Source organism: Chiroxiphia lanceolata, chromosome 21 (genome assembly GCF_009829145.1).
Source record: "Chiroxiphia lanceolata isolate bChiLan1 chromosome 21, bChiLan1.pri, whole genome shotgun sequence".
NCBI classification, from domain to species: domain Eukaryota; kingdom Metazoa; phylum Chordata; class Aves; order Passeriformes; family Pipridae; genus Chiroxiphia; species Chiroxiphia lanceolata.
The window spans coordinates 925,559-1,047,454 of NC_045657.1; the positions used below are offsets into that span (position 1 = coordinate 925,559).

At 49.1% G+C, this 121,896-nt stretch overlaps 4 protein-coding genes and 2 long non-coding RNA genes across 10 annotated transcripts in view; 2 read left to right on the plus strand and 4 right to left on the minus strand.

Annotated features, from left to right (window-relative positions):
* SCAI (suppressor of cancer cell invasion) overlaps positions 1-32,817 on the minus strand; it is a 38,072-nt gene extending 5,255 nt beyond the window's left edge. The window contains exons 1-17 of one of the 3 annotated variants that reach the window (XM_032708077.1): positions 32,762-32,817; positions 23,028-23,159; positions 16,099-16,194; positions 15,401-15,487; positions 14,753-14,851; positions 14,284-14,380; positions 13,430-13,528; positions 12,648-12,800; positions 11,717-11,818; positions 11,055-11,156; positions 9,929-10,007; positions 7,784-7,883; positions 7,261-7,342; positions 2,494-2,566; positions 1,772-1,945; positions 1,583-1,683; positions 1-488 (exon numbers count right to left, since the gene is read on the minus strand). The exon at positions 1-488 is cut by the window's left edge and continues 823 nt beyond it. In XM_032708077.1, the coding sequence (XP_032563968.1) occupies positions 339-488; positions 1,583-1,683; positions 1,772-1,945; positions 2,494-2,566; positions 7,261-7,342; positions 7,784-7,883; positions 9,929-10,007; positions 11,055-11,156; positions 11,717-11,818; positions 12,648-12,800; positions 13,430-13,528; positions 14,284-14,380; positions 14,753-14,851; positions 15,401-15,487; positions 16,099-16,194; positions 23,028-23,134 (1,701 nt within the window). In that variant the 5' untranslated portion in view covers positions 23,135-23,159; positions 32,762-32,817 and the 3' untranslated portion in view covers positions 1-338. Of the gene's footprint in view, positions 489-1,582; positions 1,684-1,771; positions 1,946-2,493; positions 2,567-7,260; positions 7,343-7,783; positions 7,884-9,928; positions 10,008-11,054; positions 11,157-11,716; positions 11,819-12,647; positions 12,801-13,429; positions 13,529-14,283; positions 14,381-14,752; positions 14,852-15,400; positions 15,488-16,098; positions 16,195-23,027; positions 23,160-24,748; positions 32,688-32,761 lie in introns of those variants that run through there. The other 2 variants (XM_032708076.1, XM_032708075.1) reach the window with 2 other exon arrangements.
* Positions 32,818-33,670: 853 nt separating this feature from the next.
* On the plus strand, positions 33,671-35,375 carry RPL35 (ribosomal protein L35). Its single transcript, XM_032708031.1, has 4 exons — positions 33,671-33,773; positions 34,045-34,181; positions 34,451-34,532; positions 35,186-35,375. The coding sequence occupies exons 1-4, from the start codon at positions 33,771-33,773 to the stop codon at positions 35,333-35,335; spliced, it is 372 nt and encodes a 123-aa protein (XP_032563922.1). The 5' UTR covers positions 33,671-33,770; the 3' UTR covers positions 35,336-35,375.
* A 6,205-nt stretch (positions 35,376-41,580) lies between these two features.
* Positions 41,581-49,060, minus strand: OLFML2A (olfactomedin like 2A). Of its 2 annotated transcripts, XM_032708028.1 has the most exons (8): positions 48,960-49,060; positions 44,963-45,226; positions 44,695-44,802; positions 44,415-44,600; positions 43,935-44,196; positions 43,594-43,824; positions 43,247-43,432; positions 41,581-43,003 (listed from the first exon to the last, which is right to left on the minus strand). In XM_032708028.1, the coding sequence occupies exons 1-8, from the start codon at positions 49,023-49,025 to the stop codon at positions 42,402-42,404; spliced, it is 1,905 nt and encodes a 634-aa protein (XP_032563919.1). In that variant the 5' UTR covers positions 49,026-49,060; the 3' UTR covers positions 41,581-42,401. The 2 variants fall into 2 exon arrangements, with proteins under 2 accessions (XP_032563919.1, XP_032563918.1); XM_032708027.1 differs by lacking the exon at positions 48,960-49,060 and having other exon boundaries at positions 44,963-46,194.
* An 882-nt stretch (positions 49,061-49,942) lies between these two features.
* Positions 49,943-121,046, plus strand: NR6A1 (nuclear receptor subfamily 6 group A member 1). The gene is given in 11 exon segments (XM_032708029.1): positions 49,943-49,975; positions 62,703-62,762; positions 107,405-107,635; positions 110,635-110,690; positions 112,599-112,756; positions 113,596-113,823; positions 114,260-114,514; positions 117,838-117,959; positions 119,714-119,812; positions 119,815-119,865; positions 120,819-121,046. Coding segments are annotated over 10 exon segments (1,332 nt in total). The 5' UTR covers positions 49,943-49,975; positions 62,703-62,719; the 3' UTR covers positions 120,908-121,046.
* Positions 58,162-82,236, minus strand: LOC116796981. Of its 2 annotated transcripts, XR_004360554.1 has the most exons (4): positions 82,142-82,236; positions 69,216-69,244; positions 68,705-68,764; positions 58,162-60,585 (listed from the first exon to the last, which is right to left on the minus strand). It is a non-coding gene; the product is annotated as an uncharacterized LOC116796981 (long non-coding RNA). The 2 variants fall into 2 exon arrangements; XR_004360553.1 differs by lacking the exon at positions 68,705-68,764.
* Positions 97,245-100,481, minus strand: LOC116796982. The gene is made up of 3 exons (XR_004360555.1): positions 100,045-100,481; positions 98,798-98,998; positions 97,245-97,620 (listed from the first exon to the last, which is right to left on the minus strand). It is a non-coding gene; the product is annotated as an uncharacterized LOC116796982 (long non-coding RNA).
* Positions 121,047-121,896: the final 850 nt, after the last annotated feature.

Sequence of the window (121,896 nt, forward strand, 5' to 3'; positions counted from 1 at the left end):
AATAAAGGATTTCCACAAATGTGGGCTAAAGGTAACCAATAATACTTCTATGCTTAGGATCAGCTGTTGGAAATGTGGTTGACAGCCACAAGACCAGAAATAAACCTCTAGTGATTCTTTAGTTTAACATTTAAAAGACATGAAAACTTCTGCTTATAAAATTGACCCCATACAGAATGGAACAGCTCAACTAACAGCTGTTTATTATTACTTTTTAAAATAATGGTCCTAAATTTAAAAATAAAATCAAGTACTTCCTTTTATGATTTTCACATTATAAAACTGCACCATTCAAAATCTGTGGCCAGGGAAACCCCTTTGCAATAAGACAGTTTCTTTTAATAGTCATCGAGGGTGTTTTCCAGGAAAACATTCCTAACATCCAGTATGGAAGCCAGCTCCAAAATGTGCTTTTGGAGGTGAGGGTTCTCCACCGTTTCATCTCTTGGCAGCTGAGGGTAAGATTCGGGATAATTTCGAGTCTCCTGCTAGATAACAGTGAAAACAGAGAGAATCAGACACTTGTTTCTTTCACAGCCTTTACAAAGAAGATTGCAAAAGGCCAATTTCACACTATCTGTTCAGTATGGTAGAGAGAGAAAATGTTCTAGAATTTTCAGTTTTCTGTTTCCATTATAGTGCCAATACAAATACCCACAACAATCTGAGATGGTTATTGGTATGTTCACAGAGGCTTTGCAAAAAAAAAAAAAAGAGAGAAAAAAAAGACCAAAAAAAAAGACAAAGAGACTTCATATGTGCTTACCTATCAGGCTGGAGTTCATTTCTTGAAATTACACACATGTAAGCATCTCCAGTGGGAGATTTATCTCATCCTAAAACAACTATCTAAGACACTGAGGGCAAATCTCTCTCCACTAACACAGACACGTTTCTTTTCCCCAATATCAGTGGCCCAGGTAGCTGACTTAGGCTGAGAGAGCTGCTGGATGTCTGCAGTTCCTCAAGTGAATACTGCCCCTTTCTGTGCTCAACTCCCATTTCTTCCTGCAGTGTTTAAAATGGAGCAGGCAGTTTATATGCCAACACTCACATACATAAAATGGTGCAGATCCAGAAGCAGACTTCACTGTTGGCACAGCTTTAACCAACGGGGAGGAAAAATACATCTTCCTGTTGAGCTTATTCATTTACACTTCAAACACCTTTCAAAACCCATTCATGTTAGAACACATTCAGCAGTAACATCCCACTCCTCCCCACTTCGTCTTATATTCTTGTTCTACACCTTTTTAGTTGTGTAGAAATAATAATCTCGACTTATTAAGATGTATTTTTCTAGCAGACACAGCTGTTCAGAGTGACATAAATGAACTGGAGTGTTGTGTCTGCTGCAACTTCTGTGCAGGACTAAGGCTCCAGCAAGTCAAAGGCTTTGTGCCTTTGGAGAGACACAAAGGCACAGCCTCAGTGCAACATGTAGGAATTAGCATGTGAGCATCAGTCATCTTTCTGAAATCACAGGGATGTGCTCAGCCCTCAGCCCCCTCCACCCTGAGCCAGTGCAGTTTTACATGCACTGGACTGTCCTTCCCACCAAGGCACAGATATCCCTCCATACCCGGAAGATTTTGTGCATCCTCATTGTAGCTGAACAGAAGATAAATCTTGTGAGAAGCAGGCGAAGAAATTCATCCCCAAAAAACTGAAGAAAGGACTGGTCTGTAGAGAAGGCAAGGAAAGCTCAGTTTAGAAAGGCTTAAAAAACAAAGCCTTACAAAAGGTTCAGCTGTGCACGCTGAGGCCATACCTATGGACCGGGAGTGGGTCAGCAGCTGGGCAATATCCCGGTTGATTTTCCTAAGGTAATCCTGACACTTCTCCCACAATCCTCTGCGCATGCTTGATAATCCAGAGACAAACAGGAATGCCATTAAAGGATTGTTCAGAAAGAGTGTGAAGAGGCTACCCCGCTGAGACTGATCTAAAAGGAAAAATAAATCAATAGACAAAGAGATACATTTGGCACATGAAACAGAAACGCTGTCCCTGCCACAGAATGAAGTCACTCACCCGCTAAATTCCGTAACAGAGGAGCTACTCCTCTGGGTTAGTTACACCTTCTCTCGTGCAGATCTGATCAGGGACTGGCAATAAAGCCTTGCTGGGGACGTGCATTAACACCAAGACACCTTAACTGTCTCTGCTCCCTTTCTGGGACTAACAAAGCTGCCCACAGTGCTAAAACCATCATCCTGCGCTGGGATGGCAATTTACTCAGTCTCTGTGTAGGAGAGGCTCTGCTCCTGCCACTTGTTGCAGCTTATTGTAGAAATACCATCAGTGTTAGAATAAATTATTTACCCTAAACAGTAAATAAACTTTATCATATTACTGCAGCGACTGTCAACCTGATTTAGGGGTTACATAGGAGTGAAAAGGTGTCTTTTCCTGAGGAATCCAAGTTCTATTTGTTTGGGATAGACACACGATGCAACTGCAACTTCTTGGGAAATGCAATACTGCACATACCTTGTAATGCTTTTGGATATGCTGTTGGAGAAAGCAAGCACACCAATGGCTGTCCAAATAAGTTTGTGAAATTCTGTAACAGATAAGAGTTTTGAAGTATTGATGGTCACTTTGCTTGCCTTGAATATTCAGCAGGGTACAAATCCTATTAATGACAGAGACACCAATGCCCCTTGCACAGCTCAGCATTGCCAGTGAGCCTGACAAGGTCACTTACTCAGATCACACATAGAAGGAATATAACCCACTACATTTTAAAGGAATTACAATTCTCTCATTTCACTGGTACTGATAGCAGATACTCATTTCATGGAAATATTCAGTACTAATACAATACTTTAAAAAAAATCATGTTCTTCAGTGAAAGCCATTGGCTTTCAGGTCAAAACAGCTCTTGCATCTTCCCTCAATACCAACTGAACTGTCCAGTCAAAGTCATTTCTTTCCCCTTTTCTTTCTAAATCTAATGAAACAGGAAAGCCCAGAGGAGAAGAGTTTTAAAAGGAGCTTCCTTTAAAACAAGTATGTCATAACCTTAATATCCGCTGTACTGAACCTCATTTTACAATACTCATTTCATGCCCCCTGCACCAGCACCTTAAATATTGCCTAAGTCCCATTGCACAAGGATTTCTCCAGAACCTCAAGCACCACCATTGTCCAGTTTCAGCAACATTTACCTGATAACAGTCCTACTGCATATCTGTCTGGTGGTAAATCATTATCACAAAGGGAAAAAATGCCAAAAATCATTTACATAACCTCATTAGCTGTCACCAGAACAGCTCTCTTAACCATGCAGGCTTGCAAAGCCATAAAAGATGTGATTGTGTCTGCACCCTCTCAGAGCACAGACTCAAACCATTGCATCCAGAGCACACGAGTGCCACACATACGTCTGCAGAGTACAGTCTTAAAACTGTCAGGTTATGACTGTAAGACATACAACACCAGAAGTATTTGCTTGTGTAGAATCCTCAAAAAGCTAATTTTTTAATTCCTTCTGGTCTCTGTGTAATTCAAATGGAACTTTCCCTTCCGGGCAGTATATTTCAGTTCAATTAGTTTTACAGAATTAATTTAATCTAATCTGCTAAATACTAAAGACAGTAATCTAGTCTAATCAAAATAAAACATGTCCCATCTTTGGCAGAGTGCTGACTAGTCCTAAAAACCCTCTAAGTCCATTAGGAGCCCAAGAAAGACTGATAATGCTGGATACCAAGGTTTGGTCTCTAATGAAGAAACAAAGACTGTTCTCTTGCAGACAGTAACTCCAGGCCAGCCCAGGAATTGGTGAAACTGAACTACAAAGAAACATTTCCAACTCCAGGAGTCACCTAAGACCTGCTGGTTTGTACTGGACACACACTGGCAGGTTTCACCTTCTCCAGTAACGTGTATGCTCAGTTTTCACGAGCAGATTGACGTTTAATTCCATCTTGTATCACTCAGTTACAGACCAAAGCAGAGCTGCCACCAGGAGCAGCACCACTGCAGTTGAACAGTGCCAACAGCAAACCCGGGTCACTCGGGTATCTCAGCAAGGTATCACTCCCTGCAGTATCTGGGAGCACTCTGGACTCTGTCCCAGCAGGTGAAGCCAACACAGCCAGTGAGTCCTGCACAGGGGGGAAACTCCACAGCCTGACCCAGACGTGCCCTGTGGAAGGAAGAAGCTCCTGCCACCCCCTACACCCACAGCACAGAGCCAGGAGGCACTGCCTGCCAGCAGCTCCTGCCCAGACACTACTGCCTACCAGAGCCCAGGTGAACACCAGGATTCACTCACCACCACCCCGCTCCTGATTTCCCCAGGAAAGAGCTGTGGGATACATGGAACAAAGGAACTGGAGCATTTACAGCCATGGCTGGGAGCAGAGGGCCAAAGGTGCACCAGGAAAACCTGCCCTGCAGTCCAGGTGTTGACAGCAGCTCTGGATAAGGAATGCCCTACCTTTCAGTGCATGGATGACTCCAGTAAGGATAATCCATATTTTGTTTCAAAACTGACTCTGTTTTATCACTTCAGCACTCAAGTTTCCCACAGAAGCACTGCTGCTTTTTACAATGCATGTACATCTCTTTTGAAAAAAGAACTCCCCAAAAGAAGTCACTTCACATGTAGGCTTTGCTAAGATGAGTATTTGTACCACATCACTGACAAAGGCCTTGCATTCTCACTGGCTGTAGGTTTGGGTTTGGTTTGGTTTGATTTTAAGACTTTGCATCTGACCATGATCCGTGATCCTAGAAAACCACAGCTACAGGATGATATTGATCTAAAAATATTATTTCATCCACATATGCAGTGGTAACCTTCAAGAACACACAGCCATCTATATTTAAATGGAAGTGTTAAAAAAAATTCACGGCTTTCAGTAGACACGCTCAATTTGCAGTTATCTTCCACTTTCAGCTAAATATACAGGGAGGAAGCTGTTCAAGTGCCGCTGATTTGACAAACTGGCAAGTCACTTCCTGGCAGGACTGACTTTCAGTCATCACCACTTCAGCCCTGCAGAGAGGGGGAGAGGACAGGGATGCGTGCAGGAGAGCAGGAACGGGCTGCAGAAGAAGATGTGTGAGCAGTTGCTGTTCCTGCCGGTACTGCCAGCAGTGACATTTAAATGTCAGGATAGCTCCTGTCCTATCAGGAAAGATCAGGGCAGCCATGTGGAAAAAAGGCAGTACTGATTTCAGCTTCTCACACAGTTGCACAGACCCTCTTTGTTCGTGCCAGCGCTCGAGCCTACAAAGCCCCTCCCAGCCCACCCAGGGACAGTCACACGCCAGCCCTGTCAGGGCACTGTGGGGACAAGGACCCCAGCAGGCACAGCACAGTGACAGGAGGAGTGTGCCAGGGCTAGGAAACACTGACACTGAGAGCTCTGCCATGTCCCTTCAGTGGAAAACAGAACAAGACACCTAAACCTGTCCCCACACACCTGCCTGCCTACGTTCATGAGGAAGTGGAATGTCATTTCTGAAATGCTGAACATATTTCTTAGATTCCTCACAGTTGTGCCCACACGGTTCTGATCTGGGTCAGAGCTCCTAGCAGCCACTTCTATAATCCTGTCCTGAAGTACTTCCAAAACTCCCATTTCTCTGCTCCTTCCACACAGGCAGAGCTGGACTGCTCTCCCACAGCTGCTCTGTGTGCTGAACAGACTGAGCACTGGTGGGTTTTGCACTACTGTCGGTCAGTTCTCTGCAGCACAAGGAAAAGAAACTCAGTAGAGGTTACGGTTTTGCTTACTGTGTGCCCACAAAATTGAAAGAAAATTTAATTATCAAATTTAAATGTAATGCAAAGAGAAAATTCTACTGTAAATGCTTGACAGTTATTCTCACAAGAGCTGCAAATCTACATGTGGAAATCCATCACCCCAAACAGCTCGAAGATGTCCACAGAACCCCAGTCTGTATCTGAATTAAGGATGACCAGGAATCCCTTACTCTCTTACAGAGTTGAGCCACTTGACATCTTTCAGCAATTCTGTTAAAAAGGAAGGGGGTAAAAAAACCAAACCAAAAAACCAAACCTGAGCCACACTTCTTCCCCTGAAACAAAACCAACCCTCCTGATGTTATACTGGAATGAATGTCAGGAAAGAGCAAAGGAAAATAAATCCCTACCAAACACTCATGTTCTCAGAAAGACAAGTAAATCATTCCAATTGTGCTTCCCTCCCTTTAAATGGAGAAGGGAATTTAAAAAAACCAGATTTGCTCTGAAACCTCGTGTGGTGAACTTAAATGCAGTGATGTTAAAAAAGCCCTCTGAGATACATTACAGTCCAACAAAGCAAAGACCCAACGGAGAGGCCAGATTTGAGTGTCAGGCAGGAGCTCCCTGGCTCAGTACAGAACTATCCCAAATCACACTGACCACTTATTTAGTACCTCTCCTTGGCCAACAAATGCCTTTCAAACAAACAGCACAGACTGTGGACACCGAACAGGGCACAAGTTCCTCTGGCCACTAGACGTCCCTGTTCCTCCTCCGAAACACAGCTGTGGGTGTTCCCTTTCCTCACTGCACATAATGGAGCTATAAAAAGAAAGATAGAAGTGGCACTTTCCCCAGATATAGCACATTCTTATTACCCCATTCATGAATGAAATAAATGTGTAATGCTCTGCAGATTCAACTGGCCACTACGAGTGCAATGCCTGCTTCTGTATTACCCGAATTGCAGATTCCCAGAGGTGATTTAGCATGGAGCAATTCTACTGTGAGTCCAGAGCACCCTAGGAAGGAGGCTCAGTGTCCAAGCAAATACCACTCTACAGTAACACTGGATGCTAATTTGAGTCTTGTTACTTCCTTGGTTCAGACACAGACACCCTGTGTTTTATAAGATCAGGCTCAATGCTTTGACTCCTTTCTGTTGCTTAAAAGCAACTGAGTGTTGGATGACTGGAAAAAAGAAAAGCACATTAGTTATCTCCCTCCCCCATGCACACACACCGAGATTTGTCTTTGGTATAAAACAAAAATAAACCTCCCACCAGAGACCTTGGAAATCTTGAACCTTTTTTCCCTCCGGGAGGATTTATTACTTTCCAATGAGCGGCTGTTCATGTGCTTCTCCTTCTTGTTCCTATTCATAGGGTCAGATCCTGACTAGCATGCACAACCTCAAAAGAAAAGAAAGACTGAATACAAACTGTTTAAAAAAATGGCCTGTTAAAAGTGTAAGCTAACTAGGGGTTGGCACTGTATCCTACCACACGAGGAGCTGCCTCCAAGGGTCTTACCTTATAGGCAACGCTGTTGGAAGAGTCCACGATGATGAACAGAGGCTTTCTGGTGAAAGGGTAGAGATCTCCAGGGTGGAGGCTGGAAAGAGAAAGGGACGCCTCACAGAGCACTAGAACTGCTCAGCCACACAGCTGCCCACATCCAGATAAAAACCAAGCAGATTCCCCGTGCCCCAGGCCTCGGATTCATCCTCAGGGAATAACTGCACAACTCACTTGGTATTCTCTGTAATATGGGCTATGGGACTTGTTACTAGTTCAAGAGATGTTTATCTTCTCGCAAAACCATCCATCATTAATCTGAAGTTTGCCAGTAATTAAGAACTTACATTAAGTCACAGCCATACTTTTGAAGTGTTTAAATCATCATTTAAACATTCATTTCTAAGTGTTCGACTTCAAGCCAATCTCCACCATGATGTCCTGCACTGAGGAGTTCGAATTCCAGAGGCTTTGATGCCTTTTTCTCTATTGAAGACAAATTTTTCTGAACTCCCAGGTGTCCCACTGTGACACTTACCAGTGCATCTCCTTGTACGACTGGTTTCGCTTGTGGATCGCGTCCCCATTGATAATGTCCCGGTTACTGTTTGTCAGAACACCCCCAAAGTCATATGGACCTACACAGGGGACAAAGGAAGCTCAAATCAGCAGGGGCAACACACCCCTGAGAGATTTAACGATTATATGGGAGAAAGCAACAACAAATCTCAGAAAACGGAAGGAACCTGAACTACTGCACTTGTAAGGAGGGGAGAGGGGAATGTGGAGCCTTCACTAACTACATATTCCAGTTATACTCTCTTAGCAATTTCAGCATCTATCAAATAGAAGCAAGCAATGCAACTTCATAACTTCTAATTTAATTATTCACTATTTATCCACAAACATAATACAAAAGATCCAGATATTGGCTTTTGTTAAACTATAGAGCAAAAAGATTAAAACCCACTACACATCTGAAACAGGAAAATCAATACCTCTGTAAAATTACTGTATGAGTTTGCATATTCCAGATTCAGAATTTGATAAAAAAATAAAGTTAAATTAATCAAAAATAAGGGATATATTATTATCATCTGCAGTTATAACACTGCAAAGGGGAGAAGAGAGAGCTCAGAGAATGACAAAAGGACAAAACAGATTTAACCAGATTTCAAATCTGCAGCAAAGGTTTGTATTTTAAGATTTCAAAGTCAGAATTCACAATTTGCACATGCACAGACCCTGAACATGTGTTCCCATGGTAAACTAACGAAGTATTCTGCTAAGTTTGCACAACTGAGCTACGCCCTGACTGTCTGATGGAGAGAGCAAAGATGAAAGCAATGGCTACAAAAAATATCACATCCTACAAGATATCAAGATATATTTCTGCCATTGGTATGGATATGAAATGTCACTAACATTAGTAAAATAAAGTATTAGGGTTTCCTCATTCTGTTATACATTTGCAGAGCTGGTTGACCCCTATTTGGCCACCAAATGCAATTTTTTCAGGTTTGGATACAAGGCACCTTTCCATTTTAAGGGAAGCTTTGGGGATACAAAATCAGGAACAGAACAGACATTAATTTAGCACAGTTACAAACATCTCACGCGTCTGCCAAACACAAGCTGCTCGCAGGCAATGGACAGTGCAACTTGCAGCTGCTCTCCCTTTTAATAAGGCAGAACTCTGGGCTGACCACACCACCTTATTAAAAGATTGCAGTTGTGATGGGATGCACTGAAGGAAAGCTGCACTCTGACTGTGCAGCTCTTCAGGTGACTGAGCCTGGATGCTTCCACCACAAGGTCTTAAGCTGAAACAACACATGCAGTGAGGTGGACATACCACAGGCCTTGGAGAACAAGCTTCAGTTAGAACCTACCACCAAGTTGCAGCAAGAAGTAAAATGTTAAAAGCATTTAAAAAAATCACTGCCACAACCCAAAGCTGACAGGGATTTTTTTTCTTTTAGCATTTTGAGAGCTCTATAAATCATGCACCGGGGAGGACAAGGCATGCATCTTATAAAGGAATGCAAGTCTCAAACAGATGAGGTTTGTACAATATTTAGGATGTTAAAAAGGTATTTGGATTTTTTCTTGAATTACATAAACAGATCTTTGGACTGTGTTTACTTTAGCCAACCAGTTTTCAGCTTTTACATTGCAGCTGCATCCAAATATTCTGCTAGATTGCAAAGAACAGGAGGATGAGGTGAGGGGAATTGTCGAAATCATGAGAAGGGCTTGAATTGTCAGGTTAACGAGCGTGCAAATAGACCAGTCCCTGCAGCCGCTTCAGCCCTTTCACCCCCCATCTCCTGGTGCTGGGGATGGAAAGAATCACAAAGTGCCACTGAGCCATTTTATGAACTTTGCACTGATGCATCAACTGAGCCACGTGGTCTTCAAAATTAGGGAAGCTTTTAATACTTCAGATGCATCAAAAACTGGATGTGTCCTTTGAAAAGTTCTCAGGTTAATGCACATTAATTAAAACACAAAGAATTAATTATTGTTTGTGGAAAAAAAAAGGCTATCTTACTAAGTAGACAGGAGAATCAAATTGACTTGTCTTTGAAAGGAGCTTTGTGACATCTTTCTTGGTCACTTGTCCTGGAACATAAAGAGAATTCAAGCCCTGTTCATGACAGGGAGCATTCCTTTATTGTACCTTCACTATCCGAACGACCTGATGGAAACACGCCCGTGGCAGACAGGTAGATCAGCAGCACACTGTTTGCAGGCAGCTCCTGAAACCCAGACAAGGAGAGTGGCAAGGGAAGAAAGGTCAAGTTTATTTTAATATTCAACCATCACCTTCATAAATACATTGTCATTATCACTGTGCTACTTCTGCCCACCAGGGCAGTACACAGACCCAAGGGTCACCCGATGATGTGCCTGTAACTTTTCTCCACACAGACCTCTAGGCTGATATCAGAGGTCCAAGCTGCACTGAAAAAGCATCTGCTTCCACATAGGCTCTCTTACTATCTAGCCAGATCTGAGGCTTTCCAAGATATGGAAATTAAAAGCTGCCAAGATCCAAACAGACCCTAACTCCCAAACAATTCACAAAGGAAGGTTTGTTTCCAAATACCCCAAAGTCTGCAACATCTGTCTCTTCCCCGTGGTCCTTCTCAGCTGGCCAACAAGCACAACACATCCAAGTTTCTGTATAGACCTCTAAAAGAAATCTATTTTCCACCTTTCTAGTGGGCCGTTTGCATCAGGGAACAGACACCTTTAATTTCTGCCAAAGGCTGAGCATGCAGGCACACAAAATTCTAAGAAGTAAGGATGCACTTCCTGCACCTCACCAGCTGTTCCTGGAGACAAACTGAAACTTGTTTCTTTATAGGATTCATGTTTTGGTTTTACTACTAAATCCTAAGTTGTGGACTTGTACCAGTCAGCATTAAGCACAATGAGCCCAGCAACTTCGATAAATTAAAATAAGTGCAGTAACTGTATTAAAAAAATCTACAAATGTATAGATAACTGGCTTGGAGGACAGCAGGGGGTAAGAAAATAAGACAGGCAGATAAAACTACAGCTTGTGCAGGATACAGTTTGAATGGGATACAGGACTGGAGATTTAGCAGCTATACAGTGCTGAAGAGCAACCATTTCCTGAGGTACTTCCCTGATTTTGGATTATGTTTGGCATGACATGAAGTAAAAGAACACTTTTAAGATTTTTCTGTTCTCCAGATCAGTGCAGATCCACATTTTATTCAGTGTCACAAACTATCCTGGATATTTTTCTTACAAATAAATTCACCAATTTCACAAACCTTAAATGATGCTGCTAAAAATGTATATAGCTGGCTAAAAGTTGGTTTATAAAGGAGATATTTATGGGGGTTTTCCCGCCTTGCTGGTTTCTCTGTCGATTCCTGTTAAACAAACAAACAAACAAAAACACTACTCAAAAAACCCCCAAAACCAGATATTATCAAAGCAGTTTCAAAACCCTCCAAATTTCTACTTATTAGAATGTTCATCTCCAACACATTTCCTACACAAATGGTCTGCCCACGGTGCATTTCCTGTTACACAGTAAAGCAAGTTGCACAGTATTGATACCACAACTTTGTAGTATGCCCCATTTAAACATGTTACCTAAATCTTTCTTGCTCTCTAAAGCATCGTCCAAGAAAGGAGTGACAAAATTCACTCTTCATCGCAAATAAATAATTAAATTCTTCGTATTTCCTTATGTTCCCAGCTAAAATATTTTTATGCTTTCTCAGCAGGGGATATTAACTTTCAGATGACTTAGCAACCTGATGAGTCCAGGTTTGAGCTACTCTTCACTAACTTCCAGTAGGTTACACCATCTTTACTAACCTGCTCTGCACAGTGACAATACTGAAGGAGTATACTATTTAAAATAAAACAAATGAAAGGCCCAGTTAAGATCTGTTGCCAGGTTTGTCACTGAAGTGGAACTTACCTGCATTCCAGGTTTGTTCATTTGTGATGCCAAGTTCATGGGTTCCCTCTCCAGCGCTTGCAGCATGCGGAACATGTCCACTGTCAACTCACTGAACTTCACCTGCAAGAGAGTCAAACAGTTTATTCTGACAGATACACATTAAACAGCATTTCTCTGGAATCATCCAGGTAAGAGACTCCACTGCACACCAGACAGACCATTCTCTCTTTCTCAGGGATCCGCCAGTGCCCTCTTTGAATTTCCAAAGAGCTGTGAAGGACTTCTGGAAAAGCTCACTGAGGACAAAGTCTACTTGTAACTGGTCTACCCAGACAGGTCACTGCAGTGCAGACCCCTGCTTCCAAGTGACAGACTTTTCCAGGCTGCTTACAAATCAAGTGCTGAAATAGCTATGGACTATAAATTCAGACAAAATCTTACAGAGATACACGAAGTGCAGTTTAGATGTAACTGCCTTGCTTACCTGAAAAAAGAGCTCAGAGAGAAGTCATGAAGTTTGTACAACCTCACTATCATCATGTAAAAAAAAAGGACTTTGAATGTCTTTTGAAAACCTCTTCCTGTTGCCACTGAAGTTGCAACAAACTGGAGTACATCACATGAAAGCTTAAGTCAAGCTTTTTCAAGATATATCTCAGAGGTCTCTCATGCTTGAATGTTAAGAACAATCCAATATATGAAAATCAATTGTATCAACTTAATTGACATGATGAATATAAGCAGTAAGAGGTCAGTACCACAGGTCTAATATCTCACATTTCATTTTTAGCTCCTATTTCTGAGAATCTCTTCTTCTTGATGCCATTGCAAACATCACAATAAAAATATTTTAAAGTTCTCCTCTATTGGATTTGCTGCTGAATGATAAGAAAGGTTGTCAAGGGGGAACTCCAAAGATGTAGACCCAAGTCTCCAGAATTTCTTTTACCTGGTTGTTGCAGTTCCCAATAATGAGTGCATCTGCAAGAGCAAGCTGTCCCACTATCATCCCCTGCTCCAGCAACGGAGCTCCCGTCTCAGAAAGCCTGTTAGAGGTGATTACAATGGTGTTGTCATCATTTAAAACCATGACAGGGTCTGCCTAAAAAAAGCAACCAGAATAAATCAGGAATTCAGAAAACATACAGATCTGCAGTCAGAGAAAAGTCCAAAGGTCTCGTCACTTACAGAACATTTCGTAACTGAGGCAGATTTTTTAAATTACTTTGCTGTACACATATTTGTATATTTGCATGCAGGCTACAGGGTAATGCCTTCCCCCATGGAAAGGCAAAGTTCTTAGGGACTGCAAAAAATACATGGTACAAGCACATGAAAGTACAGCAAATAGACAAGCATACTGCCTCCAATGACATGGACTCTGCTTTAGCTTCTCTATACCTGAGCAGTCAAATAGCATCAACAGCCTTACAAATTCACACAAAATAAACTAAATATTCCTTCCTTCAGAATAACTCTGCCCTATTTCAGTTTGCCTTCCTAGAAATGAATAGCAAAGGAGGTGAGTGAATGGTAATGCTGCCACCCCTTCTGGCAATATTGAAATACTCGTGTTAAGGGCTGTGGCACGAACACACCAGTGAGCAAATGGGACAGGCACACTGTCCCTGCCCGTGCTTACCTCAGAGGTGGTGATACAGCACCACTTCGGTGAACAAGACAGAAAATCTTACTTTTGAATAAACAACTATAAGGAAATGGTATTCTCACCTCAATAAATGCTGCCACTTCCTGAAGAACCAAGTTCCACTCCACCTGATCTTCAGTATTAAAACGGTGAGTGTAGTCCTCAATTTCATCTGACAGCTCCTGATGTAGACAGTTGAAAGACAGACACAGTCACTTCTTAAACCAACAGTCTAACAGGCAGGCAGTAACTTTACATTTGGTTAGCTGTGCTGGCCTTTAAGAATAACAAATAAATTCCTTGAGAACATATGCAGCACACTTCTGACTAACATGCCAGCCAAAACGCGCTCTTTCAGCAGACAGAATGCCAACGTTGCACTCAGCTCTGGCAATGCAAATTGTCTTTTAAGTAAGTCCAAATGCAAAGAATATCTGGAGTTAACTATCCCACTCACAAGCAGCTCTGTCACTGGTTATTACCATAAGCTACGGATGCCAAGGACTCAAATTTCAGCTTACAAGTGACTTTAAATACATTGAGAAAGGGAATGGTGTGGCTGTTTCAGCTGCTGCTAAGCTAAGCTAGCAGTTCAAGGGAGCTCAGACACAGAGACAGCAATGCAACCTACACAAAACTGTCAAGACCAGGAGCTGCTTGCAGCGAGGTTGTCGGAGGGGCTGGGAAGCATATGCTGTGGGGAGCAGCTTGGTGTTCCTCTGCTGCAGTTACAGGGCACCTCCCTGTCTAGGCTGCAGCTATTGGAATATTTTTACTTCGTGTTCAAACAACCCTGTCAAATCATTTGAGCTTAAAGTGTCATTACTAAATGTCTGAATCACAGCAGATGTTCACTATGTAGGATGTCAGATAGACTAGAAAAGTGAGGATCAGCAACCTCCCACCCCTCAGCACCTTTAACTTTATTTTAACGTACCTTTACAAGGTCTTTCACAACATCCATTTTGTTGAGCAAGAGACAAACCACTATAAACCTTGCATAGTAACGCAGCTTCTTAACCACCAATTCAGGCCTAAACACAACAACAAAAACACGACAGCCAAACTTGAGAATAAAATAGAACAGAGCTAGGTACTGGGGTAAAGGAGAGGAGGAGTTTGAGAACAGAGTTTGTTGAACACTTGCAGATTAAGAGTTCTGACTGAATTCATACGGTGATCAATAGCTCCCCAGCTGCTTAGAGGTTCCTTTAAAATTGGGTACAGGGACATAAAAAATATCTAAGAAAGCCACAGCCTCCCCCTTCTCCACAGTCTCCTTCTGTGAGAAAGGCATGGGGGTCAGATATCATGGTTGGCTCTTCAAACCTTACAGTTTATAGCTCTTTGCTGCTTCCTTGCACTATTGCAGTCTTGAAAAAACAAGGGCATCCATTCAGACATACCTGTCCTCTTTGTTGACTTGGGAGTAGTATGACCTCTGCCTAATTGCTGAGTAGAAGGAGAAAGCCTCATTGAGATAGCTGGTTTCTGAGGTGCGCAGGCTGCAGAGGAAGAATCAGATTAGCTCACTGCCTCAGATGGAAATCCAAGCCAAACCCTCCCTTCCTGCCCCCTCAACCCGCTTGTGCATCCACAGCAAAACTCCTTCCTCAAGTAACATCATATGAAAGCCAGACCCTCATTCTGGGAAGCCAGATTTCAGAGCCTGGATGCCATTTCAGATAACAATCAAAGCTGCCCATCTTGCACCCATATGTACAGGTGATGGGTTCATTGGAAAGTTTAAAGGAACACTAAGCTCCCAAACTTGTAAATCACACTTTTGCAGGACAGTCCAATGCAGCACGCATGGAAGACACTTTGGTGGCAGGAGATAAGTCCTCAGGCAGTATCAGTGTGAGCAGCAATGTGGTACCAGGCTCACAGGTACCTCTCCCTGCAGCCCCATGCAGTCCCCAGGGCCCTCATTCAGAAACAGGCATCATGACTCAGCCCAATCACTGATTCCTCCTGACTGAGCATCCAGACATTTGGCAGGGAACTGCACTAACCCTGCATTCCCCACTGAATCCTCTTCTGTGCTTACTTACTAATAATGGTAATAGAGCTGCCCAATCTTGGAAGCAATTTCCCCAATTTGCCACCTCTTCAACCCATACCGATTGTCCAATACTTGTCTATTTTGCAAGAGAGAAAAGAAAGATTAAAAGGCATTCCCGAATTTCCCAGAACAAACCACCAGACAAGACAAAGAGCCATTGCAGGGCCAAATTCAGCTCTCGTTCCTGGTGCAGCATTCCCAGCAGCAGCCCCTACAGAGCCAACAGCACACACCCCCCAGAACAAGGACCGTTTATCTTGCATTAACTTGCGAGAACCAGACAAAAGTGTGATGCACAAAATACACACAACAAAAGGTCACAACTTCCCGGGAGAACGCTCAGACTACGCAGCCAGAGGAAGGTGTGAAGGATCAGAGCCCACGCTGCAGCAAGAGGCTTCACACCATTCCAGATGGGTTCTGCTCTGCAGAATCCATCATCTCCTCAGTAAGACATTAAAGCACCACACATTCAGGTAGAGCAAAAGGGTTTGTTAAAAAAGTCGCACTGAAAACTCTGCAACATTTTAATTCATTAGACTGTGAGCACTGCAGGAAGCGGCTGTTCCCTCCCTTCATGCTTGAACAGCACAGTGAAATCTCAATCTTAGCTGGGGCCCTGGGCATACCAGAGATTAAAGCTGTGCTGAAACCCACACAGCTCATCTGCCTACAACATTCCCTTACCGATGCTGCTGTTGGAACTTCCAGAGTTTGGTGTAAACATCAAACGTTCGCCCAAAATAGGACTGCCACTGCTTCTGCCCGTACTGAGGTAAATCCCTGCAAGAGACAGTGACAAAGGCAGAGTAAGGGAGCACATTCCAGTCAGCCCAATGTGACAGCAGCCTGTTTGTGTCCAAGTCAGAGCAGCTTTGTTCAGGATTGACTTGCAGTACTTTAGAATTCTGCCTGCACCCAAAACTAGAAGAACCATGATTCCTGGAGTTTCTCAGAACCTGTTGTTACTGGATCACTCCAAATATGAAACAACCATGTTCCTACATGCCACAGGGGATATAAAACATCTTATAGTCTTGCTAAAAGAGAAGTAATTTTATGGTTATATGTACAGAAAGCTAAATTGGACTCTTAAAATACCACAGTAAAAAAAAACCTCACCCAAGAGCAAGCAGAATAATCTAATAGAAATTAGTTCATTTAGACTTGTGCATCATCATAATATTTCTTCCAACTCATTAAGGAAATAATCTTTTTTAAATGGATCAGGCTGTTTGCTGTGTTTCAGAAGCAGAGCTTATAACATCACCAACAAACCCACTGTCCAAATGTCACCAGGTCAGGCCAGCACATGGATGTTCACAGTGAACACTTGCCAGGTCACATTACATCACCACCACAATATTTGTCACCCTCTAACTCATAGTTAGTGACATGTCACAACGTGAGACTTTCTGGTGTTTTCATACCAGTCTCCAGTGCTGTGAATTAGCCAACCCAGTTCAGTTCTGCCTTCATTCTCCACTGGATTTCCATGCTGTGGTGTGTTTCCACTCCACAACTACGATGTATTCCTAAGGATTTTGGCTTTAAAGGTTTGTGCTCTCGATCCTCACAGAGGGTTGTCACCTGGGAGTGACTTGAATCTTGGAACAAGTGCAACAGAGGACACCAAACCCCTCAGTCTCACTGAGCACATCTTGCCTACAAATATACACTGAAGCTGATTCAAAGAAGGTAGAAGAAAGTAGAAGTGGAATAGCTTTTCCAAGACAGCACAATCTTTCATTTGATTCAAGACTGATTTCTCCAGGGAATGCTCTCTCAAATCACTGTGCTGGTTAATGTACCACCTTCAGCACACGGGCACAGAAGAGCAGCACATTCCACTTCCAAGCCTGGAGGGTGGAGACCAAGGGAACCACCATCTTTAGGAAACCTTGCCATGTCCTCTGAAGGAGTCAGAGAAGCAGAGCAGCACATATGATTTCAGAGCATTCTGGTATGTTTCTGATCATTGTAATTGCTTTAACAGCACCCAAGGTAGGAAAGGAAATTAATATTCCTTTGCTTGTCAGCCAACTGTACTTCCCACACAGTTTGAAGGGACCTAGTGTAGCTACTACATGTAAAATTAATCTGTTACCAGCCTGGAAAAACATTCCAGGACTTGGTGCTGGAAGATGCAGGAAGATGCCAAGGAAACTGTGCAGGATTTTACCAAATTTAAAAAAAAAAAAAAAATCCCCTCAAACTTGCAATTGGCTGCTCAACATCCTGGCACATACGCTGGTGTAGCCAAGGGTGAACAGGAATATAAACACATGCTTCAGGGCACCAGCATCATCCAGATACAGCTTGATACAACACATGCAAATCTACAGCATTTACTGCAAGGAATGATGCACCACTTTCTCTTGTAATAGATGTAAACATTTTAGCTAAACAAAAGAAGTTAAGGCACTGTCCAACAAATGCCCAAGATACACTGGAGGCTTTGATATAGCAAGAGACAGCTTTAATTTAATTAGCACATCCACAGGATTCAGTGTTAAAAAGTAAAAATAAAAAGTGAATACAAATACAGAACAACGCTAAAATGGATCATTTAAAAAAAATTATACAAATCAAAGTTCCCCAGCACTAACTTATAGAATGACTGAATTAGGGACCTGACTCAAAAAACCCTACCAGTAGTAAATTGAGCTTTCCAGGCCAAGTTGCTCAGGACATTTGAGCAAAGGTCTAACATATGGGAACAAGAAAATGCCCTTCTCTCAGACACCGAGAAGCAGGTATGTGCAGCCATTAGGAAGTAAGCAGGTACCTGTGTTCTGATCATGCTCATGCATCTATCCCTCATCAGTCAGATAATTAATACACTCTCCATACCTCACCTGTCGCCCCAATTCCATACCTTCCTCCTAGCCTAAACATTCTGGTAAAGCCCAGCCCAACTCACTGTGCTGTGTTAGATCCGAGTATCTGAAAATTAGTGTCATTTTAAGAAGCCTGTGTTAGCACAGTGTCCATGTGTTTGGCCACTGCTGTCCACGGCCGCTGCTGGGTGTCCACACGGATATTCCTCAAGCAGCGTGCTCTCCTAATTGCAGCTGGCATAGCTGCACAATACCACGGATTCCTCGGCTCCCCAGGGAACGGGAAAGATCTCCATGGAAACAGACAGTAGCACTTGTTCTTTTGATAGTATTCTGACATGGCTGTAATAAAACTTCATTTATGACAATACATTAGCGTGGTTTCACCACAGCTTCTCGCAGACAGGAGCTGCCCTTCCTGCCATCCATTTACTGCTCTGTGTGCTCAATATCACATGTACCAAGAAATTTGGCTGTGAGAAAACAGATGCATAGGCAAAAGAGGACATATAGTGCAGGTTTTTTAATAGGACCAGAGGAGAAACACCTCAAAAGAACCCTAAAGCCTGGCTCGACTGCAGAGTGGGTTATTAACACAGATCCTCTCACTGATGGAGACAGGGAATACATGACCCAGAAGCAATTAGACACCCAACTTCAGAACTAAAGACCTATATTATGGGTCTTTATTTCACTGCTTCCAGATCTACAGAAGGACACCAGAACGCTATGGAGAGACAAAGACAGCAGGCTCAGGTTCCTGCAGAGTGTACCCAGCCCAGGCTGCTGGTTCAGAACAGGCAGTGCTGGAGCATGCACTCAGGCTGGACACCACTGCAGGAGGGAGAAAGGGACAGCCAAAGGAATCCAGATGCAGAGGAGGGAGTGGAGATGTCTTGATTTAGGACAGTACAATAGCCTCCAACAAGTGGAAACCGTTTCCAGTTTTTTGGCTTTTAAGGCATTCCAAACAGGACATGAAGACACAAACTCAGATGCTCTAAAAGGATGGGTTTCCCACATTGGGAAAACTGGTTCCCTTGCTGCACTAGAGTGGCTGGTGGATAAATTCCACAGACAGTCCAGAATTTTATCGAATTCTTGCTGTACTCCTTGTCTCAGCAAAGACCAGCACTACTTATGTGCTCATAATTAATTCTCTGTCAGTAGTTCATTTCAGCCATGCTGCTGGCAGAAGCCAGATAATACTGGCTGAAACCCAATTAAAGGTGCTGAGGTGTGCTTGGCCAGCACCACATGGAAGTTGTCACACAGGGACAACTTCCAGAGATGTAAAGAAGTTGAGAAAGTCCTGGGGACTCAGCAGTATGCTTCAAAGAGGGAGGTTACAATAACTGCAAGTTTAATATTCAAAGCTTTAAATACATTCACAGTTTTGACAGGTGATAAAAAAGACAATTTCCTTTTATGTTCATGGGCTTCTAGTAATTACAAGCTCCTGTTCCCAGAACTGAGCAGCAGCAGGATAACAGTGGTGTAGCTTCCCCACAGACTCTAATAACCCACAAAGGCACAACCACACCAGGGCACTCCCCATAACCTGCCACACCAGTGCGGTCGGTGGGAGAAGCCACTCCCTTCCCAGGACCACAGCAGGTAAGGTACACCTGCAGCACTACCTGAGGCTAAAGAGGCTCCTGTTGTTTCTAAAGCAGCAGCAGTGTGGAACAAAACTAAGGTTCCACACTTGCATCTTACTAGAAATCTACAAAATAGCTGGTGCTACAAAATACACACTGTAACCCTGAATCCCACAATCATTAAGGTTGGAAAAGAGCTCTGAGATCATGGAGTCTGACCTGTGCCCGATCCCCACCCTGTCCCCCAGCCCAGAGCACTCAGTGCCACATCCAGGCCTTCCTGGGACACCTCCAGGGATGGGGACTCCAAACCTCCCTGGGCAGCCCCAGCCAAGGCCTGACCACCCTTTCCAGGGAGAAATTCTTCCTGATGTCCCACCTGAGCCTCCCCTGGCACATCTGGAGGCCGTTCCCTCTCCTCCTGTCCCTTGTTCCCTGGGAGCAGAGCCCGACCCCCCCCCCGGCTCCCCCCCTCCTGTCAGGGGGTTGCAGAGCCAGAAGGTCCCCCCTGAGCCTCCTTTTCTCCAGGCTGAGCCCCCCCAGCTCCCTCAGCTGCTCCTCTCTAAACCCTTCCCCAGCTCCGTTCCCTTCTCTGGACACGCTCCAGCACCTAAATGTCCTTCTTGAAGTGCAGTGAGGGGCCAGAACTGGACAAAGGACTCAAGGTGTCTCAGCAGCGCCCAGTACAGGAGATGATCACTTCCCCAAAATGTAGCTGTGAAAAGTCTTCTAATTTCTTAAAATTTCAAGCTCCTCTGTGATACTGAACACACTTAAGCACTTTTTAACATTAAAAAGAAAATAATACCAGTGACAGGACACCGTGAAAAACTGCTTCCTAACACCCTCCCTCTTTCCAGCCTTTTTCCAAGAAAAAAGCAAGTGGGAGTGGGGAAAGCAGAAAAGAGAGCCATTGGAACATACTTCTTTAGCAGTTTTTCCTAACTTGTAGCCCAGGGTACAGATGCTAGAAAGACACTGTCCCCTCTGCACTACCCCAGGCATGGCCACTGGAGATGGTATCACCAGGAGCACGAGCACAAAGTACACTTTCAAGCAGCAACCTTGGCAGACCATCATATGTTTTCCTCAAATGCTGTATTTGGCATCTGTATTGGGAAGAGAGGAAGGAAATGCTACTGAAACAAAGACGTGGCAGGCTGAGCCCTTGCAATTTTTGGCAGCAGCAACAGCTAAGCAGCTGCCAACACAGCCATAGGCTCAGCTCCCTGTAGCTGAAGTGCCCAGAGGAGGTTTTAGGAAGGAAATCAGTGCTCTCCTCTCCCTCCTCCGTCACTTCTTTTCCACAAAATGTGGTAGGGACAAGAGAATGGCATAAAACACAGCAGCAAAGGCCATCATCATCTTCAAAACAGAAGGTGGCAGAAATGTATCAGATGCATTTATTATGCTGGAGGGAAAAGCAAGCAACCAGACTAAGAATTGGGATGCTTGCCAAGTTATTTTCAGGTGAATTCCCCAGAGAACAAGCACTAACAGATGAGATACCTGAGAATTATAATGTTGCTTTATCCAGTCATTATGCCCTTGGCAATCACAGGTCTTAGAGGTGAAATGGTGATCAAGTTCAGCACAAGAAGAACATTAACTGTGCCAGGTTACAGTAAGGACAGAGGCAGGCTCCCATTCGAGAATGTTCTTGTTTTCAGATAGCAGAACTGGCTGCTGAAGGCCATCTCTCTATTTTTATTGGCCATATATCATCCAAAGGTATTTTCCATTTTCTTTTCATCTAGCTGGACAAGAAGCTTTCTTTTTGGCAAAGTACCACAGATATACACAGAAACTATATCTCTCATCTGGAAATCTGATACGAGCACTAACTCCTTCCACGCTCAGAGAAGAGACAGACAGACTGGAGGTACTCTGCCACCTCTCTGATCTGAACTGAGCAACACACAGCCACACATGAACTGGATTCATTTGTACTCTTCAGGGACTCAGGCCAAAATTCCAAGCAAGATCTATCATGGAGACAGACAACAGTCTCGATGATCCTTGTGCGTCCATTCCAACTCAGAATATTCTGTGATTCTGTGATGGAGCTTGCTTGAAATTTTGGCCTGAGTCACTGAAGAGTACAAAGGAATATCAGAAAGCCAGTGTAATGTCATATATGGTCCTGGAAATCCTGGCCTCAAGATCTCAGTCCTTTTGCTTTAGACTCTCTTTCACGGGGTGTCGAATGCAATCACCAAGAACTCCCTGTCTCTACTGCCCATTCACCATTCAGATTTTGGAGCACAAACTGTTTGTTTTGGATTTGTTAATCAACTCCTAAAGCACATGAAAGGATTATCAATAGCGGGGGGCGGAGGAATTAAAAACATCTTTGCTAACCATCTGTGTTTGACTAACAGCAAGCTATATGGGCCCAAACATACAGGATTACTCAGAGACCAGTAAGAGGCTGCACTGCCAACCAGATACGAGCTCAAACTCATGTTGCTTAAGAGACTCTACAGCAAAGCTTAGAAATAACCAGCTCCCGAATACATAATGTTTAACTCAGCATATACTGACAAAAGAGGATTGTCTACATTACTGTCCAAACCTGAACGACTTTCCTTGAACTCCCTTTACTCTTTTTTGCCTGCAGACAAAACAGCCAGACTTTCTAGTTGTTGTGAGAAACCTTTTGTAGATAAATGCAGCTTTTACCTTTCTCCACAGTTCAGTTTAAGCATTTCTTTCACCAGACACATACAGGGTATGGTTTGAATGTTTCTGTCTATCCGGTCCTAGATTTCTTCCCAAAAAATATTCCATCTTCTCCTTTCCTCCCACCTAAGCCAATCCTCCTCATCCCTTTTTTCTTGGCACAGAGACTGTGGTGGTTTGGACTTGCACGCTGTTGATTGTACACAGCCACGCCTAGTCCTTAATTGTGCACTTCATACACAACACTTCAGTACAAATTCTATCCATTTCAGGGAATTTCCAACTCCTAGTTTACTATTAACTGGAACCTCTACTCCTACAGACATTCTTACACACGGTCCCAAACTACCCATACACAGATGCATTGTTCTCTCCTAAACAAACTTACTGGGTTTGAGTTCAAAATGTTCACTGTACAACTGACTTCAGCATCACATACTGAAGTGTGTGTTCCAAGGCTCTTCTGAAAGAACACTGTCAAAGATGCACTAACCTTAAGCCATTGAAGAGCTGTTTAGACTTATCCAATAAGTAGCAAAAGTCTGTCACCGTTTTCCTCTCTGCTTGAGGAATATCATCTTCAGCTCCTCCTGATGACATGATTTCTTTTAGAGCAAACTCAATCCTGTGAAGAAGAAAATATCCATGTTACTCAAAAATCGAGGGCTGCTGTGAACTCATCCAGATGAGATGCACGTTCAGTTCCATGGGGATGTAACACAGAGCATGCAGTTCTCCCACAGGTTTCTCTTCTCAAGACTCATTAAAAATAATGGCTGAGAATCAAAGCAGGGGAGTAATTATTGCACAATGCACTAGTTAACAGAGCAAAATTAAAAATAACAGTGGTACAAGAGTCATAAAATAAAATAACTCTGAGGACCTTTTTCACAAACACAAAACTGCCAACGAAAGGACTGTAGCACAAACAGCACTTGGGTTTCACACTTGGACAAAGAAATCCTCTCCAAATTTGCCTTCTGCAGAGGTGTTTATCCTGCACCCACATTTAGAGAGACCAGCCTCAGTTCTCTTATAATTTCATTTTCTTCTGTAACTGCTGAAAACTGTAGCTCACTAGTTCCTATTGCTAAAACATAGCAAACATTTAGACAGAATGCTAAAAAATGCCCTCTCCTTCCTCTCTGCTTCCTCAAGACTGTTTAATTCCATGGCTTGCACTGCCCACAATTATACCTGCAGATATATTTATACTGTTCATATGAGCAAAACATCATATTGTACAATAATCATCTGAACAAAAAACTAAGATATAATGTAGATAATCCTAGTACTGAGTAAGTAAGGGAATAGGAAAGCCTATAGAGGCAGAGTGGTGTTTAAAATCTTACTCCAAACACATAGATATCAAATTACCCTTTTGAGCATCCAAAGATGAGCTACAGATTTCACAGCAGCAGCAACAAAACATCTCCTCTGGAAATGGCTGCCAGGTCTTCAGCTCTTCTGTACTCAGGATTTTAGTGCAAGATAAACACAACTCTAGCTGGGCACATGCAAGAGCTTTTACTTTCAGCAGCTTCTCTAGCAGTTCTAGTGGGTGCTTTTTTAAGCAACAAAATTCCCTTTGTGCAGCAACTCAGTTTGGATACTATTTGCACAAATAATTACCTACATATCCCAACTGAAGCCAGGAAATGGCAAAGCTAACTCCTTCCACCCATTGGGAAGTACCCAGTTTCAGCAATTGTCACAAAAAACCTTCACAATAATCAAAGAGGCTTCAGAAATACTTCCCTGAGCAAACACTTCATGCCTACCAAAGGGAGGAAAAATTGGTAGTTTCCCCCCAGCGTTTGGGACAAATTAGGGAGCCATCCTGCCAACCAAGCAGTCCCCTGATTTCCCAGTTTGGACAAGATGCAGCACCCATCCATTTGTTTTTACACACCCACGTGACAGCCAGAGCACCAGGGCAAGGCCAGGGGGACACTGCACAAACCACTTGCCAAGGAGCTCCAGAAAAAGGTAGAAAGTATCTCTGTATTGTCAGGTAACTGCAATATGGGTGGCAGAGTCCAAAACATACCACCCAGATGTCACAAGCTTTGGCATGAGCCAGGCAAGCAGGACATGAACACTGCAGACCACGAGCCCGTGTCCAAAACCTGCGAACATCCACATTCACACAGCACGGAACAAACACCGAGCACTCAAAGCACCAACGAATGAGATGGAAGTGAACAGTGAGACCTAAAAACCAGATGTCAGAAGTAGCCAGGAGGTGATTCGGGAATTCCAGGAAGAGGACAATATCCCGGGACCTGTGTGCTCCTCAGCAAGGGTGACCTAAATCCTGCGGCGAGGCCGTGGGTTCTGCGCACTCCGCGTGGTAATCCAGGCACTCCAGAGCAGCTTCAGACACATTTGCAAAAATTCAGGAGCTTGCTTAAATGGCAAAGCATGTTTCATACAGTCTGTGTATCTGTCCTTTAATCTCATGGCAAAGCAGATTTTATTTTATGTTACCCTTAAGTTATACTCCCCAACGTCCCCAACCACTGCCAACGCTGGCCAACAGAACGAGTGCTAGCCCTGACACAGGCAAGTAAAACCAGCTTGGTTTCTGTCTGTTTTTTTAAACCAAGCAGTTTGCACGTGGTGGAGGTCCACCAGACCCACTGTGAAGAGGCCATGTATGCAATCAACAGAAGACACACTAGAAAATCCATAGCCTGCAAATCTGAAAAGTATCAGAAGGCAGGAAAAATAGGCAAAACTGGCTTTTCCAGCTGACAGAGAAGGAAAATAAAATTAGGTATCTCATGCACTGGTTTTGGCTTATCATGCTCCGGAGGGGGTGGTATTTGGTGGTGTACAAAGGAAGAGCCACTATCAGGAGCAGCTCGGGAGAGGAGGAGGTGCTCCCTGCACTAAGGACTGTGTTGTAATGCAGCAGCAGTACAGACAGGAGGGAGAATTATTATTAGAACAGCAAGTGGGCACAGCAAAGGGAGGAATATAGCTCCTGACATCGCCCTTTCCTCAGGGACTGCTCAGCTCCAAATGAACAATGTAAATAAAATGCAGCCAGGAGTACAACCACGTGGACCTCTCCTTCCCTTTGACACTTGAAGTTATCCCCATGGATCTGTGCTCCTCGTCTGCAAAAGAGACAGTTCTCCCAGTTCTGACAGCCCAGCCATACCAGGAATATCACCTACTTTATTTTTTGTTCTGTGTTTGAAGCTTTTTGCTTTTTTTCATGCAAAAGAAACTGTTCAGCTGTTTTGCATGACAATTTTTCTTAAGTAGCACATGTTAAAAAAAATTATCTCCAGAGTCTGCAAAAGGAGACACTGAAACATTGGTTTAAAAGACTTAAAGTAAGTCAGAAAATGGTGAATTCCAGCAGAACTTATTATTCTCTCAAAGAGAAAGGAGTTTAACAACTCCTCAGGCCATACAAAGCAGAAAAATTGTGCTGTCCAAGCCCCGCACTTGGCGTGCCAGGTTCTTCCAACACCCTCTCAGAACACAAGACTCTAGGTTTGCTAAGTGCAACACATTAATACATTTTACAAATTCACCCCGTTGCAGCACCCCAGGTAGCAGAGCTTTAGAGACATCCCAGAGGATGGCACGACTGCCCAAGGCAGCTGGAGCTGAAGGGTAGCAGGAGGAGGGCATGGGACACGACGGAGGTTTCATGGTGCTGGCCAGTATTTTTAAAGTCAGATGTCACTTACATCACACACTCTGCACTTCCCTGTGGTTTGCTGTCTTTTGGCTAAGGTTTTCCAGGCTTAGCTGGAAGGGGAAAAGTGCTGAAGTCAATGGTATGCACTCCCCACTGGCCCTACCCCAGGACTCAGGCCTGCAAAGCAAGGCAGGCTTCGTGAGCGGTGAAGGAACGCTCTGGTTCAGGAAAATCAAGCTGACAATGCAAGTCCAGCATGGATAGTTAAATAAGTGTATTACAGGCACATCCTCTTAGATTTATTACAGAGCCAGGATCACTGTAACCCACCACTGAGCTGCCTGGTAGAAGAGGGGGGTCATAACTTCACACCTGACACGTACAAGCAAATAAAACCTCGGGGCACTGAGGATTCGGTGTGACTGTAGGGCACAGTGCTCGGGCAGATGTCAGCAGGGTACAAGCTCTAGATAAAAGTGAAGACAGACAGAACCAGGAGCAGTTTTCCAGAGCTGCACAGCAGAGTTGGCTGGACATGGCATCTTGACCTCTTGATAGAGCACTTGTACAATTCACCTGCCTCTTTAAGCCATTACTTCTGCTCAGCTGTGAGATCTTGACTGGTTTTCAAATGCTTCCCACTCCTCACTTAGAGATGCAAGTGGTACTAAAAACCAAAACCAAACACACTTTGTACATCTTGTTGATACAGGATTCTCCCCAAACTAAGAACTGCTCTCCACAGAAACCAATGGTGGAAAACACGTTCCAGTCTATCAGGATTTTAAAGCTGTCAAACCTCGAGTCAGAAACCAGCTCTTTTTCCACTTTTCATCCTGACACATCTCCCACAGCATCACTGCCAAAAGGGGACGTGACACAAAGCCAGACACCCAGCTGGTATCTATTTCTTATCTGCAAATTAACAACACAGATAAAATGAAGCTCTTCATCACTGATACCCAAAGCCTGGAACCATCACTTCTCAAATCTCTTCCAAAAACCAGCTGATCTTACTGTCATCAAGCAGGATATATACCTTGGCTCTCTGTTTGCCTCTCCTTTTCTTCTAGAGACTGGCACACTTGTCTCATGTTTTCTTTCAAAGCTATACTGCACGTTTTGGGAAAACCATCTGTGTGTTTCCATGTGATCTGCTCAGAGTGCTAGTCCTGACAGAGCCTCAGACAACACAAAATTCATTAGAGCCCAAATTCACTCCTCTTGTCAGAATACCTAATTCTCCATTGAGAGCCACTGTCCTGAAGTTCCTGAGACACCACTCAGTTCTACCCAAGAAACACTGAGATAAATAAATAGCAATTCCCCCAGACACGCACCAACAACCTCACAGCCTGCTGGAGTCAGGCCTCCAGAGGAAATGGCAATGAGCAGTTATACATCAAACCATTTTTTCATACAATACATGGCAGGGAAAAAGGATTTCTTTATTATTTTAAGGTTTTTAGTAAAATTTGGAACCGAACATGGACATTCCTCATCCCAAACACTGTTCACCTCGGGGCACGTCTGCACTGCAGTGGCTGCAGCTCTCCCAGATGCACCCAGCTCCTTTTCCAGCAGCTCGCTGGATGCTGCAGGAAGCATCTGGGAGCAGGCTGAGCCCACACCTGGGCTCTGGCAGGGCTCAGTCCCAGGGGACAGCGATGCCCAGGACGAGCTCAGAGAACAAGCAGTGTGTTTGTGTCCCAGCTCTGCTCACTGCTCTGGGGCACACACAGAGTGCACAAGGAAAAGGGCTTAAACAAGTTACATTTTATTACTGCAAACCGAAAGTTCACCACTTTCACATGAAGGTGTATTTCCTTCCTTAGCATATCGAAGATGAGAAGATCTGCAAACACTGTCTCAGTGCTTTGCCTACAGAATCAGGCTTTTCATTTGTTTCACATGTCTTTCAAAGTCCCTTTATTGCTTAAAGCACACCTGTCTGTAACCAGAACGGCAGCTTTGGCATCTTTTCTCCCAGAGAAACACGGAGGTGCTCATTAACATCACACCATGGAAACCATGTAGTCCCTTCCTGCCTCCTACATTGAGATCATGGAAGCCACACCTCACCAGCAGACTCTGAATTCACTCTGGGCAGACTCACTGTGAATACAAGAGACATGATCTCACCATGGGATGCACGTGGCCTTCTTCAATCACCTTCAGAACACAAAACTTTCGCTTCTCTTCTTTATGTTTCTGCCACTGGTAATTTGTTCCACTTTTGTCCATTCTGCGCCCTCTGTGATCCCTTTTTCACTGCAGTTCACGACCTTTTGTGTATAGGATGAACAAAGGGCACGGGCTAAAAATGTCATCACAGTTGGGCCTCTGCTCTTCTACTGACTTCACCAGTTTGCTACTAAAAATGGGCTCAAGCTCAAAGTCAGACTGAGGCAGAATTTCTGGGTCATCGGAGCCCAGGAATCTCCAAAAGATGGTGCAGAAGCAATGTGGAAGAGGATGCAAGTATTTCCTTTTATCCAAATTCAAATCATGAATCTGTCGTGGTGCCTGCATACCACCTACATGGTACTTAGCAGTCATTTGCATTGTATGAAAGAGCAAGAGAAAAAAGAACATCAGGCTGGCCCACTCTTGGCAGGGTGGGAGGGTAGAAGGGAGACAGAAAAACACCATCAGCTGTGGCAGTGAGCTGTGTGTATTTACATTTCACAGGCTGAACTATTTAGTGGTTTATTTACACACAATGTTCTCGAAGCAGCTAAAATGCCAGTTTCATTTTATCTTGATTTTGTGGTAATGCACATAAGCCACAGAACCATAGGGAGAGTCTGCAAATGAGAGATGAACCTCGTACAGCTGGAAAAGCGCAAAAGCACGTAAGCCACTGCGAGAAGGGAGAGAGATTTTGGGAGCACAGGTACAAGCAGGTCTGAAATGCATTAGTTATGACAAGAGACCAAAATACAACCCTGGGACTCAAAAGCAAGGATCCAGCCGCAGTGCAACAGCTTGTGCTGCAGGGATCACACGTCCCAGGGTAACCCTCACAGCCAAGCCATCCTACGGCACGGCACCGCAGGCCTCGGGTCTCTCCGGCTGCCCCTCCATGTTGAAGTGAGGAGGGAATTGCAGTCAGCTCCATTTTATGCACATTTGGTGGCAAGACGCCAACACAACTGTTGACTGAGCCAAATCTGGGCCCCCTAGAACTAAGCCATCACCCAGAGCAGGGCGGAAAAGCACATGCCTCTCGCCTCCCGAGCAGCCAAGTTCCTGAAAAGCATCCCAGTTGCAAGAAAGATTTTCTTCTTTCTTTCCTCCAACGACTGATGTTTTAACTCTTTGATTCACTATCAAGGAATTTAATTCATTAATTCAAAATGGAACAGCAAACATCAAGCTGCATTGTACAGCAGTGTGACGGAGAGGCTCCTTTCCAGCAAGCCAATGATTTACTGGCCTGGCCCAGATGGAGCTGAGGCCAGTGCCCGATCTGGAGGGCAGCTCTCGCCACACTCTGCAGCCTGTTCCCATCCTTGGCCAAGATGCCAATGGCTGCCTTCCAACTGGAATCGTACTCCGACAAAGGAGAACGCAGGACAAGCTTGGGAAAGCCTTCTGATCCCTTCAGTTCACTTCTTCCCTCCAAACCAGCGTTTGGAGCTGCCAGCAAGGTTGGGAGTTGCATGGAGAGTATCATCACTCTGAGAATTCAGCCTCCTGAGCAGGGACTGCTGCTGGACTGTGCCTCTGCCTCACAGCAGAGAAATCCCTCTGCTGACTTCTGCTTTAATTATATTTAAAAAATTCAGCTTCCAGTCCATGTTCCATTATATTAATAGCAATAATTAAAAATACTTCAAACGAGTCCTCTAAACCTGCAGTTCCATCCAGGCTTTCTGGCACCACACACTTCCTTTCCTGACTGACATCCTCGGGGATCCAGATTGATGGTTACTCTGTTCCATCCCTGCTGCAGGGCTGTGCTGCGTTCTCTCAGCACATGTAAACTGCAAGGTAATGTTTGTGTTGGCAACTTCCTTACATACTTTACAGAACCAGACCTCAATTTGACCCTCTGTGCAGCTCCCACACACAATTTGGTCCACTCCTTTGAACTGTTTCCTCCTGCTGCAACACATACCCCATTCCATACCTTTGTTTCCAGCCTGTTTAAAAACTACATATCCAGAACAGAGCTTTTGTGCTAAAGGAGAGCAGGTCAGCTACAAAAGCCAAGCCTGCAGAATGTTCTTATGCAAGGACACCAAGGAAAATTCCTTCTACAAGGATTGTTCCACTTTTATGAAAAAATGAGAACTGCAAAAAGTTCTGTGAAAAAAGCCATCAACACCCAGGTTTTTCTGGTCAGACTCCAAGAGCTGTAGTGTGCTTTGGAGGCTGGCAGGGGGGCACTGGAGGGTTTTTGTTTAAAATCAGTTACATTTCAGCTCTTTAGGCAGTAAGACCACCTCAGAACAGACCTTCACACCAGAGCTCTTCCTTGCCCAAAGCACACCATGCAGAATAAAAGATAAGCCAACAAAGTAACGTGTCCAGATGATCCAATGATTTCCCATTATCCATCTGTGCCGCAGCAGATCATCAACAACTCCATTTAAAGCCAACAGAGCTAAACCAGAATAAAAGTGATGCAAGGAGAGGGGAGATGTGAGTGGCACACGGCAGCGAGGCAGCTGCAGTGCGAGCAGGGGACTGTGCAGCCGCAGCATGTGACAGGAACAGCACTGGCAGCAGCGAGGGAGAGCTGCAACCCCAGCTCCCACCTCCCCAAATCTGTGCTCCCAGTGCAACACTGTGGACACCACCATCTGATTTCAATGCAGAACTGACTCGGGTTAGAAGCTTCTCGATGTTCTGAATGGTTACGCTCCATTTTTATTACTTGCCTCCATGAAATAAAACAGGGACACAGAAATTAATAACAATACAGGCAATGTGTTCCTCCCACTGGAAAGCACTTTCAGCATCTTTATCACTTGTAGATCAAATTTCTCAACAGAGCATGATGAGCACAGAACACAGTATCATTCTTACACATAGAGCTAAGTCCAACTAGACATCTTTGTGTTAAAATCCCCCACATTTGTAAGGAACCTGGATTGCCAGTTGAATTTTGATGCTGCATTATAATCATATTTCAAAATAAAACAATGATCACAATCTTCTTTGCAGCACAATAAAATATTTCTTCTCTCCATACAGCTTCCATGATTGGTTTTTCTATTTCCCGCAGTAAAGGACCTGGCCATCACATTTGTGTGCACTGGCTGTAGTGCTTTGGCACCTCAGAATTACGCTCTTTGCTCCTAGTGAAGTGACTGTTTCTTTCAATCAACATAAATTGTGGTCCAGTTTATCCAAACATCTTAAAAGAGACTGACTTTGAAAACGAAGGATCTTTTCTCTACACACACGACCGACAGCCAGGCTCCTGAACTGCTCCCTTGACAGCCTGGGCCGGGGACGGCACAACCGCCACGCCACGGGTTCAGGTGAGGTGAGAGACACTGGGCAGGGACTGCACTGCAAACTCCCACAGCAACAGCCACACCAGGATGATCTTCCCCGACTTCCAAAGGCTGCTGCCCGCCCGGCAGCCCTGCTGCTCGCAGGAGCAGTGGGAAGCACACACATGCTGGGAGACACACTCACATTTTAGTCATCATATGGTCCCACAGCGCTGCTTTGCATTAGCTTGGACAAGATGCCATGAATTACAGGTTGTGTTTGCACAGCTTGTGCAAAATCTACAGATTTTTTTACATTAAGGGACCCATTTTGCAGGTCGGAGGACTAGAATTGCTTAGCCCAGACGCAGCTTAGGTGTAGAAGCTTGGAGCCTGGTTATTAAATGAAAGAAGAGCAATTCAGACTTCGACAATAACAGGTCCTATTCTGTGATGGGAGATCGGACCCAGAGCTGCAAACACGCAGTCTTGATCCTGAACATTTTACCTGCGACAGCCTTTAGTTATGGACATTTTAACAGGGCAAGAAATTTGGGGGGATGACACAACATAACAACCATCCAGCTTCTGTCCCCAAGGGCATCTCACGTCACCTATTGTCCACAGCGTTTCTCCGTACAAAAAAAGAATTTGGTAGAGAGGGACCTGCCGCAATAAAAGTTTAAAATCAGAACAAACGCCCGATGACTCCATCAAACCTGCAATTTGGGCATCCAGCACTGCACGAACTGCCCCTGTAAAATCCTGCACCGTTCCGTCCCACCGGATTCGCTTGCAGACGCTGGATGCAGGTACCTGTCACAGGCAGGCTCAACAGCTCCAGCCTCGCCCGGAGCGAGCGGGAGGGGAGCGCGGGGAACGCAGAAGTTAATAAAGAGGGGGTCGTTCGGGGAATTATTTCAGCTACGCCGCCAATCCGGGCCTAAGCATTAGACGTGTCACATCGCGTTCCTGCTCTCCGTTAGCGGCGGAGGCAGCGGGGGCGCACGGCCGCGCGCAGTCCCCGGGCCCCGCAGCCCCTGCCCCGCACCGCGGCACCGGGCTCGGACCCGCCGGGGATGCTCCGCGCAGCCCCGCCCGCACCTGCCGCCTTACCTGTGCTCCCGCTCGCGGCGGGGCTGCTCTGCCGGGCCCGGGGCTCTGCGGGGGCGACACCGCGGTGAGGGGGCGCCGCCGCTAGGCCTGCCCCGAGGCGCCCGCAGCCGCCGCCGCTCCCGCCCGCCCCCGCCGCCGCCCCGCCCGCGCCCCGCGCCCGCCTGTGCCGCCGCTCCGCCCCCCGCACCTGGAGGCCGGGCCGGAGCGGGGCAGGAGCTGCCAGGCGGCCCCGCTCACCGTCCGCCCCCGCGGCTGCCGCTGCCAGTGCCGGTGCGGGCGCGGCCGCAGCGCCGCCGCCGCCGAGGCTCGGGGAGCGCGGCTGCCGCCTCACGCCTGTCCGCGCCGGCCGGCCCCGCCCCCGCGCGCGCCGATTGGCCGAGCGCCCGGGCTGGCGGCGAGCCGGCCTTCTGATTGGCCACGCCCGCCGTCAATCGCGAGGCCTCGCCCTCCCGCGCGCGGCCGGTGAGGCGCGGCGGCTGCCTGGAAACGGCGGCGGCACCACGGGCGCTGGCACCGGCTGTCCGTCCGTCCGTCCGTCCGTCCGTCCGTCCGTGTGTCTGTGTGCGCTGCGCGGCTGCCTGCGCGCACGGCCTTGCCCCTGCCTCTGATCCTGATCCTGCCCCGCTCCGTCGCGGCGACCGCTCCCGCCCCGCCCGCCGTCACGTCCCCACCGCTGCCGGTGTGAGAGTGCCGCACCTCGGCCAGCGCAGGAACACCGGCTGCGCTCCGCCAGGGCTCCGGCGGCCGGGAGAGAGCGGCGGCGGCGGCAGCAGCTGCAGCTCGGGGCCGGCTCGGCGCCGCTCCCGCGGGGCCGCAGCGCCCGGGGCCGCCGCCGCCTCCCGCGCTCGCTGTCAGCGCCCCGGCCGGTTCCACCGCGCGTTCCGCGGGGGGAACGCGGCGCGTGGGCTGCTCCCCCCCCCCCCGCCGCGCGTTGGTACCGCCCGGCCGTGGCACCGCCCCTGTCCCTGCGCGGCTTCCGTCCTTCCGGCCCGCGCCGCGCGCCGCCGTCATGGTGAGAGATCCGGGAGCGGGATCCACCGGGAATCCACCGGCATCCGCCGGGAACGGGGAACGGGGAACGGGGAGCGGGCATCTACCGGGAATCCACTGGGAACGGGGGCGGGGAACGGGGATCCACCGGCATCCGCCGGGAACGGGGCCCGGGAATGGCGGTCTACCGGGAACCGGCACCGTGGATCTGCCCGCATCCCACTGGGAACAGGGTCCGGCAGCCCGGCCCATCCCGCCGGGGCGGCCGAGGGCACTGACGGCTTTTCCCGCAGGCCAAGATCAAGGCCCGAGACCTGCGCGGGAAGAAGAAGGAGGAGCTGCTGAAGCAGTTGGACGATCTGAAGGTGGAGCTGTCGCAGCTGCGCGTGGCCAAAGTGACCGGCGGGGCCGCGTCCAAGCTCTCCAAGATGTGAGTGGGCCGGGGGACACGGGGCTGGGCCGGGGCTGGGAGCTGTCACAGCCCGTGTGCTGGGAAAGTACAAACGGCGGGGAAGAGGAGCGGATCTGCAGGGCTGGAAGCCGATCCGTCTCTGCTCGGAGGGGGTGTAGCGGGGGTGAGCCGGGAGGTGTTGGTGTTCGCTGTAACTGGTGCGGGGCAGGTTGGCGGTCAGAGCACACACAGTTCCTGTGCACTGGGCTGGATCCATGTCCTCAGATGTGACTCTGTCCCTCCTGCAGCCGCGTGGTGCGTAAATCCATCGCCAGAGTGTTGACTGTCATCAACCAGACCCAGAAGGAGAACTTGAGGAAGTTCTACAAGGTGGGGACAAACACCTTCTATACTGGCCTTTTCTCTCTTATTGTTCTCAGTTGCAGTTTGTGGAAGGAACTGGTTTTGTAGGTTACTACTTAAGATTAAAACTCAGTGAGAAACGCTCATTTATGTTCAGTTTTAGAGTTCTCTCATCATGGTTCCTTTTTAAGTATTATCGCAAGAATTCTGTAACTTGGGTGTGAGTCTGCTTTTACCAGGAGAGTCTCCTGGCAGCATCCTTTTGGGGTGTGATGAGCTTCCTGGGAGGTGCAGTTTTTACAAATGCAGATACCCTTTTAATCTAAATTTAAATTCATGTTTCAGGTGGCCAAGGAGCTTTTTCACTCAAGAAGTTCTTAGAATATTATTTCCTGGGGTTTAAATGACATTAAATAGGGCGGGGAAAAAAAGAACTTTCCAAGAGGTGTTGGGTAACTGGGACTTAAGATGGAAGCATTGCTTGAACTTGAGTCAAAGCTGGTACAACTGCTGCAAAAGTTATAATCAGCTCTTGTTTCCCAGCAGAGAGAAGGTCTCTCAAACCTCCAGACTGGGACGATGGTCCCAAGGCAGAGGTTTAAACAGTGGTGCTGATGCTCTGGCAGGAGCTCGGCTCTGAGAGCAGTGTCTGAACTTGACTGTTGTGTCTTTGCAAACAGGGCAAGAAGTACAAACCCCTGGACCTGCGGCCCAAGAAGACCCGGGCCATGCGGCGCCGGCTCAACAAGCACGAGGAGAACCTCAAGACCAAGAAGCAGCAGCGGAAGGAGCGGCTGTACCCGGCCCGGAAATACGCCATCAAGGCATAGCCCGGGGCTGGGGGCTCATTAAATGCAGTTCGCTTTGCAAGTGTCACTGGTGGTTTTTTTGGTACTCGTGGGTAAAGAAGTCATCAGCTTTGTGGAGGGACATGGGAGGATTCACAGGACGTGTGTTTGACTGCTGCTGAAAATACAGAGCTGGCAGTTTATTTTCCTCTTTGTGGAGTAGGCAGTGGGTACAGATCTGTGAGGTTTGTTCAACTCGGCGTGTAAAAATAATTTAATCTGAGATTGATTTAGGGTGGAAGTTTTTCACAGATGTTTGCAGTCAGTCAATATCTGTCACTTCAGTAGCTTAAGAGCAAATATTTAAAGTTTTGTCATGTGCCAGTGTTTAAGTGTTATCAGAATGAATGCTGAGGGGCTTTAGGGGTCTTCATGGAACCTGAAGGATTCTGTCAGCACTTGATTTGGATCTCTGGCCAACTCATTGTAGCCCCCAAGAACCCCCTTGGGGTTTTGTAGGTTGCTGCTTAAAAGATACCAGCAGCCCAGGTGCTCTCTCTGGATGTGGACACTGATGAGGGCAGGTAAGCTCAGAACACTGAGCTCCAAGGGTGACATCTCTGAACTCCCAGAGCATCACAGTTCCACACTTCCACCTGCAAAACACAGCAAGGGTTAAATGGTCTGACTTTGTCCCCTAAGGAGTTCTTTGGGACTCAAGACAGGGTTGCAGTTCCAAAGGCCTTTTTTGGTTCTGCTGTGAGGGAGAGTTCCGCGGTGCTGCTGGAGCGTGAGGGCTCAGCACTCATGGTTTGTGTTAGTGCAGCCAACGCATTCGAACGTGAAAAATTCCCTACCCATTAGGGAGTTCCTAGATGGGATCCAGATTCTGCCTGGGGAAAAGATCTTAATTCTGCTCACTCAATGAAGGATTTTTAAGCCTCAAGCAGGTTTTGTTGAGAGAGGCCTAATTGCCTGTGGTTCAGGGAATTTTCCCTACATGGTGGCATCGTGAGGAGTGGCAGCTCCGTGATGTCACCAGGGCTGTGCCAGGGCTTTGTTGGGAGCTTGGGGTGAGATGGGACGTGTCTGGCAGCGAAGGGGACCTGGCCTGGCACAGCCCTGGGCCCAGGCTGCCAGAGCGTGCCGTAGGACAGCGTGCTGCGTGTGGGAACTGGCTCCTTGGCTCACGCAGTATTCCCAGGAAAGCAGGCAGGGTTACAAATGGCTTTGTGTTACCATCTCTGCGTATCCTGCTGTGGCCAGCCCTGAGCTGCTCCAGGAGAAGCACAAGCTGCTGGCCCAGCTCGTGTGGCCCCCCAGAATCAGGAGCACACTCCTGTGAGGATCCCTGATCTCACATTCCTGCCCCAGGAGCCTGATGCCCAAAGGATACAGGAGAGAGGCTGGTCCCCTGTGCTGGGAATGGGGCAGGCTGGGGCAGGTGGCTTCTGCCAGATCATGCTCGGCTGCATTTGGGCTTCTCTTTGGAGGGGTGTGTGCCCTGTGCTGCTCTGGCAGCCAGGTGGCTCTGCCACCACTCCCGACATGGCAAAGCAAACACAGCACGAACTGTGCACTGTGCACTGTGCACCACAGAGTCCAGTGACAGCATCAGGGTGTGCTCCAGGTGTCACCTTCCACCTCAGCCACGGGAGCAGCCGTGCTGCAGAGAGAGGATCTGCTGTCTCCAGGATCCAGTCGCAGTACAGATCACTGAGTGCCAACCAGTAACGAGGGGGGGGGACAAAAATGGGGAAGAACCCCAGTGCCAACTAATTAGCAGGCACTGAAAATCCCCGAGCCATCCCGTGCTGAAGTGGGAGCCACTGTGGGAGAACAGCTCAGGCTTTGTGCACAGCCCATAGCAGCCATTTGAGGAGGTGAACAGGTTCTGGCACTAAATCCTGGGGCTGAATTACTCCATCCACCTGTAGCCAGATGGCAAAACCAACCAGTCTGGCCCTTCCATCAGAAGGGCCCTGTGCTGTTACGGGACACATCCCACAGACAAGAGCCCTTTAAGTGACCGGGAACAACACACTGATTGAGTGGACACGCAGGTGAAGTGATGAGCTCCCTCCAGGGCACAGGTGAAGACACTTGTTCCTGCTGTGAGTGCAAGGCAGAGCCTGTCCTGGCCACGTTTCCAGTGGTCTGGGCTGATTCCCACTTTACCAGCTAGCCCCAGAGGAGGGCTGTGCTGCCCCAGCTCCCTGGCAGAAGCTGCTGCTGTCGGGGCTGAGCATAGGCTCTTCAGCCTTGCTGGTCCCCAAAGGGAGGAGTACCCAGTGGCAGAACCCCCAGCAAAGGGCCACACACTCCCCAGAACACCCCAGTGCTGTGCTGGCTCTGAGGGGACCACACAGCATCACCCCTGTGTCACTACAGGGACTGTGGCCCCTGTCACCCTCTGGCAGGGTGCTGGGGGGGTGTAGGGTGGGTTTCCTGAAGCCCTGTCCTGGGAGACCCCCGTTCCCCAGCACTGACCCCGCGCAGCTGCCGGCACCAGCCCTGGGTTTAGCGCTGGTGTTTGCAGAGCGTCGGGGCCTCAGAGGCTCACACTGTTTATTTGTTCCTCGTAACTGAAGATGTCCCTCAGCCCTGGAGCAGCTTCCTGGGAAAAGCCATTCTTCAGCAAATAAATAATTTCCCGGGCGGGGAGGAGGACGGAGGCGCAGCTGCCGGCTGGCTGTGGGGCACAGCCCGGGGCTGGTGCCACTGGGGGGGAGCCCTGGCCCTGTGCCCTGGAACATGTTCAGCAGCACCAGATGTTCCTGCCCGGCACAGTGGGCACAGCCCGGAGTGGATGGTGTCTGTGGGAGCTGGCAGCTCCCGCTCCTGGACCCCATCCTGCAGCTGGGGCAGGGGCTGAGGGAATGGGGGACCTGCAGAGGGAGATTTGAGTCATGGAATCAGAGTCATTTAGGTTGGAAAAGACCCTCAAGACTGTTCAACCATAAACTTGGTATTGCTGAGGAAAGCTTGGGCCCCAACTCCTTTGGCTGGTGTTTGCTGCGATGGACACAAACCCCAGCTCTTCTAATGCTCCTGGCATTGCTCCTGTCACTGCTCCTGTCACCTCCCTCTGCCGGGACGGCCCTGAGCCGCTGTCCTGAGTACTCCCACGGGGGGTGACCCCATTGCCGCATGCAGCAGGATGAGTGGAGATGGGATATGGGCGCACAGGGTGCTGTGCAGGGCAGGGAGCTTGGGAGCAACCAGCCTGGGCATGTCCTGGTGGCCTTGGCCGTGCCCTGCCACGCTGCCCGCTGCCCTCCATGTGCCAGGAAGAGCTGGCCCTGCATGGCTGCATGTGAGCAGCGTCTGGCACATCTGGTGACCACAAGCCCCACGTTGTGAGCGCCCAGCCCGGTGGGGAAATGCCGCGTCCCGCCGGCGGCACAGATGGCCCAGGTCTGCCCAGGGCAGCCGCCTGCACCCAGCCCTGAATGCCCGTTTTGTTGGCCAGGCTGGGGCAGGACTAGCCCCCACACTGCCCTGGCCCTGCTGCTCCATGAATACAGGCAGTGTCTGGACGCAAGTGCTGCACTTCAGGCCCTGCACCCACCGTCTCGGGGGCTCCCAGGCAAAGGTGACCCTGGGGCTCCCTGGGACAGGGGCTGCTGTGTGCTGGAGATCCCTGGGACAGGGGCTGATGTGTGCTGGGGCTTCTGGCCCCCGGCCAGCCCGGCTGTGCATCTGCAAGGAGATGGAGAAAGCCCCTGCATCGGGCTGAGCAGAACCCGGCCATGAGAGTGGCCTGGGGGCAGCCCTCTCCTCCTGCCTTGCTGTGCCCCAGGTGCTGCTGGGGAAGGGGTGTTTGCAGGTGCCCCCTTCCACCCCGAGAGGCTGCCGTGCCAGGGGCTGGGGTGCTGTGGAGCTGGCAGCAGCAAGCCTGGGAACAGATTTCTGTTTCCACTGGTGAGTAAGTCAGCAGCGGCACTGCCAAGGCCCGTGGGTCCCCTCCCTTCCCTCCGGCCACCACCACCACCCACCGCCCGCTGCCCAGCCCTTTCCCACAGCTGCCCGGAGTTGTCAGCCTTGGCACTTGTGGCTCCACGTTTCCTCACATCCCTGCATCGCCCTGCTGCTCTCCAGACACCGAGCAGGGCCCCTGGTGGCATCAGCGATGTGGCACATGTCCCAGCGCAGGTGGGGGCACAGCATGAGGGCTGTGGCACTGGGACTGAGCCTCCTGCTCCCCATGGAGGACCTGGGGACTGCTGGGCTCTACCAGGAGGCTGCTGGTGTGGCTGGGCACCACGTCCCAGGCACAGCTCTCTGCCAAGCCCCTGGTCCTGGAACCTGGCTGTGCCTGGACAGCTGTAGGATCCGGGTGGAGGCAGCTCCTGGGGTGGGACAAGGACCCAGGTTTTGGTGCACCCCCAGTGGGTGCCAACAGGCTGCAGCCATGGACAGGCTCTGGCCAGGATGTCCCCTGGCACTGTGCCCTGCCCGCTGTACATTCTGCCCACCCAAAGACTGGCCACCCCTGGCTCACCTCAGTCCCGAGGCAGTTCTGTGCTGGGGCAGCATGGGGAGAGCAGGACGCCAGCCTGGGCAGTGGGGCCAGGAATGAGGCAAAACCACCACAAACAAACCAGCCCAACCAGTAACTGAGAAGGAGGCGGGGGGGGATCAGGGCTCACTGCCTGGCTGCACCGAGGGCAGCCGTGCCCGTGGGAGGGGGTTTTGGGACTGAGGGCTGCGGCACCAGAGCCACCTGCCCAGACGGCCTCGGCTGCCCTTCCCAGGCGCCACATTGCTGTCACGGGGCCCTCGGGCACCACAGCCCCCCAACATCCCTGTCTCAAGCTTCATTTGCTGCTTGCTGCTGAACTGAGAGATTTTAATCTTTTAATCACGTTATGAGCCGAGGTGGTGCCGGCCACGCACAGGAGGAATGTCTGGAAGTCAGCAGCGCCCGTCGTGGTGGGAGCCCATCCTGCCCCCACCCACACGTCCCCACGGTGTACTGCTTGGGGACCCCCATGCTCCCCAGCCTGCCTTGTCCTGCCTGAGACTGCAACTTGCACCAGGAAAAGGCCCCGGGACCAGAGACCAGGACGAGGCATCGGGGATGGGTGCCAGGACAAGGATCAGCTCGCAAAGGGCTGCTGGGTCTGAAGCTCCCCGCGGCAGCCCAAACGACCCAACACAAGGTAGTCCTCTGACCACGCAGGTTTCATTCCTCCCTTCCCATGTTTTCTGACCGAGGGGAGCAGAGGGGCGACTGCAGTCCAGCCCTGCGCAGCACGGAGCCACGGCAGCCCCTGCGGAAGAACAACAAAGCCCTGGAATTAGAGATGTGCTGGGAGTTTACTTTACCACAAAAAAATGTCAGAAATCCGTATTGTTTGGACAGGGATTTGCTGGGGATCGCTAGATAAAAGCCTGGCAGGGACCCAGCCCGGGGGGAAAAGTCGGCCGGTTCCTTTCTGTGGCGAGGACTCGCGGCCAAGCGAGGGGAGCAGCGCAGCGCTGGTGCGGGGTCCGGGCCGAGGCAGGGCGGGGGCTGCTGGGGCCGCCGTGAGCCAGAGCAGCACCTGGGAGCAGCGTGGGTCCAGGGAAGGGGGTGCCAGGCTGCCCACGCCTGGCACCGGCTTCGGGTCTTTGCAGGGGAAAACATTTCCGCCTCCCGGGACTCCTCCTGGCTCCACGGCACCGAGAGCCCGGGCGCAGCCCACGGCCCCAGCCGGCGTGCGGGGCTCGGCGGGGCCCAGGGCAGGCTGCCCCCGCAGCACGGACGGGGGCGGGAGGGCGCTGGGAGCGGGGGCTGCTCTCGCCCCGAGCCCCCCTGCAGCTCCGCGCTTGCCAAGTTCTGCGGCAGCTCCGGGGCAGCTGCTCCCGCCGTGCCCACGCTCAGCTGCTCCGCTCTCCAGCAGCGGGGCTCGGCTCCCGGCGGCTCTCGGGCTGCAGCTCAGGCTGGGCGATGCCAAATCCCCTTTACCCCAGGACACAGCAGCGTGTGCTGCCCCAGGTCTGGTCTGGGACCCACCTGCCACTGTGCTGCCGTGGCATCGTGCCGGTGCTGCCGGGGGGATGTGAGGTGTCCCTCTGGGCTCGGCGAGGGGAGCTGTGCCTGCCAGGAGTGCAGTGAATAGCAGCCACATGTGACAGCAACCCCTGGGAACTCCTGGCCGCGGGACAGGACAGTGAGGGACAGGGATGGCGAGGGACAGGGACAGTGAGGGATGGGGCTGGTGAGCGCCTGCCCTGCCCGCTCCTCCCTGCCCAGCTTGAGGACAAACGATAGCACATGCAGCCCGATTTTACATGTTATGTTTTAATACTGTTCACGTCTAAAATGACCAAAACCAAGCCAAGCGCCCGCAGCCCCTTGCCCTGCCTCACCTGGAGAGCGGGAGGGCCATGGGCTCCTCTGCCCAGGGCTCGCTGCAGGCAGGTGTGCAGGCAGGTGTGCAGACAGGACACCCCAGTGCTTTGGGCTGGCTCCTCTGCACCCACTGCCCGAAGGGGCCTCATCTCCAGTGAATGCGTTTAAATAACAAGCTAATGAGCGGAAAAAGCAAGGGCATCTTAACCACATTTCCTAAAATAGCAACCAGCACCTGTTGCTCGTGCCTGGCAGCCAGGGCCCTGCCCACCCCACGGGGCCGGGTGCAGGCCAGGGCACGGGGCTGTCCCGCACTCGCGCCGCTGGCAGCTGCGGTGCTGGCACGGGCGGTCCTGGTGGGTGTGCGGGGAGGGGGCTCGGCTGGGGGCAGTGCAGTGGGTGCTCAGTGCAGTGGTATGGGGTGGGTGCTGCCGTGGTGCCAGTGGTGCCAGAGGGACGTGGGGCTGGGCTTCTCTCTGTTCCCCAGGAAGGCGATGCCAGCTGAGCTGCTGTGGTCCCGGGGGCCACGTTGTCGTGGGGGTGTCTGCTGGGGGCTGTGCTCACACGGACTCCCTGCCCCACAGTGCAGTGGGCACGGGGCAGCTGACGGGCACAGACGATGGGGAGGGGGTTGGGGTGGAAGCCGGGCTGTTGCCACAGCCCTGGTCCAGCTGGGGTCGGAGTGCCAGGCCCAGGCTGCGTCAGGGTGCCCCAGCCAGGCACAGCAGAGGGTGGGTGCAGGAGGGCAGATGGGAACCCCCGGGGTGCTCAGACCACGAAGTGGAGCCCGTATGTCATCTGATGGCCGTTGTCCCAGGCGTAGAGCACCTTCTCCTTGGGGTTGTAGTCGATCTGTGTGGTGAAGGAGTAGTGGTTGAGGAAAGGCAGTCGGAGTTCTGCCTCCGTGTTCGTGTGCGTGTCGAAGGCGTAGGAGATCTGCCCTTCCTTCTGGCTGTAGGTGTCCACAGCGTAGAGGATGCCGCAGATGATGAAGCAGTTCCCGTAGGTGTTGCGCTTCAGCCCCGTCTTCCAGGTGGTTTCCTTGCGCACCGAGAGGTCCCCGGGGTCGAGTCGGCTCAGCACAATCACCTCCTGCTGCGAGTAGTCGTAGTCCACGGAGGGGTAGATAACCCAGAGCCCGCTCTCATCCACAGCAAAGTCAATGTCTGAGTGGCCCCTCCACTTCCAGGGCGTTGTGTCCTCATACACCACATCGTGGAGCAGCGCCCAGCCCGCCACGTACCGCTCCTTCAGGTCATACTTGATGATGTTCTTGGTGAAGGCACGGTTGTAGTAGAAGGCCCCCCGGTACACCACGTGCCCGGTGCCGATCCAGTTGTAGGGCAGCTTGTAGAGGTTGCTCCAGCGGCCTGTGAGGGGGTGGGAAAGGCGCTGAGACCCACTGCAGCACTGGGGTCCCATGCACAATGGCCCGAGTGTGCTGGCAGTGGCAGGGGACTTGTGTCCCCCTCACTGCCCTGTGGGTGCTCCCCAGTGCAGGTCCCCAAGAGCTGCCCACTGCCCCAGGGCTGGCACAGCCAGTGTCACGCGGCACTGGGCACTCACCCAGGAGGAGCCGAGGCCCCTGCACCCACTCGGCTGCTGACCCTCACCCTGTTTGAAGTTGTCGAGGCTCCTGAACTCCACCAGGCTGTTCCCATAGTAGTAGTTGGTGACATAGATACGGTCATCCTTGGCTGCTGGGTCCTTCATCCAGGCCCCCTCGTTGCGCCCGTAGCTGTGGTGCTCCATGGGAGGCTCCACTGACTCGATGGTGCCTTCACACTCCACCTCCTTCACTGGGTACCATGGAGGAGGAGAAGGACGAGGGCTTATCCCTGCCCCAGGCACCTGCCTCCTCCTCCTTCCCCATGGCATGGCTATTGCTGGCCTGGCCTGGCCACGGGCACTGGGACTGCTGGGCTGGGTGCCCCCTCCCAGCTGCCCCCCACTCACCCACCTCTGTTTGGTGTTTCGGGGTCCCCAGTGCTGTCATCCCCCTGCCCAAGGGGGCTGGGGGGGCTGTGGGTGGTGCTGCGGGGGGCCGGGGCAGTGCTGGGCACAGCCGTGGTGTTGGGCACTGCGGTCTCTGTCTGTGCAACAGCTTGGGCTGGGGTCCCCTCAGCTGGGGGGGGTGGGGGACCCCTCTCCTCCTGCTGCTCCGGCACAGCTGGCCCCCTTGCAGGGCTCTCTGTGGGGGGACAAGCTGGGAGTCAGTGCGTTTGCAGGGGCAGCCCCAGCCCCTCTGCCTCGTGGGAGGGTGCTCCCATGGCCCCCCCCGTGCCCCACGCCGGGACTCACCGCGGCTGCCGGCCGGCCCCTCCGCCGCTCCCGCCTGCCCCACCTTGTAGTACGTGATGCCTCGGACCACGGTCTGCTGGTGTGCCAGGGGCTTGGGCTTGGGTGTGGGCTGGGACCCTGCCCTGGCCTTGGTGTTCTCCTTTTTGGGCTTCTCAGGCTTCAGTGGCTTCTCCTTGGGCGCTCGGGGGGCCGCCTTGTCCCCCAGTGCCTTGCGGGTGCTGGGGTACCGCCCCGCCTCCTTCTCTCGGCCGCCTGCCGTGTCCTGGGGGGCACAGCCTGTCAGACCCCCTTCCCTCCCATCCCTCCACTTCCCTGCTGCCACCGAGCCAGGCAGTGGGCACAGGCACCAGCCCCTGGCTGCCAGGGGTGCACCTCTCATAAGCCTGGGGGAGCTCAGCTCTGCCTGGCAGTACCGGCTGTGCCTGTGCGGGGCCGGGCCCTGGGGTACCTGTGGCTCGGGGTACCTGTGGCTCAGGGTACCTGTGCCTTGCTCTCGGGGACAGCAGCCGCGTCCTTCTGCAGCAGCTGGTAGCCCAGGTTGGAGATCTCCTTCTTAATGCTGAGCATGATGTCAGAGTAGTTCTCGTAGCGTTTCATCTGGTTGGTGAGGTGCAGGACGCTCTCCTTCATGAAGTCGTTCTCCCTGCTCAGGTTAGTCTTGATGGTCTGCAGGAGAGGAGAGGCTGGAACCATGGCACCCCCAGAAAGTCCTGAGCAGTTCAGCAGGGAGCACTGCAGGGATGGTGCTGCCAGAGCTCACCTCCTCCAGTGTGTTCATCTGGGCCACCACCTTGCTGATGTAGGAGTGGACCTTCATCAGGTCCATGCTGTACAGCGTTCCCTCCAGCAGGTCCACCATGGACTGCAGCTGCAGAGGAAGAGCAGGGATGGGCCACGGGGCAGGGCTGAGACAAGGGGCTGGGGCACTGTGTGGGGGTGAGGCACAGGGCACAGGAGTGGGCACAGGGCAGGGCTGTGCAGTGAGGGGAGGGTGTGTCTGACCCCCAGTCCCACCATGCCTCAGTTACCTTGAAGAGCTCAGGTGCCTGCTTCTTCAGCTTCTCCATCTTCCACTCGTTCTCGCAGGGGTTCAGCGAGGAGGGGGGCGCGGTGCAGGAGCACTTGCAGTCGGCCCCCGAGCTCACCGTCTCCACCGTGTAGAAATCCTCCACGCGCGCGCTGCCGTTCCTGACGCGGCTGCAGGCGTCCTTGCTCAGCGGCCGCAGGATGCACTTGCAGCGGCAGTCGGAGCCCTCCGAGGTCATCCTGACCTGGTCCGTGTCACCCAGCGCCTGTGGGACACATGGTGAGCCTGGTGTCCCACCAGGGCCCTGCTGACCCCAGCAAGCCATCACAGCCATCCTCCTCTCTTTTGCCTGCCCAGAGTTCTCCCACCACCCCAGGGGCTCCTGGTTGTGCCCCAAAGAGCATGGGGCAGAGTGGCCCAGAGCACCGTGTCTCACCACTCTGCACCCGGGCTGACAGCGACAAAGCCCAGGCAGCTGCTTGTCCCTATGGCCACCAGAGCGTTTTCCAGGCCCGCTTCTGTGGCTGTTTCCCAGCCTCCAGCAAGACCAGAGTGAGCAGGGATGGTGGTAAGACCCAGCAGTGCCTCTGTGCCCCCACGCCCACGGCCTCCAGCCCACACAGCGTTCGTTGTTCGTGGTGACATTGCAGCCACCTCAGGGTGAGCTCGGCCCCTCCAGACTCCAGCAATGGCCCCAGGCACATGCTCAAGGACTCCCTTGTTTCCACACATGGCCCTGACTCACGCTATGAGCCAGGGTGCTTTTCAGCTGGTTTAGCCCAGTTCTCCCTTAGTCCCGCTGTGCTCAGGAACAAGGGAGCCGAGCCCCCCTCACCCCCCACCACTGGCTGTGCGCCCTGGGGGATGCCTGGGCTGGCAGGAGCTGTGCTGGGTGCCCCGTGTGCAGGGATGTGCCTGTTCCAAGCACCCGGGAGGGTGGGATAACAGCGACAGGCAGTGCAGTGACCCTGGAGGGACAGGGCTCTGCCCACAGGGACTCTGACTCATCCTGGGAAACAGAATGGTGGCAGAGCTGGGAAACAAGTTGAGCTCTGGCTCCCGGTCCTCCCCAGACCACAGCAGAGCACAGTGCGGCGTGGGAAAGGGCAGAGGCCCACGGGGTCCATGTCCTGCCTGCAGGCAGCACCCATGGCCACACAGGCACCCTCCCTTCAGAGCCCGACTGGGATGACACGCTGGTGGCACTGGGGCAGCAGCTCTCCCTGAGCACTGCCTGTGCAGCACAGACCCCAGGCTCCCCACAGCCCGGGCCAGGGGCTTCCTTCTCTTCCTGAAGGGCTGCAAAACCTCACACATTTTGCATTTCAAAAAACCCTCTTTCATTCAAAGGGAAACCAGGTCCTGCTGGCTGAAGAAAAACACCCGGGGGGGGGGGCCAAAGGGCTGTAAATTGAGGAGGATCTAATCAAGCTCTCAGCAGGGAGTAAGGCAGGGACCCCCTCCCCAAACACCAAGTCAACAGGCTCGCACCTCTCCGGGCCCCCTGACCTCCCCATGGCCATGCTGGCGCTTGTGCAAACAGGCAGGAGGATTCACAGCCTGGCCACGAGCTGCCAGCCCCTTCTCACAGAGCCAGGCAGCTCCCCAGGCCTGAGCTGGGCAGCTGTGCCGGCCACGAGCAATGTCCATCCAGGACACTGAGCTGCATGAGGTCCTGGTGTGCACACACATCCCTGTGGGAACCCCACGTGAGGTCCCAGGGTGCCCCATGGGAGTCCCACTTCAATTCCTAGCCAGGATCCCCTATTCCCACCAACACCCAAGCACCAGTGAAGGTTCCACCACCGCAGCACAGCCCCACACCCAGGCACACATTGCAATCCCACCCACCCTCAGCACCTTCTGCAGGGCAGGGCTGCAGCTGCCTGGGCTGGCAGCTCTTTCCCAAAGGAGCAGGTGACTGTGGGCTGCGGGTCCCCTCCCACGGCCCTGGCACGCTGTGGTGGAAGGCACGAGTGGCACAGAGGCCCTGCATGTCCCACTGGGGTGAGGCACAAACAAGCGGGTACCCAGAGCAACAAACGTGCCTGGAGCAGCCACAGCAGCTGTGACAATGCACAGTGAGGGGGTGTCCGGCACACAGAGCCTCCCCCACGGCAGGAAGGGCCAAGCCCTTCCCAGGGACCCCCCAGTTCCAGCCCTGTGTGTGCCTCACTGCTCCACAGCCGGGGCAGCCGCCCGCCTTCACGTGGGGCCGTAACACTAAACCTTGTCCTGCCTTTTACCAGCTCCTTAAAACAGGAACCACATGTTCTATTTATACAGAAAAACTCATAAACAAGGAAATATTAAAAACCAGGCTCTGACGTGGGGAGCCTCTGCAAGGGTCACCCACTGTGGGTGCCCTCTGTCAGCCTGTGCCTGGCTGTGCCCGGCTCGGCAGGGCACAGCCCACACCTGCCATACACATGGACCCTCTCCTGAACACTGGACAGGTGGGTCGGGATGTGGAAGCACACAGCAGCCTGTGCTGCACTGCCTGCTCCGGGTGGGAATCCAATGGCTCCCTAAGAAATCTGCGTGAGGGCTGCTACAGCCCTACAGGGGCTCTGGTGGTTCTTTCCCCGGATGCCTCCGCTCACTGCAGACCCCAGCCCGGGGTGCAGGAGGTGGGTGCTGCCCATCCTCTGGAGTGGGTCCCAGATCCACAGGGGCTGCACAGCCATGGCTGGTGCGGGAGAGTGTCCCTGCACTTTGCTGAGGGTTTCCAAACTCCCAGCTTTATGAGCTGGGTAATTTTCCCAGTTTCGGAAACCTCCCGCAAGAGCATCCATGTGAGCACTGAGTTTGTGACATTATTTGGAGAAAGCAGGACCTTTGACAATGACCCTTGGCCAGCTTTTAAGCTCTCCTTTGGCTGCTGCCAGAGGACTCGTCTGGGAGGAAAACACGCTGTGTTGATAAGCTGCTGCGCCGCACGCCTCTGGCACAGCTGCTGGAAGGCATGTCCCCGTCATGGGAGGGAAACCATGTCACCCTCCTCTTCCTCCTCCTCCCAGGCTTGGCACAAGGTGTCAAACACATCCTGCAGCTGAGGCAGAACGGTGCTGGCAGGGCTGGGCCGTGGCTGATGGCAGCCAGGCCCCGGGTGCTGGCACTGCTCGGGCGTCCCGTGTCGGTCACGGGGACACGGCCATGCCAAGCACTTGTGTGGCACACACATGCCCACTGAAGGGATCTCATCCAACAGCAAGAACGGAGAAAACACCTCTGAGCACAGCAGGCAGCACCTGCGGGGAGGGAGGCATGGAGGAGGCAACAGCACCGTGTGGGTCTGTGGGCTGCGGATCCCAGAGTCCTTTGGGCAACATCACCCCTGGCACCCTGCCGGGAACCCAGCACAGGGCATTCCAGGCTTTGGATATCTGTTCCAAGCCAAGTGCTGCTGACAACAGCTGTGCTATCGTCCTATTCCACCAAATGTCTTGGAAAATTCTGTATTTTTAACATTTTGGTGAGCCTGGCAGTAGCTGCGCCCAGCACCATCCCTCTGGGCTGGATCCCGGTGTCCCTGCTCCGGCCCCCGAGGCCACTGACCCCGCGGGAGACAGGTTCCAGCTGGAACCGAGGGCTCCTGGATCCACGGGAGAGGGTGGCTCCCCCCCGCTTCCCGCGCCTCACCCCCGCTTGTCCGGGCTATTCTCTCTGGCACGGAGTCGCTCATTGCAGCGCCCATCGCCGCAGCTCCGGGGCTTGGGCACCTCCCAACCCCGCGAGCGCGCCCCCCGCCCGGGCCATTCCCTGCGCCGAACCCGCACCGCGAGGGGAGCACCGGCACCCGCACCCGGCCCCTCCCGGGACCCCCGCCCGCTCCGCCCGGGACCCCCCGACCCGCCGGGCACCGCCGGGGACACCGGACCTGCCCCACAGGGACGGCGCTGCCCTCGTCCGCTCCCGGGCACGGCGGCCGGGACCCCCTGGCCGTGGTCGCCATCCCGGTCCCGACCCCCGTCGGTGCCGGTGCGGTCCGTCCTTACCGTGGCGGTGCCGCGCGCCGCGGCCAGCGCCGGGAGCAGGAGCGCGGGGAGCAGCAGCGCCCGCATGGCGAGAGCGGCGGTGACCGCCCGCACCGAGCGCCCGCTCCGCCCGGCCCGGCCCGGCGGCGGGGAGGAGCCGCCCGTCCCGCCCGCCCGTCCGTCCGTCCCGCCCCGTCCCGGCGGCGGCACCGGCCCCAGCAGCGGCGCCGCGGCGGCGAGGGCGGCGCGTCCCCCCCGGGCGGAGCCGGCCGTGCCCGCCCCGGTACCGCCCGGGCTCTCATGTACCGGGGTGCCCGGTGTCCCCGGGCGAGCCGGGCCGGACCCTCGCTGGAGCTGCCCGGTTACCCCTTTCACGGTGCCCAGTGCCGGTGCCCCGTTTCTCCTCTCCCGGTGCCGGTGCCCCTTTCCCCTCTCCCCATGCCCAGTGCCGCTTCCCCTCTCCCGGTGCCCGGTTCCCCTCTCCCGGTGCCGCTTCCCCTCTCCCGGTGCCCGGTTCCCCTCTCCCCTCTCCCGGTGCCGGTTTCCTCTCTCGCGGTGCCCGGTGCCCGGTTCCCCTCTCCCGGTGCCGGTTTCCCCTCTCCCCGTGCCCGGTGCCCGTTTGCTCTCTCCCGGTGCCGGTTTCCCCTCTCCCGTGCCCGGTGCCGCGGGCAGTGCCCGGGGCTCGGCCGGCGGGTGCCCCCTGGCGCCGCGCCGGTCCCGGTGCAGGGTCGCGGGGGGGCCGGGGCGGGCCGGGGCTCGGAGCCCGGGGCGGGGCCGGCTCCCCGCGGGCGGCGCTCGGACTACGGCTCCCGTGGTGCCGCGGGGGGGCGGAGCGGGGCGGGCCGGCCCGGCCGAGCGCGGCGCGGCCCTGGCTGTCAGCAGCGCCCGGGCGGCCATGGGGCAGCGCGGCCGCCGGGGCCGCTGAGACCCGCCGCGCCCCGGCCCGGCCCGGCGCGGCCCCGGCGCCGCCATGGAGCTGGAGCCGCCCGCCGAGCTGCCGGAGCCCCGCGCCGCCAGCAAGGGGCCGCCCCGCACCGGTGAGTGGGGCGCGGGGCTCGGGCGGGCCGGGGCGGGGGCCGGCGGGGCCGGGGCCGAGCTGCACGAGGGGGTGCCGGGGGTCGGAGCGTCCCGGCGGCCGCAACTTTCCGCGGCCGCGGGGCACAACAAAGGGCCGCTGCCCGCCCTGCCCCGCTGCCCCCGCGGGCCGGGCCGGCGGGACCCGCTCGGGGCGCTGCGGGGCGGGCGCGGGGCACGCGGGGCTCGGGTCCCCTCGGACGCTGCGGCGCTTCCTGCGAATTTAACTCGTTTCGCAAAAATCGCCTTTTCCCCCTCCGAACGCGCGGGGCCGCGGGGAGTGCGGGGTGTGCGGGGCCGCTGCCCGGTCGCTCCGGGCGGGTGTCCCGGTACAGCCCGCGCGGTGTCCCGGTGCAGCCCCCGGGGGTGTTTCCCTCACCCTTGTGAGCCGGTCCCGGCCCGGGGTTTATAGGCACCATTTGGGACCCTTTTACACTTCCCTTATGCAGATGCCGCATCTGCACTTGAATGTCCCTGCCAATTTTTATGGTTTACAATTGCATTTTACCATCTTAAGGTACTCGGGTTCTCTACAAAGGGTTTGCTCAGACAAAAGAGGCTTTTTATCAGGCAGCATCCTCGGTTTGAGATACAGGCGGTACCAAGACACACGCAGTGCGGGAACTGCAGAAACGGGCATTTCTGTAACCACCCTGATGTGTAATTCTGAGCTGTGTCCCTGGAAACACTTTATTCCTCCTCGCTTAATTAGATGTCCACTTGGATGAAAGACACTTAATACCCTTAGATACTTTAATAACGCTTTTAATACTTTAATACATCCTTAATACTTTTTTGAACTTTATGGCTTAATTTGTGAAGTGTTGTTGCTTTGGTGTCCCTAAGAGTCCAACAATATTAATACTTTGTCTGCATTTGCTATTTTTCTCGCAGAGGTGGGATTTTGGGGGAATCTCTTTTGATTAATCAGATTAGTTCTAAGAGTTCCTTGCATGTCTTGTATAGCTGTTTCATGTGACAGACGTACCTGTGGCTGCAGTTAGTCTTTTGAATGGATAATGTGACAACCTTTTACTACTTTGCCTTCAAAAATGTGAAATACTGGCGCAGTGTTGAGACATTGCTTGACCTTCAGTCTTTCTAAAGCCTTGGGCGGCCAGGGGAGGAGCAGAAAAGACTGGGTTGTTAATTCATGGGCTTATAAAATACCTGCAAATGGTAATGACAAATGAAGATTCTTAACATTTCCTCTTTCTAAGGAAAATTACTGGCACTTCTGATACCTCGAGCATCTTAGTGAAAGCAGTTAAAATTGTATGATGCAAACGTAGGTACACAGGACAGAGATTTAAAAGTCGGATTGTATTCTTGGTGGCTATGTTAAAATCATTAATGAACTTAAGCTCTGCACGTGGCTTCTGTGTTAACCCAGAGTAAACTGCTGCAAGTTTATTGGTGTCTCCGGTGAGAGAAGCCTCGGGATAACTTTCAAATGACGTGGTTTTATTTCAGCAGTTACGGGCAATTGCAGCCTCATTATTTGAGGGGGCACTTGACATTCTCAGAATATAAAATGATGGCTTTTCCCTTGCCAATTTGAGTACATCCCCTTCCATGTAAGAAACATATTTTGTCATTGAGCAAATTAATGGCAACGAGCGAAACCAATTTTTTTAAAAGTAATTACATTAAGGTGTTCATTTTTCCTGCAGTAGTAGCAATTATTTCTCAACAGGGTCTCATTTAAGAGCAGTTTCCCTATAGCTTCAGTTGGCACGTTTTTCCTCTGTGAGTGAGACGTGATGGCTTTTACACAGTTTTAGTTATTTTTTGTTTTAGCTAAAATAGGGATAAGGCAGGTTATCTAGAATTAAGGTAACTTTAGATACTTTGTTGTGCAGTGTGGTCACAGAAGACAGATTTATCAGGAAACAACTTGAATTTTGTGTTCCTGTAAAATTATCAGAGTTTCAGATAGGCAGATTACTGATCTGGATGAACTTCATACCAGAGAGAAGAGGAAGGTTGTCAGAGCACAAAGAATGTAAGGTTTTCAAAGAAAAATCCCTTTGCCTGCATCCCTTCCGTTTTCCACAGCGCTCCCAAACTTTACTGGCACAACACTGACATTTTTAGTGGTTTTTAGGCTTGGTCGCTTTGCATCTGATGAGATAAGCCTTTGCTTAACAAAGACTATTTCATTGATACAGTTGGGTCTTGCTATAAACATTTCTTTGAAGATTTAGGAAGAAAAACAAATGGAGTTGTCGGATGGCAGTGCTGCTGAAGTCAAATGTCTCTGAATAAACAAGAAGCTACAGTGTTATTTCAGCTCAGCGTTAGCTTGTTGAATGTGGATAGCTCTTGCTATTGTAAATAATAATAATAGAAAATAATAAATTGAATTCTGAACTCAGGTCTGTGATGGAAATGAAAGACTTGCGATTTAGGAAGAACTTAATTCCTTTGTTTGATTTGATGGTAAGATGGAAAAATACCTCTTGGTGTAAAGTTGGAATTTGGTATTGATGTCTTCTGTAGATCATTAATCAGGAAGATGGGTTTATGCATGCCTTTTTGTGCTGAGCCCAGGACTGTGCTGGATGCTGAGCAGATGCAGTGTGTGATGTGACACTGCAGCAACAGGATTTTTTTCCCTGCTTTGCTATAAAACAGTATAAAGATGCTGTGTTACAGAAAATGAGGGAACTTTCCCATCTAGGAGGCTATTTCGTGATTGTTGGGAAGCAATAGCTGTCTTTCTGTCCTGCCTCTGGCAAATCCTTTGTGGTATCTCTTTTTTTGGTGGGGAAAATGTGCCAGTGGTTTTACTGAATTACCATTCAGCTCCTATGTGGTCGAGCTTTGAACAGATGCATTTACGCCAGCATTCTGTGAGAATGGGAGCACAGTTTATCCTGTTGATAAACTGCCTATTTAAATAAAGCCTTCAGCAGTGTAATCTGGTAATTCTAATTAAGTCATTTACATAGAGAATTGGCCCAGGGTTTCATCAGATGGCTGCTGGGGAGCTGAAGTGCATTCTTCCCCTCCAGCTGTATTAAACCAGCCTTTTGATCCTGTCCTTTTTTTAGCCTTTAAGCCAGAGTGGTTATCACTGTGCAGAGTTAATTGAGAAAGGGAAGTTGGGGGACAAGGGGACCCTTCGAGGTTTAGCTTTGGTCTTAATTATTACAGTTCTAATTACATAATTAGAAGACTTCCAGATTTTATATGTTGATAAAAATGATTCTGTACAGGTTTTGTTAGAAAGAGGAAATGCACCACAGAGAGGCTTCAGTGAAGTTCTTTATTGGTAAATGATTGCCCATAACTTATCTTGAAAGCAGTATATGCCTGGAGTATCTGAGTTCTCCTCCAGTGCTTCGATAAGGAGGTTTCATTTACTCAGGGTGGACCCCACGTCCTTCAGAGAGCACAAGTTACATGTCTGCCTCCCCTTGCTTAACCATCCCAGCTATGGGCTTGTAGAGGTGGTGAAATTTAAACTTAGAGAAATGTCTGGTCAGTGTGAAAGATTAATTTTTTTAAACCCGTTTTCCCTTCATGAACACATCAGGAAAAAAAAAAAAAAACAGGGAAAATTTATCACGGCTCTCGTGCCAGGCTGACTGCAAACTGCTGTGATGGCCTTGTCTGGAAATACCTCTCAGCTGAAACGTGATAGAAACCTTAAATAGTTTTTATGGAAACATAATCTGGAACCGTGAAGTCCTGGGGACTAAATCTCAAAATTCTCTTGTTGGGTAAAACCCCCCAGCTCTGAGACGCCCAGGGTTTACCTGTGGGAATTGCTTTGGAGCCCTCAGATCCTGAAGCCAAGTGATTAAATGATGGCTGTTGTGGCTGTAGTAAAAATCTGTAAAAGAACTTTGAGTCTCTGAAAGTTCTGCCAAACACCAGCTTGTCCTCCAAAAATCTCTTCATTCACTCTTACAGCTGTAGTTCTATGTTTTTTGGCAATACTTACAAGGAATTATTCCTAAGTATATTGTTGCTTCAGATGTCTTGTGTGTGCTCTTGCCAGGAGACTCCACATCCTCTGCCTGTTTTATCAACAGTAAGGAAATGCCCTTTCTGTGAGTCACAAGCAAATTTTTTTACCTGCAAATTTACCTTACTTGTGATGTTTTACAATATTGAAGGAAACTGAGGAAAGATGCCAGTGTTGGGTACCAGTTTGCTGCTACCAGTTTGCAGTAGCAAGCTCAGGCTGTGGCTGCTCATTGCCTCCTGTTTTGCTGCTTTGTGAAGCTTTTCTTTGCCCAGTGCTGTTCTCTTGCTTACCTGGTACGTGCTGATTGAGTCCATCACCTTAACACTTGAGTTGACCTTTAGTATTTCACTTGGATTTACACGGGGCCTCTGCTCAGTGAACTGTCCCTATCACAGGATGATATCCATAAAAATGACACTTCCTAGTCTTGAAAAAAATCCCCAGGCCCATTGGAGACATGTGAAAAGGACACCCAGCAGGAAGAGAGGCCCATGGCCTGAAATATTCATCAATCATTTTCCTGGCACCAGGAAACCAATCAACTCTTCTAAGGGGGAGAGCGTAATCAATCACACGATGTGGGAAACAGGCACTGCCAGAAATGTCCCCTCGTGCACAGAAGGAAAGGGTTGTGTTCGTCCTGACCCACAAGTGGGAACTTACACCCTCAGTGGAAAGGACTCGTCCTTTGGAAGAGGCAAACTGGGCAGACAACAGCTCACGTTGGATTGGCAGCTCCAGCCTGCACTGAAGATTTTGTTTCCAGTAATGCTGAGCTGGTTTGTTTTGAGATACTTTTTCTTTACCTTCCTGTAGCTGGCAGGTGAAGGGTTTGTTTCCTGTTCCCAAACCTCTGTGTTCTGATGTGGCAGGTCCAGCTGCAGCATGTTTTTGTCTAGAGGATCAGAATTTTAAAATTTTACTTTTTTCTTCATGAAACAACCTAAGTTGGAAACAGCTTCTCTTGCAAACTGGTGCTGGGAAAGAAATGCACCTCTGGGTGCTTGACCTCTGAGTTATGCTAAAAAATATATGTATAGATACATATAGATATATATATAGATATATAGGTTACCCAATAATAAGTAAACAGTAGTTGTCAATATCTGTGGAATATTTTATTGTAGCATGTGGACAGGGGTTATTTGAATTCAAATAATAATCTGAAATTCAAATACATTGAAATTCAAATAATTTGAATTCAAATAAGAAATACTGGAAAATAATCTAGAAAGATGCTATAAATTGGAACAAGAGAGTTGTTTGTAGCTTTTTTTTTTTCCTAGGGAAACCTCTACAAAAATTGCTGCGTAAGAAATGCCACAATTATGGCAAAATAAATGGCAGTGCCACAGCCTTTCTCATCTTGTTCAGTCCACGAGGCAGCAGATCACACTGGGGTGATTTTTTCTGAGTGAGATGTTTCAGACGTGGCTGGGTGGGGGTGCAGGGGGTGCTGGGTCACCAGCCCTACCCACCACTGCCCAAGCAGAACGTGGCCATCTGTGGAGCACCAGTGGGGAGCAGCTTGAAAAGAAAGAATAGATTTCCCTTAGCAATGTATGTAACAATTATTTTGGAATTGTAAAACTTGTAATCATACATCTTAAAACCTGAGATTAAAAGAGGCAACGTTTGCATTTGCTGCCTTTTCATGAAAATCAGCAAAACGTGAAGTCCTGTGTTATTTTTTTAAGTTTTAAGTTAGATTAAATGTGAATTAAGATTTCAGATTGCTCTTCAGATTGCAGCAGTATATACTAAATTCAATCCAGACTGAATTTCCCCTTGAAAAGATTAGGAGCATCCTCTTTAAAAATGCGGATATTTTTCCTGTATTTAAGGTGATTTCCTAGTATAAGTGGAGATAAATCTCCACAAGTATCCAAGTGCTAGGAATGATGCTTCTGTCCTGATGAACATTTTCTGTCAAACAGTTTCTGATGTGCTTTTTAAGACGCTTAGATGTGTTACCACAATTAAAAGCTACTACGAGATGTGGTGTCCTGCAAAATGAGATTATAGCAGTAGGCAGATGTGGCTGGAATGAGCCCCGAAGAGAAAGGGAAGTGTTTCTGGAATTGCAAGCAGCAGGAGCTAATACAGTTTGCAAACATGGGAGACAGGAGGCAGAGAGGTAGGTGGGGAGAAAGAATCCAATTTCCCTTGATTCCTGCCCGTTTGTAATCCCTGTCCCTGGGAGGCCAAATGCTTAATGTAAGTAAGCCTTTCACTCCAACAAAACCCGGGATCCTGGTGGTGGTGGGGCTGAGAGGGAAGTGCTGGGTGGGGCTGTGGGTCTCTGGATTTCACAAGCAGGACACTGGAACCAATAATGTAATGAAACCTGGAGTCTGAAGGACTGGTCAGGTATTGCAGCCATTGGCATGAGCCACAGTCACTTCCAGGTGGCCTGTGGGAAATGAAGACCTCACAAAAACGGGAGAGCAACACCCACCACGGTTCCCAACTGACACTCTGAGCGTTCACCTTGTGCCTTGGTCCTTGTACGACGTGCAGGGAGAGCCGTGGCTCTGGGGATTGATTTACAGTGCAGAGGATTTCATATTCTAACACGTCCCTCCCATGTGCTGAACCACAGGACTCGCAGGTTCAAATCCCAAATGCCAGCAGTAGGATTGATGTGACAGTGAGCATGTGCTGCCACTGCCCATCCTGTGCCGTAGCTGAACGTGGCAGGAGCACATTGCACCAGGCAGCTGGGAAGCTTTTCCCTCTAGTGCTGATTTAATGTTAATTATACACCCAGTGGTTGATTTGGATGATGCAGTGCTTCTGTGTACATGTGGTAACAATGAGGAAGCTTGTTCCAATGTGTAGTGCTTGTACCTATTTTTCACATTCAAGGCTTGTGTCGTGATCCTCAGAGCACAGTTCACTCCCTAAGTACTGCCCAGCCTCCTGATGCCGGGGCTGGTGCAGTCAGCCAGGTCCTGGCAGAGTGCAGCTCAAGTCCATTACAGTCAGGAGCTGTAATATTAGCTCCACTAATTAAAATTGGGAGATAAATGCTGTGAAATTAATTAACCTTGAGGTTAGGGCAAACAGCTGTTTTCAGACTGATCACATGTCTGTGCTTCTCCGGGATCCCAGTGAGTCAGTGCCATTCCTGCACTGGCTGCTGGATCCCACGGGCACGTAACCTGTGCTGTGGTGAAAAGGTCCAGTCACAGGGTGTTTCCAGCCTGGTGCACTGGTTGGGGTTTGGAACAACTCGCCCCTGGGAACATTGGGTAATTTTCAACATGATTTCTGACATATTTTGTATATCATAATGTACATGAATATTAATCTGGGCTGATATTAACTCTTAAAAAAAATCATCTCTTGTATAATATCAGACAATTCTGGTCTTTTAATGAAGGTAACTCTAGTGGTCTCTAGATGGATTTTGCTACAGTAATATGCCTTGTGTTGGCCAACACTTTATCAGTGATCAAAAAGTCAATAAAGAATTTCCCCAGATTTACAGAATGATTATGCAATTGATCTTCCAATACTGGAGTAGGCTGGGCTGCCTGGTGGGCAATATCCTGGTCAACCAAAACGTACTCCAGGTAGAGAAGATGCAAAATTTTATGCCCAGGGACAAAGCCTGTGGGATGGAGCACTGCATGCTGAGAGGCACTGGATTTGAAACAGATGATCACTTTCATTTTAGGGCATGCCTCGAGGCTCTTTTCATCATCATCATTTTTCTACAAAGCTTTGCTGCTTGACTGTGTATGAACTTTGCTCTTTTGATAGCCTAAAAGTGTAAAACAAGATGCAAATGTGTATGATCCCCCTTTGGAGGAATGAGCTGCCCTGATGCACCTTGCTGTTACCAAGGGCTGGCTGTGGATGGCACCTCCATCCACACCACCCCATTTTTCCCAGGAGCAGAGCCTGCTAAATCTCCCAGGGAAGCACCAGCTTTCCAGAAGGGCCCACTGTGCTCTGCCTCAGAAAACACAGGCGGCTTCTGGAAACCCATCCCATCCCATATGGGGTAATGCTGATACCGCAGCAACATGCAGCTCCTTTCTGCTTTGATTTTTGTGCCTCAGGAGGCACGTCAGGAATCCTGTGACTTTTGATGGCATCAATAAATCAGATACCATGCTGACAGAATTTTACTGGAATGTAAACAGGCATTTAAAATAACAATGTCTGTAGAGTGTTTATTGAGGAACGCAGTGCAGGTTCATGGAACATTCAACTCTGTGTAGGTTTCCTTTCAGTTTTGTTGGTAAGCAGGAACTAGGATTGTTTTCTGTGTAAAGGAAAATGAGTAAAAATATTTATCACAATGACCTTACTTCCCACTTCTTTCTGCAAACAGTGTGTGTTTTCAGTGTTGAGGTAAGGCAAGCTCTACCCAATGTAGGGGAAAGGGGAGGAATGTCTCTGTATAGTAAAATTTAGCTGATAAGGGACAATGAATCACCTTTAACTCAGCTCTGCTCAGTAGTAGCTGCTCTGGCGAACTGCAGGCTGGTCATCCTTGTCTCATTCCTTCAGTGGGAAGGGTATGGAGCAAATCCTCCCAAAAGACCCTTCCAGGCACTTGAAGGATAGGAGGGTAATTGGGAACAGTCACTGTGGGTTTATCAAGGGAAGATCATGCCTGACCAGCCTCATTCCTGGATCCTTGAATGAGGAGACAGTAATTTTGTCACTAACTTTAACTTTAGGCAAGGCTTTTGACACAGTCTCTCCCATATCATCTTTGTAGACAAACTGGGTGACAAACTGGGCTGTTTTGTTCAAAGGGTGGCAGTCAAGGGTCCAAGCACTAACTGGTGGCCTGTTATGCTGTGGTTGTCCTTGGGAGTCAATATTAGGGCCAATACTGTTTAGCAATTTTGTCAGCCATGGGGATGATGGGATGGACACACTCGTCACACTTGCAGCTGACACCACGATGAGGGCACAGCTGCTGTTCAGGAGGACCTTCATAACCTGAAGGAAAGGGTTGATTGAAACTTCAAAGTTAAACATTGAGACAAACACCAAGTCCTGCATCTGGAATGCAATAACCCCATGGAATAGTACAGGCTGGGGAGCAGCTCAGCAGGGTGACCTGGGGTCCTGGAGAACCTCACAATGAGTCAGGATGTGCTTGTGGTGGAGACAGCCCATCATGTGCTGGTCTGAGAGCCAGGAGGTTAAGAGGAGCACTGAGTGCCTCCTGTGGGACATGGCAGAGTCACATCTGGAATACCCTGTGCCTGTGGAGGCTGTGCTACGACCACGTCCTTCTGTCTACAGCCCCACAAGCACAGCGTGGGTTTGCCACGTGGATCCATGCCATTGATCCCTGGCAGCTGACTGGGCACGGGGGAAGATGTGACTCACTGGGTCAGCACGTTCTGCTCACTCTCACCTGGGGTCTCCCTGCAGTGCTCAGGGTACTGTGTTTGACCTGCTGTCCCTTCCTGTACATGAGGTGACAGCCTTTGGGGAGGGGGTGCCAAACTCATCTTCAAAGTCCAATACTGTGTCACAGGTTCAGGCTAAGTTCATTTCTGGGAGTAGCCCATATACCCCTTCAATTAGCATAACCAGGGACAAGGGCAGGCAAAGGTCAAGAGAAGTTCAAAATAGCATAACCTCTTTTTGCTGGTGTTCCCAAATGTTCCTGGTCCTGCGAAGCTCTCCAGGCTGGCCTTGCCAGTGTGTTTACCAGACCATTGTAAAAGTCAAAGAACAAGGGCTGGCTTGATACAAGAGAAGTTAGAAATCGAGTGGTTGAGAATAGGTAGCATTGTTGCTTAAAACAGGAGAAATAATTGATTTATGTTATGGTGGCCAATTAGGCTGTAAAGTGAAAAACTCTTAAAGAAACCCTGTGGCTTCAAGGGAGCTTTTTGCTCTGATTCCTACTCAGCAAATAGGGGTACCCCAATAAAGGTCATCAGCTCCATGAGCTGAATTATTAATTCCTTTCATGCCACTCAGGGCTTGTAAACAGTGTATAATACAGGAAAACAATTGGCACTGTTCACTGAGTGGGCAGAGGAGGGGTCAGGGGGTAAATACTTGTATTGGCAGCAGCTGCTCTTCATAGCTGAGCAGACTTTTGTCTTTTTCGTCTTTTAGAGCAAACTACTTTCCAAAATCTTAGCTGGTTGTTAATCCCTATCTCCTCTTCCTTAGCTGAATTGATTTTAGGAGTTTAATGTATTGCATGTCATTATGAAGGTAAAAAGGGCTGGAGGGGAGGGGGTTATGGATAAGAGAGCAAAATCAGCATTGCCATGTTTGATAAAGAGCTGTTTGAATTCTTTTAGTATTGAGATAAATGTTTAAATGCTCCTATCCAAGGCCGGGTGTAGGATAATTAGTTGTGCTTTTATACGCTTACAAAAAAATCCAAGTGTGATTTTGAGATTAATACATTATAAATACCATCTGCCAGTAACACAAGAACAGTAGTGTTGAGGTGTTGCTACTCTTCGATCCCAGAGCTGTGCCATGTTCCACGCCCCGGCTGTGGGATCACCAGGTTCCCAGCAGCACTGGGCAGGACACTGAGGGAATTCTGCCTTCCAACCTGAGCAGCCGGGCTGTGGTGACCACGGTGTCCACCTTGGTGAACATATTAGAAAGAGTTAAAATACATAATTTCAAGCATGAACTGAAATTATCCTTCCCAAGCAGAGCTGAGAAATAGTTACACTTTGTTATGGCAGCCTATAACATGAACAATCTAAAACTAAAGCACTTAAAAGAATTTGTACTGTCTTTCTCCGAACACCGCTCAGAAAGCTCTCTTCAGAAGGCAGTGCAATATTTAGTTGCTTTTTGAATGATACTTGATAAACTATTCCAGATGTTGGCAGGTGTAGCTTTCTCCCGAGTGACTGTTGCTCACACAATGGGTTCTCAGTGCCTGCCCTGTGCCATCTGTCCCCCGTGCTGGGCAGTGACCTCTGTGTGCCAGAGCAGCAGGTAACCCCTGAGTGACCATCTGCTGAGCTGGGCCTTCAGCCTTTCTGAAAGCTGAGTTGTGCTCAGTGCGGAATCTACACCGGCTAAATCTTGCCACTCACAGAAGATTAAAAGTAACTTTAAGCTGCACTTATTTGTTGGCTTAATTTGGCTGTATGTGAAAGCACATGTAGCTTTCAACAGGGAAAAGTACAAAACTCTTCCCAGGGATCTGAAATGGCTGTGCTGCATATGAAGAGTCCTTTTAAGCTTATAAACACACGTATAGTGTGTGAGCTGCTAGCTCCTTTGGAGGGTCAGCAATTCCCACATTAGGGAGACTAAGGTGGCAAATGGGAAGATGCAAAATCATTTTTTCCTCTGGGCACACCACAGGCCTGTGCAGTGTCCTCTGGGTTGTGCCTGTTGGGAAGGTGCAGTCAGCGTGTCATGTGCAGCTTTCTGAACACAGCGAGATGATAAATGAATGTGTGGATGTTCTAGGCAGTAAATGCCTTGATAATTCACTGGGGAATAGGACAGGAACGACCCAGGGCATTGCTGAATAAATCTGTGATTGTGTTTGGTGCTGCTCTGGGCTGTGGCTGCTGCACTCGGAGAGGTGGGAAGGCACGGCAGGAGGATTAACTCACTGTGGTGCTGTGTCTGCTCTCACGTTCTGTAAAAATGGTCTGCTGAAGTGTTTACATTTGTTTGTGGTTTGCCTAATTAGAGCAGAACTTTGCACTTTTCAGTGTAAACAGTGATCCTCGGGGAACTGCCTCCTGCCAGAGAAATGGGAATTGCAGGAATGTGAAAGGCAGGATTTGGGCTGGCAGCACAGCCTGGCTGTGGGCTGGAGTTGTGCTTCTGGGGCTGTGTTCTGTGGTTAGGAATGTAACTTGTAGTGTGCATTTACTGGGTCTTAAAGCTAAACAGGAGTTACAGAGTATATAATTATGTGGGATCTACCAGCACCAAAGTGATGAAGATGGAGACTGATCTGCTTGACTTTGGTGTTTGTGGTGATGTGCTGAGAGGGGTTGTGGTCTTTTCACAGAGATCAAGCCCCAAAGAATGTATCTTTGTTTTACCTAATCTTGGGTTAAAACTGACCCTGTTACTAGAAGATAGGTCTTTCCTGGTTTGGGTCCTGGAAAGGTGGATCCTTCCCAAAACACAGAGGGCATCTGGCATTTGGTTTGGATCACGTTCTGACTTTAGGGTTTTTCATTGGCAAACACAGGCAGGAAGTTCTGTTTCTTCTTTCAGCTGTTAGAAAATAAGGCTTTGGAGTGTCTTGTGTTTAAAAACACTTGTTTTTGATGCTGCTCCAGATCAAATACCAGCATTTTTGCCTGCCTATGGAAGAGGATCTCTCTTCCTATCTGGAATCTTTTAAAAGTGCACCGGACACAGATGGGAGGTCATCATGTCTTTTCATTCCACAGTAATGGTCTGAATGCAGTTTAAAGCTGATGTAATCCAGAATTTTTGTGCTGGAAGTTGTTCTGAATTGATACTCTCAAACCATCACAAATTACAGATTTCCAGTACAAATGCTTGGAAAAGTACATGTGTAGATAACGTGGATGAGATAGACATATCTCGAAAGAGGGAAGGCTGATGCTGTTAAAAACTACCTGCTTCTAAAGCAGCTTCCTCAGGTGACCAAAGACAAGCATATTCAATTTAAGTGTAAATCAAAGTTTTCAAAATAAAAACTTCTTGGTAACATGCACATCACATCTTTTTCATTTTCACTTTCCCATTAGCTACAGATGTGGAGCAGATGAGTTCCTCCTCTCCTGTCCTCCCTATGAACTCCATGGGCAGTAAGTACCCCTTTTCTTGCCACATGATAAGGTGGAATTTCTCATTCTGAGATAATCCAAAGATGTGAACTGATACTCCATAGTAGACTTCGAGAAGTTTTAGAGCTAATGCTTAATCATGGAAGTGGAGTTTCCCATAGCTGAGAGCTGATGAGGTATTTTTGACAAAAGTAGCACAGACCAGGTCTGTATGTGATTATTTCCACCAGCAGAATGCAGGTTGTGTAAGATCCTTTGTCACCAGAGGTATCTCAATGAAGTAGATGCTTGTATGTGAGGGACATAAACCCCTGAGGTGACGGTAAATTCTGTTGACAGGGAAGTATTTATCTGTGGTGTTTCAGTATTAAACTTGGAAAGGTAGAGCCTGGAATTTCTCATGGAACTGAGAGCAGTTGGTGGAATCCTCTGCAATTTCACAGTAATTCTGGGCCTGTAACTTTTTGAGACTTTGAAAATCTGAGCTGCTGGACACCTGAAAAACAGGAATTCAGAATTCCTTCTTAACGCTCCATCTAGTGGCCTTTGCTGTGCAGAGGGACCAGTCGGTGGAATCCACTAGATGGCAACAGGCCCTTGTCAGACTGGGGGGACTGGGAAACCGTGTCCTTAACAGAGGGCTGAGCCTCTGCAAACCCCTCACTCAGGGCAGCTTCTCATCTCACTGTTCGGGAACCCTGTGGATTTTTCAAATCTGCAATTTCAAACAGACAGCTCATTTCAGAAATAATGCTCAGATGTTCAGGCTGCTGAAAGCCCTCCAGAGCCAGGACATTGTCCCTTCCATGTGCCATCGTGCTGGTGGACTTGCACTTCTGTTGGGGAACTTGGGAGAACTGTGGTTCCCCTACAGTGGGAATATGTGGAGCTGTTCTCCTTTGCCATGAGGACAGCTGTGTGGAATGCAGGTATGGCAGGCTCCCAGTTGTAAATGTCTGTGCAGTTATTTGCCTGTTGATTAATAAAAAACACCTTTGTAGGCATCTAGCCAGGTTTTCACGCAGTTGATCATTTTTATGTGGAAACAGATAATTCCACATGCATATGTAGAATAATTTGTCATTTAGAGATGTGTAGTTTATATTGATATATTGGCTAATATTCTGTTGAGCCTTTGTGGCTGACATAGCTCAGATTTACTGCATTCAGGCCTCTCCTGCATTAAAGGGAATTAAAACAAAACTGAATTTTCCACAGTATTCTTCCAGCAGAATGTATCTGCCAATACTAAGAGCAAAGCTGTCCAATATGAGCTGAATGACCCTCTTTTCCCCTTAAACAACTGTGTGTTATTGCTGCTCTGAGTTTGTCTAGCCACAGCTTTCATGTGTTATCTTTTGCTAAACTGAAAAATGCTTGTCAAACATCTGTTCCCTATGAAGATATTTATATAAACTTTTGATAAACTAAATAAACCGAGCTCCTTGAGTTCTTTTGATGTCTCCCTGTCTTTCGATCCCCCCGTCGGTGCTGGTGGGCACCCGGTGGGCAGTGGGGTCTGGCGGGGTCCCCAAAGTGCAGAAGGCCTGCTGGAGCCTCCAGGATGGAGAGATGAGCCCTGGCAATTCCTGCTGGGGCAGATCCCAGATCTCTCCAGCCCCAGCTGTCCCGTGTCTGCACTGGCAGCACTGAACGTGCTGGTGCTCAGCATCACCCTGATGTGCTCTGGGGCAGGCAGATCTCTGGGGGGGTGGCTCTGGTAGGGAGTGAACAGTTGGTGCCACAAACATCTAAAACTTCCCAAGCATGGATTTAAAAACATTCTGAACATGTCTGCTAACCTGTCTTCCCTTAGTAAGTTTTTTTCCCTTGCCTGTCTCATTACTAAACATGATTAAAGCAAAAAAAAAAAAAAATCCTGAGGATTTTTTACAGCAGAGTAGGAAAATGAATTCTTAAGCTTATTTGTGCATCCAGAGTCTTTAAGATCTGTGGAGTGTCTGCTGAAGCCTTTGGCTTGTTGTGCATTGGCAAACAGGGTGATGGCCCCTTTACTGTAGTTTTCCCTGTCTGTCTGAAATGTCTTAGAGTAATTGCAGTGAATTATTTTCACGTGTCCTTGCAGTAAAGATGAACACCTCTGTCGGGACTTCTGTATTTTGTACTTTCATACAGGTGTACGTGGGGGAAACCAGTTGGCTGAAATGTCTGTTTAAAATAACGCACAAGTACTTTCTTGTACATCATGTAAGATGTCGCTGGAAAAAATCCAAATTGTGCACTCTCACTTCCGAGGGAGCCTGCCAAGCATGCTGAAAAATCTGAGATTTCAAAGGCAAAATGTCAAACTGCATAAAAAATGAGTCATTCTCGTTTTGATAATGTTAAAACAATTTGGCAGCCGTGCTTCTGGGCTGCTCACTGTTACATTACTGTAGTAAATTCCCTCTATCAAAGCACCACACTTACCCAGGGTGTTGGTGGAAGTGCTCGTTTTGGGTGACTGAACAGAGCCCTTCACTGTCAGGCTCAGGGAGAGGGGAGATTTTTTTCCTAAAGCTCCACTTTTGCAAAGTTCGGTCTGTGAGTGCGTAACTGTTGAACTTGGTGGAGTTGTTCCTGTGTAGGATTGAACAAGTTCAAGTGTTTTAGCAGAACAAGCACACAGATTTATTTTGAATATTCACCAAACTGGAGTTTAAAAGTCATTAGTGAGTTGTTCTGACTTGAACTGTACAGCAAGCTGAGGGAGATGGCTCCTGTGGGGTATCAGCACAGCGTGCCTCAACAGGCTGCTTCAGAATAAGCCTGTAAACAACTGGAAGAGGAAACAAGGCATAAGAGAAGTGCTTGGACCCTTTACTGCACAGGGAATTGAGTGATACCACTGCTGAGCAGAAGGGGTCCACCATCCCTGGTCTGAGTGGCCCCTCCTCAGAGCGTGGGGGCAGCACAGGGGCCTCCTGCCTTTACTGCACTGCACAGCCCAGCCACAGTGGCATTCCTGGGCACAGCTATGTCATGCCAGTCATTAAAAAATACTTGGAGGGCAGCTTGAGAGGTTGCTCTTCTGTCTCAAGGCAGTGTCAGTTCTGTCTGTCCTGCAGACAGACGTGTGTGCTCCTCCCTGCAGGGCAGGAGGGTCCCTGCCTGCCCCAGGCAGTCAGCCCCAGCTCCTGAACCCTTCCACTATAATCAAAGCTGGCCCTGCCCACCCCAGCCATGGAGAATGTTCTCTGCAGCAGCACCTTTAATCAGTGGCTATTTTCTGCCTTGCTCTGTCCCATTCCTACCCTGTCAATCCAAAGCCCCACAGCTTCAGTCCTTTCTCATCTCACTGGTCACTTTGTACGACCCAGTGCTGTTCCATAGCTGGGCTCACTTAGGAGGAAGTTTCATTTCCTATAACCAGGTAAACTTGTAGTTTTACACTTTACTGAAAGCAAGATATTTACCAGCTGGGCGTAACTTTTATTAAAATTGAGTTAGTTCCTCACCTGTTCTGCCCCTTTAAAAATCCCTGTGCATTTCTTAAGTTACATAATGCTTTTAGCACTCATACTTGCTCATGAAGGAGCTGGATGACATGTCCTGGACCTCTCTGGTGGGATAATGGCACAGCCATGGACCTGCCTTACATGGTTTTGGGAGGCAGAACTTGGATATAAGCACTTCTTTGGCAAACTGTTGCTTTTCTTGCCAGAAAACTGCCCAGGCCATACGAGCCTGTATGGCCTTGGCTATAGGAAGCTGGTCCTTGGCTGTAGGAGGCTGGTCCTTGGCTGTAGGAGGCTGGTCCTTGGCTGGCTGGTCCGCAGTTTGCATTCATTGATCAGTGAGTTGATAGAAATGAAAACCCACCGACAGCAATGAATGTTGATTGCAGCCATGAGGTGCTGAAGATGCTGCTCTGCTGGGAGTGTGTTGTCACAGGGAACAGTCCCTCTGCAGTCATCTTGACCTCAGGATGTACAGCTATTTCAGGGCTCCTCAGTCTTGGTGGCTCTGGCAAGCACACTTTGACTGGGAGAGCAGTAGAATCTTCTTGAGAAACTACCTTAAAAGTAACATAAATCGCCCTTTTTTTTTTTTGTAAAGGTGATTATTTTTGCTTGGTTAATCCACTTTACTACAGATTTTTGCAGCTGGGAACACCTGGTTTGAAGTTTATGGTTCTTGACTCCACGTACACCAAGGGCTTGAAAATGGCACATTCACTGAACTTCCCCTATTCTTGCATTTAAATTATTTTCCCAAAATTCTTTAGAAGCACAATGTTTTCTAACTCCGTGAGGGCTGGGCCTCATCCCAGGAGTATTAACAGTACACCAGCATGAGACATCCTGCTTGAGAGCATTTGTCATGTCCTCCCTGAGGCTGCTGCTTGGCTGTTGAAAGAACCACCAACCCCACCACCATTCCTGAGGTACCCACTGCTCTTGCCAAGTGGTTCAGGATTTGTCAGACCTCCTGGATGGCAGGAAGGCTCTGATGGTGGAGGTGACTACCAGCTGAACCCCCTGCTACTGACACAAAGGCCTGTTTGATGCCCCTTGGTCATTTGATAGACGCACATAAAGATGCCAGGTGTGCTTGGAAGGAACAGCCTTAAGTTTCAACAGCCTGTGCTTTCTCTTGGGCCTCAGACAGGTATCTCTTTTGTTAATCCTGCCCATCTGTGACTGTATACAGAAGCAGAATGATAGATGTTACAAGATCTCCTTCTAGAGCAGTTCAAGACAACATTCCCTGGCACATCCTTTCGGTGTTTCATGGGTCCTGCAGTCCCGTGGGGGCAAAACAAGTGCCTGCAGCCTCGGAAGGCACAGGCTCTCAGAGCCCACAGTCCTACCCCTGATCCCCCAGCTGGGCTGGAGAAGGTTCCACGTAGGTACCACTGAGGTGCCCCAGTCCTTGGCTTTCCATTCCTTTCAAAGGAAAGGTGTTTCCTTGCTTGCCTGGCTGGGAAGCGACAGCCGGAGCTGCAGGAGCAGCTGGGCCCGGCCGTGAGGGAGCCGTGAGGGAGCCGTGAGGGAGCCGGTCCCTGCCCGGCGTTCCCGGTGAGCAGCTGCTGAAATCGAGCGCAGGTTCCTGCGAGCACATGGACTGACATTCCAAAGCTTTTTCCAGCGAAGCTCAAGTTGCCAGCCCAAATGGAAACGAGGTTTCCCTCCTGATCTGGCCTGTATTCTGCTATTTTGAACATACACCGCGCTCAGATTTGTTTCCAAGTGTACCATATGGTGCGGATATGTTCCTGCTTTTGTGCTGCCCATACAAAACCTTCCGCTGCTCTCATACTCTGTTCTGTGGAAATTCTGCTCTAGTATAAAGTTTTAATTTTTTTTAAGGGAAAACAAACATTTCTTATGCACCAATTCACTTTTAGAGAAAGTAGAACTGGAAAAACTCAACCTCCGTAGCTCTTAATATAATCTGTAAATCACGACCTGTTAATGGCAACCACATGTGAAATCACTGAAGGTTCAGGCTTTCCATTCAACAGAGGGTTTGTGATAAACCTCAAGGTACAGTCAACGGTCGATGGTTTTTTCTAGTTCTCAAACTCACCGACAGCGTTGAATGTTCACTGAAGCTATCCAAAGATGGCTGTATACATGCACTGTACATATTTTCCATGCATATGTTTTCCATAGACTGGCAGTGGAAACACTGCTGAGGACTGCACATTCTTTATTGTAAAGTCTTAAACTGCAAAGTATTTTAATTACGAAATGGAACCACAAGGACTAATGAATTGCAGAAGTGTAACACTGGTTATGGATGCTGAGTTGACTTAGTGTTCCTTAAAAAATCTTTGAATGTATCAGAATTGCAGTTGTGGAAAAACCTTTCCTCCTGTGGATATTCATATTCTCAATAGCTGCAACTAAGGGTGTTTATACTGATTCAGATTCCTTTATAAAATTCACTTAAAAAATAAAAAAGTTATGGGGGCACCTATAACTTTAAACCAACAGAAGTGAGAGCAGGGGACCTACTTCTTAACCGAGTGCATAATCTCTGTATTTCTACAGCTCCTGTCCCCTCTCTTCTTTCCCCTGAAAAGAGGAAAATGGGATTTATTCTCTTTAAGTCTCTATATTGGATCTAATTATCACCACCTTTTCCACCTGGCTTGCATGGTTTGAGAGAGGAATTATTTGCAGTTTGTTTGTTAAAAATTAAATCTGCTGCTGTATCTGAAATATATTTACTGTGACTGAAGTGGAGCCTGCAGAGTCCATGGGGATAATTTACAGCTTAAATTCCGGAGAGTTGCTTTAAATTCGGAGTATTTTCTCTTGTTGTAGGGATGATAAGTGTGTCTCTGAACATCCTGAGCTAATACATGTAACTTAACAGTAAGTGTATTGTCTCATAAAGTACTTGAAGCAATCTCACTCCAGGAATACAGACTGTAGTCTGCACTTAAACTGATTGATTTTAATGGTATCATTAAACATCAACTGATACTGAAAATCAAAAGAATTCTCCGAAAATTAGTCTCACCTTTTTCTTGCCGTCTTTTGGAGTAGGAGCTGGTGGAAAGAACAAAGACAATTTGAATTAATCACAAGCAGTGCTCAGCCTTGAGTGTTAAGCCTCAGGAGTGTCCCAGAGCGGAGGGTGACTACATGTGGTGGGTATAACATAAATCAAGGAAACTGAGTTCAAGTGAAGCATGAAATTTTGGTTTTAACAAACCAAAACAGTGTGTTTATATTTAAACTACATTGTGAGAGAGGCTTTTTTCTCAGTTCACTACTTCTTCCTTCTTTTATACCTCCACTGACCTTCGAGGCGGTAACTTTCATCTTCTCGTTTCGTGATTTTAGAGCCTGAATTTCTTCTGAATGTTAAAAACAAACTGTTCATGTTATTTCTATATCCTGGCTGTACACTCCTTCCCCCTTGCAAAGTTCAAAGCTCTCCATCAAGCTGGATTTTTGGACAGATTCCGAAATGATAAAACAGTTCTCTGGAAACACTAAGAGGGCAATATGTGCAAGGCACACTCCAAAAGTTACAGTCTGCACTGAACCTTAACATACCTTCCTCTCAGACTTCTTTTGCTTAGGAAGCACCAAAACCAGCCCAGAGCTGAGAGCTGCCACCTCTATTGTTATTGCTTAATTATTATTTTCTGTCAGGAAAACAGCATTAGGTGGAGCTGACACCCTCTCCAGATGCTGGAGGCAGGGGGCCATGGGGCAGGGGTCCCTTAAAGCCCGACTCTGTTAGTTCTGTGCGTGGAATGCCTTGTAAACTGGGATCCCTGTGAGCTCAGCAGTGTAATGGCACCAGTCAGGGAGGCAGTGACTGCTGCCTAGACCTTTACAATGAAAATATTGTACATTCAGAGCATGCGGGGTTTTCTTTCAACTTACAGTGGAGAGAGTGGATTTCTCTACAAAGAAAATGGTTTCCTCAAAATCTGCATACAAACCCTGAAACACAGAGGTTAAACCTGGTAACTCGAGTATGAGGACAGGATTTAGTTAATTTTGTGGATGTTTCTGGTGCTCTGGGTATTTACGGCGCCTGAACAATTCTTACACCCTAATTCAATCATTCTATTAGCTCCTCACAATAAGGCTTTTATTTATAGCAGGGCAGGAATCCCAGCAGCACTGCCCTGAAGTATCACTAAATAAATTTAACATATGCATCTGGTAGTAAAGCAGCTTCCCTTTCTCTCCCACCCCCTGTGCTGTAGCTGTGACTCTCACAAGGGAGGTGTGTGACCCCAGGGATGGAAATCGGGGCCAAGACTCTGCTCAGCACATGACAGTGTCTCACTGCCTGCCTGGAGCATCCATGTAAATGCCATGTGCAAGCACATTTGCTTTGTCCTGGAACAAGCTTTAACTGTAATATAAAAATGTGTTTTCTTTATCAAGGTAAATGACTTCATCAGGGTAAGCACACAAATACACCTTGGGGAGACACAAGGATGGAATTGCTGGCAGTAATTTTAGTTATTGCTGTTTCATTGAAATTCGGGTGTTTAAGTAGCAATGCCATGGCCAAACACTTCAGATTCAGCAGTCTTCTACAATTAGCACTGGAGATTATTTTTAACTGTCCAAAAATTCCTTGGTCTGACAGTTGACAAGTCTTGGGACTATAGGAAATCAGGGCACAAAGTTTCCAGTCTGTTCCATTTGCCCCTTTAGGACGTAGTGCTTTGGTGGTGATCCTAGAGAAAATAAATGCAGATCTCTCCTGGAACCTGAGAGAAATGCTGTTAATACCAGTTTCCAGTGATTTATGGAGGACTTATCAAGTTCTTTTGATCTCATTCTGAGTTGACAAGCTTGCTTGTGGATGCATCATACCACAGCCTTCTGTAAGGTGTCTGACTTAATACCGAATGACAATTTAAACTGGTATGATACAAATTTGCTGTGGCAAATGTTAAAAGGATTAACAAATGACAAACAGGGAGGTCTCAGCACAATTCCAAGTGGGAACTTGATCCAGTTGGCGCAGCCTTGGAGTGACTGTTGGCCACGTCCTAAAGCATCAAGGTTACTGGCCTGGGAGAAATGGAATATCCCATTTTAGCAGATTTGGGGGTTTTTTTAGACAGAAAAGTGACACAAATTTGGATCTCTAGATAAATCAAGTGTAAATGAATGGTTTAGTACAGTCAAATGCAAAGTTACATGTTTGGGAACAAGGAATACAGACCATGTGTGAGGATAAAGGACTCGGCTGCATGAAGCAGTACTTGCCATGGAGATAATTAACTGCATGTGTGTGCACAATCTGAGTCTTACTACTGTGCAAACAATGAAATATTGAACAGGAACAGAGGCTGGTGCATCTGCATTTAGTTCTCCTGAAATTGCTGAAATGATACTTTATCCAGTTCTGGCACAGGCTGCCCTAAAGACATCTCTGAGCTGAACAGGTTTCTGAGAGGATGAGTGAAGAGCAATTAAATAATCAGAAAGACTGTCACCAGTAAAATAGAGTTCTCTGAGGTCAAACAGTGAAGGCTCAGGAGTTCTGTCCTGTCTGTTAATATCTTTACCTGCACAAATGAGCCAGTTAGAGCACAGCAACCCTGCCCTGGGCTTGGGAATGGGTCTGTCTTCACAGGGGGGAAGCAGAACCTTGGCAGCAGGTGTTAGCAGGGAAAAATGGCTCTTCAGAAACTCGAGGTATGAACTCTGTTTCAAGAGCATATGAAGGACTGGGAAACTTTTCTGACCTACAGGGATGTGATTTTGCACCAAAATTATACTAGACACTCCTTATTCTTGAAAAATATTAGACTAAGACTCAGCAAGTCATTTTAGCAGAAAAGCAAAATTATTTTGGTTTTGCTAAACATGATAATATTTTAAAATAAGGCATTTGTGAGTGAGCTAGTCAGCATCTGCAACCTGACAACCCAGGCTGAGTAATGAGATGCCATGTATTTTTTTAGGCGCCTTACTGAACTCTTTCTGAGCCATTAAAATGGTGAAATAGTTGTATTTTTTAAGCACAACTTGTTTTATCTCTCTAGAACACACATGCAAGCCCTCAGAATCAAACCCTCCATCTCCTGTAACCTGCTAAAGGAAGTGTTTGTCACATTTGCTTGTAGTGAGAAGGGCGGTGGGGGCTGGAAGACACGACCATGGGCAGGAGCTTCCTTGCTGACCTACTTACTCAGCAGTGATCACCCTGGATTAGACTCCAGCTCGCTGTCCTGTCTCCAGAATTGTTTCTGTGCAAGGGAAGGGATGGGACACACGATGACTCGAGCCCTGTCTGCCTCTACACCACGTTTCCTGAAGGCTGAGCACAGTCTCACCCAGGCGGGCTGGGGAGGGGATAAGGAGCTTCTTCAGGACTGTAAGAGCTTCCCAGCACCCCAAGGGTGGTGCAAGGGATGTTGTTCTGAGCAGACCCATCAGGGATGGGTTTGGAGGAGGCTGCATTTGTGAGCTGTTTGTACCTGCAGCTGCAGGGAACAGAACTGACCTCGGCCCTGGATGTCTCAGTAATGGTGTCATCATCCCATTTCACACAACTTCAGAAATTGTCTTTGTTGGGAAAAACTACCTTGATGTTTGGGACCACTTTTGAATTGCAGCTGTTGGCTGCACTCAATAAAGCAGTTCTGACTCTTAAAATACAGTCAAACCAGTGGCTAATGGATGTTTGGAGAAGGATACAAGGAGGAGAAGCTCACACATTTCCTGCTAATCATCTCCTGTCTTCCAGACGTTTTTCAACACACAGAGACTTCTGGAGACAGGCTTCTGTGCCTTCAGTCACCAGGAATGCCTTTTTCTCTTCATGAATTTGCACAGCTTCCCTGTGAACTTCTATCCCATCTTTTAAGAGAATATTTGTTGCCATGAAGATGATTGGCTGTGTTAGATCCATCACTTTTAATGGAGAGGAATCTCAGGTGTCCTCCTGATGGATTCCTGCAGTTGCACTATGCCCTGGCACATCTGATGCTGGGTAAGCAGCTTTGGGAGATATAAATAACATTGTCTCTTCTGCTGTATTAAACATGCTCACAGTTCTCCATCACTGCAGTACTGCACTGCTCCACACCCAGGACACCTTACATTCATTGTGGTGAATTTAGGATAAGTGCTTCTTCAGAAGATCCTCCTGTGCTCACTGTTCTTGGCTGGTAACTCTGTGTCTGTGAAGATCAAAAGATTTCCCATCAGCTGTGAATTCAGGCATAGTTCCTGTGCCTCGGTTTCGGGAAGGAGAGAGATGATCCTAACTGCAGATGATTCTGTTACCGAGATTGTTTTCTGCCTTTTAGCATTTTAGAGATTGCTGGCAGAGTCATCAGTCTGACAGTCTTCACAAAAATTAGTTCTTCTTTTGCAGGGAATTGCCTTGTTGTGCTGAGGTTGGAACGAGCTGGACTTAGCCAGTCTCTGCCAGGGCAGGGAGGGCAGGAAGCACCGTGGGTTCTCCTGCTGGTCCCAAAGGTCAGAGTGATGCCCTTGTTATTGCTTCTGGGATGTGTAAATGTAGCTGGAGATGAGAATGGCTTTGGCATTAAGATCTCCTTTGGTTGGGTGAGGCAGTGCCACTGTGCCCGTGCTGGGTGGGCTCACCCCAAGCACGACGCCCGCCCCTGGGGTGTGTTTTACAGGCACCATTTCAGTTCTCCCTTGTGAGATACTGAAGACACGCCCAGAACCTGCACATGCAGTGGGCAAACAGGGAAAATACACTGCAGAGTAATGGGGAGAGAAATTGGAGGTGTTTGTTTTGTTTATATGGGTTGATCTCTGAAGACTATACTAAAGTGTGATCCCTGCTGCATAAGGGAAGGCCCATTCCTGAGCAGGATGTTTCAGAGATGGTTTTGTGGGACTCCAGACTGGGGACATGACTCCAATAGAATCCCCTGTTCACACAGGGGATCATATACAACATTACAAAAATGCAATTTTTTTTTTTCATGTGCTAACTGGGTCTTTTAATTCACTGTTTGAAATATTAGCAATTCCAGGTGGATAAAGCTTAGCTTATCTGCTTGGGAAGTTGTATGGATGGAGAGCGATCCAGTGAAGGATTTGCTTTTCATAATCATAATGTCTTCTCATGATTCGATGGTTACTGTCCCTTTGAAGATAATTAGTTCCTGTTTTTCAGCTTTATAATCCAGCAATTCTCATCTGTTAGACTTCAAGATTTGGAGTTCTTCTCAAAAGAAACACCTGTAAAATCTCACTTTTTGGCTCAGTTTTGGCAGCGTGGCACCTCCAGGTCAGTTTTACTTTGCCATCTTGTAAGACTCCATTTCATGATACACTCAGTGCAATAAAGATTTTACTTCCAATAACTGTAAATAACTGAAGCAAAGAAAATGACATTACAATGACATTGTAATGAGCGGGAAAAAAACAGGTGAGGATCCATCCTCTCCATCCTCCTCCCAGAGGTTATGAGATTTCTCATCCCTTCCCAGCGTTATTCTTTCCACGAGCGTGTCTTCCTCGTGAGCTGAAGGGGTGCCACACAGAACAAGTGCTGACCTCCCTGAACCTCTGCAGGATCCTGGCTCCTGTCTCCTGGCTGTGGTCACTCCCATCCAGCCACGGCAGGTGCCACAAAGCCTCGATGTCCGTGCTCTGTGCTGTCAGGGAAACACGTCCTCACGCCTGCATGGGGTCCCATCCCCACGATGGATGGATTTCCACTGTGTCTCGTTGCTGTTTGTTCCCATTTTCACACCAAATTCATTCAGCCTTGTTTACAAATGATCTGAATGTGCCTTGATCACACAGCACTGGCTTCAGAGTTTCAACCATGTTTCTGTGGGACTTCCCTCCCATTGCTCTTTGTGCGGCTCAGCCAGAGCAGCACATCTTTAAATGTTCCTCAGGTGTTAAAATTTAAAATAGAAGTGTCTTCAAAGACTCTTGTAGAATAACTAACTGTGATTTGGGGGAAAAAAAAAAGAGGCGGTCTCTTCTATCTGGTTACCAGGCAAATATTCTGTTGGAAGAAAGACTTCCTCCCCCGCCTCTTATATATTTAATTTCTTTGCTTTTGTGTGCTTTTAAATATTGGATGGATGTGGATATGACCCCCAGGTGAGCAGGACTCAGCCATTCTTCTCTGAATTATACATTTAGCCTATTTAAATGCAGCCATCATGTGAAACAAAAAGGAGAAAATGTACTTATGTTCATTTAGAAGAATGATCTTTGGATAACGTCACCCAAATATTGCCGGGTTTTATCTTGCCTATAAAATAAATTGGTCCCAGTGTGCTGTGAGATGCACATAAAAGTTTGAATATGAAAGTAGTATAAAATTCAGATGAATTGGTAGAACTGGCTTTAGAATTTTGAAAAAATGGGAACAGATTTCCTAAGTACGGTGTATGAGGGAGGGATGTACTGCAGATTTTAATTTGTGAATCTCAATCTGTTGGCATTTTTTCTTTTTTTTTTTTTGGTGTCCTTTCTCCTGCTGTTTGATCATATTACCAGCCTTTTGTCCTGGGGTGTCATGAGAGCACAAGTGTTCCAGATGTGCTCTGTACCCCAACATGATGAGCCACAGAGACTGATGATGATGATAATGCCCAGGTCTGGTCTTTGGATTGTGGGTTCTGCAATCACTTCAGTATTTTTATAGTTTTAGCACTGAACTCATTGGTGTTTGAAAATAGTTTCTAATATTTTAAGATGCACCTTCTGCCCTTCCCTCTCCCAATACTTACACCAACAAGAGGGGGGTTTGCATGATCTCTGTTCCAGTAATTGGTTTCTACCGGAACAATTAAGAGCTGTGAGAGGAAATCTGTCATAAAATGTTCCAAATGGAAATCTGCTTTTATGTGGTTTCAGAATGACAACCCAGCAGGCATAGGTGGATGTGCTGTAAAGTGTCAGGATTCAGATGGCACCATCCTTATCCTCAGTAAACAGGTGGGTCTGGGAGGGACGTCTGGATCTGGGCAATCCACACCAGCTCTCCTCCCTGGGCACCACAAAGCTCACACAGATACAAACAAAACAGCCTCACTCAAATATTTCTGTATGTTCTTCTTTTCCAAAGTAGACTGTGGAAATATTGCATCTACCCACTGGTTACTGAGGGTAAAAAATGAATTAAATAGGGCAAACAAAGCTGCAGCTAAGCTATTATGTATTTCAGATTGCTAAGTATTTGGCATGTGGACCAAATGCTTTAGATTATAAGGCATAAGCCTTTCAGAACCTTAAGTTATTTTAAAATTAAATGGATGACAGGCACAGGTCTGCTGCATGGATTTGATTTTCTTTGTGTCTTAGCAGAAGTAGTAAGCAATGTCTGTAAGTATCTAATAAAGCTATTTTTTGCTATTACAGGGAGGTTTGCTATGAGAAACAGAACTGAGAGAGGACCACATTTTCAATAAAACAAATTGAACAGATTCTCAGAAATCTAGGTCACAGTAACAGATGACCTATACATGGTCCTAGTTTTTGATGCAACTGTCTAATCTGCTCTGAGAGTACTAGCCAGACATCATTCCTAATTGACCTTGATATTCAGTGAACAGAAAGAAAGCTAAAGCCACATGATATTTAAATCTTTAGCAGAAAAAAAATATATGGCAAACTTGAACGCATTCTGTTTTATAACTAGGAATCTTTTTAAGGTGAACCTTGTCTGCAAACGTGTTGATCATCTTAAAAATCTGAATTTGAGGCTCCACCTAAAGAAATAAATCTGACTACCAAGAGCCATTCATTATGCCCAGTTCCAGGGGAGGGTTTTATGTCCCCGCATACACACACTGTAACGCCCTGTTGGACTCCCCCCAGCCTCTCCTGTGCAGGTCCAGTGTTCTCTGGCGAGGTGGGAGCTCTCCCTGCCCGGACTGGGGGGCTCAGCTCAGCACGAGCCCCCGGGTGCCCAGCTCTGGTTATGTAAATGGAGCTGCTGCCACTCCGGGGCACTGTGTGCGTGCAGCTGGAAATGTAAATATGGGAGACTGGGAATTGCAGAGTGTGGTGAAACCCTGACCACCTCTGCTCATAGCCCAGACGGATCCTTCTCGGTCATGACACCAGGCTGGAGGTGCAGCGCTGTTTACAGAGGCACTGCGGATGGCACACCAGAGGAGAGGGACAGGCACTCTTGTGCTAAAATAATTATGGTCAAAGCCCAAAAGAAATGAAGTAGGAAAGCCTCGAACGCTCATATGACAAGGTGTTTTTCAAGAAAACTATAAACTGATTTAGGTTAGCAAGTTAAGAATCAGTCCCCGTATTGCTGGAATGTTTGGGATGGGTAACATGGATAACCTATGGCTTGCTGGCCCCCTTCCGTTTCAGTGTGCCTGTACTGGACGGGCAGTGGCTGTGTCACCACGGCGCTCACCGTGCCCGGGCTGGAGCCACACCAGAGCACACGGCCCCTGTCACCCGTGTGCCAGAGCAGCTGGAGCTGTGCTGCAGAGCAGCCTCGTGTGAGCCGAGGGCAGCGCCCTGGGCGGGCACGTTCCCGCTCCGCGTGCCCGTCCAGCCCGCCCGCCGCGTTCCCCTGCCCTTAATCACAGCTTGGCATCGCAGCCCAGACTGTCTGGCCTTTCCGAGGGAAACACGGGTTAACCACAGGTCTGAGTAACCCAAACTGGGGAGGATTCCCAAAGTAGGAATGGTGGAAAGGGACCTGCTACCAGGTGGCAGAATTCCCGTTCCCAGGCTCCCTGCAATATTCATTCACGCACGTGTGTATTTAGGTGGCACAATTAACTGCCAATGCAGGAGGGTTCTTGGGGTTGAGATGCAGCAGTCAACACATGGAAATGGGCAGTTTTACCCAGGTCATTCCTGGCAGTTGGGTTCATTTCTTTGTGTTACAGCTCAGGGCAGCTGCAGATGGTTTGAGCTACTCTCGGCAGAACAGGGAGAGCAGGAATGACTGAAGTCTGTTTGAAAAGGTGATGTCACCAGTCTGTATGTCCATGGGGCTTCTTAGGGAAACACATGCTTCCATGTTACCCTTAACATCAAAACACCCAATTGTTGTCTTTTGAGTTCTTAACATTTGAAACTGTTGAGTGCCATTAATCAATGCTGTGGGTTTGAAACCATTACAGCATCTGCTGGCTATTATTAAGATAAAATGAAATTCTTAGGATTCCACATTTTTTGTTAAATTGCCAAGTCTATTGTGAGATCTCAGCATACCTGACACATTTTTATTGGCAACCAACCCTGTAATGCAATACTGTATTTTACTGGCGGGATTATACACTGCAACTTCCAAGGCTGTTAGTGGTCCAGGCTTTTTAAGCTTTCCCTTGGAACAGCCATAACTGGAGTTGAGAAAACTGACTTTGGAATTATCTGTTATTTCTATGTGCAGTTTAAATAAACCCTGACCACATAAGAAGAGCCATCAACATCCTTTTCTTATGTGTCTGATGGGATTATTCCCATGTCCAGGTTGAGTCTGTGGATGTTGTCAGGGGCAGGTTATGCCCAGACATTCCTCTTGTGGCTGTTTTGATTAGGCAGTTCTTTTTGCCAACCTATAATGTTCTGGTTTCCATTCAAAACTATCTCCTTAACAGGTACTCAAACTCTTACAATGCAATTGCAAGGACAGAATTTAACTTTTCAGCACGTTTTTTTTTAGGCAGCACTTTCAAGGGGTAGGTTTTAAAATCAGCATCTAGGTGAATTAGCAGTCTTACAGGTAACAGAAAAGTTGCTGTATTTTAAGAATACCGTGGAATTTCATCTAAAAGTGCTTTGTAGATAAAGCCATCAATATCCTTACATTTATTAAAAATAATAATATTTTTGTCCAAAGGCTTATTTTAGCTAGGTCCTTGCGGGTTTGTCAGTACCAGCAAGAAACAAAAATCAAAATAGCTTGATTGTAATCTAGCCTGATTCTTATCACCTAAGTTTTACTGAGAAGTAATACACCCAAGCCATTGTACTCCATCAGGAGAATTCAAGGAAATTATATAATTGCTCAGACAAAACTGACTCCTGTGAAAAGTACTTACATTCATATTTGTATTTCTAATGTTCTGATATAGCAGCTGAAAATTCTATGAGCTAGCCCCTCACATGAGCGGGTGTTTGTTAATCATACAAGTAGCACCTTTTTTAACAGTGTGTTGGTTTAGTCATCCAGCCTTTTTTTGTCCTACGTTGCTCAAAGGAGCAGTGGAAGCAAGTCCATCATCTGTCTCAAGGGCTGGTGCAGAGCATCAGCACCGCTCTTCCCAGGTGTCTCCCAAACATCCTGGAAAATGGACCTTCCTCACTTTAAAATTCTTCCCCTTTTCAACGTGCTTAATATGGACGCAAACAGCCCAGCGTTTGTTTCTGTATTCTGTGATGCTTTGTATCTCTGCTGCTCATAACAAACACACACATTTCCCAAATGCAATATACAACTCTCACTTTCATTGTTTTTCCTGGGTGGTGAAGAGCCAAGTCATCCCATTCCTGCTGCAGTCACAGCAACGCTCCCACCTAGAGACACCCTGACACTGTGTTCCTGGGAGAATTCTAAGAGTCTTAAAATCCCATGGGTCCAGGTGTTTCATGTGGCACTAAGGTGGTAGAGGAGGGACGATTTATGGAAAAATACAAAAAAAAAAAAAACAAGAGGAGGACCAGCCACAAACCTCCTGCTCCTTGGGTGAGGATGGCCCCGGCCGCGGCGCCGCGCACAGCAAGGGGTTGGCTTCTCAGCTAATAAAACCCGCTGGTTGGGTTTCTAATCTCAATAATTTCTGCTCATTGGCTCCAATCAGCGGATTAATGCCCAGTCTCCGAGCAGTTCTCATTTTAACTCCAGACTGGGGGGAAAGCAGGGGAAATGGGAGGTACCAGACACTGAGCGCTTTGGGTTTTCTTATTTATTTTGGTGTTTGCCAAGTTGACACAACTGAGCGATGTCCTCCTCCACAGCTGGTACTGGAGCTGCATGGAGTAAATTTACTGAACCTTTTAGGATGAAATCAGCTGTCCAGCCTCATCCTCTTACAGCCACCACTAAAACAAATCTATTAGAACACCACCCCATCTCAAGCTAGACATCAGCTGCCTCGGTAACAAATCTCTGCTTTTATAAACACTTTGAGGTTTTCTAGTCCTCAAATTCTTTTAATTTCCCCCTCCTCACATTCCCCAAATTAAATTCTCCAGCCAGATCATACTTCTGCCTTCCAGACCCGGGGCAGCTGAAAAGTAACCATATGGACTTCATGATTTTATGTACTGCGACAATAAAGCTTTTATGACATTCTAGGTGGTTAAAAATGGCAGTCAGGAGCTCTTAAACATGGCACAGGCATGTTGCTGTTCTGAACCGACAGACCTGCCAACAGTGCATCAAAAGCTGTAATTTCCTGTGCAGTGAAGCCCCTATCTCTGCTGCCTCCAGCTTTGTGTCCCAGGGCTTGTGCCTGTGTGCTAACAAATCTCTATTGTCCAGCGGGGCGAATAGTGGCTGGGACCAAAGAATTGCTGTCTGGTTTCTATTCAAATCCAGGTAGTCAGAGATATGAATGGAGTTTCTCGAACAGCCATGTGAATAACCTCTGCTCTGCGTGGAGCTGCAGGCGCTGCCCGGCTGCTCTGCGCCACGGCTGCGGGGAGCACACCGCTTGGAAACACCACTTTTAATGCTCCTCATGGCTTTTAATACTTATTAACTCTTAAAATCTGCTATCTCGCATTCCTGGACAAAACAAGGAGGGTAAATCATCCCCTTCTCAACTTTCTGAACTTGTGGAGGAATTCTACTCAGAGCTTTCATAATGGGCTGGTTTTGCTGAGAAAACGATAGGAAAAGTTTATGAAAATTATTTTCTTAGACAATGCCAGATTTTTAAGTGTACGCTGACCACCTTTTATCGTGCACAGAGCCCAAGTGTCACAGCTAATCACTGCAGAGGGTCTGGGGGGAAAACAAGTTAAATTTCTTTTAGATATCTTATACAGAGCCCATTGTGAGCGTCACAGTAAATCACTGCAGATGGTCTGGAGGGGTAAAGACGTTAGATTTCTTCTAGATGTTGTATACAGGGTCCATTGCAAGCGTCACAGTTAATCACTGCCGACAGTCTGAGAGCAAATGTGTTAAATTTCTTTTAGAGCAAGTTATGATAAGAAAAATATCGGGTATGACAGAGCAAGAAGTGGAGGAATACTGCACGTGGGGGCTCATTTTATTGCAGTTTTTTTGTATTTTCAGTGGTTTTGGTAATTAACGTGAGGCTGATGGAATCGAGCCCCGCGCGGCCACAGAACGAGACCCCCGACACCGGGGCTGTCTCACCCCCCTCCCACCACCACAACTGTCGCTAAGCTGTCGCCGGTCGCGATAGTGTCCGCGGGCGGGGCGGCCGAGCGCTCGCCCCCGCAGGTGCCACCGGGGCCAGACAAAAGGGGGTCCGGGGGCTCGTCTCCCTCTCGCCGTCCCCGCCCGGGGCTCGGCGGTGCCGGGCGCTGCCGCCGCGGGGCGGGGACGGCGTGTCTGGGGCTGCCCCCCTCCTTTGTGTCCCCGTCTGGCTCAGTTCCTCCCCGCCAGCCCTCGGCGACACGCGTGTCTGGTTACCGACCCGCACCCGCGAGCAACTTCGGCGCCGCGGAATCGCTCGAGTTTCTGCTTCTTCACCGGGGGAGGAGGGAATAAAGGGGGGGTGCTGCCTGTTCCCCCCTCCCCCGGTACCGGCGGGGAGCGGCTGCTCCAGCTGCGTTACATTAGCGGATATAACATATATATATCTATGTACACATATATTAAAAAAAAAAAAAAAAGCGCTTCTGTTGGAGAACAAAGGAGCACGTGCAGAAATGAGACTGGAAGAATAAAATATAAATAATAAAAAAAAAAAGCCCGGCGGCGGGTCGGGGCGCAGCGCGACCCCCGCCCCCCCGGCGGCTCCCCCCGGCCCGGCGGCACTCGGATTAACGCCTTACCTGGCGGGGCGCTCCCGGGCACGGCTCGGCGCTGGGCTGGCTCTCCCCCAAGTTGCGGGCGGCCCGGCGGCTGCCGAGGCGGAGCGGCGGCCCCCGTCGCGGTGCGGGCGGGGCGGGAAGGGCGGCCGGACCCGCCGAACCCCCGCGGCCGCCGCGCCCGCGCCCCCGCCCCGCTTTATAGCGCCCGCTGACGGGCGGCCGCGCGCCCGGTCACGTGCGCGCCGCCGCCGCGCCATTGGCCGCGCGGGGCGCGGGGGCCGGCTCCTGATTGGGCCGCGCGCGCGCCCGGAGGGCCCGTCCCGCCCCCCGGCGGGCGCGGGGCGGGGCTGTTCGGGGCCGGCGGAGGGGCCGGGGCCGTTCGGGGCCGGCGGAGGGGCCGCGCTGAGGGGCCAAAGCCCCGCACCTGCCCCGCGCCTCCCGCACCGCGCGGGCTCCGTGTGCCCGCCCGGCCCCTCACGGGCCCGGCCCCGCCCCGGCCCCGCCCGGCGGCACCCGCCGCGGGGCTGTCAGCCGCCCGGCGGGCGGCGGCGGGGCCTGGTTCCGCCGGCTCCCGAGCCCCGGCCGGGTTATGCCCGGGCGTTTCCGGCCACCAGGAAATTGGGTTACGGGCAAAGCCGGGCAACGGCGCGAGGCCGCTTCGTGGTCGCACTTAAAGACTCTAAGATGTGTCACAGAGCGGCTCTAGCGCCTTCGAGGAACGCGGGGGTGCTGGAAAACCCCGCGGGTGTCCCCTCTGGAGCGGCTGGACGGACCCCCCCAAACCATGGGCAAAGCTGCCCTGAACCACACGTAACATCGAGGGGATTTTCCACACGGTTTTGTTTTCTTCCACTTTCTAGCACAGCAAGAAGGACATTGCCGTTTGTTTGGCAGGACAGAAATAAAACGCCTTTAAGCACGTTCTCAATGAGGCCACCTGAGGATGAATGAACTCCACTACCTTGCTAGTTTCGGTGGTTTGAGACTGACAAAGCTCAAAGCTGCTCCCACGAACTTGTTTGTATCCTCTAACGATGCTGGAACAGTGAAACAAGACACTGGGATGTGTCCAGAATCACACAGAGGTACACTAACTTTGCTTTTGTCAAATGTTTTCAGAGGGAACCCGAGGCTGAGAAGTGTGGAGAAGTAATGTCCATGTTCTGTTTTCTCACCTCAATCTCTTCCAGGTTTCTTAGTCACCTTTCTCTCATTTTCAGTCACTGACCTTTCTTTCTTCTCTGAGAACATTTTGACACGGGGAGGCCAAAGCACTGGACACCCTCCTTGGAGGGGAGGTTGGACTGGGTGGCTCCTGAGGTCCCTCCCAACCTACAGTCCTGCAGTATAGGGCAGGTTCTTTTTAGCACTACATGTGTTTGCTGTTGTTAATGCTTTCAGTAGCTCTTACTGGTGGTTCTGGGTTCCTCTGCTTTGGTGGCCCAGCAGCCCCAGTGCCCTGGGACAGTGCACACACACTGGGGCAGCCACAGGTGACGGAGGAAGGGAAAGTGTCCCAGTGGTTCCTGCCCTTTTGCTGGTCAAACTGAACTTGAGTTTGTTGAGTATTTTGTACATGCCATGATGTCACTGGCAGGGATGCAGAGCAGTGAGGGGGTGGGTCAGAAGGCCCTTGTGGGCATTCTTGACAGGGATTTCTGTAAAATTCCCCCTCAAGGGCTGGATGAATGCATAGATGGAAAATGAAAATGAAATGAGAAAGCAAATGACAGTTACATGGAGCTCGTCCAAAAGGAAGCAGTTTGGAAAGAAAAAGAAAAAAAAAAAGCTTGACATGCTGCTTTAATAGTGACCCAGGCTCATATCAGTGCCATGCAGCTGCTATTGATGGGGATGAAGAGGTTCCCACCTCCTTGTCATGAGTGTGAAGGAGATACTCATATCTGCTGTCCATTCTACCCATAATCACCAGTCTGGTAACTTTTCCAGTTCCCAGACAGCTTCCTCTGCCTCCTCTTTCAAAGATTATCTTTCACTTCTCAAGTCACTTGGGGATTTTAGTGATTCTGCTGAAACGTAGTTGATGCTGCTGTTAAAATACATGTTCTGGTGCTTGCTGGGTTATGAATGTACTTCTGACTCAAAAACACACATCATCTCTGATCCTGTTTATGAAGATAAAGATGAAACCTTAAGAGGGTGTTTGAGGGTGATATGGCTTTACAAGGCATTTGAATGGCTGCGGATCCCATTTTAATATTTGCAGAAATAATATAAAAGTCCTCAGTATGAAATGTTAGGGTCTAGAGAAGGGAACAGTGTTTTGGCACAGTGTATAAACACAACCACATGCCAGTCTCCAGGTGCCTCTTTCTGTCCCCACATCAGAGGTGATCTTCAAATGGCTGAGTCGCTTGAGTGTTTTGAGGCTCATCCTCATTCTATTGCTCTCATTCTCCAAACACCGGGTCCTGTTCAGTTGGATGTACACTGCAATTACTAAATTAGAACCGTGTTTCACCAAGTCTGTGGCAAACATCATTTCTATTGGGAAGTGAAGAGCTGGAGCAGCCGTGGAGAACAAGTCCCCGGGCAAGGGCACTGCGGCCATTGTGCACGGCTGCTCCTGCAAGCCAGAGCTGGGCCCTGCAGGACCCTGTCAGTGGTGATGGGGCTGGGGCAGGAGGTGGGGGTCGACCCAGTTTTTCAGCCCTTCGGACATTTTTACAGTGCTGTCACCAGCTTGGTGTTAGATTTTGCTGCATAAAATTTACCCAGTCAAAAGGGAAAAGCAATGGAGGTCTGTTGAGGCAGCTAAGGAGAGGAATGCTGGTGCTCCCTTGTGCTTCTCCCAATTATTCTTGAGTCTTTCTGGCAGTTCCCATCCTGCAGTCAGGGGGAGGAGGAAAGAAGAACCTTCCAGTGAGTTTGCTCAGATTCAGTGTGCTGACCCAGACAGGCGAGACCTGGGGCAGATGGGTCTCGTTTCTCTTCATACCTCAAAGCTCAGCACATGAAGTTGTGGGGGGTTAAAGGATAGGATATTTGTCTTTTTCTCCCCCTATGTCATCTTTATTGAGAAATAAAGAGAAATCCAGAGTGTTAATCTGAACCTCCCCTCTTCCACCACCCTAACATGTGGCACTGCACTGGTTGGACCAGCTAAATTATCTTCTTATCCCTCCCCACTGCTGTTCTCTTCCTTTCCTTGGCAACTGAGACATGTCTATTGCTGAGTTTATTCAGGCAAGACTGTAAAACAAATTATTTAAGAAAATAGTTTGGAAAAGTTAATTGGGTCAAAGAAGGATTAACCGAGGAAATTGTTTCTTTACATCCTTCTGCTCAGAAGTAAGCAGGAAGAGCTTGTTGAGCCCATTTTTGAGGTTATTTTGTCTGTGCTCTGTCCTTTCAGTAGCTGTCATTGCTTAAATCCATCTAACTAGATGAGGAAGGAAGGAGATTCAGTTTGAGAGCAAATTCAAAGTGAAAAGATTTGGCCAGCAACATGATGAAAGGGATAAGTGTAGGTAGAATGGGATTAAACAGAAGTATTCTTGGTATTGAACACATGGCTCAGAAGCCTCTAACAGTCTTTGTAGCCTTATTTGAAACCAACTTAATATTACTTTTGCATGGAAAAGGCAGGATAAAACTAATTTAAAAATCAATGTGAAACCAAGCGAGATAGAAATTGTTTGATAGAATTGTTTGATAGAATTGATAGGCAATTATGAAACCTCATTGCAAAACATCAGGAGCAGCAGCAGGGAAAGACTGTGCCAGGAAGGAGAGTTGGATTTGCAGAGGGTGATCCAAAGGAACCGTCGCTGGGGCCAGAGCTGCCCAGTGGCAGCAGCTCTGTGCTGGGAGAGAGACCTGGCTGCAGCATTGCCCCGCTCAGCGTGCAGGGGAGGCAGGGACAAACAGCAGCAGGTTGCATCCCCGCTCCTCTGTGCACGTCGTTCCCTCTTGGCTTTAAAACCTCAGTTTAAAGGAGCAGCCTGTAAAAGTAGAATTCCCTGGGCCTTCCGAAGAGTTCCAGTTCCTACCATGAATGTGTGCTCTGTGTGCACAGCAGGACAGTGGCTGGTTCTGTGGTGTGGCACAGAGGCAGTCCCACTCTGTGGTGTGCAAAGCCTGTTGTCCTCACCACTCTGGGAGCGAGGGAATAGCTTGAATTGTCTCACTTGAGGAGTAAACACAAGGGCAAAAGGAAGGCACAAGACCAAAACTGAGTAAGAAGTCAGTAGAAGAGCCAGAAATGGGGGCTGCTAACTCTGTGCATTATTTGTTGTTTAGGGTATGCTGCCAGTATTAATAACAAAAGACTTGGCTGGGTTTCCACATTTGGGCTATGAAAAATGCATGTGTGTGCTGCTGCAATCAGGGGAGCGCTGTGCTCGAGGAGCAGCGCTGCAGGTTAGCACTCCGACAGGGTCCCCGTGGCTGCTGCGCCTCGGTGCTGTCACCTTCTGTAGTCATCAAGTGGATAAAGAATTTTTGTCATGCTGCTTCATGAATGAAGCCTGTGCTCCTAAAGAGCATAAGAATTAGCTCTGAAGTGTGCATTAGCACAAAACCGGGGATGTTGAAAATCATAAAAACTAAAATACACTCTCACTCCATTTTCCCTTTCCCTTATCCTGACTCTGAGAGGGGATGGAGTCTGGGTTTAGTTTGTCATGGTTTTTTTTTTTCCACTGGCTGCTGCTAAAATGCTTGGGATTGTGGAGAGCTACCAGCCCTTTGCTTTTAGCATCATTCAAAAACCTTCCATTTAGAAACCATTCTGATATCTTGGTGGTTTTTTTCTTCCTCGTCTTTTTTTAACTACTAAGGAAATTTGCATGAAAATGGAATCATTGTTTCTGAAGAGTTCCATCTGCTCCTGCTGCTTATTCTGGAGCTGAAGTCATAATCCTCTGCTTGTGAAATTTCCCATTGAAGAGATTTTTGGCTTGTTATAGTTTCAGCACAAAATTTCAGAACAGAGGAAATAAAGATGCTTCACCTAGAAAAAAAAATAAAAAAGAAAAAGCCTTGAGATGACATCAGAACTGCCAGTGCATCTGCAGTCAATACACTGTAATTCCATAGGGACTGAGAGAGTAGGAAATAGGACAGTACGAGAGGTGTGAGGGGCTTGGGATGGGAAAATGCATTTCCTCACAGTGTCAGAGCTTTGGCTGGGGGCAATGAAGGAATTGTAATTTTCTGGGTGGCTCAGTACATTAGGATCCCTTTTGGTGGAAGGGAAAGGGCAGGATTGGTTTGGGGCAACAGGAATGCTCAGACCAGCCAGAAATGAGCAAAGTCTCTTTAAAAGAGCTTTGGCCAGAGTGGAACTGCCAGGCTTCTTCCTGGGAGGATCCACGAGATGGATATTCGTGTAGCCGCTGTCATAGCCCTGTGCCTACTTCAGAGGAATATTCTGCTAACAAGAACGGGATTTTGTTGTTGTAATTCCTTCTCTTCCTGGCACTTCTGTGTTTACTTACATTTATGTGCAGTGCCGAGCGCTCGTGTGTGCCTGCGTGTAATGCTGGGCACATCCTTGCAGTGGAAGCAGTAGGGAACGGAGAATCCCGTGGGCTGGGAGGTGACACTTGTCCTGCTCGGACCTCTGTCGCTATGCAGAAATGCTGCGGGAAAGTGGGTCAGGGCGGGCGGCGCTGGCACAGCCGGGCGGGCAGCGCCGGGACCCGCGGTGGGCACGGATCGCGTGCGGGGCCGCCGCGCCTGCATCCCGAAGATATTCCGAGAGAATTAGTGACCTCCTTTCGCATCCTCATTTACGGGATTGTTTCCCGCACCACGTGCGGTGTTTGTGGAGAACATTGCATATGCATGAACCGGGCTGTGCTTAAAGTAGGTAATACATAGTCCTGCTCGGGAAAAGCAATTCGTCTCCAACGTTTGGCGTTTTCTCTGTTAATTAAATCGTGGAGTGCACGTGTGCCCCTGCGTGCAGCGCCCGTCCTCGGGGACTGCCCTGTTAACCCTTCCCGGTATTGGCAGTTTCCAGAAGAGCTCCTCTCCTCCATCGCTGCAGACTGAATTCACACACCCCTTCTGCTCATCTCCTGCACTCCTGGCTTATCTCCTTCCCCATGTGATGGCTATCACGGTGCATTCGTCCTCCTCTGGAGCAGTGCCATGTGCACACTGCTCTGGAACTCCAGCAGTAGGAGGTGGGTCATAGAATCATAGAACAGCTTGGGTTGGAAGGGACCTTAAAGATCATCTAATTCCAAGCCCATTGCCACGGGCAGGGATGCCACCTGCTAGACGAGGTGGAGGGGTCAACAGGTCCCATCCTGCTGAGCCCGGTCCCCCTGCCAGACACTCCCTGTGCCACCCCTGCACATCCCTCCCTGGCTTGTTTTCACTTCTCCCTGGCTGTGGGCTGCTGAACACTCTCACTTTGTGAAATCTCTCCATGTGTTACCCCTTCATAGGAATTGAGTCCTGGAGATGTTAGTCCACAGCTCTGTCTGCAGTCAAGCATAACCATTAAGCGTTATTGAACTTTCATATACAAATCAGAGGTATAATTCACCTCCTTAGGGACAAAGGATGGCTGATACCAACAGATCAGCCATGCTCTGTGAGCTTCACAGGAAACACACTTAGCTGAACACAGGTAATTACTGCAGCTTCCTACCTCTGCTTTCTTACTGTTCTGTACCACCACAGTGCTCAAGTACCAGTGATTTAGGAAAGCCTAAATGATTTAGTGAGGCCATCTAAGCCTCACTCCAATCAGTCTCTTGCTCCCTTGTTAGCAGCTTCTTTTATCTCCTCCATCTTCTCTCTTATCTGTCCCTGGCCTCTAGAGCCTTTTAAAGAGGTAATTTCAGTCTGCTGCTCTGGTAAAGCCTGGACTCATGCAGGTGAGGCACTGCTCAGCTGCTCCCTGGGTCCAGCCCTGCTCTGCCCAAAGGCCAGCTGTTTATCCAGGGACTCCCAAGGAATCCACAGTTCTTACCATCTAACAGCTGTGCTGGTCTCTGCCACAGTGGCTTTCAGAGGTTTGTCTGGAGCTGGGGAGAAGACACTGGATATAAGGCACCAACCTCCCAGCTCAAGGCACAAACCCTGTTATCCCAAAAAATTCATTAGTTGGACTCAGATTGCAATAGTAGATATTGGCAGAGGATAATGGACTGCATTGTGTGGATATTGAATGCTTTCAGAAGAGAAGCTGGTACTGGGCTTCAAGGATAAGAAATACTGGAAAATTTATATATAGATACCATTCTGTAAAATATAACCACTTCTTCGAGGGGAAGGCCTATGCAAAAGTTTGTTATCAGGTTTGGTATCTTCATTTTTGAGGAAGGGTCCCTTTCCCTTGTCTGAGAACCACAGGAAAGCAGGCGTTTTTCAGATCTGTTGTGTGTGTTGGGTCAGTTTGTCTTTGTTTTGTGTGCAGGTGAGGCTGTGAGCTCTGCTGGTGTCACAGGTGGGGCTGGGGCTTTGCTGTCTGTCCTCCAGAGCTGCCCATGGAACTGTAGGTGAGCTGCAGTAGCACGTACACATCCTTCCAAACATAGATGTTTCTGTTACTGCTGCATATAACTCCTTTGTTTTCTCTTTTTAAATTAACTTCATGTTTTATTCCTGTGTGCAGAAACACAGCGACTCACATGTATGACCCGAGCACAAATTCTGCACAGCTACAGCAAAGTTCCAAATGAGACTAGAAATTACATGTAGCTCTGTGATTTAATTTTCTCTGACATATTGAGTCTATGTTTTAGCCTACAGAACTCCACAGCTGTGCCCTAATTCTCTTTTCCTTGTGATCTCAACATCGCTGCCTTTTAAGGCATTGCTATTCTTGGATCTCAGCAGGACACCATGTTAGACTGTCACCCTGCTCGCTGTATTGCCAGTGCAGAAAGCAGCTTCTCCCTGGACTTGCAGAGAATACGTGCAAGGAAAACTTTGGAGCAATTTAATGGGTGGATGAGACTAGGTCAGAGTGCTTTATATCCTACATGACAGTATATACTGACGTGGGGTTGCAGGGGTTCCTCTGTGATTGTGGTCTGGGGGCATGAGGGAAATGTTTATATTTTGTTACAAATAACAAGCGATAATGTAATTAGGCTTCGGCAAGACTCACACAGGAAAAGCTGGATGTCTCTTTTGCTTCAAAGAAGAGGGTTACTGCCCTGTGGGTATTTATGTTCTGTTTTGTTAAGTGACATTTGTATCTCCGGAACTTATAAGTGTAATTCCAAAGTGATTTAACCAAATATTGACTGTATGTAATCCCGGTGTGGCCCTTACCTAACATCTTACAATTGCTGCTGTAGACGTAGTTTGGGCACAGTTTGTGAGCACAGTTTGCTAAATTTGGGATAGGAACTTGCTGGATGTGATTTAGGCTGTTCTGACACCCGGTGTGGCACCTCACCGTGAGATCTGTGGATCTGAGCATCGAGGGTGTCTCCTGTGAGTAGCGAGGGCTGTTTTCAGGAGTACGTGTGCTGCAAAGTCATCACAACACAGCACAAAGAGCCCTGTAGTTTCTGCTGATAAGATGCCTGGTGGTGAGCACTGGGAGTTTTCTATTTGCCTTGTTTCCAAGATATATGATAAAAACTCTACTGCAGATTTTAATTTTTAACTTCTAAAAATCGTGTGGGATTATCCTGGGTGAGCAACACGAACATATCATACCATTGGAATGTCAAAAATTTAATGTAGAAATCCAGGCGCTGTTGTTGGGGCAGATCATTTTAATTTCAAATCTGAATCTTCCATGTTTCCTCTAAAACCATCTCACATTTCTCACAGCACCCCGTGCTGCGGAGGATCCCTCCGGCTAAACCCGCTGCGCTGCATTGTGGGAGGATTTATGGAAATGGTCGGCAGCCAGCGAGGCCAGGAGAGCCGGGAGGGGAGCTCTGTCTGTCTGTCTGTCTGTCCAGCACACACAGAGCACTCTGAGAGGAACGGGGAGAGCTCGTTTAGGTCAGCTGATCTGCCATCCTCACATTCCCAAAGCCAGGAAAGCCAGGGCGGTGGCGGGGGTTCCATGGGGTTCCAGTGTTTCTCTGGAGCTGCGGTGGGAGCCGTGGTGAGGCCGGTTGTTCCCACAGAGAGCAGCTCAGGACAGGCTTAATGAGGGGAAATCAACCCCCCTAATTCGGGGGCCAGCATCAGTCACGGGGAAAGGTGGCTTCCTCCAGCAGGCAATTTAGAGGCATCTGTTAAGAACTAATCACAGTCCTAATGTGGGTGTCCTCCTAGCACGAGGTTCCTGCACAAGGAATTAAGTCCTTGTGGCTGCTCTGGAGATGCTGTTCCATGCCACTGTACAGAGGAGCTTGGAGCCTCTTCACTTATGAGGCACAAAATTTGGAAATCTCTATGGCCTCGGTTCCAGGTCTGGTGTCTGTTGGTTTTGGTCCCCTGTATACTCACTGTTTCAGTAATCAATGTTTCAGCATGACCCACTCCTGCTACTAGATGTCCTGCAAGGTCAGTATTGCTGAAAAGCCATTCCATCAGCTGTGCTCCAGCACAGCAGCATCTCACACTCCTGCTTTTCCAGCAGACTGCTCTGGTCCTGGATCCACGAGTCCCTTCTCTGTTGAGATGCCTTAATGAGGCCGAGGTTTGTGGTCAGGGCTGCTGACAGGAAAGAAAAAGGGGAAAATAAAAATGAGCATAGGAAAGTGTTGTGAGAAGAGCTTTACACAGCATTCATGGGATTTAATGTCCTGAGGACACAGTTAGAGGAATTCAAAGAAATAAAATCTCTATGACAAATCATAGAATTGTTGCATTGCATTTAATGTATTTTAATTGACTCTGGTTTTGTCCCCCGTTGGTTTTATAGTGCTGTCATCTGGAAGACAAAGTATAGAGCTGTGCTTTCCCAGCAGAGCTGTGCCTGTGTCTGCACTGGCTGGATCTAGAAGACCAGACTTGGTGTGAACTGGATAATTACCCTGTAAATGAACCAGAGCAAATGTAGGTTTGAGAAGTCTCTTCTAATGTGAGTAAAATATTGACTAGCTACCAATTAAGTTAGCATGAGGCTGGATCATGTGGAAAATAGCATGTGAAGATGTAGTTAGACTGTATAGTGAGACGTGTGTACATTGGGATCAACTTGATATCCAAAAAATTAGTTCCACCATGTGGAATAAGTTCTTGACTCCGAAGCAGACACTTGGCACAGAGCAGATCCTCTGCTGCTTCAGCCAGGGAAGTAGCTGGTAATTAGAGGTTCATCTTCTGTGAATCACCACAAAAGAAAATGAGGGCACAGTTTTTGAATGGGCTTGATGAAAACCCAGAGGGATATTGGGATTAGAGATTCATGGTTTCTTCTCTGGGTTTGGAGAAGAGTGTGATTTGTCATGGGCTGCATTGTTGGTGCACCCTGCCTGCTCCTCTTCCTGTCTGCTCAATTTGTCTGGAGGTTGTTTGGGTTTGTTTGTGCAGGATGACCACTTTTCTCAGTTTCTCCTGCTTTCCACCCCATTTGTGAAATTAAAGGAAATTCCTTAGTACACAGAAGACCCTGTTTATCTTTGAGCAGCTTCCCTATGTAGAACAGTTTTATGACTACAGGAATTCCATCCTGAAAATGTGCTGCAGTCCTGGGGGCTTGTGTTGTGAGCAGCCAGTTGTAGCTGTTACCACCATGCAGTAGCTTTCCAGCTCAAGTACATTATCTTATTACCACAGATTTAAATATTTGATTTACAAAATGTTGCTGACTGATGCTCCAGCAGTATCATATAAGACACATCACAATAGATACCGAGTTTGAAGATTGTTTTAAATGGCTTTAATACAGACAGAGGTCAGAAAAGGCAAGATAACAGCAGAAGAGGCTATGTCAAAAAGTAATTAGAGCAGGACAAATGGATTGTGCAGGCATGTCGAAGGCTGTTATTTCTGTAGGCAGTGAGTAGGAAAGGTGTTAATGTAATGTGACAGATCTGGAGCAAAAATGAGGGTGCAGGGAAAACAAATAGGAGCTGACCAATGGAATGGTTTAAATTATGAGGTTTGCTTTAACATAATTTGATTACACATGAAAGAAATGTTTAGTGTAGTTTCTTTGAAAACCTAATTGTCTTAAATACTGCATGTTGGATTCAGCCTTTACACCCAAAGCAGCACTGGGGCAGGCTCGCTCCCTGTCAGGAGCAGGCATGGGAATACTTTGTCCTGTGAGGCTTCATAAACGACAGGAAGATGGAAGATTTTTTTCCTCTGGTGTTAGTCTAATAAAATTGGCTCTTCTTTGAGTCACGTACATCTTAATTTGGGACCTCGTGCTGTCTGGGGTGGGTGGTATCTGGGCCTAGGAGCAGCTGGTAGAGGTGATGTGTGAATTATCTAGTTTATCAGAAGAAAAGGATGAGGATCAGGTTTAGCAGAAGGAATATAGGGAGGAAAAAGGTATTTTTTCAGGATTCAGCCCTTGCCCCGTTCAGAAGTAGGAGCAATATTAGTAGGAGGGGGGAGCAGAGCAGAAGTGCCCAGATTTCCAGGCTCCTCAAAGGACTGGACTGAATACAAAGATTTAACTTCCCGAGCACTGTCCTCCTGTGCCGTGTTGTGCTGAAATCACATGACCTGTGTGGAATCGACTTTGCAGCCAGGACAACCTGTGTAGCTCATGGCAACATTTCCCTCACATCTGCAACAGCAGAAACAAAACTATGAAAGCATTTTTCTTGAGGAGCCACCACTGCAGCTTTGAGCTGGGCCTTTCACATTGTGGCTGGACAGTGAAAGGGGATGACAAATCATGGACCCTCATCCCCCTAAAACAGGGCCAGGTGTGTCACTGGGCCACCTTGCTGTGCTGGTTGCCTTTCCTTTCTGCTTTGAGGCCCTCTAGAAAGGAAGCTGAATTTGCATAAGGATTTGTTGAGTATGGGATTTCTCCTGCCCTGTTGTCCCATGCCACTTTCTCTTCCCTCAGTTGCCCTTGCCATTCTAACAAATATATTTTCTGTAGATTTTGACATTTCACAATTTTATTTCAACTTGACAACATCTCAAGAAGTAATTGTGGTTTATAGGGGGTTACAGTGAGATATGTTTTAGGTGGTAAATCAGTCAGTCTCCAAGCTGAGGTGTTGGCAGGGGTTCTTACAGAAGCTGAGAGTTGGGCTGATGGGGGGTTTTTTGAGTGCAATATGCTGTATTCTTGGCCAGCTACCTGGGAACAAAGGGGAAGTCTGGGGGTATCGTCAGGGTATACCAGATGGTTCCTCCATAATTTTATTCCCATGTTTGTAAATTCTGGAAGGACATTTTTGATTAGCTCTTCCTTTTCTTGTTAAAAAAAAAAAGAGTGTTACAAACTTTGACAAGTTAAATGGAATACTCAAAGTCTAAATACCTACTCCTAATGACAGGAGAGCTAATTGCAGTAAAAATGAAACCAAGGTGCCAGCCCATGAGCAAGACCCATTTGTGTCTCGGTCCCCTGTGGCACCCCGGAGGTGAGGATGCTGCAGAGCTGTTCGGGGCAGTGCTGGGGCCAGGAGGGCTCTCTCCCCAAAGCTGAGGCCGGAGCTGGTGCGGGGACAGCAAGAGCTGGTGCTGAAATGCGGGTTCTTATGGACTGTGCTCGGCTCTGCCGGCGGCCCTTGGCAGAGCCCGATCCGCGGTGTGCCCAGTCCGGGGGGACTCTCGGGGTGTCCGTGCAGGGCCAAGGCTCGCACTCGGTGATCCTCGTGGGTCCCTCTCGCACTCGGTGATCCTCGTGGGTCCCTTCCAGCTCAGCCCGTTCCGCGGGTCCGCGCTTGTGGTGGCGGCGCTCCGGGGTCCGGCCCGGCCATGTCCGCCGGTCGGATGCTGCCTCTCCTGTCCAGCGCTGTCCAGCTCCTGTCCAGCTCCTGTCCAGCTCCTGTCCGGCCTGTCCGGCCTGCGGGGGCAGCGCTGGCCCTGCCGCGGCACCATCACCCGGGGAAGGGCAGCGGGTTCCACAGCTGTGCCAGCGCTGCTGCAGCGGGGGCGGGGAGGCTAGCCGCTGCCCGGGGGTCGGGGCTGGGGGCCCATCTCCCGCGAGCCCACAGGAGCCCTTCAGCACAGCACACGTGTTAAACCTGCTGTGAAGCCCAAGGGTGAGGATCTGTCGATGTTTTCTCCCTTTCCATAGAATCCAGGCGTTTCTCTGTGCCTGGTGACAGCCCTGCCACACCAAGGATGCCCATCCCACGTGTCCCCCACGTCTCTCCACAGAGTAACGAGGTGCCACCTCTGCATTCCACACACGGTGTATGAGAGGCACGGAGCAGCCAGGTTGTTCCCAAACAGGACGTGCCCCAGCTCCTAATGATTCAAAGCAGCTCCTGAGCCTCTGTGGTCACAGCAATGTGTTGGTGCAGGCACAGGATCTGCATCTGTAGTTCTGAAGGTTTTTTCCTCTTTGTTTTGCCATCTGACCTGAAATTTGAGGAAACATCCTCACTGTTTGTTTGTTTGTTTGTTTGTTTTCCCTGGGTATACAAAAAATTGCTACTCAGCATCAAACCGTGATTTGTAAATAGTGCTGAGAACTATAATAATTACACTTATAATAACAAAGTTGGTCTGTTGTTGATATTATTAAAAACATCAGCAACTGCAGCAGGCTGCTGTAGCTGTGTGAATCCAGTTTGTCTAAGTCAGACGTAAAATCATCTTTTGGCTTTTCAGTTTATCACTTTAATGCACAAAACTTTTTCCGCCTTTCGAACCCAGGAGATACTCTCTGCCTCCTGCCCTACGGGTCTCTCCTCATTTCCTGCATCCTGCTAAACATAATTTTCTGCCCAGGTTTGGGAAGAAAAGCTTTTGGCTCATTTGTGCCCACGCTGGTTGATGGGTGCACTGGTTCTGTGGGTGGGATACGCTGGGACAAAGCCCTGCTGCTGCACCCAGTGTTTGCTTGATGGGTTCTGTGCCTGCATATCAGCCTGTGGGAGAAAGAACTGACCACAGGAGGACAGGATGGGGGTGTGAGGGTCGGATCCTGCCCTGGGCCCACTGTTGCCCCAGCTATGCAGCGCTTGGTTCTGATAATAATATTCCAGGAACATTTAAATAACAGTTTTTACAATAAATTTCAGGTCCATATCATCAGATTACTTTCTATGCACTGGTCTCTCATCTGATTTTAGGTATTTTTACGTGGTTGTATAAAATCTTCATCAGAGTCCTCAGTTATTTCACCATCATCCTCTTCCTGCTCAAATTCAGGCAAAGGCTGGAAGGTCCTGTCTGGGTAGATCTCTGGAAGTTTATCTTCAAAGTATAATGCAACTGCAGGGCTGACATTTGCAGTGGGGACCCAGCCCAAGGACTTCCCCATGTTTTCCAGAATGATCTGATTTGGTTACTGGGAGTTACAGGAGATGTGCTCCCAGAATGGATGGAGTCATCCCATAGGAAGGGAATGGAGTTCAATTGCCTGCTCATAGAAATGTAAAGCTTCTCCCTTTGCAATTCTCCTTTCTTGTACTTTCCTGCTAAGGCAGTAAAACCATATACTTCCCATGCCTACAATCCCATTTGTTTTCCTTTTTTCCTCTGAAGGCGACCTCTCTGAGGAGCCCTTAACCTCCCCCTGCCTTTTCCTCTGTTACACAGAGCTGCTCTCTGCTGTTTGTCACCCACCAAGGGAGGTGCAATGAAACGCTTCTTGCAAGCGCTCAATAGACTGGGACGGCAAATTCGGTAGCCAGGCAAATAAAAATATAAAAAACCAGATAACTCTGGAAACTGATAAGAGGATTCTATTTACACAATGACCTATCAAACTAGTAAGAAGGAGGAAATTGCTTAATTTTATGTGCACCAAGTGACCACCTTCAGCAGAATTATTAACTCCACGCTCCTGGTGTGTTTAATGCTGGGGAGCAGAGGAATTACCCAATCTGTTGTTAAACCATTATCACAGGACGTCAGGTGGATATTTATTATCATTCCATGCAGTTCCTTCCACAGCTTCTCTAAGAAATTTTATTTTTTTTTTTTTTTTTAAATTTTCTCTGAAATACCTGCATACATAGGGAGAGGGGAGTAGATTTTTGGGGGAAAGTATGTGCTGTGTTTACCTGCAACCAGTCCTCTCACTGCAGTGGCTGGAAGCGGTAACGTCCGCAGTACTGAGGCTGCTGAGATGTGCTCATCAGAATTTATATAATTTATTCAGCTACATTTGCAAACCAGGTTGGTTCTGGTGCAGGGGTCTTGTTCCCTGGCATGGGGCCGTTCCTGCGCCTGCCGAACCGCACGGGCTCAGGCCGTTGGTGTCGCACAGCAGAGGTGCTGCCAGTGGCACCATTTGTTGATAAAATGAAAACAAAGCCAGGAGTTGAGTATTTCCTTAGGATCTATTTGCTGCTTGAAATCAAATCCACTTCGTTGTTGTAGTTTGGTCCGTGGCCAGCTCGGTGGTGTGGGGCAGCTCGGGGTTTGTCGCCTTCAGCGCCGAGATGTGCTGGGTTTTGTTATCCACAGCCCCGACTTTGTTCGTGCCACAAAGGGGCCGATGGCTCAAACTGCAGGGACACAACAGAGCCCCAATTGTCATGAAAATGGGCAAAGCCTCGCTGGAGCCCGGGGAATTATGAAACTGTGGCTGTGGGTGGGAGAGCAAGAGTGAGGAAGGGCTGCCCCTGTCCTGGGGCCACGTGGCTCTGCCAGCCCTGCTCTGCCCAAATTTGGGGTTTTCATCAAAGCTTTTAGGGATTGGCTGTGGTAAGTGATGGTATTGAAAGTGTCTTGAGAGACCTGCACTGGCCTGGCCTGGCACTGTTCAACCCATTTTGGCTCTGGCTCGTGACTCTAGTTTAGCTCTGTATTTCTGAGACCGTCACATGTCTTAAGAATTCCTTCTATTTGGAAGGGCAGCCTCATGGCACATGCCTGGGGAGAGGGGCAGCACCTCCTCTTGCTTCCCATGCCCATCCCTCATGGCTTTAAATCAGGACAATGAATCCCTTGCAGGCAGCAGTGCCACTTGCCCATTTTTGGGCAATGGTTTTGGCTTTTACTGTTATGAATTGGTGTCATTCTAAAATTTTAGATGTTGGTTATAGTAGCATCAGCCTTTTCCATCTGGCATGGGAATTGGCTGATTCAGGCCAAAATAAGAACCAGCCACTCTCTTTTCCTTTGCCTAGACTTGCTGCAAGGCTGTTTGGGTCAGATGAGGGAATTCATCTTCCCTGTCTCTTTGCCTGCCCTCTGCCCATTTCCAGTTTGGCCTCTGATTTTAAAGAATAGTTCCAGATCTCTGCAATTATTTTCTGCCCTTGGGGATTTATTATAGACAAACTGTGATGCGTATTTAATGCAAGTTTGAGCAATTTAGAAGATTTGGGTTGTTAGGGCAATCATCCCTGTTCTCAGCCAGGTTTTGTCTGTAATTGCAGTTTCAGAATTAGGAGGGGTTTTTTGGTTGTTTGGGGTTTTTTTTGGTGTATCTCTGTTTTGAGCCCCAACAGCAGTTGTGGGAGCAACTTTGTGTTATGCTGAGATTAAGTTGCTTTATTTCAGCCCTCTGTGTCCACGTCACACCGCAGCGTTACAAAATAAGCTCTCTGCATTCTGGTCACACTTCTCCGAGGGGTGCCGGGAGCCAGCCGAGGGCTCACATGGGATGAAGAATGCAGAGCGTTGGGAGCAGCACAATTGCAAACAGCTGTGTCAATAGTGCAGCCAGGCCTGGCTTACCTTGGCCATGCGCTGCGAGGGCGGCGGCACCGGCTCTTGCACAGCCCGGCCCCGGGAACTGCCACGGTGAAGAGGAGAGGTCAGTCCAAGGAGCGTGTCACGGACCCACACGGCAACTGCACGGATTTACAGCGTCAGCAAACCAGAGTCTGGCCCGGTGCAGGGCGGGCTGGCCACAGCTTGCTCCTGCAAGTGCACCTGCTGTGCAGAAATGCTGGGTTAAAACAGGATTATGAGTAGAGAGAATCACGGAAGGGTTGAGGTTGGGGTTGGGGTTGGCAGGGACCTCTGTGGCCAGAGCCCTGCCCAGGTGGTGTCAGCCAGAGCAGGGTGCCTGGGCTGCCAGGAGGATGCCACTGAGCTCTGCCCTGCATGCACACGAGGTTATTTGCATTGCTGGATGTCACCAGAAAGCAATATGATTTCAGGCTCGAGAAGAAGTGAAATATGACCTCTTTTGTTGCCTCTGTGCCTTGTTTATTCTAAGTCAGCCATTTCTGAGGGCGCGTTTAAACCCCACAGTCCTCAGGATGAGGAACAGAGCAGACTGTGGCTTCTGAGGAGAGCCAGTTTTGAGACATCCAGACATCTGGAGGACAGGTTGGATTGGGCATCAGCAGAAATGCTTTTGGGCATTCCCTTAAATGCTGCAGTGTGGTGAGCATTTGTCTGGGCTTGGTCAAACACAGCTGAGCACCAGGACAGTTTATCAGGCACCTCATGTCTGCAGCCCTAAGGACACGTGAACTGCACTGTAGCCCACTCCATGTTCACAGCAGCTCTGGTTGTGCCCTGGGAGTGCTCTGCCAGGCATGGGCATGGGAAGGGGTTTGCTCAAGAGCAACACGGTGCTACCTGGCCCACACTGGCCTGAGAGTGGCTGTGCCTGTTGGCTGGTGCTACCTGTGTCTGCTGAGTTGTCAAACCCATCGATCTCAAGTTCGCTTTTCACTTGTGATTAAAAACTAAACATCAGTTTTTAGCCAAGAGTTGTTATTAGTATAAAGAAATAATTTTTATAGAGTTACAGAATCCAGAACGGTTTGGGGTGGAAGTGACATTAAAGACCATCTCATTCTACCTTCTGCCATGGGCTGGGACACCTTCCACTAGATCAGGTTGCTCCAAGCCCTGTCCAACCTGGCCTTGAACACTTCCAGGGATGGGGCAGCCACAGCTTCTCTGGGCAACCTGTATTTTCACACTGGGGATCCCTGATTTTGCTGGGGGATGTGTGTCAGTGGTACCTGTTTCATACTGCAGTGGGCAGTTCTTTTGACTGCCCTGCAAGCTGGTGGAAGGACTATGCAAAGTGGTGGCCACACTCTGGTTTGGGACTGGTGGCCAGTGGGGACAGCTGGTGGCTTATGGCGGTGGCCAGTGGCTGATGGCCAGTGGTGATGGCTGGTGGTCAGTGGCCGGTGGTTGGTGGTGATGGCCAGTGTCCAACAGTTGGTGGCTACTGCCTGGGCTGTGCCTGTGGCGGGGGCAGTGGTTGGTCAGTCGGTCTGTCGGTCAGTGGGTCTGTCGCTCAGTCGGGTGTTAGTTGGTCTGTTGATCAGTCTGTCCATCAGATGGTTGATCAGTTGGTCTGTCAGGCGGTCAGGTCTGGCAGTCTGTGGGTCGGTCTGTCTGTCAGTCGGTCTGTAGGTCTCTCTGTCAGTCGGTCAGTCGATGTGTCAGTCGGTCGGTGTGTCAGTCTGTGGGTCAGTCTGTCTGTCAGTCGGTCTGTAAGTCTCTCTGTCAGTCCGTCAGTCAATGTGTCAGTCTGTGGGTCGGTCTCTCAGTCTATGGGTCAGTCTGTCTGTCAGTCAGTCAGTCTGTCAGTCAGTCGGTCGGTGTGTCAGTCAGTCGGTCGGTGTGTCAGTCTGTGGTCAGTCTGTCAGTCAGTCAGTTAGTCAGTCGGTCGTCGGTCGGTGTGTCGGTGGTCGGTGTGGGTGGCGTCGGTGTGTCGGCGGTCGGTGTGTCGGCCCGGCCCCCCCGCGGGCCGGGGCGGCGGGGGCGGCGCTGACATCACGTCGTTAGCATAGGGCGGCCCGCGGCGGCGGCGATGGCCGAGCGGGGCTGCCCGGCCGCCGCCGCCATGAGGCGGCCCTAGAGCCGGCCGGGGATGAAGCGGGACTCGACCTGCATGGAAGGTGAGCGGGGCCGGGCCTTTGTCCGGGCGGTGCCGCGGAGGCTGCGCGGGCCCGGGGCCGCCGCCCCCCGGCGATACCGGCCCGGGGCCGCCCCGTCCCAGCGCCGCGGCCGGCGGGGCTCGGAGCGCGGCGTGCGGGTCGGGACCGTCCGGACCCGCGGGGGAGAAGGAGCCGTGCGGGCTTTCCCCTTTCCCTGCCTTTTTCCCGGCTCCCGGGGCGCGGGGCCGGGCAGAGCGGCCCCGGGCTGCGAACGGGATTATGCAATTAAAAAAAAAAGGGGAGGGCATTAGTTTGTTTTGTGGCTTACTTTGTTTATATTTTAAACTTCCTAATCCCTCCGACCATCTGGAGGAGCTTTTTTTAGTATCGTTAATTATTGATAGTATCGGGGTCACGGAGGCGCTCGATAGCGCCCGCCCGGCTCTCCCGGGACCGTCGCTGCCCCCCGGTATTTGCAGCTTTTTTTTACCCCCTGTGAGTGAAAACAGCGGCAAAGCTCCTCTTCAGAGTGAGGATGAAATATTTCAGGAGAGAACATGGTGTGTTTCGCAGCACACGTTGGAGAAGTCACTATTCCAGTTGTGCCCAGGCCCTGCTCCCTCAGCCCGGACTGCTGGGGATGGGTTTAGGCTCAGATTTTCTTAATTCTGCATCACTCTCCGTGGTTGCACATCTAGACAGCTTCATTAGGGCCAAGAGAATTGGTTTTAGGCAGGTAAGTCAGTTCTTCATATTATTGCTTTATAATGTATCAATTAAAAAAATTAATGGTCTAATTCAGACGTTAATTCGGATTTGCAGCCGCGCCGGAGCGAGGGCAGGGACCGTGCACGGAGCTGTATTTTTCTTAAATTGGATTAGAGAAAGTTGATCACTCGGGAGAGCGACCGTAAGCCGGGAGCGGGTCTGTGAGCGGGGGCAGCGCGGCCGGACCCTCGTGCCTGTCCCCGGCTGCCGTCCCGGCCATCGGGCTCGTTCTGCTGCGCTGGCTTTTGTTCCAAACTCTTTGTGCAACAACTGGCTGGAGCGAGGGATCCATCCTCTCCCCATCCCGCACAATGGAGCGGGGTGAGGGTCCTGCGGCGCCCCGTGTCCCCCGGCCGCTCCCAGCCCCGCCGGGCGCCGTGGGGCGCGGGGGTGGGTGTCGGGGTGAGGGAGCACGGCCGGGGCTCCCCTGCCCGGGAGAAGTTGCATTTCACAGATGAGGTTTTGATATGCAAATGGAGATCGGTCCCAGGCCGGGGAAGGGTGATGGGTTTCATCAGCTGCCCGCTCTTGATTTATACCGACCCGAAAAAGAGCAGCTGATGATTTCTGGGTTTTTATGAGGGTTTTCTTTTGACTGAACTTTTCTTGGGCAGAAACTGAGTCAGGAGGGAATAAGACGGCGAGTTTGGGGTTTCATTACTGGAAAGCAAGAGCAGAGTGAGATGCACTGGCCATTCCTCTGGTGCAGCGTTTCTCCTCTTTCCAGTACTCACTCACTGCTTTTTAAAATGCTATTCTCTGTGAGAAGAACATCATTTTACAGTACAGAGAATGAGGTTGCAGGCCGGCTCTTTCTTTCTCCCCCCCCCCTTTTTTTTTTTTTTTTTTTTTGCAGGAGGCTTGTCCATTTAAATTAACCTTTCTCCCAGCTGGGCACACAAATGTTTTTGTTTTAGTTCAGAGAGGGTTAATTCTATTCATCTCTCGCCAAGGCCGGCCTGATCCGGGGCAGCACAATCTGCTCTTTGAGCGGGGCTGGCCAGGCAGGACCCGGGTGCCTTCTCCTGCCTCCAGCGTGAGGCTGGGACCCCCGTGTGCGGGGTCGATGGGGAGCACGAGTGGGACACCCCAGCCTGCTGTGTGCCGAGCTCACTGCTGTCCCGAGCAGGGGCTGGCACACAGAAAATTTAATCCCTGTGTTCATCGATTGTAAGTTAAAAAAAAAAAAAAAAAAGGCCCCTGAAGCAAAGGCGCCTGGTTTGGGGGTGGGCTTGTTTGGACAATGCAACGCTCTGCAGCGAGGGGGGAGTTCCTCCACTTCTGGGGCTTGATTTTCACAGGATGGTTTTCTTGAAGTAAAAACTGACAATGAAAAAAATCGTTAGGAAAAATAAGGGGAGAAAGAAACCCCAACACATCTGTTTGTGTTTGAGTCATCATCAGAGGCGAGAGGGGAGCGAGATGCTGTTGGGATTTAAGTAACACATGTGTAAGATCTCCCCCTCTGCCCTCCCTCCCCAAACAGCTGGTATTTAGCAGCTTGAGATTTAAACCCAGCTAAAGGGTGCTGCAGGGGGGTGTGATAGGGTCAGTTAATCAAGAAGCAACTAACTGGTACACAGTTGAAAAGATATTAAATATATTAATGAATTGCAGTACTGAGTGTTGCCTGTAATCTTTTTTTCAGTGACAAAAGATTTTCTTAGCTGTAAATCACATTCTGTTGTATAAATGGGATGTTTTGCTAGCAGCAGCTTGGCCTCCTCTTGCTTTCCAGCCAGACCAAATCCCAGTACCGTCTGTCCTGGGGTTTGGGTGAGGGACTGTGCCTTCACTTTTGGCCTCACTCTGGGAAATAAAGTCTTTGTTTCTCCTCCATCCTAAAGCACCGATATGGAGAATCTCACAAGCCAGCTGCACCAACACGCTGCCTGATTTCCAAGGGAAGGATTTGCTGTAGAGTTTTAAGCTGGGTCTCCAGGGATGGGGTGATCCCCTCGCAGCCTGGGGAACTGCTGGGATGCAGCTGCACCTGGTCCCCTCCTGGAATGCGGCAGAGCACTGAAGGTGCTTCCCTTCACCTGCTCGGGGTGTTTGCCCTCAGGAGTGACAGGGAGTGGTGACAGGGGCTTTGCTTGGGAGCTGAGGGTGTGTCCCCATACTTTAATGTATTTGCTGTGTATTTTACAATCTCATTCATCTGCCCTGGTGCTTTCTCTCTGTGTCTTTGCCGTGTGTTTCAGCAGGATTCGAAGGTATTTCCTTTTGGAAATGCATAGCAATTTTCTTTTAAGAATTATCAAGATTGTTCATTTTGCTGAGGGGAAAAGCAAGTCTTTTGAAAAATAAGTGTATTGCTTCTACCGTTTGCTTTATTAAATATAGAAAAGGGGAGATTCCTTCTCCTTCTCTTCCATCTTCTGTGACTCTTGTGTAACATCATCATATTCTTGGAGAATTTACATTGTATGTGGTATGAAACCTACCATGACCTCTGAAAACAATACATCCTTTAATGTGGCTTCGGGGAGGGGCTAGCGAGGGAGTAGCCATAAAAATCTTCAGGGTTCAAGATGAGGTTGAGATTTTTGTGAGTGCTTTTGTCGTAGCAGCAACTGTTTGATTTAGTGGCCCCTGCTACAATGGGTTGGGAGAACAAAGCCAGAATATCCCGTGTATGAGTTTGTTAAATGTAAGACCCATCAGGAAAATTGGGGAGGGGGCAGGGGGCAGCTTCCTCAGCTCTCCCTCTGAAATAAAACATGTGCAAGGTATTTGAAAAAAATTTCATCTCAAATACTTTGTTTCCTAATCTGCCTTGTCTTGTGTAGCTTTTGAAACTGGAGGAATGAGCGAGATGAGAAGTGACAGAGCCAGGAAGGAAGGCAGGCTTATTCACTTAAAAATGACTATCCTTAGTATGTGTTTTGATATTCTAATGAAATTTCAGGGTTAAGGGAGTTCAGAGCACCCCCAATGCAAAACTGCTTCAGATTTGCCTGTGCCTTTACCATTTCTGGGAAGTTTGCTGTGGTTCTGCCCTGGCTCTCCCGCCCTTTGCCTGCACCAAGTATTGCATTAAGTAGGGTGAAAACAAGCAAAGGTCAGGGGCAGCAAACCCGTGGGCACAGGGGAATGATGTGGGCCTGGCCATGGTCCCTGCAGGATTTTTTAAACATGTAAACCCCTAAGACTTGGTTTAGGCCATCATTTTTCATCTCCCGGTTCTGTTGGAGCGTCAGTTTGTGGGGAGTGGGGACACCTCCGTGGTCCCTGGGGCCTGTGCCTTTGTTCACAGTGAGTGACGCTGCTCTATGGCAAATTTTAATCTGGAAATGCACCCAAGGAACAGTTTCTGCGGGAGGCATGTGCAGTTCCTGTGGAGATGGGGCCATTCACAGCACCTCGCCTTGCTCCGGGGAGATGGGGACGGCGCAGGAAGGGTTCTGGTTCTCCATCGCTTTAATCGTCCAGGCTTCCCACGTTGGCCGGGTGACGGCCTTATTCTTCCCACAACAAAAAAAGCCGTGCCTGGAAATGAGCCTCCACGGGCTGCTCCGGTGAGGAGCGAGCCCTGGGTGCTCTGCCTGGTGCTGTGCCCAGCGCTGTGCCCGGTGCTGCCGTGTCCATGTGCTCCCTGCCTGGCCCGCTGTGCGAGCCGTGCTTGCCACAGGCCCTTGTCCTGCCCGACCGTGGCATGGCATTGCTGCTGACCCCGGGATTTATGGCACTGCTGTGGAGCAGGGGGAGGGCCAGGAGTTAAGCTGAGGCTGAGCTAACCCTGCAGATAGAGGACTCCTGTGTCCTGGCTAATCCCCAGCCCCCTCCCCTCGTTTATCAGATTGCTGAAGGTGGAGATTATGCACGTGGTGACTACAAAGTCATGTTTAGCTACCTCCCTTCAGAGATGCTCAGATAGCCCCACTCCTGAAATGCACCCACATTCCTTTGGGCTCAGCGCATACCTGAGGTGGTCTATCCTGTAGAACTGGGAATGTTTTGGTGTGAACCAGGGACATTTCTTCAGTTGAAGTTTGTGTTTCCTTTGTTCATCCTTCTATTTTAAGGTTTTATAACAGTGAAATTTGCAGAACAGTGCAAATGTGTGTGCTGTGCATAGCAAACCTTTTAGAGATTAACACAGATTGGTTCTGGTTTCTACTAGGTTTAAGCTCTGGAGAAAGCTGCTTGTGAGTAGGAACAGCTGCTTTAGATTTTTACTTGGCTTGTGTAACTGAATACTGGTTTCATTTCTGATCCCAGTACATTGGGCTTATTAATTTTTGTTGCATTCACATATTCTCCAGTAGTAAGAAGCTACACCTTGGCTTGTCAGCTTGCTTAGGCTTTATCAAGGCTGGAGAGGACTTTGCTGTGACTCCTACCTCCTGCTGCTCCAAAAATCCATCCTGTAGATAAGCACCTTTGTCTCAGGAAACTCCCATGCCAAATCTAAGTGAAGAAAGCCAGTGCTGAAGTGAGGTTGACCCATCTCATCTTCACGAGCCAGCGCTGTCCTGAGGTTGGGGTTTTTCAAGGTCTGTATCCAAAGGGGAACAGAGGGTGTGGGCAGCACCCCAGACACGATGTGGATTTGTGCAGTTGTGTATCTGCCCAGTCTGAGCTTCTCCATTCGCTCCCAGTGCCACCTCCCAGGTCCTGCTTCAGCTGTGGGAATTTCTGCCTGCTGGCAAAGGCACCGTCCTGCCTTTAAGCCAAGAAACACTGGAAACAATCCGGTTCAACCAGCATCCCTAGGAAATGCATGACTGAGTGAGAGACAGCAGTGTGTGGTTCCTTTCTGTTCCTTGGTGCCTCTGCCTTGCTGGGGCAGAGGGATCCGGTCATTTGGGTAATGCCTGTTTCACATTTGGGAAAGCCACCCCGTGGAGAGTCCTGGAATACTGCAGGTTTGCTGGAATAGCCCCACCTATGCAGTGCAGCTCTGTTTGCAGCTGTTGGGATATTAATGGGTGAAAATGCAGGGTAGGGGTTGGAGGCAGCTTGGCCTGGCATGAGAGGGGTTAAAGTGCTGAGTGTGAAACATCTGCTGGAGGAAAAGCTTCTGGTGCAACTTGCTGACATTATTTTAGGCTAGATGGCTGTTGGTGTGAACCAAAGTTTGGACCTTCCTATGCAATACAAGGTGATGAGGATTCTGGGTTAACTACCTGGTGTCTTTACCATCATTTACTTTTTCCTTTCTTTTTGATATCTATGTCTGGAGATCTCACTGAGCCAGGCATCGTCCCTGCACTCTCTCACAGGCAGTGTTAGTCTTAAAATTCTGAATTTAATGTGACAGCTCCTGTTGTGGGGAGCCCTGCAATTTACATTTTTTGTTGTCCAAAGGTCTTCCAGAGATTTGGAAAAGGATGAGTAAAATCACATCACTGTGGCTTGACTGTGCAATGGTTTCTGTAATGGTGTTCTCTGGTTCTGGGCGGTGACTTGTGCTGTGGGGCTGTTTGAAGCCCGGAGGTGCTTGCCCCCAGAACATGCGAGGTGTGACAGGATTTCACTGGTGTGTGCCCGGCACAGTTCCTGTATTTGCACACCCTGGTCTGTGCTGCTGAGGATGGGACACCTTAGACCCTTTTTCCCATCCAGCTTTCTGGGTGAGCCGGTGCCGTGCTTGGCCTCACGGGTGTCAGTCTGGGCAGGCCACAGTGTGCTGAGCCTTCCCCACCCCCTCAGGAGAGTTTGTGATCCCTCGGTGACGCCGCTTTGTCCACTCAGAGTCTTTGCTCTTGCCTTGCAGATGAGCGGGTGGATCAGCGAACCTGCCTGATCTGCGGGGACAGGGCGACGGGGCTGCACTATGGGATCATCTCCTGCGAGGGCTGCAAGGGCTTCTTCAAACGCAGCATCTGCAACAAGAGGGTCTACAGATGCAGCAGGGACAAGAACTGCGTCATGTCACGCAAACAGCGCAACAGGTGCCAGTACTGCCGGCTGCTCAAATGCCTCCAGATGGGAATGAACCGGAAAGGTAACGAAAACAGGGCCTTTTGTGGGTGGAGGTACAGAGTGGGACCGGTGTTAGCAGCGTGTGCTGCCCCTCCCTCAGCTGCCGTTCTGTGTTGCAATTCTGCCTCTAAAACTCTTTGACGAGGAAAAATGAAACTTCAGCAAAATCGTGCAAGGATTAAAAATTGTGCACAGATACAAAATTCTGAACTACTTCATTACTGTGTTTGAGCCACAATCTCTGTAAATTGAAACTGTGAATAAATATTTGGAGAACTGATCTATATGATTTAGGGAAGGTAATAGTTCCTTCCTGACAGATCTGTCCTTCCATTGCTTACCCTGAGCGAAGTGGTCACTATTTCTAGGCTTCAATCTGCTAACGTGGCAAGAATGAAAGTGTTTAATCAGGCCTTTAAAATCCCAAGAGATCTGGACCAGACTTTACCTGTTTGCTGCAGTGAGAGCTTAGACCCACAGCTCCTGCCCAGGGGTAAAGTGTTAGGGTCTTCACTGACCACCCACTCTGGTTAAAACAGGTGTGTTCTGGGTTAGGGACAGCCACCTCTTGGTCCCCACGTGTGCAGAGGTGACAGAATGCTGTGGTACCACCTTCAGGATGGAAAGTCTGAAATAGCTCAGAAATTAGTAATAGTGAATAGACTGGGGTTGTTTTCAATGTCATGTCTCTGCTCTTCCATCTTTTGTCTGTTTAACCTCTGGAATTGCTGGTACCCATTAAAAGCAGGGATTTCTTGGTTTGATGGCAGAAGTGGGAGCTGCTGGTGCTCTCCCTGGCAGGGCAGTGGGGTGGTGGAGGGACCCCCTTTCTCCTGCCAAACAGTAGTGTCACCTTATGGTTTTAGATGTGGTCGTTGATGCCTCCAGGCCATCACTCATGCAAAAGCCTTCTGTCAGAGGCACTGAAACTTCCATAAATCCCCTGCAAATCCACCAGGATCTTCCTTAGAAAATGCATTAGGGGCCGAGATGGAGAGCTGGCCTCAGGCCCACGGTGGTCAGGGAGTGGGTTGGTGGGGCAGGTGGTGTCAGGGGTGGGTTGGGGTCCGGGGGGGCCCAGGACCCCCTTTTTTGGGGTCAGGGGTGGGTTAGGGTCCGGAGGGGCCCAGGACCCCCTTTTTGGGGGTCAGGGGTGGGTTGGGGTCCGGGGGCCCAGGATGCCCTTTTTGGGGTCAGGGATGGGTTGGGGTCCGGGGGGGCCCAGGACCCCCTTTTTGGGAGTCAGGGGTGAGTTGGGGTCTGGCGGGTCCAGGACCCTGTTTTTGGGGGTCAGGGGTGGGTTGGGGTCAGCGGGGGCCCAGGATGCCCTTTTTGGGGTCAGGGGTGGGTTGGGGTCCGGGGGGGCCCAGGATGCCCTTTTTGGGGTCAGGGGTGAGTTGGGGTCAGCGGGGGCCCAGGATGCCCTTTTTGGGGTCAGGGGTGGGTTGGGGTCCGGGACCCCCTTTTTGGGTGACCCGCGGGGCCGCAGCGCCACCTGCCGGCGCCAAGAGCCGCCTGTCCTGCTTCCCTCCTCCTCCCTGCCTTGCCTTGTTTCCTCCTCCTTCCTTACCCATTCACTGCATGAAATTCAGTCCCCACCGGTGAAGAAGCTGAGAATCTTCTGAGTCACAGTTAGCAGTAAAATATCTTGGAAAATGAGATAAATTCCCCCAGAAAGGGGAAACTGATTCTGTAGTTCCATTAAGTTAAAAAAACCTAAAGGGGGTAACAGCAGTTGTCAGTCACCAGGACCTTTCCTCGCGTGCTGTGTCTTGCTTGGGTGGATGGTTGGGATTTGGGGAGGTGCAGTTCAGGTCCCGGTGCAGGGAGTGTACATCTCTGCCCTGGCTGAACCTGTGTGCACTCCCTGAGCTGCAGGCACAGCCCTGAGGCACCGAGGAGAATTTGAGCTGAGGGAATCCAAAAGCAAGCAGCAACGTGGCTCTTCTGGGGCGGAAGTTTTTCCTTAAATTCTGTGTCATTTTCTGCTCTGGGAGGGCCTCCTGCAGCCCCGAGTGCCAAGCAGGGTGAGGCCACGCAGCCACAAGGTCACCGTGCAGCTGGGGAGAGCCTCCTGCCAAGTCTGGCCAGGTCGTACTGGGAAAGAGATTGGGACCTGATAAACGGGGGACCCAGCCCAGGAGGGGAGGCACACGAGCAGGGCTGTCCTCGAGTGCTGTGCTGCTGCAGAGCTGCTCTGTCACTGCAGAGGAAAGCAGAGGGAGGAGGAAGGTAGAGAAGCTGCTCCAGGATAATCCCTTTAATTAGACTTCACTAAAACTCCCTGGAAACTGTTTGAAGAGCCTTAAAAATGCAGCTGCTGTACTGAGAAACAAGACCGCCCTTCTGAAATGGAACTACACGGCTCAACCTGGTAACTTGAATTTTAAATGATGGCTTTGCAAGAGACTGACAGGGTCAAACATCTCCCCTCCATTTTCTGTAGTGGCTGTAGGAGTGACCCTCTGAAGTGACAGCAGGGTCAGCAGTCACCAGTGAAGTGCTTTGTCTCTGTGTTGGTGGCAGTGCTGCTCGGTGTCTCTCCAGGTTCTGGCTCGTGGTGGTTCACAGGGCTGTGGGCAGTGGAGTGAGACGTGCTGGCCTTCACATCTCATTTTCCAGCAGTCTGGCCATTGGTTGGGTTATATGCAGGGATGAAGTAGGGTTCCTTGCCATGTGCCACTTCTCTGTGGAATTATGCTGGAATTAATTGGGATAAAGGATTGCTATTCCTTCATCACCTGTCACTCAAGGATCACATGAAGAAACCAAAGTACCTGAGTAATGCTTGTAGCCCCATCGATGTGTCTGTGCCCTTTGGGGTGAGGAACATGGTGTGTGCTGCTCAAGGTTTCCTGTGCCCTGGAAAGCACTGGAGATTTCTCTGTAAACTTCTTTGATGAAAAAATTGAACCTTTTAAGGTAGAAAGATTTTTTTTTCAAAGTAAGTAGATACCTTCTTATGTACTTCTGGAATACCCAAAGTAATGTTTCTCACCAAGGTTTGGTTGTTTCTTCCAGCAATCAGAGAGGATGGCATGCCAGGAGGCAGAAACAAAAGCATTGGACCTGTCCAGGTGGAGCACGTCTGGCTGTCTATCCCCGGTTCTCGCCTCCCCTGGTCGTGGCACACGGCTCAGACCGTGGTGCTGGGCTCGCACCGTGGCAGCAGCTCGGCCTGGGATGGGGCTGTGGCTGTTTCAGTGAGTCTCTGTCATCCCTGCCCGTGCCTTCTGCCAGCCTGGCAGGGCTTTGACTCTCCACAGGTGTTAGAAATGCGTGTGAAGTGTAGATTTGTAAATAGAGCTCGGTGCTGCCTGTCCCAGGGGGGACCCGGCGCGGTCCCAGGGTGTCACGTGCACCCCTGGGCAGCCTCACGGCACCCTGTCCTTTGTGAGCTGCACAAGGACGTCTGTCCCTCCATGGCTCCCAGTAAATCTCTGGCTGCCTGCTGCAATCCCTTCAGTTGTAGCAAGCGGGGCACCAGTAAATGTCTCTCTGATTGATGGTGCAGCTTGTCCAGAGATGCCTTGTAAAGCGCGAGGTAATTCAGCACAGCAGCTTGTGCTGCATGCGTGAGAAATGATGGCCATTTCCAGCTCACTTCTGGAAAAGGGGGCTTTTAAAAGTTTACTGTTTATTTTAACAAAACAGAAATAACACTGAAAGCATTTTCTGTGAGTCTAAGTGCCTGGGAAAGACCAAACCCAAACGGTGAGAAGCCAAGCAGCCGCTCTGGCTGCACAGTGAGTGGCTCTGTGGGGAGAGCTGCACAGTGCAGCCGTGCCTGGGGTCAGCGCCAGGGAGAGCCTACCTCAAACAACAGAAATCCTCCTTGCTGTTTGCAAGCATCACATTTATAACAGCATTAGTTACTGGTTTTAAAAGCCTGTTTTAATCTGTTGAAGAACAACAAACATTTAATTTCTGACCAGGTAACAGTTTTCACTTCTCTCTGAGCAGTGCAGCTGCACTACACCAGCAGCCTTTGCTCACCAGAGTGGACCCTTGCTCCTCTGAGGTGTTTGTGATCTGTCCCTGCTGGACCAGAGGTTCTGCTGTCACTTCCATTTCCTGAGCTGAGACTGTTTAGATACTGCACTCCCCAGGTCCTGTACCTGAGTGAGCCCATCGAGTTCTTCTGCAAGAGTGGAATAAACTGTCTGAGCAATTTTTGGCCCTTGAAAATGATGTTCAGGGTTCACTGCACTTTCTTGTCACATGTTGACTCGAGGTCTTCCAACGGTTTGTGACAGCCTCACTAAGAGACATGCACAGAATAGGAAAAAAAAACCCTCTCAAAACTTTTATGTTGCATTTTCCCCACTACTGGTGCAACATTCCTCCAGGACCGTGTCCAGCTCTTTCTTGAAACTTCATATTTCAGTGAACTCGATTTTAAATTTTTTTTAGTCCATTTTAGCTTCATATATGTTATTCTCTAATACTTGTTTTAAGTATTAGGTGGTTGATTACTACTTCAGGTGGCAACTGGTTCTTAGCTGAGGAAAAATAGAGAACTATGGTTCCCTGTAAATGTTCTCCTTGCTGATTTATATGTGTCACCTTGCTTCTCTCAATTGCTTTATCAAACCAGAGCCTGCCCCGCCTTCTGTTTCTTTCCCTCTGCCAGTCCTGAGTGATGTTCCTGATGCACTGGCCTCAATTACTCCCAGGTTTTTCACGGTGTGACAGTGGCTGATTTACAATGTCCATCTGACATCACCTTTTCACGTGTCCATTCCTGTCTGCTGCATTACCATCACTTGAATGGTACTGCAGGAACTGGGGGTCACCACGATTAGCTGTAAATAGAAGTTTTCATGTATGTTGTTAAATGCAAAGGAAGGATGTGGTACCTGCAGGAGGGGCGGAGGGGGTCAGCCCTGTTGGATGTGACTGAACAGTCAAGGTGTTCACAGGCAGAGAGAGGCTCTGCCTTTCTGTTATCAGCCAAAGTAACCATCATGTCCTATATTTGACAGATATCAGAGGAAGAGATTGAGAGAATTATGTCTGGGCAAGAATTTGAGGGAGAGGCAAACATGTCATGGAGCAACAACGGAGACAGTGACCATAGTTCCCCTGGAAATGGAGTTTCTGAGAGCAACCAGCCTTCACCTGTTTCTACACCATCTTCAAGGTGGGAATGACCTCTGGAAGAATTTGGTGTTAGAGGAATCTTGGTTGTCTTTCTCTGAGTAATACTTGGGGTCAATGTAGGAAAAACACACGAGTGCATCTTTGTGTAAACTGGGCATAGCAGGTTCCAACTACCTCTCTGTGTTTTATGACAGGACTGGATTGAAAAGAATTGAACTGGGAGGTGAGATGCTTGTGAGCAGATGAAGAAAGGCAATCTTGAGTTAAATTTGAAATGTATCTCAATTTGTATTTGATCATACTTTCTGCAGATCACGGGTACTTGATTACCTTTCACTGCTCACTCTGCATAAACTCTTTTTCTGCACCGTGCTCAGATTTTGAAAATAAAAGACTCCATTTAGGTTAATAATTGGTGGTGTTTAATATTAAAGTCTCTTACTGTGAGTGCAAACCTCTTGATGCAGTGAGAATCTCAGACCTGATCCCATCTGCTTTCAGCTGCATCTTAAGCATGGCCATGTTTGTGTTCACTGGCTGTGGAAGTACTTAATGTACAATCCCAAATTCTGACCCTTTCAGGAAGCTGGGCTGGAAAGGCTGTGCACAGGTAGGTTTCTGCTTTGCTCCCTGAATGGCAGCTCAGCAGCAGCTCCCAGATCTCCATTAACCAGTGCCTGGCTGGGCTCAACGTGCAGCCAGAGCATGACTTCTGATCTGCACATTCAGTTATTTCCAAGGCAGGGTTTAAATACAAAGGCATTTCCCGTTCTGTTTGCTTTCCCTGTTTTTATTAGTGTTTCTGAAAGAGCTGGACGCAACGTTGTAATGAATCAAGTGGAATTTTTGGGGTATATTGAAGAGCTTTTCCTTTTCCAGTAGGTCCGTGGAGCTGAACGGGTTCGCCGCACTCAGGGATCAGTACATCGGCACGCCGGTGTCCACGCACTACCAGTACCTCCCGCACCTTTTTAGCTACTCTGCTCACTCGGCCCTGGTGCCCCCCCAGACGCGCAGCCTGGACCCCCAGTCTCACAGTCTGATCAACCAGCTGGTGTCTGCCGAGGACCTGGAGCCGCTGGGGACGCCGATGCTCATCGAGGACGGGTCAGTGTGTACCCGGCTCGGCGCCGGGGCTGCGTGTTCCTGCTGGGATGTGGGGCCACGGGTACCCTGGGAGGTGCAGCTGCACAGTGCAGGCAGCAAACCAGGCCCCATCCACGGGTATCCTGTGCCCTTGCCTGGTGCTGGAGCTGGGGTGCATGGACTTGGGATGGGGTTCCAGGCTATGTGGCCTGGCCAGGCTGGGTGCTGGTGAGTTGGGTGACCCCTGGGGTTGGGGGGGGATGCCCTCATAGCCCCCAGTTGGGCAGGGTGGGTGCTCACCATCCTGGCTCCCATCACCAGGTGACACCCTGGGCAGTGGCACGTTGGCCACTTGAACACAAATTCCTGTGCGTTTGCCTTGTTTTCAAGTGCCTCGTCAGGTGATGTCATTCAATGTTTTTAATGTTTTTTGCCTTTGTTTTAACTGTGCCTGCAGGTATAAAGTGACCCAGGCAGAGCTGTTTGCATTGTTGTGTCGTCTGGCGGATGAATTGCTTTTCAGGCAGATTGCTTGGATCAAGAAGCTGCCGTTCTTCTGCGAACTCTCCATCAAGGACTATACCTGCCTGCTCAGCTCTACGTGGCAGGAGCTGATCCTACTCTCCTCCTTGACTGTTTACAGCAAGCAGATCTTCGGTGACCTGGCAGATGTCACCTCCAAGTACTCTCCCTCTGACGATGAGCTGCACAGGTGAGATGTCAGGCTGAGCCCAGGGGTAAGGCAGTGAGATCTAGAGATGGAGGAGCCGTGGGAAGGACAGTGGTCAGGTGCTCTGTGACCACCTCTCTTGTCACTTTGCCTGCGCCTGTTTTCCTTTTCTGATTTTTAGGGAACAGTTGTTCCAGGCTTAGAAAGCACACCGTGATTTGTCAGTGCTGGATCACACCTTCCTTCTGCAGGGAAAGGGCCATGGTGCAGCATGGTGCTCTGAATTTCCCTTAGCAATGCTGTTGTCCTCCAGCACAGCCCTACAAAGCACCTTTTTATGAGGACAGTAAAACTAACCAACACTTTTGGTAACCCTGAGATAGCGGAAAGAAAGTTTATTTAAAAACTCATTGGGCTAGTGGAAAGGCCGTTCACAAAACTGGTTATCTGTATTATCAAAGTGTTCATTATTAATTGCTTTTTTGTTGTTTTGATTACATAAATTTAAAAATGTTGCAACTTAGCTCTTGTTTTTTCCATGGTACAGACTGTCTGATGCTCTGGGGAACTTGCCTTTCATTTATCATTTTGGTCAGGGTGTTGTTTTTTTGGTTTGGATGTTTTGTTTTGTAGTCTTGGTGCCAGACAAATTCTCCTTTTGGTAGTAGAGTCACAATCTCACAATATTCTGGCAGAATAGGTAGGATTTAGGGAAACTGCTACCCACCCTCCCCTTAAACACCTGCCTCGTGTGCTCTGCCCTCGCTGGGCTCGGCGGTGCTGCCGGAGTCACCGGGGATCCGATGTCTGATGAGCAGGGATTTACAACACTGCTGTGCTCCTCAGCCATTGTGGTGTCTCACAGCTCTCTGAGATACCTTTGTGCATCTGTTGTGACAACCAGAGGCGCTGGTGGGCTGAGACCACAGTGGAGTGGAGAGCTGGCCCCAGGTGTCTCATTTCCTGGGGCAGGTTCCTCCGTGCCGCTGTTCTGCCTGACCATTCATCGTGCATCTGGTGCTGCTTCTGCAAGGAGCAGTGAGGGTCATAGAAAACCACAATGACACTTGGTCCTGCATTCAGCTGTCCTTTTGTTCCTGCTGTCCTGGTCAGAGCCTCACGAGGGAAGTGTTTCTTTCATTTTGGGTTTGTGATAAATACAAGTGAGGGCTAAGACAGAGACACAAAGGAGGAATCCTCGCCCTGCAGAAACCGGCAATTCAGAGCTGGTCGCCTCTAAGGTCCTTCAGAGAAGATCTGTGCACATGGATGAAAATAGGTGTTCTTGGGAGAGGAATGCTTCTGCAGTCTCTTCTGATTTAGCTTTTCAAGTATCATTGTCATTAGTAACCTGGGAGAATGCACACCCAAAAAGCCATTTAGCAGGAAGTTGCATAGATGTGGGGTCTCAAGCTGTGTGGCTCCCTCACTCTTGTCTTCATGGTCCTCCAGCCATAGCTTCACTGTCTGCCAGCAGCAGTGGGATAGCTCCCTATCAAAAGCAGTCGTGAAAAAGCCAGTCCCTTCAGATTTGAGAGGGGCTCTTTTGGAGAGGTGTCCAACGCGTTCGGAGAGCCCCTGGTTCCTCCGACATTGATCCATAATGACTGCAAAACAAACTTCAGAGATGGTTGGAGAAATCTCACTGAGCAGGGATAGTCTGGCACTTCAGGGTTAATTTCTGCTCTTAACGAAATGACAAGAGCAATGCTAATGCCTAGGTGACAAACAAAGGCATAGGATGAGCTCCCCAGCCCCTGTGTTTTAATCGCTTCTAACAACTGGCTAAACGTTCTGTTAGCCTGCTAGATCAAATGTTTTCTTTTATTGTGCTGTTTTTCTGAAGATGAATATGAAATGAATAGACTCCTGACCTCCCCCAGCACTCCTGATAGTGCTTCCCTTCCCTCTCCTCCCCAACTGATCCCGATAACTCCCAGCCAGAAACTCGCCTGGTGTAAACTGCGAGGAAAAGTGTGGAGGAGTCAGTCCTCGAGAAGAAATAGGGCTGTGAAAAACAGAATAGCTTTGTTTGAAAGGGGGGAGGAAAGTATGTGCAGAAAGTAAGACAGTTCAACTGAAGGAATGAGAGAAGAGCTCTCCTGGATTTATGAAGTGATGAGTGGCTGGTAAAAATGTGCATGCTCTAAAAACAATTAAACCCAACAGACGACTGAGTGGTCTTTGTGCTCATTAACTTCTTGAGCTTTGCAATCTTGCACCTGCAAGATTTTTAATGTCAACTGGAGAGCAAGAAAACTTGTACAACTTTAGATTAGCCGACAAGGCTTTCATCACTTACAATATTACTTTCTTGAAGAAGTGACCTGGAGTTCAGACAGCTTGTTTTCACTTCGCAGAGGTTGAACTCCACCATGCATTTTACAAATAACTTTGAAGTAAACAAACACACATGCCAAAATAAGGTATTATTCAGTGAAAAGGTTCTATTTCTGTTCTATTCAGAGATGGCTTGCTGGCTGTGCTCTTGTGCTTTGTGCTGCACAATGCCAGAGGACGCTGAAGCTTCCCGAAACACTTCTGTCCCACTTCTGAGCACTTTTTAATATGTGGTTTCTTTGAAGCCGGGGGTGTTGCTGTGAGATGTGTTCCTGAGAGGCCGTTCTGGTCCTGAGCAGGTGTCGGATGGTCTGGAGGTACCTGCAGACACCGGCAGCCCTCCACACCCTCCTGCTCTGCTCCAGCCTGGTCCTTACCCCGTGGCTTAGTCATGGTGCACACGTGGGGTATTTACTCCTGAAGAGGCCTGTCACCTGCTTCAGCAGGAGGACCTGGTTCTGCAACCACAAAATCTCCATCAGGCATTTTCTCAGGAGACTTTTGGAAGATTTGCATTCCCTGTGCATCAGTGTGCCCTGTCCTACCCACCTCTGTCACTGGCTCTGCTGCAGATTCCTGGCTCCATCAAACCCATCTCCACTGTCAAAGCAGCCTGGTGGTGAACTGAATCACCAAGAGATGTTTTTTTGCTATAAATACCTGTTATCAGTCAAGTCTGTGGACTTCCCATCCCTAGTGTGACTATGCTGGATGGGGCTCTGAGTAACACAGTCTAGTAGAAGGTGTCCCTGCCTATGGCAGGTGGATGGAATGAGATGATCTTTGAGATCCCTTCCAACCCAAACCATTCAGTGATTCTATGATTCTAAGTTTGTAACTGAGACATTTTCCTCCTTACTTCTACTTTAATTTAATAATGCCAACAGACTTCGGGCAGTTTTGATGGCAATTTTTTTTTAATTCTCTTGCAAGATGTTAAAATCTCTGAATACTTTAAAAAGCTTCTTGCCTTTATTGTACAGTCCACGTGCTGCATGTGCTGATGTGTGGTCTCTGTCCCGCAGATTCAGTGAAGAGGGGATGGAGGTGATGGAGCGCTTGATCTACCTCTTCCGCAAATTTAACCAGCTGAAGGTCAGCAACGAGGAGTATGCCTGTATGAAAGCCATCAACTTCCTCAATCAGGGTGAGTCTGCAGAGAGGGACTCTGAAACAGTCCAAGCAGTCATTGCTTCCCTGGTGGGAAATGGGAGGAAGGGTCCAGGAGCCAGGAAGATGCTCAAGCCCTGAACGCTCGGTGTGTCTGAGCCATCGTGCTCACACACGGGATGCTTGGTTGGGTACCCACGTGGAGAAACCTGGAATGGGATGAAGTTTTTATTGCCTTTAAATATAGGCAGCAGACGTGTCATCTGAAAATATTACTGCTTTAGGTAACTGTTTAGTTAATTGCCTAAATGATGCTTTAAAACCAGTTAATTTGCATGGCTTTTTTTTCTGAAGTAAATGATGACTACTTGCATAACAACCTTCCAAAGATTCACAGCTAGAAAATGTATTTGTTCATTTTTGTGCTTTAAAGGGTGAATTTGTAAAACCAGTACTCCCTTTTTTAGAGCTTTTCTGACTCTTTAAAATATTTACCTCGAGGATATCCTTAGATCACTTAGCTGGATTCCTGCATTTTAGGTTCAGTACCTAAATCTGACTCTTCACAGTGAAAGGTGATCAGGGATGGAGTATTTATGTGCAAGCCATGAATTCAGCCTAGGAAAGGGCTGTAAATCTGCTGATTAAGCAGCACAGTAAAGCTGGTAGTCCTGGCTACTTCAGGACCTGGGCATTTCAAAATCCATGCAGAGGCAATGCTCAATAGATGGTGTTCGTCTGTAATTTTGGAAATAAATGTCCCCAAAGTATTCTGTACTGTGAAAGATAGTTGCAGTCTGTAAAAATGTGCTGCAGACTCCCTCCTCCCCCACTCATTTCCAGCAGGAGATAGTGCTGACACTTCATCTGTGCCGGGTTTGAGGTTCCGGTTTGCTTCCCTGGGCAGTTTCCTGACACTGGATAATGCACTTCTCGAGCTGTCTCCATTGTTTTCCAAAATGTATTTCATTAACTTCCTGTCTTCTTTATTTTAGTTGAAGTTTGCAATTTTTTAAGTGAATACCTGAGACTTATTTTAAAAGTCAGCTTTTGGGCAGTAGATGAATGCCTCTTCCGTCAGATGGTCCCACACGTTCCGAGCTGCTCCGAGGACCTGCAGCTCCCTTGCTGTGCCAGGTCCTCCCCAGGCCCCAGCAGGGTGCCCACACTGTTGGTCACGGTGCCAGTGGCCCTTCTTGCCTGTCCCTTTGTCCTTTGTGTGTGTCGCCCTGACCATGGCCAAAGCTAAATTCAAAATAAGAAATGGACAAGTTTGTAAAGCTCTTGTGAGATAATTCATAAGCAGATGGGGAGAGATGTGGTGATACCTTGAATTATAGAGCTGAGCACTGTCCTCAGCCAAGATGGTACAGCTAAAACAGCGTGTTCCTGCCTGAGAAGGTGTTGCACTGATCTGCTGTGAGGACTGAACCCTGACACACGGCCCACGTTGTGCCAGGCAGGCATTTCAGGTTGCTGGAGCTGTTATCTCTGAGAGCATTCATTGAGCTGCAGGTGAGCAGCTTAGGACATTAGCTGTTCTCTTCCCCCTTTGTGGAGGGAAATCCTGTATCCAGACATGCATGTAAGATCCACGATGCAGGCATGGCAGGAGGGGAGTTGGGAATTTTAGTGTTGGTGTAACTGGGTGCTGGAAGCCGCTCTCTGAAGCAGTGACCCAGCTCAGAGTGACAGAAATCAGTCGTCCTGAAGAAGAGGCCGTAAGTGGAGGCTGCTGCTGTTCTGGGGTATTTTTGTCATGTTTCATTGCTGTATTGTGTTCCCTTCCAGACATCAGGGGGCTGACCAATGCATCCCAACTGGAGCAGCTGAATAAGCGGTACTGGTACGTTTGCCAGGACTTCACGGAGTACAAATACCCACACCAGCCAACCGCTTCCCGGATTTAATGATGTGTTTGCCAGAGATACGATATATTGCAGGTAACTCCTTGAGCTCTCTCCCAGCGGGATCATGTGCAAGTTTGAGATGTGCTTTTAAAGAAATTAATTTATAACGGTGAATTCTTGTTGACTTTGGTGGAGGATGTTTGTGTGGGACCTTTTACTGTCGGAGCTTCTTGCCCATCTTTAAGCCCACCCAGCCAGAGTGGCAACTGGCAAGGTGTCCTGGTGATGATGGTGGGCACAGGGTTCCTTCCTGCTCCAGGAAGATGTGCCTGGCTCTGACCTGACACCCTTTAAGTACTTTGGTCAGGTTCTCCTTTTCTTTCTTTCAATCCCAACTCAGAGGCATTTTGTCTCAAATGGGTGTAATCCTGGTTTGAGTAGTTATCTCATAAGAACTTGAGAGATCCCTGAAATGCTGCTGAATTAAGGAGAAGGTGATCAGAGCAGTGGACAGAACTGCAGTGTAACCCCCCAGCTCATTTGGACCTCAGAAATCCGCAGGTGAATCCTCAACTGCAGTTGTCGCTAATTAGATCTCCAAGGTCTGGTGTTACTAAAACTGTTGTTCCTGCATGTTATGGCAAAGGAGGGATACTTGCCTCCCCGTGTCCAAGGCTCCATATGCTTTATCCTACTCCGTCATAACGAACTAGATAATAATCTCAGAGTAGCTCTCGTAATTTACTCATGGAGACCAACAAGGGGGTTTGAGGAGAGATGGGATTTAGTCCTTCCCACTTTCTATAAATACTACTCCATTGGGGACAAATCATTTTGATCTGACTTTGCCCATTTATTTTGCTTTCTATTCAGTAAATAATAAATCACATTGTGTCCAAATGAATATCAAATGTCTAATGTAGCTGTAGGATGATTAACTGTTTCTCTGAGAGGTTCAAGGTAAAACCATCTCCAGCACTGCTGGCTTAGGTGTCTCTGAAATCTGATTCAGGAGTGGCTGCTAACTCTGGTTTCTTTCTTACCAGGAAAAATGGTGAATGTCCCCCTGGAGCAGCTGCCTCTCCTTTTTAAGGCTGTTCTACATTCCTGCAAGACGAGTGTGAGCAAAGAGTGAGCCCAGCTGGCCCCCGGCCGGTGCCTTACGCTGTGAGCTGGCTCACCCCGGAGAGGGGCAAACGCCATCCAGACAGGAGATGGGCAGGGGCGTCCCTGCCCTTGTAGCAAGAATATTTTTGTTTGTTTTTGTTTTTTTACTCTTTTTCCTATATATTTATTTCACGACAGAGTTGAATGTATGATCTTCAACACGATGCACATGGTTCTGTAGGAATGCAGCAGATGCATTCTCCAGCGGTTTACAGAATGTGAAGATGTTTAATGTTACAGTGTTTGTTAGGGTTAGTTCTTTTGTATTTGAGGCTGGGGACCGAGATGACTAAGACTACCTCAAGGAGAAGATGCTGTTCAGGCACTGCTCTTTCCATGATTTATATCCAAAAGCATTTGTCGTAGAGAGCAAACGGCCTCACCGCGTCGACAGAGCTGTTAGTATCCCAAAGGGACGACTTTGGAGAAGTGGGTAATAGAGAAGTGCCAAGCTTTTTTCTTTAAATTTAATTTTAAAAAGGCAGGGAGCAGAGAAGAAGGAGAAGTCTGTCTGTGCAGTCGGTTTCTTTTCCCCTGGCAGTTTCCAGACGCAGGTTTCCCAGTGGGATGGCAGTGTCTGGAACTGTGAGGGGCTTGCTGCCCCTGTCCCCCTCTGTGGGGAGCAGCCCCTCCTGGCCAGCTGCCCTCTCACTATTCCCACAATACGTTCCAATTCCACTGAAATTTTGTTCCTGCAGTTCGTAGCAGGCTCCTGGCATTACACAAAGGTGCTCTTGTTGCTAGAGAACTGCAAGTACTTTCACTTCCTTAACATCCATTTTAGATTCACAAAAGCAGGAAAAACCTACTTAGAGAAGAGTCAGGATTGCCCCCCCTTATTGTGTTCATCTGAGGTGGTACCTGACTCTTGAGGCTTCTGCAATGCAGCAGTCCCCATTTCTAGGAGCAGTTCATGTACCCTGTGGTTAAATGTGACCTGTGTAATGGCTTGGCTTT

Excerpts from the sequence above, each read along its gene's own strand:
- RPL35 (XM_032708031.1), top strand. Across the intron at positions 34,182-34,450 it reads GCGTCCAAGCTCTCCAAGAT|CCGCGTGGTGCGTAAATCCA; the intron begins GTGAGTGGGCCG and ends TCCCTCCTGCAG. Across the intron at positions 34,533-35,185 it reads ACTTGAGGAAGTTCTACAAG|GGCAAGAAGTACAAACCCCT; the intron begins GTGGGGACAAAC and ends CTTTGCAAACAG.
- OLFML2A (XM_032708027.1), bottom strand. The coding sequence starts at position 45,295 with ATGGCTGTGATGGCTTGCTGGGGTCAGCAGGGCCCTGGTGGGACACCA. Across the intron at positions 44,803-44,962 it reads AGGCACCTGAGCTCTTCAAG|CTGCAGTCCATGGTGGACCT; the intron begins GTAACTGAGGCA and ends CTTCCTCTGCAG. Across the intron at positions 43,825-43,934 it reads GGGGCCGGCCGGCAGCCGCG|AGAGCCCTGCAAGGGGGCCA; the intron begins GTGAGTCCCGGC and ends GTCCCCCCACAG.